Genomic DNA, 144,179 nt, shown 5'->3' on the forward strand with positions numbered 1-144,179 from the left:
ATTGGGATTTCTGTCACAACACAGTGAATACAGTGAAAAAAAGAACCAAGAGAATCAACAGCATTAACATCAAGATGCTCAGGAGGTGGAAACAATCTAAGTATTGATTGATAGATGAATAGATACAGAAGTCAGATAGACAATAAAATACTATTCAGCCATAAAAATAAGGAAATTCTACCATTTTAAACAACATAAATGAACCATGAGGACATTATGTTGAGTAAAATAAGTCAGACAGAGAAAGACAAATACTGTATAATCTCATATGTGGGATCTGAACAAAAGAAAACAAAAACAGAAAAACATAACTCAAAGAAAGAGATCAGATTTGTGGTTACCAGAAGTGGGAGCTAAGGGGTGGGAGAATTGGAGGAAGGAGGTCAAAATGTATAAAGTTCGAGATATAGGATAAATAAGTACTAGGAATGCAATGCATTACATAATGACTGTAGTTTACACTGATATAAGATATATATAAGAAAATGGTTAGGAGAGTAGATACTAAGAGGTCTCATCACAAGGAGAATTTTTTTTTCCATTTTATTGTATCTATATGAGATGATAAATGTTAACTACCCTGATTGTGGTAATCATTTCCCAATATATGTAAGTCAAACCATTATGCAATACACCATATATATATACTGTAAAAATGTTCAGGAGGCTCCCAAGAATCAACTGGGTCCCCATTCTGTACTTTTTTTCTAATATCAAATGATTATCAAGAAGCTCTTCTTTTTTTGTTATTTTGGTAATTTAAAATGTTGAGTTCTAATGAATAAATTATGAGATAAAGTTGGAAAATTGTATTGACTGAGAAGCTGACCTAAATTAAAAAGGAATTAGATATGGTTAGAAACTATTCTAAGAAAATTAAAATTTTAATAACAGAAATAAAAACATTATTAGGAATAGATAAAACAATTATTGACACAAAGTAGAAGAGAAACAAGTATGCTGTATGTGTTTTGGGTATGTTATATCAATAGAATTTTATTTTTTTGTGAAGGAATTTGGACCTTATTCTATAGATAGAGAGAGCCCTCTGAACATTTGAAGCGGGGGAGTGGCATTGTCATATATGTCATACAGAAAGACCACTCTGATACAGTTGTGAGAATGGATGGAATAGGGAGGAGTTAGGGAGGGATTAAAGCTGAATGCCTGGGGTCAAGAAGACCAGTGGCATGTTTATTCTCCAGTTCTGTTTTCACTTATATTCCATTTTCAAAAAGAGAATAGATAACGAAGAGAAGCTACATATTTATCACGTTTTGATGAATAATTTAAATTTCAATGTTATATTTAAAATTCCAAAATATTCACATAGGAAAATAGACTCCTACCCAATAGTAATAGTCAAACTGATCTAAGATGTCTTTGAAGCACTAAAAGTTAAATGCAGCATATCTAAAGTTTTGAGCCCAACTTCAGAAAAACCAAATACAAGTTTAAAAAAAGAATAATAAAAGGATCAATAATAAAAGGCTCAGAAAAGACCACCTGAGATGGTGGTGTGGGATCATGATTATTGAATTAAAGGCTGTAAAATATATTGCTGGAAATGTAAAAAACTGAATCAGTAAATTAGAAAAGAAGTTTGAGAAACTATACTCAAATTACTGAGAAAAATTATAAAAAGATAAAAATAATGAGGAGAATAATGAAGTAAAATACAGGAAATAAAATTAATCTAATAGGTATTCCAGAATGACATAACAAAGGAGAGAGAAGAAAGACAATCTTTAAAGAAGTACCAGGGGAAGAATAAACATCTCTGAGCTACAGGAAGACGTGACTTTTTGAACTGAAGGAATTCCTAAACACAAAACAAATTCCTTTTTAAAGATTCACACAAACATCTGTCTTTACATTAACGAAAGATTTTGTTTTTCATTTTGAGGATAATGAAAATTTCTATTTAGTAACAAGACTAGAAAATGATTAAAGCAAAACAAAACAAAATTGAAAACCTCTCTCTAAACTACAACCAAACAAAAACTGTAGCCCAACTACAAAGGAAAAAAATAAACCAGGAAACCTCTGTTTCTAGGAAAATGGGGTGGATACACTTTTCCTTATTTTTCCACTAGTATAACTAAAAACTCTAGATATTATATGTGAAAGAGACATAAGATTCTGAAAGGTGGAGAGAAGAAGGTAGAGCAGCTAGGCACTTCAGAACCCAAGGAAAATCATGGTGATTAGTTTCCTGGTGTTTTTTTTGTTTTGTTTTGTTTTGCCTCATTATGTCCCAGACTTGGGGCTGAACATATGAGCAACATTAAAATGCCAAGAGGCACAGAAAAAAATACTTGAACAAAAGTCTGCTCTGATTATCCTAAGGACCAAAAAATAACCAGTATAGTAAGATTTTTAAACAATAACCCATCTACTCCAGCTAAACACCATATAAACATATATATGTATATATATATATATATATATATATATATATATATATATATATATATATATATGAAAAAACAAAACAGTAACTGTGGCCCCATTCTGACCCACAACAGAAAAGTTTGAGTGAGAAACTTAGACTTCTCCCCTCAGCAGCTGTATAGATGCCCCAACACATCTGCTGCGGTGGTATTAGAGAAGTCCTGGGAGGCCAGGACTTTCATCCCTGCCAAGCAAAAACAAAGCCCACTATCTTGATGACAGTGAAGACAATGTGGGAAGCCTGGACTTCCCCCCCATCCTGGCAGCAATGCAGTGGCACTCCCACCTCCTTTCTCTGCAAGGGCGATGTTAAAGGAAGCCAGCTAAAATAAAGGCTTACATAAAATTCGGAGTCTTATAATGCTACATACTCAAAACGTCCTGGTAACATGGTACCCAAACCAAAAAAATGAATAGATATAATAGACTTTTCTTCTCTTGAGTTTTCAAAATGATGATTGGTGGTTGAAGCAAATGTGTAATACTATCCAATATGGTTCTAAATGTATTTAGAAGAAATATTTATGAGAATTGTATTATAAACAGGATGGTCAAAGGGATGTAAAGGAAGGTTAGGTTTCTCAATTCACTTAAACTGATAAAATGACCACATTGATAGACTGTGATAAATTATGTATATATATTGCAATGTCTACAGCAGTCACTAAAGAACTGATACAAAGAGATCTATTAAAAACACTACAGATAAATCAAAATGGAATAATAATGTTCAAGTAACTTAAAGAAAGGAAAGGAAAAAAGAAAACAGAGAAATGAGAGAACAAACAGAAAACAAAAAATAAAATGGCAGATTAAGCTCTAACATATCTATAATTATATTAAGTGCAAATATTCCAAATATACAACTAAAGGACAGAGATTGGCAAAGTGGATTGAAAAACATGACCCAATTATATATTGCTTACAAGGAACTCACAGCACATGTAATTAGATATGTAGTTTGAAAGTAATATTTGAAAACAGACATTATCATGCAAATATCAATTTTAAAATGGTCATTCAATTATTATACTCTGTAATTGTGACAATAACATTTTTTCCAGAATTTAAAAATATAGTACATATAAAAATCCCCATAGATTAAGCTAACTTCTGAGTATAGATGCAAAAAGTCCATGTAAAAATTCCAAATGGAGACAATATTTACAAGATAAATGTTAAGAGAGTGTTACAGATTAACCAAGAGAAAATTAGGTAAATCTATAATTGTTGAATTCACATAATCAGAAATCAAATGTCAAAGGAGAGAAAAAAGTTCAAAGTTATAAGAAATCAAACAATTTTTAAAAGATTAATTTTTCTTTAAAATTTTAAAATAGGATATATATTTTGTGTAAAAGTGAAAGAATATAAACATTTAAACAGTGTAGTTCCAAATGATAAGTGGATTGCACAGAATATATTCAAGAGACTTTGAACTAGCAATTCTATGTATTCCGTTTTAGATTACGTGCAGATTTTATCTATCAGAATGCGCCTCTTAACTTTATTCATAATAGCATTGAAAGAAATAAACAAGTAAGGATAATATAAATACATAAAAATAGCAGATTGGTGAAATAAGCTGTGTTATATTTATATTATGAAATGCAGTGAATAATTTAAAAGTATAAATAATCAAATGGCATGAAAAACTACTCACTAAGTTCTGCTATGTTGATAAAGTAGGCTACAACCTAGTATGGTTAATGTAAGATTTATATATATATATAAAGTTCTATTTCAGTTCTACTTCTTTGTAATATCTTAGTGGTACAGTTGCAAGTGTTTAAAATTTTCATTTCATTTTATATTTTTTATATTAGCCACAGTGAAATGTATTACTTTTTATTTGAAGAAAAATTACTTGAATATTAGTAAGAATAAAAGGCATCATAAAACAATTCATAACAAAAGGGAAATGTAAATGACAAACTGGAGAAAATATTTGCAATAATGACAACAAATAATAAAACATATCTTTCTAATATATAGTGAACCATATAAACAACTTTCACAAAGACATGATTACCCCAAAAGAAAAATAGAAAACATAAAGATTTATTCCATCAAAAGGTGCCAATGGCTAGTAAGCATATGAAAATTACTCTATTTTGCTAGTAATAAAATAAAATATTATCAACATTAAAATTCAATTTCTTTATCAAATTTGAAATATTGAATAATATTCAGTGCTAGTAAAGGATGGTGTACTAAGCAATATCTTATTTGCTTAAGGCTGTGTAGATTAATATAATTTTTTTTCTCTGAAAATCAATTTGGTAAATTGTGTGAGTATCCTTTAATGTTCACACATTTTGATACAAGAACTCCTTCTGGTGGAAGAGATGGAGGCAATGATTTTACGTATAACTTTGTTCAGTGCTGTCATAGTCATAACTTGATAATGATCATTAATAGATAAATTAATGATTCAATGATAGATAATGCAAAAAACTCATAGACAGACAACAGTATGGGGATTACCAGAGGGGAAGGGGAAGATAAAAGGGGTTAAAGGGAGGATAAATGGTGATGGAAAGAGACTTGACTGGGTGGTAAACACACAATACAATATACAGATGACATATTACAGAATTGTATACAGTAGGTCCTCAGGTTACGTCGGAGATCCTACTGCGCAATGTAATGCAATTTTCGCCATAAGTCGGAACCCACCTACATAAGCACCTATGTCACTCACATGAAGCACATACACAACAGTAATGAAGTGAAACAGTAAAAAAAAGAATAAAAGAAAGATTACAATTCCTGACCTTTACTTGTGGTAAATAAATAATAAAAAACACAAAGCACATATGTACATATGTCAAAATGACGGAACTTTTTTTTTTTTTTATAAATACATGGGAGATGGCAACGTAACCACGAAACGATGTACGTTGAGTCCGACGTAACCCGAGGACTGCCTGTACTTGAAACCTTTATAATTTTATTAACTAATATCATCCCAATAAAATTCAATAAAATAAAAAGTATGTATTTAAGAAACTATGTAATCATTTAAGTAATTTTGAAGAATGTTTAGTAGTGTAGTATAATTATTTTATAATATTAAATAAAACATAAAAACCAACACTGCACATATAAATTTCCAATTTTGTAAATGTATGCTTGTGTAAAGACTGAAAGGGTATATGGAAAATTTAAAAGTGATCTACTTCAGGTGGTAAAAGCAAAGGATTTATTTTCTTATTTTTACTTTCCTGGATTTCCAAATTTTCTACAGTGAGCTACATTTGTTATAGAAGCAATAAAAACATTAAAAGGAGAATGATGATCACAGTGTTGATGAAGCTGGCAATATGTACCAAGTATATAATACATTTATGCTTTGTGCTTTTTTCATCACTTTCTTCCCACACCATCATTATCCTCCTTGTATTAGAGATGAATAAGTGGAAATTTAAGGCAGATATATAAATTTTTAGTTAAGAAACTTTGTAATTATATAGAGAGTAAATGACAGAGCCTGAACTTAAAACCATAATCAGAAATATAATTTAAAAAACACTAAGGTTTTTAACTAGGCAGATAAAATGAACAGAATCTACACCAGTAGTCGGCAAACTGTGGCCCCTTGAGTGTGGTTCTTCCACAAAATACCACGTGCGGGCACGATTGAAACTTTGTGGCTACACTCAAGGGGCCAAAGAGCCGCATGTGGCTCGCGATCCGCAGTTTGCTGACCACTGACCTACACCATAAGTGTCATTTTTGGTTCCCCACATCCCTCTCTTCCTCCTCTGCTCCAGTGTTGAGCTTCTTACCATTTATTGGGTTCAATACTTTTGTGTGTCTATACTTTTGCAGGTAGCATTGTCCCTATCTATACACACGCTCTCTTCCACCTGGCTGACTTCTTCTTTCTGATCCTCAAAACTCAGAAAGCTCTGTCTCTCATGTGACGTTTCCAGATACAATTAATTATCTTCTCTGTCTTCCTATTCTTAAAATTTTTTTATTAATCTGATATTATAATTACCTATTTACATCTCAGTCTATAAACTCCTTCAGAGCATGACCTGTCTTAGTTATATTTATAGAGGAAGCTCAGTGTCCATCCTGATAAGCTGTGAATATGTGCTTTGGGATAACTAATTGAATGAGTGAATACATGAATTTGACAAAGTTCATTCTTCCCAGTGCTTCCACTCATCATTAAAGTTCTTACTTTTTCCCACACTGCTCTTCCTTTAGTCAGAATTCCACTTTCATTAGAAGTTCCATGTCAGGACAAATTGTCGTGTGTGGTGTTGGTGGAGAAGGATTGAGAAGGAGGAGGGAGGAGAAATGAAAGAGCCTGTTGGGATTTCCCATAGAACTGCTGGAAGCTACTGGGGAAGAAGAGATGGCACCTGGCTCGAGGGTGGAAGACATCACAGAACCTGCTGGCTCATGGCAGGCCCACGGACTTCTTACCAGTTCCTCCAGAACGTTCACCGGAACATCCCTCTGATAATTATTTGACTGACTGTCCCAGGAGCAGGGGCCCACTCTTCTAGGCCTTCTACACCCATAGAACTGTCCTAAAGAAATAGTGTATTCTGATATCCTTTGCTTCATGAACGTTCCACTGAGGCAGGTCTTCCCTACGTTAATTAGAGGGAAGTAAAAAATGGAGGAAATTTATATCCTGTTGAGGCTGCAGGATCTAGAAACTTCCTAACCAGAAAACTTTAGGGGACAGAGTTGGAAAATGACCTTGGTAATCTCAGTCTTTCTGTGGTCTCAGCTCTCACTTATCTTATGACACAGAAAGAAGAAAATGAAGCCCAGAGGAGAAAGATACTGATCTTTCCAGTGTGGACACAGGAATAGAATTAGGTGGCCCACCAAACCCTGCTTAAACTCTGTTCAGTCTAGCAACTGAGCCCAGAGAGGGACCCTTGGCTGATCTGGCCCACGGTAAGGAGCCTTACCTATGCCCAGTAGGGAGATCTTCTTTGTTCAGCTCTGCCTAACACCCATGTTGCATGCATGTCCTTGAGTATTTGAAGAGCTCCAGCTCTGTTATCAGAAGAACCAGAAGAGGAACCAAGGAAGTCTTACTCTCTGCCTTGGATGGGCCATTAATGGCTGGACCTGAAACCAGGTCCCTGCTCCCTTCTCTCAGGTGTGAGGAGACTACATAGGTTGGCCATACTCCCAGTCTGATTAAGAGAGCTATTTCCAGCAGTGCTTCTTTTGTCCTGGGGCCAGCTGAAGAGCTGGCACTTGTATTTCCCCCCAGGTGTTATTGGGCTCACCTTAGCTCCTCTTCCTTCCTTTCCTCATGGGGACCTGACCTTTCTTGAATCTACTGTCCTTTGAGAGAGCATGATAGACTTCAGATGCCAACATTAAAGTTCAAGAAAAGAGAAGCAAATTCAAGGCTAGAAGAAGCAGTATTGTGTAGAATAAAGCATTAAATTTGAAGTCGGAGCTATGTAAATTTAATACCAGCACTGGATCTCTCAGGTTTATGATGCTTAACAATTTTAAAGTTTACTTAAAAATCAGGATGAACACCATATACACATCACACCACATTTGCTGCATCTATTTTATAAAGATAAAATTTCAAATATATATGTAAAGTTTACTATTAAAATATTTCTGAAAGGATACATAAGAAATTGATAATAGTTGCTTCTGGGCAAGGAAATGGGGTGGAGAGGTCACCCTTGAGAGGGAAATTTACTTTTAATTGTATATAATTCTTAACTGATTGGATTTTTTACTTAAAACATTTTTCAGCTTGGCTAGTGTGGCTCAGTGGATGAGTGTCAGGAGCTCACGGCTAGATTTCTGGTTGGGGCACATGCCTGGATTACAGGCTCGATCCCCAGCAAGAGGCCAGCAGGAGGCAGCCAATCGATGATTCTCTCATCATTTATGCTTCTATCTCTCTCTCCATCTCCCTTCCACTCTGAAATCAATAAAAGTATATTTAAAACATTGTTCATTTTGGCCGAAACCGGTTTGGCTCAGTGGATAGAGCGTCGGCCTGCGAACTGAAGGGTCCCAGGTTCGATTCCAGTCAAGGGCATGTACCTTGGTTGTGGGCACATCCCCAGTGGGAGGTGTGCAGGAGGCAGCTGATCGGTGTTTCTCTCTCATCGATGTTTCTAACTCTCTATCTCTCTCCCTTCCTCTCTGTAAAAAATCAATAAAATATATATATATAAAAAAAAACATTGTTCATTTTGAAATTATTTTAGATGTATAAAAGAGTTACAAAGATGGTGAGAATTCATTTTAACACTCCATCCAAATTCCATTGATATTAACATCTTACATAAACATTGTTCATTTGTCAGAACTAAAGAATTAACATTGGTACAACACTATTAACTAAACAACAGGCCTTATTTAAATTTGATCAGTTTTCCCACACTTATCTGTTTTCTGTACCAGGAGCCAATCCAAGATAACGTATTGCATTTAGTTGTTACATGCCCTTACTTTTCTCTGATTTGTGGCATTTTCACAGTGTGACAGTAAGTGGCACTCTGGAGGACTGGTCAGGTATTGTGTAGATTGTTACTCAGTTATGGTTATATGTTGTTTTTTCATGGTTCCGCTTTTTTTAAGATTGGGAATGATACCATTAGGGTGCATTGCGCTTCTCATCACATCACATTAGGGTGTGCATGATATTAACATGACATTACTATTCCCTTTACATACGCTATTCCTTAGGAGCAAGTTACTAAGTCTAACCTACATGCAATGGAGAGGAATTAATCTCTGCCTCCAGGAGAAGGAGTGGAGTCGGGCTGAATTTTTATCATGGGTAAGTATTTGAATTTTTAATTTTAAAAAATAGACATTTCAGACAAAACAAAAATAATCTTCTGGTTTCCTCTGCTGATTTCTAACCTCATGACCAGGAGAAAATTATTCAATGACCCAGTTTCTCATGTATAAAATGCCCAATACCTGTTGTGAGAAGGAAATGAAATATAAAGTGTAGAAAAATGTCATTTATGATAAGATTCCACCAAGATACTACTAGTATTTGGCCTGGAACTTGAAGGTTGCCATCAAGGAGGGGAAGGGGCATTCTATTGATTATAGAATGATCAACATCATTACTATTACTGCCACCAACACCATTTCTACAATAACTGACTTAGAGTCTTTGTATATACTAATCCTTTTGCTTTGTATATTATTCCTCTTTGTTTTTACCTGGTTAACTCCTATACACTCTTCTGATACCACTTTAAATTCCACTTCCTCAGTGAAATCTTTTCTGATCTGAATGCAAATTAAGACTTTCTCCTTCTATTTTTTCTAAGTGCATTATGTTTTTTTCCTTCATAGTGATGATATAAATTTGTAACTTTATATTTATTTGTGCACTTGTTTAATATCTTGTCTCTCCTTTGAACTATAATGTCCCTGAGGGTAGGGACTCTGTTTTGCTCAGCCCTGTAAATACAGTACTTGGTAGTAAGTGTAAAGAAGAATTAGGAAGCGAGTATGGAAGCAAGAAGAACAGTGAGAAAGCACTTATAATAGTAACTAGAAGCCCGGTGCATGAAATTTGTGCACCTGGTGGTGGTGGGGGGGTTCCCCTCAGTCTGGCCTGCACCCTCTTGCAGTCTGGGAGCCCTTGGGGGATGTCCAACTGACGGGTTATGGAGAACGGGCCTAAGCCGTCAGTCGGATATCCTTAGTACTGCTGCAGAGATGGGAGAGGCTCCCACCACCACCGCTGTGCTTACCAGCCATGAGCCCAGCTTCTGGTTGAGCGGTGCTCCCCCTGTGGGAGTGCACTGACCACCAGGGGGCAGCTCCTGCATTGAGCATCTGCCCCTTGGTGGTCAGTGCATGTCATACTGACTGGTCGTTACACCATTCAGTTGATTTGCATATTAGCCTTTTATTATATAGGATTTAGAAATAAAGTGTCATATAATGCTGTATAATGGCAGTGGCAATGGAAATTGGAATTGAGACAAGGTTAGAGTAACAAGAATATTGCCAAGAAAGAATGAGCAGGATTAGAAGATTGGGTGAACATGTCTATAATAGCATTTATCAAAGTGCAGAATTATAAATAATACTAGTGGCCCAGTGCACGAATTCATGCACATTGAAAGTGAATTAATTAGAAGAAATATTTTAATATTGCTATTTGCTGCGCCCCCCTCCCCCATTGCCATTCCCTCCCTCTGCCTCCTGGCACCTGCCTAGCTAGCCTGGTGCTGCCCGCTCTCTAGCCCCGCCCCCCAACAACTGGTTGTTTCTTCATTTGGTCAATTTGCATATTACCCTTTTATTATATAGGATAGCACTTTACACGGCACTGTCTTTTTGTTCTATAGCCATTTGTGTTCTTACCTGTCTCACTCACAGAAACAGAAGCTTCTTGACATTTATGCAGAAATATCTTGGTGGCAGTTTTAAATATGAAATACACATTTCAGTGAGAAGTCAGGCCTAGGGAAATAGTTTGGGGATTATGCATCCATTTTTGCACACTTACTCTACACCAGGCACTGGACTAGGCCTCAGAAATATAAACATGAATGATAAACTCTCCTTACTGTGTCCTTTATGTATATAAAAATACGAATATAATGTCTTTAATGCTTAACGGTGATATATACATGATACCATATGTGTGCAAGGAGAGTGTACTTGGAACTAGAGGAATCAGTGAGAGATTAATAGAAGGAAAATATTAGCGTTTAACCTTAATGAGTATAAGTTAATTTGGTATGTATGGAGAGTATGGGGTGAGAGACAGGAATTCTAGACAGAGGAAATGAATAAAGATATAAATATTTAATAACAATGTCTACTTGTTTTTTAAGGCATTCTGTTTCATGTTGCTTTATTTAGAAAATTAAATTAACTTTATTAGTCCTTTCAATTCCCCCAAAGAAAGAGTTTTATATATATATATATATACTAGAAGCTCATTGCAGGGAGATTCCTGCAAGAATAGGGCTTCCTGAGACCAGAACAAAACAGAGAAGGGAGCAAAGCCCACCGAGGCGGGCTTTGCTCCCTTCTCCGCCGCCTTGGCTCCCTCCCTTCCCCGCCTCCTCGGCTCCCACCCGTGTCCTCTGCTTCACCTCCCTCCCATGTCTGCTGCCTCGCCCCCTCCCTTCTCCACCACTTTGCTCCCTCCCGTGTCCACTGCCTCAGCTTCGCTCCTATCTCTGCTACCTCCAATCTGTTCCCTTCTCTGCTGCTGGGCTCTCTTCTGCAGTGCTTGGCTTCCTTCTACACCAGTGATGGCGAACCTACGACACACGTGTCAGAGGTGAGACATGAACTCATTTTTTTGGTTGATTTTTCTTTGTTAAATGGCATTTAAATATATAAAATAAATATCAAAAATATAAGTCTTTGTTTTACTATGGTTGCAAATATCAAAAAATTTCTATATGTGACATGGCATCAGAGTTAAGTTAGGGTTTTCAAAATGCTGACACGCCGAGCTCAAAAGGTTCGCCATCACTATTCTACACTGTCTTCAGTCTTCGCTTGGCACCTGTGTATGCAAATTAACCACCATCTTTGTTGGGTTAATTTGCATACTCTTCTGATTGGCTGGTGGGTGTAGGGAAGGTATGATGAATTAGCATCTTTGTCTTTTGTTAGTGTAGATATGAACATATATATAAACATATATATATAAACATATATATAGCTAAACTATATATAACTACATATATATATGGCCATGTACTATATAGATCCTCTCTCTACATATTGGTCTCAAAGTTCTTTTCCTTCTATGATCCTCTTGAGACCTCTTGGTCTTCCATATTACATAGCATTCATTTCCTTCTAACTTCTTTATAGTTCCTGCTTTCATATTTAAAAATTATTTTTATTGATTTCAAAGAAGAAGGGAGATGGAGAGAGAGTTAGAAACACCAATGATGAGAAAGAATCATTGATTGGCTGCCTCTTGCAAGCCCCCTCTGGGGATTGAGCCTTCAACCCAGGCATGTGCCTTGACTGGGAATTGAACCACAACCTCCTGGTTCATAGGTCAATGCTCAACAACTGAGCCAGGCCAGCCAGACTCCTGCCTTCATATTTTAGAGACAGCATAAGCTATACTGAAAGGACATATTTTGGAGTCAAACAAACCTGGATTCAAATGTAAGCTCTGACACTGATTGTTCCGTTGTCCTGTTCTATACATCCTGATAATACCTGTGATGAGTAAATGATGCTTTATTTATAAACTAGAGGCCCCCGTGCACCAGTAGGGTCCCTCGGCCTGGCCTGCAGGGATCGGGCTGAAACTGGCTCTCTGACATCCCCCAAGGGGTCCTGGATTGCTAGAGGGCACAGGCCAGGCCGAGGGACCTCACTGGTGCATGATCAGGGCTGGGGAGGGACCGAGGAAGGGCACCAGGGCGTGTCTGGCCCATCTCGCCCAGTCCTGATCGGTGAGACCCCAGCAGCAAGCTAACCTACTAGTCAGAGCATCTGCCCTCTGGTGGTCAGTGCATGTCATAGCAACTGGTTGAATGGTCAAACGAACAGTTGTACACTTAGCATATTAGGCTTTTATTACATATGATAGATAACTCTATTTGACAATAAATATATGTTAATTCCTTTCTTTACTTTGACCTCTGGGAAAGGAGGGAACCTAATAATTTACCTATATTATAATTAATAGCAAAGTAATTGAGAATTTTGCATAATTAATATCCTATTTTAAATTGCAATAAATACTAAAGAATAGAAAGAATCATAAAGTAATCAACCCATGAGGTAGATATTACCAACTCATTCACAGATAAGGAAATGGAGGAGTAGAAATTTAGAGTAATTTGTGTAAACTTCCATAGGTGATAAATAGAAGACACAGGATTTGAACACTGGTTTTTCAGACTCCAAATTATTGAGGCTAATTATAAAAAAGACTATAATTAGAGAAACTAGGACTGCATGGTATAGGGGGAAAATAGTTCCTATGACAGTAGTTGAATATTCCTATACCCTTGGGGTATGGTAAGAACTGAAATGGGAAAGATAAACTAGAGCTTAATTATAAGGAGGCTTGTATGACATGCTAAAATAATAGTTTAATTCTGAAGATAAGGGTGATTGTATGGATTTTAAGCATGACAATTATAGATGATCAGATGTGTATTTAGAAAGGACTTTAGAGAGGCTAAGGAGATTGCATTGGAATGAGGAGTATATGAAAGTCTACAGCATGACTGAAGGCTGGGAGAGGAATTAGGAGACTTTAACAATAATCCTGGTGGGGTACAAGTCAATACCCACATCTCCCAGAAATAATTTGTTGAAACCCTGACAATGGATGAGATCTCTAAGAGATAGTACACCAGGAGGAGAGAAGAGTGCCCACCACTGAACCCCCAGGACAAATATAGTTTTAAAAGACTTGAAAAAAATCCAAAAAAAAATTCTGCACTTGGACATGTATGGAGAACAGCAAGGGAATTCATGGTTACAAATGGCAAGACAACAGAAATCTTCAAAAGCAATATTTACACATTTACACAAGCATCAACAAAATAAATAAATAAAAGCCTGAAGAACATGTGATTTCCTCAAGAATATCTCGAGACCAAGAGCTGGTCCAAGCCTGAGATTGTTCGACCGTTGTAATTCTTCCTACCCACGGCTCTGGCCCCTCTAGACCTCCATCTGCAGAATCAAAGTCTCAGATCTGGCGGGTGGGGTGTGGGGGTGGGGGGGCTCTGGAGACCTCAGAGTAAAGCCTAGGAGTCTACTAAGGGAAGTTAGTTCTTCTCGCCTCTGAGGCAGCTATCCGCAGGCTGAGCTCTGTTCTCACTGGCTTCGATTCTCAGTTTCCTCCACCCCTGGGGTTGCAGGCTAACCAGCTTATTAGTGAGCAGTCACAGACTATGACCTCATTAAAAAGTTGTTAATGAGCCACACTGCTGTTCAGGGAGCACCATGACTGAGGCTCCCAGTGGCCTCGCCTGAGGCCTTGAGGGAGAGCTTAGGTGAATAGACAGAATCAGATCTAGGGAGAGGGCTAATGAACTCAGGCTGCAGAGCCATAACTCTGAATGAACTCATCTTGGCAAGCAGGCCAGCTTTGAAACCCAAGTCCCTGCTGGCCTGCAGGCTCACAGGAGTGGGTGCAGTCCAGAGCAGCTTCAGTCTTCCTCTGAGCTTTCGACTCAGGTTAATGTCATTTGTTCTGACCCATTTTGATGGAGGACTTCAAATCCTGCGATGAAAAAGTAATTCTGTGTTGCACTGAGTTGTGGCTCATGAACAATTGCATAAATCTTTTAAAAAATTTAAAATATGGTTTTATTTATTTCAGAGAGAGAGAGAGAAGAGAGAGAGAGAGAGAGAGAGAGAGAGAGAGAGAGAGAGAGAGAGAGAGAGAGTTTATGCTCCTACAAATTATGAAGATTTAGGCTTCTGCACGTTTTGCATTTACTACTTATTTGTCTTGGGATGCCTATCTCATATCCAGTCTTAAACTTTGGCTTCCATTCCTTCTTATACTTACTGCTTTGCAACTACTGCCAATCATTACGGAAGGGAGAGGGAGAGAAGGATAGAAACATCAATGATGAGATGGAATCATTGATTGGCTGCTGCCTGCATGTTTCCTACTGGGAATCAAGCCCCACAACCTGGGCATGTGCCTTGACCAGGAATCCATCTGTGACCTCCTGGTTCATGGGTCCATGCTCAACCACTCAGCAACACTGGCTGGGCTGTATAAGCCTTTTGACTGGTTTTTATCACACAGGTTTTGTCCCATTGCCACTCAGTCTCTACACTCATAGCAGGTTGTTACTGCATGCTGGGGGAACAGAGTGTGACACCCCAAAATATGCCCTTTGGGATATTGATTATTTTAAGATTATTATTTTTAAGAAATAGGAGACTCAGAACCTTTGACATTCCCCCTAACTGCCTAAGACAATTTAGATAGAGGACCTGCTCCAGGAAGGAAGCGATCATCATAGACAACTATAGTTTAATATGAACTAAGTGATAGGAAAGAACCTAGTAAGGCCTATCTGATCCAATCCTCTCTGTGTTCCATTGTTAAAGATGGCCAACAAACATTTATTTAGCAAACATTTGTTTCTCTACCTCCATGTGAATTGCCTTTTTGCTCTTTGAAGTTCCAAACCACCACTCCCTTTTCCTTAGCTCAAGATGGCATATAAACCTTACCTGCCCTATTTGTCCTAGGGTCTCATATTCTTATGGAATCTCTGTATGTACATATGTAATAAATTTGATCATTCTCCCCTGTTAATCTGTCTCATGTTACTTTGTTAGTCCAGCCAGATTTCTCTCCCAAGTTACCATTTTCATCATTATTACCATTACTATCAACATCATCATTATCATCTTCATCAACATTTCTATAGTGCTTCTTATGCATCTGGTAGTATCTTACATATATTGATTATTTAAACCTCACATCAGCACGATGTAATAGATGCTCTAATTATCTCCATTTTATAGATGACACTGAGTCAAGACATGGTAAAACTTGTCCGATATCTTATAGAAAGGCAGAGCCAGAATTACAACATAGGCATTTTGGCTTCAGAGTTTATGCTCCTATAAATTATGAAGATTTAGGCTTCTGCATTTTTTGCATTTACTACTTATTTGTCTTGGAATACCTATCTCATTCTTCAGTCTTAAACTTTGGCTTCCATTCCTTCTTATACATACTGCTTTGCAACTACTGTTAAGCCCAGATTTCAGGATCCCCAATAGACCACCAGGGAGCCAGCCAAGTCCAATGCAAAAGCAGAAAGAGTCTTTATTCGAGCTAGCTCGGGCTCCCCGACCACACTCGTCGATGCAGCGGCGTTGTGGGCAGAGAGACAGAGCCCTGTGGGAAGAGGGGTTTTATAGGGGAGTTGGAGTAAGGGGAGGAGAGAGGACTCTGGGCCCTGCCGATTGGCCAGGTGCAAGTTGGGTCTTGTTACACAGGATGTGGTTGTGTCTATGGCGCACACTTCCCTTGATTGTCATTGGTTAGTTTAAAGAACAGAGGCTTAGGCTTCCGGGAAGAAGCTCCTTGCTGAGCACATGGCGGCTGCCCAAAAATGGAGGATTCGGGGCAAGATGGAGGGCGTAGCCCTCACTCTTTCACTACTTCCAATCATTATGCATATATTATTGTCTAGGGTCTTAAAACTTTTATGTCATAGATATCTCCCTACTGGACTGAGACTTCTTGCCCATCACAGATTGAGTTGGGTTCAGTACTATTATTATGGATTTACTGAATTTTTCAGTATTTATTATATTAGTTTAAACATACAAAACACTGTATTCTCTTTGAGAAACTAGAAACTAAATTCTGAAATTTTCTCTTGCTGCCATGCCTTTGCTGTCATAGATGCTCATCCTCCTTATTTTCCTATCTCAATAAAAGGAATCTCTATCAACATGGTTGTTTATGCCAGAAATGATTGTAGTTGTTGATGCCTTTCCAAAACTAAAAAGTCAGCTTTCTTCTGGCCTACTACCATTCCTACACTAGTCTTTCTCTTTACAGTCTTGCCATCTGCAATACATTATCTATCCAGAAGGCATAGTTATCTTTTTTGTTGTTAATACAGTTTGCTCAAAATGCTTTAATCATTGTCCATTACATTTATATTAATACCTAAAATCTATAACATGGCCCAAAAGAAATTCTGAGTGGTCTTCTTCTTTTATATACAATGTTTACTTCTCATCCTTATTCACAACATTTTAATAAAAACAATTCCCTGGTTTTGGTGTAATACTGTCCTCACAGAGTGAACTGGTAAGTGTTCCCTCCTCTTCAATTTTTCTGAACATTTTTGATAGAAAAATATGGTAAATTTGGTAAATATGGGAAATAAATAATATGGTAGAATTGACCAGTGAAGCCATCTAGTACAGGACTTTTGTTTGTGGAAAGGTTTTTTTTATTATTCCAGTTTTTTACTTGTTATAGGTTTATTGACATTTTCTATTTCTCTTTCACCAGTTTTGGTTTGTGTCTTTTTACAGATTTTTCCATCTCACCTAGGTTATCTAGTTTGTTGGCATGCAGTTATTCATAGCATCCCTTATAATCCTTTTTACTTTGGTAAGGTCGGTTGTAATGAGAACTCTTTCATTTCTTATTTTAGTAATTTGAGTCTTCTCTTTTTTTTCTTGACCAATCAAGCTAAATGCCTGTCAATTTTGTGAATGTTTTCCAAGAACCAACTTCTGATTAAATTGGTTTTACTCTTATTATTCTATATTTAATTAATTTTGCTATAAAATTTTAATTATTTTATAAAAAATTTTATTATTTCTTTCCTTCTGCTCACTTTGTGTTTCTTTTGCTTTTTTATTTCTAATTTCTTAAGGTGAAATAGTAGGACATTTGAGATATTTCTTTCTTTTTTTTCTTATCTGTACAATCAAATTTTACCTCTCTTGTCCTTATTCACAATATTTCAACCAAATAGATCTTTGTTTTTGATATCAGGGTAATACTGACTTCACAAAGTAAGTTGTGAAATGTTTCTCTTTATATTTTTTGGGATGGCTTGAGAAGAATTTGCATTAATTATTCTTTAAATGTTTGGTAGAATTGACCAGTGAAGCCCTTTGGTTCTGGACTTTGGTCAGTTAAGAGGTTTTTGATTGCTGGTTCAATCCCCTTACTTCTAATTGATCTGTTCAGATTTTCTATTTCTTATGATTCAGTCTTGGTAGACTCAAGGTGATAGGAAGCCAGACCTTTGGGTAGTAGCTTTTAAGTAAACAAATATAGCTCTTTCAGGGGAAGACTGGGAGATGAGTATTTCATTCTGCTCCCTCTGCATTGAGCCCAGGCGTGGACAGTCAAGAACCATTTCTTTGTTTGCCACCAAACTGTTGAATTCACGAACACAAATCCCACCAGCCACCAGAGTCAGGCTACTGGGAGATGCGTCCTCTGGTGGCAGTCACAAAAGTAGGTGCACTGAACATGTTCTCAAGTTTCTTCATCAAAGGCAATGGTGACCTGAGGTGGAGCAGGGAGAGGACTCAGCCAACAACCACTGACGTCCCTGACCTCTGGAGAGGACTATAGTCAGCCCTTATTTGTGTGTTTAATTAGAAACCTGCCCCTCAGTCCATAGCTGTGAAAATAAACTAACAGGCTTGTCTTTTTATTTACAGAAAGACTGTTGCCTTTCTGCTGAGCCCTGGGGTATAGGCAACCAAGAACTGTTTCTCCATCTGTTCTAGTCCTGTGGGACCTGCCAGCATAAGCCTCACTGGCTACCAGGCCTGGTGATCAAGAGGTGTCTCCTGGTGGCAGCCACACAAATTGCAGTGCCAGCTGAGTATACAAGCTCCTTAAGCTCTTTTCTGGGAGATGATACCTGTGACCTTGAGCCAGGAAGAGGAAAAGCAAAATGATGGTGCCTGCTGGCTTCTGTCTTTGGAGAGTATTTCAGCAGGTTCCTAGATGAGTGTAAAAATGGATGCCTGCCCCTCGGCTGATGCTTTAAGCTAAGCAAGTTGGTCTGTTTTACAGAAAGTCTGAGCCCTTTGCAGTTGTCTGCCTCTGTGCTGGGCCTTGGGGTTGGTGAGTCTTTAGGAGAACTTTAAGAACTGTTTCTCCAATAGCTATACTCTTGTGGGTCTTGTGAACACAAGTCCCACTGGCTTTCAAAGCTAGATTTGTGTGTGTGTGTGTGTGTGTGTGTGTGTGTGTGTATGTGGCAGGCAGGGGTAGAGGCATATCTCTCAGGTTCAGATCTTAAAATTGGGATGCCAGATGTGGGGTTCAAACCTTTCACTCCCCCAGGGAGAAGCTTAGGGTCGTGAGATTCCTCCCAATTGTGGGTTGTCAAGTGGGGGATTATGGTGAGATTTTGTCTCAGCCTCTCCCACCCATTTTAATATAGTGTTTCCCCATCCCATTCCCCCAATGTATAGGGGTTGCTCATCTAGCTTTTGGGTTTCTTTCAGAGGAAATTTTTTCATATGTAATTATAGATTTGGTGTCTCTGTGGGAGAAGGTGAGTTCAGGGTCTTCCCATGTCGCCATCTTGAACTGGACCACCCATGCTTCTCTTTCTTTAGTTTTAGCTGGAGGTAATCCTTATGGTCATCTATCGAAGAGCAGCATCTTTGTTATGTTCTCTCTGAGCCATTCTGTTCAAATGAAAGGACTCTTGGAGTATTCATTACAGAAGTATCCCACATCTAACTGTCAGTCAGGAGAGCATAGATTATAATGAAGTTAAAGGAAGCACTAAAATCTCAGTTACTTTCATCAGCAATAGTTTATATTTTACTTATGGTACATTTTTCAGTATAGATTTATTGAAATGTTTTCTTCACTGGAGGGACATAAGCAATTGGAGCAGCTGCTATGTGGAACAGTCTCTCATGGCTGAGAAAGAAACGGTTGTTGACTGAAAATTAATATTGGCTAGATGTTTTGTCACCAAAAAGGATTTATTGGGTGGTAGAGGAGGAAAGAAAGGGTTGCAACCCAGTGCATGCAGACATGGCAAACCACGTGCACACTCTGTCCAGCCAGTCAAGATGGAAAGGTATTTAACCAAGGGAAGAGGAAGTTAAGGGAAGGGGAAGTAGAGGGAAGGGGAAGTTACAACTATAAAGCTTTATTGAGCTTAGAGGTATTCTTGTAGAGTTCTCAAATACTCTTCCTGTTCCATAAGCCCTAACTCCTCCCATAGACCCTCCATACTGATTGTGTTTTCTTAAAGTTTCAGTTAGTATTTATCATTGTGAACCACAAGATAGCTCTTAAAGCTTCAGCTCAGAGAGGACACACACTTCCATGCACATTTCACGGACCAAAGGAAGTTACATGGCCAAATCCGAATTTATCAAGAAGAGGTAAAATTATTGCAGGGAGGAGAGGTGAGCCACGTGGTCAGATTGGACCTCAGCAGGGATATATCATTGCTCCAGAGAGAAAAGAACTATAATAGTAACGTAATATGTTCCACTCTCTGTATCGTCTTCTAGAGAGTTAAAATTTCTTAATGAAATGGATATTTTTCAACAAATGTCCTATTGTTTAATACTCAAATAATATAGTCACATAGATAGACTGGTAGAAAGTACGTTCATTTGAAAAATATTCTTGAAGTTGTTTCATTTGCCATTTTTTTGTTACTGAAACTCATCACTTACGGTTTTACAGAGAAGTAGAAAATATTACATCAATGATATCCTTGTGCTACATCTGTTGAAACTAGGATGTCTTTTTCTAATTGAAATTATTGGGGTTACATTGGTTAATAAGTTTCAAGTGTACAATTCTATAATACATCATCTGTATATGGTACTGTGTATTCATGACCCATAGTCTAGTCCAGGGGTGGGCAAACTTTTTGACTTGAGGGCCACAATGGATTCTTAAACTGGACCGGAGGGCCGGAACAAAAGCATGGATGGAGTGTTTGTGTGAACTAATATAAATTCAAAGTAAACATCTACACTAATAAAAGAGAAAAATGGTAATTGGCGTACGGCGATACCTTTTTCATTGGCTAATCAGGGCTATATGCAAATTAACTGCCAACAAGATGGCGGCTAATTTGCATATGTAGGCACAATGCAGGGAGGCGAAAGGGAAAGCAGGAAGAGGAAGAAGCCCCCTGCCACTGACAGTGATCTGAAACCCAGGGGGGAGGTAAGAGCTGGGGGGCAGGGCAAAGGCGGCCTTTGCCCTGCCCCCCAGCCATGATCGGAGAATCAGGCGCCTTTGCCGCCCTGGCCAGTGATAGCAGGAAGTAGGTGTGGAGCCAGCGATGGGAGCTGGGCACGGTCGAAGCTGGCAGTCCCAGGAGCTAGGGGTCCCTTGCCTGGGCCTAAAGCGAAGCCCACGATTGCGGCGGCCCCCGCTGCCACTGCAGGTCCCCGCTGCCCGGGCCGGACGCCTAGGCCAGAGGCGTTAGGCCTGGGCAGGGGCGGAGCCTGCAACCACAGGGAGCTGGGGGTCCCCTGCCCAGGCCTGACACCTCTGCCGGAGGCCTCAGGCCTGGTCAAGGGGCCGATCCGGTGATTGGTGATCGGAGGGTGATGAGGGTCAACTCCTCTGGCTGAGGCATCAGGCCTGGGTGGGGGGCGGAGCCGGGGATTGGGGGGATATGATGGTCCCCTTGCCCAGGCCTGAAGCCTGGGTCAGAGGCGTCAGGCTTGGGCGGGGGGTGGAGCAAGCGATCAGAGGGAGGTGGGGGTCCCCTGCGCAGTCATGATTCCTGGGCCAGAGGCCTCAGGCCTGGGTGGGGGCCAGAGCCAGTGATCGGGGGGAGATGGGGGACCCCTGTCCAAGCCTGACACCTCTGGCGGAGGCGTCAGGCCTGGGCAAGGGGCCGATCAGGCGATCGGAGGGTGATGGGGGTCAACACCTGAGGGCTCCCAGTATGTGAGAGGGGGCAGGCTGGGCTGAGGGACACTCCCCCCCCCACACACACACACCCAGTGCACGAATTTCGTGCACCGGGCCCCTAGTCATTACATAAAAGGGTACGGTCTTTTTTTTTTTATAGTTTTATTCATTTCAAACGGGGCCGGATCTGGCCCGCGGGCCGTAGTTTGCCCACGGCTGGTCTAGTCTCTTTCTGTTATCATTTATTTCCCCTTTACCCTCTTCGATCTGCTACCATTCGCTCTTCCCTTTAGTAATCGCCATACTGATGTCTGTGTCTATGAGTATTTTTTTCTTAATCCCTTCACCTATTTAACCCAGCCCCCAGGCCCTCCACCAACAACAGTTGTCAGATGTTCTCTGTATCCATGAGTCTGTCTCTATTCCATTTGTTTGTTTATTTTGTTCATTAGATTCCACATATAAGCAAAGCCATATGGTATTTGTTTTTCTCTGACTGGCTTATTTCATTTAGTATAATACCTTCTAGGTCCATCTATGCTGTCTCACACCTAAAACACTGATTCGTAAGAATGTATTCATTGCAGTGCTAGTTAAAATAGCCAAGATTTGGAAGCAGCCCATGTGCTCATCAATAGATGAACAGAAAAAAAAGCTGTAGTACATTTATATAATGGAATACTACTCAGCCATAAAAAAGAAGGAAATCTTACCCTTTTCCCCCCTTTTTAAACATTCTACCTATTTTTCCAAAAATATATTTGGTAATCCAATTTTTCTTTTTTTTTTCCTATAAAGATTTCTTTTTTTTCTCCAAACACTGATACTTTTATAAAATTTACTTCTAACATCTGGTAATAAATATATGTTAGTATTTTATTTTTTAATTTATAACATTACATACGTATGTGACAAAGTCACAAATTTTAACAGAAGTTGATTTTTTAACTTTCACAATTTAATGTCTTTATGTCTATAAAATTTACTCTGTGGATTATTGATTATAAATGAGTAGTTTTACATTATAATGCCTATCATGACAAAAATACTTGTAGATTAAGCCCAGCTGGTGTTGCTCAGTGGTTGAGCATCAACCCATGCACCAAGAGGTCACTGGTTCAATGTCTGGTCAGGGCACATGGAGTGTGCAGTAGGCAGCCAATTGATGTTTCTCTCTCATAGATGTTTCTATCTCTCTCTCCATTCTTCCTCTCTCTTCCTCTTGCTCTAAAAATAAATAAAAAATATTTTAAAAAATACTTATAGATTAAAATTGGAAACTGAGCATTTCCATTCATAAACAAAAGGAAAATAATATGAGCTATAACATAAAATACTATATTTAGCTAATCAGGTAATACTAGCTCTAACCAACTGGATTACCTGGCCAGGGCCTCCATTCTTACTAGTGTATTACTAGAGGCCTGGTGCATGAATTTGTGCACCTGTGCGGTCCCTCAGCCTGGCATGTGGGATCAGGCTAAAACTTGTTCTCCGACATCCCCTGAGGGGTCCTGGATTGCAAGAGGGCACAGGCCAGGCCAAGGGACCCCACCAGTGCACGATCGGGGTTGGGGAGGGACACAGAAGGTTGGCCAGCCGGGGAGGGACTGTGGGAGGGCTCCAGGGAGTGTCCAGCCTGTCTCGCTCAATGGCAATCAGCCCGACCCCAGCAGCAAGCTGACCTACCGATTGAAGTGTCTGCCCCCTGGTGGTCAGTGCACATCATAGTGACTGGTTGACTAGTCAACTGTCTGCCCCCTGGTTGTCAGTGCATGTCACAGAGAGCGGTTGAGAAGCCTTAGTATATCATTAGTATATTACGCTTTGATTGGTTGAATGGATGGCCGGACACTTAGCATATTAGGCTTTTATTATATAGGGTAGCCTATTTGTATCTTTATATTTTAAAAGCATCTCTTGTTGACAGCACATATGTGGGTCATGCTTTTTAATCCAGAGTGACAATCTCTGCCTCTTTATAGGAATATTTAGTCTACTCTTATTAAATATCTAGTTCCCAGTTTTAATCAACAAGTATTTTTATCATGATAGGCATCATAATGTAATGCTGTTACAGTTATCATTAATAATCCATAGAGTAAATTTTGTGGACATAAAGATCACTACATAATTATTTCCTAATTACATTAAAGTAAGTGCTTATTGTTGTGAAATTTGCCAGTATGAAAATCAATCTCTGTTAAAATAGACTAAACTTACAATCAATTTTGATGTGGTTGCATCTGTCTCTACCATCCTTCTCTGCCTTTTTTTTAGATTGAATATTTTTTCTTCTCTCTTGGTATTTTATTTAACTATGCCTATAAATTGCTTATGTGCTTGCTCTAGCGATTACCACATGCATCCTTAACATGTAGCAATCTACCCTAAAGTAATATAACTGTTTATGTATAATATAATATTTTTATAAAAGTAAACATCCATTTACTCTTTCTGTTGTGCTGTTGTTGTCATACATTTTATTTATACATACTCCATAAATTTCACAACATGGTATTATTTTTGCTATAAAAGTTGGTTGGCAACTTTTACTGATTCTGTCCATAAACACAACTAAAAGCCCTGAAATATATATACAGTAAGACTTTAAAAGGTGGAGGAAAGAATCTAACTAGGTTCCTAATGGCCAAAGGAATAAAATGGTAGTAACTTGAGTTTGCTTTTGGCTTCATATATCACATACCTGATACTGAAGAAGCCAGAAATCTGGGCATGCTAACTACAGGTATAAACAAAAAAGCAAGAGAGAGCCAAACGACCAGGAAAGGGGCAACCTAGGAAATTAGAATATTTAGGTAATAACTGCTTTACTTCAGCTGAACCAAATTAAAAAAGAAAAAAAGAACAAAACTGTGGACTTATCCCTACTCATGCTAGCAAAGGCTGAGTGGGGAGTTTACACTTCCACCCTCACCAGGCTGGGTAAGAATTTCACCACTGCTGGAAGGTGGTGAGCTCCACTGCCTCACTACCACCAGGTGCCAGTAAAGAGCTTGGATTTCTACCCCCAGCCAACAGTAATAAGGTGCCCCTCTTCCTATGCTAAACTTGTATCAGAAGATGCCCAGTGGAGAGTCAGGACTTTCACCACCATCTAGCAGTAAGAGGCCACCCACAGTGGTGTCAGTAGAGGCCACACAATGAGCAGTAATTAAGCATTCTGATTCTCCCCAGGAAGGTATCAGTAGAGCAACAGGGAGCTGGAGTTGATCCCTGCCCAGTTACAATGAGAAGCTCCGTGTTTGGATGCCAATGGAAAATGAATAATAAACCTAGACTTCTACCTGCACCTGGCAGTAACAAGGCTGTGTCCGTCCCTTAATATAGGAGAAATGTCAAAGAAAACCAGCTAAAGCAGAAGGTTTAAATCACATACAAGTCTCAGAAGAGACTATCCAATATATTCAATAAAAAAATTACCCATCATACCAAGGAAGATCTCAAATTGAATGATAAAAACAACTAAGAGATGCCAATACTGAGATTGTAGAAATGTCAGAATTATGAGTAAAGATTTTAAGGTAGACATCATAAAGAGGAATTATAAGCACGCTTAAAATGAAAAAAGAAAGTCTCAGCAAAGAAATAGAACATATAATGAACATACAAATAAAAATTTTAGGAGTTAAAAAAAAAGTAAGAAATTGCACTGGCCGGGTTGGGTCTGTGGTCAGAGCATCAGCCCATGGACCAAAGGGTCCCCGGTTCAATTCCCAGTCAAGGGCACATACCTCAGTTGCAGGTTCCCTGCCTATCCGGGGCCCATGTGGAAGGCAACCAATTGATGTGTCCCTCTCATGTTCATGTTTCTCTCTCTCTCCCCCTCCTCCCTCCTTTCCATCTTTCCCTACCCTTCTACTCCCTCTAGAAATCAATGGAAAAAATATCCTCAGGTGAGGATTAAAAAATAATAATAAGGAAATAAAAATGTACAATTGATGGGCTCAACAGCAGAATGGAGGGAACAGAGGAAAGAATAGAGAGGAGAGTTCAGTAAGGAGAGGAGCAAGATAGTGGGGCTGAAAAAGTACTCAAAAAAGTAATGGTTGAAAATTCCCAAATTTGGCAAAAAAACAGATCTACAGATTCAAGAAACTGAGTGGATCCTAAACAGGATAAGTCCAATGAAACTCACAAGACATTTCAGAGACAAATTTCTGAAAATTGAAGATAAATTAGAAACCTTGGAGCACAAGGAAGGGGCACACTAGTTTTCAAGCACTGAAGAAAAACAGTCAACTCTGAATCAAATACCCAGTGAAAATATCTTTCAGGAATGAGAAAGAAATTTAGCTGTTCTCAGATGAAGGGAAAGGAAGAGAATATGTTACTAGAAGACACACTGATTGACAGTTGTCAGAGGGGAAACAGGAGAGGAGTACTGGATGAAAGTAGGTGAAGGGATTAGCTGAAGAACATATATGCATAACCCATAGACACAGATAAGAGTGTGGTGATGGCTAGAAGGAAGGGGGTGGGGGCTGGGTAGAGGTGGGCAAAGGTGGTAAAAAATAGGGACATCTACTAATGAAAATTAAGCCATAATAAGATATCTCCACTCTATCAAAAACACTAAAATAAAATAAAAAACAGTGAAAACACCAAATGATGGCAAGGATGGGGAGAAACTATATCACATACATTTGTGTACTAATGTAAAACAGTATATCCACTCTGGAAAAGAGTTTGGCAGTTTCTTTGAAAAATTGAGCATGTACCCCAGCCAGCATGACTCAGTGGTTGAGTGTTCACCTATGAATCAAGAGGTCATGGTTCAATTCCCGATGAGGGCACATGCCTGGGTTCTGGGCTCGATTCCCAGTGTGGGGCATGCAGGCAGCAGCTGATGAATGATTCTCTCTTATCACTGATGTTTCTATCCCTCTCTCTCCCTTCCTCTCTCTGAAATCAATAATATATATATTTATATATTTAAAATTGAGCATTCTATTAACACAAGACTTGGTAATTGCACTCCTGTGCATTTACCCCAGAGAAGAAAACTTATGTTCACATGAAAACCTATACACGAATGTTTATAACAACTTTATTCTGAACTAGAGGCCTGGTGCACAGATTTGTGCAATGGTGGAGTCCCTCAGCCTGGCTTGCTCCTTCTCGCAACCTGAAAATTCCAAGTGTCCCACTTGTTTTGGATAAAGGAACTTGTACCTGTTTTTTTTTTTTTTTTTTTTTTTTTAGGATGTATCCCCTCTATCCTCAAGGGTGTTGAGTTTATCAAATGGATATCCTACCTAATAAAAGAGAAACATGGTAATTGGCGTATGACCGCTACCCTTCCCATTGGCTAATCAGGGCAATATGCAAATTAACTGTCAGCCAAGATGGCGGCCGGCAGCCAGGCAGCTTGAAACTAACATGAGGCTTGCTTGCTTCAGTGACGGAGGACTCCAACGTTCCCTGCCTGCCGCTGCAGGCCTCTGAGCTGCAAGCAACTACATAACAAACATAGAAGCTAAACAAAACCCCAGAAACCTGCCGGGCTTCAGCCAGCAGGATCGCAACATTGTAAGCAAAGGCCAGAAATCTACTTTCAGCAGTGGAGGCCTAAGAGCTGGAGCCAAGCCTCAAAACTAAAGCTGGCCCAGAATAAAAAAAGAAAAAAGAAAAAAAGGAGCGGTTGGGAGCTTCAGTCACCCCCAGCTGGTCCAGGGGTCCCCAAAGGCGTAGACGGAGTCGGTGAAGAAGGAAGGACATGGAGACAGTGTTCAGTTGATCAGCAGCCTAGCCAGGATCTCCAGCCAGGATCTCCAGCCAAGTTCTGGTCTGGATCTCCAGAGAGGTTCTGCTTCGGATCTCCAGCCAGGTTCTGTGTCCATGTTCTCTTGCTAGGTTCTCCAGGTTCTCCAGCCAGGTTCTGTAAGCATGTTCCCTCGCTAGGTTCTCCAGCCAGGTTCTGTCCAGGTTCTCCAGCCAGGTTCAGTCACCAGGTTCTAGTCAGGTTCTCTTGCCAATTTCTGCAGTCAGGTTCAGTCCAGGATCTTTTGCCATGTTCTCTCACTAGGTTCTGTCTCTAGGTTCTGAGGCCAGTTTCTGTCCAGGATCTTTTGCCATGTTCTCTCCAGCAAAGTTCTTCTGTCTCTAGAGAACGTTCTGTGTAGGTTCTGTGCCTAGGTTCTGTCTCTCTCTCTGTCTCTTGCTGTCTTGTTACATCTGTATTTATACCAGTTGATTCAATCCTATCAATCTCTATTACAAAGGTTAGGGCGTTTCTTATCTCCATTCCAGGGAGTAAAGATTATGTAGCTTAAGCATGATTGTTCGTAGTTAAAGTGATTAATTACCCGCCTGGCACTTAGTTGAGGGGTTTTATTCCCTCCCTAACTTCAGGGAAAAATCCCTACCTGGGGAAACCACCTTTCTCGGAGAGGTGACCTTGGTTAAAATACACAGCGCTAAGGGGAGCAAACATATTAAGAACAGTATGCTATATACGCCAGGTCCCTTGAAACAGCAAGCATGGACCGGCTCCCGGCACCCAGCCTGAAAACAGCCCTCAGCTCCTCACCCAGACTGGCCAGGCACCCCAGTGGGGACCCCCACCCTGAAGGGTGTGTGACCAGCTGCAAACAGCCATCATCCCCTCACCCAGGCTGGCCAGGCACCCCAGTGGGGACCCCCACCCTGATCCAGGACACCCTTTAGGGTAAAGGAGCTGGCACCCACCCATGCACCAGGCCTCTACCCTATATAGTAAAAGGGTAATATGCCTCCCAGCACCGGGATCAGCGGAGCTGCGAGGCCTCCCGGCACCGGGATCAGCGTGACAGGGGGCAGCGCCCAAATCCCCTGATCGGCCCTGCTCTGTGTGTGACAGGGTGCGGCGCCCCAACCCCCCAACCCCACAGGCCCTGCTCTGTGTGTGACGGGGTAGAGCCATAACCTCCCCATCGGCCCTGCCCTGAGTGTGACAGTGGCGGCACCCCAACCCCCTGATCGGACCTGCTCTGTGGGTGATGGAGGGCGGCGCCCCAACCCCCTGATGAGCCCTGCTCTGTGTGTGACAGGGAGCTGCGCCCCAACCCCCTGATTGGCCCTGCTCTGTGCGTGACAGGGTACAGAGCCCCAACCCCCCTGATGGGCCCTGCTCTGTGAGTGACAGGGGGCAGTGCCCCAACCCCCTGATCGGCCCTGCTCTGTGCATGACAGGGGGTGGCGCCGCAACCTACTCATTGACCCTGCCTTGAGTGTGACAGGGGATGGTGCCCCAACCCCCCAATCGGCCCTATCCTGAGCGTGACTGAGGGTGGAATCACAACCTCCCGATCACCCTTCTCTGTGCATGACGGGGGCGGCGCCCCAACTCCCCAATCGGCCCTGCTCTAAGCCCGACCAGGGGCTGCACCTAGGGATTGGGACTGCCCTCTGCCACCTGGGAGCAGGCCTAAGCCAGCAGGGCGTTATGTCCCGAGGGGTCCCAGACTGTGAGAGGGCACAGGCCGAACTGAGGGACCCCCCTCCCCTCTGAGTACACAAATTTTTGTGCACCGGGCCTCTAGTATATATATAAATAATTATGGCTCATTTTCATTAGCCTGTTGATGTGATATTTTGACTGATAAAAATCACCAAAAGCAAACTGTCATCAGCCTCAGTAAATCCCAACTGTTGCAGACATTACTTATTTAAGCAATACTACCTCACCAGCCAAAGCAACGCTAATTCAACAAGTTGCTTGTTTTGGTAGTTTTTCAACTAACAGTACAGTATGTTACTAATATTTATGTATATACATATATTTCTTTATTCAAAATAGGGTTTACTACAATGTCTATGGCATATGATTTTATTTAAAACTAGAGGCCCGGTGCACAAAATTCATGCACAGGTAGAGTCCCTAGGCCTGGCCAGCTATCAGGGCCGATCTGCAGGGCAACCAGTGGGGCGACTGGGGGAGGGGGGCCATCCTGGCACCTGCCTTGGCCAGCCTGGCTCTGCCTGTTCACCAGCCCCACCACCCGCCACTGCCACTATTGGTTGCCTCCCTCTACGGGGTGACTGGCAGGGCGATTGGGGGACCCCCAATGGCACCTGCCTTGGTTGACCTGGGGCCTGCGGGCTGGGGGCAGCTGCTGTATTGAGCAGCTGCCCCCTGGTGGTCAGTGTGCATCATAGCGACCACTCGTTTCTTTATAGATATTCTTTAAGGTCTTTATAAATATTCTTTAAAGCTCTACCCCTCCTTATTGCTACATCATTTTCGCTGGCTTGGTTACTTCTGCATGACTTCTTGGGTATATTATGTATATTTTCCATTTCTGAAGCACTGAGTTCCTATCATCAGATCGGTGAGGCTTATAAACAGCACAATGACCCAGACAATGATAACTGCCCAATCATACTTATTTAGTTCTGATTATTTAAAATAAGAACTGTTTCCTCCCAATTACTTATGAGAATACCCCTTAAACTAAGAATATCAAAGATCTTTCTCTTATATCTCCAAATATTCCCACAAATAATTCCTCTTCAGTCTCAACAGACTCAGATTCAACAAATATTTCTTGAATACCGGCTAATAATTATTGAGAAATACTCTGTTGCAGATGCTGTTATAAAAAACTTTCATCCACATATTCATTTACTCTTTAAACTCTGTGAGATAGGTATTAGAATTATTCCCATTTTACAGGTAAGAAAAGAGAGGCACACAGAGGTTAAATAGTTTTCCCAAGGTTACATGGCTGAACACAAGCAGTGTGACTGTGCAGCCCACATTATTAACCTCTACTTGCACTGCTTATGATGGACTGAGTATAGTGCCAAACCTTTCACAAACTTTATTTTGTTTAATCTTCAAAACACCTGTAATATATTTTATGGGATATAAATTAAACAAAATATAAATTATACACATAGAATTAAAACCCCAAACTCTAACTCTCAATTCAGTGATTCTTCAATGACATCATGGAATTAAGGGAGGGTACCCACATGGATTCAGATGATAAAGGAAAAAACAGTCTAGGATTATTGAACCCCTATCAGGTTCTAAGCACTCCATCTATCTCAGAACATTTACTCCTCTCAGCAACTCTGTGAGGTATATCAAACCCATTTGATAGATTGTGAATCAAAGGGTCAAAGAGGTTAAGTAAATTGCCTAAGATTACATGACTGAGCTAGGATATAAAACATATTGGCCTGGCCCAAAGCCAAAGGCTTCCCTTTGACATGATGGAAAGAGCAGAAATATGACATGATGGAAAGAAATGCAGACTAACAAGGAAGGAGAAGGCAAGGGGAGGTTGTAAGGATGTTATGACATCCTCTCCTTCATGTAAGTTTCCTAATAAACTTTTATTTCCTAAATTTCCCAAACATGCCCTTTCAGAAAGACTCTGCCCAGTCTTTTTTTCTTTTCTGTTCTATCATTTTGGTCTCTCGGGCTCCTGCCTCAGAGCCATCCCAAAGCATCAGGAAGAAGGAGGGGAAAATGGGGACTGTCGGAGGGAGGTGCAAGATAAAAGAATCTTTCCTGGGTTGGCAGTGTTCTCTGAATATGGGAGGAAGAGGAGGTGAAATCTCTGCAGCACCTTTCTTTGTCCCAATACTTCAACTTTCTTTCATACACTCCCTAAGCCTTTTCTAACCAACCTCGTCATCTCAGGAGGACCCTGAGTCAAAGACATCTGAATCAAGTGAGTAGATTCTGTTACCTGCTGCACTCCTCTTGTCAAATTTCTCATGTTTACTTTCGGTCCAATACATTCATCTTTCTATTCCTCTCTACACCCAATAAAACACAAACCTTATAAACATTTTTCACATCTGACCTGGTCTATTGATATGTAGACCAATATCACTTTCTTCATGTTTTCTTAAGTGATTTCATTATTTATTCATACTCTGCCTGTCCTCCCTATACCTTCTATGATCTCCCATTCTTAGTCTGTTCTTTCTATATTAGAGTTATCTTGACCTAATCTTTCCTCACTGGATTTGCTGATATTTAGCCTATCAAATATCACCCATCTTATCCACAGAAGATCCACTCTCTCTTCATGGAATCTGACTGGTCCCTATGAATCTACTCACTCTTCTATATTTGATGTCTATGTTCCTCACATATTATTCCAATATATATATATGTCAATTCTCTTTGTAATCCATTTAAATTATATATTCCTGATCATTTCCACACAATTCCTTTTTACATTTTGCCTTCTTTATATTCCATTCCCATAATCTATTAATCTATTTTGTCCGTGATAATACCTTTCTCTGTTTTCCATCTATACATGTGCCCATACAACTGTTATAATACCTTTAATAATAAGTTATTAAAGGAGACCCTATAATGGGAACTACTGTCAAAAGGAGAAATACCAGTAACTAACCTATATCTGTAGAAATACATATTTATAGATAGAACTCACCAACAGTGAAGAGGAAAGGAAAGAAAGAAGGACAGCTAATGTCTCTATAAGGAGATGCCACATGAGCCAAGACTTTAAAGCCAACTAGGGGTTAATTCAGGCTCATGGAGATTGCAGCATGAACAAAGCTACAGAGATAATACACATGCTGTATGCCAAGAGCTACGGGGTATGCAATACAAAGTATATTGTGGCAAGAGATAAGCTTGTGGTGATAGCAGTGGCAGGTCATGAAGTACTTATACACCCTGTTACATAACTTGAACATTATCATGTAGGCAATAGGGTTCTATGAAAGGGTTTTAAGTAGGACATTAAAATGGTCAGATTTTATCTTTAGGGGAGAGACTATATAGGCAGTGATACCAATTAAGAGTCCAGGAGTGAGATGCTAATCTTTTGTTCAAGTGGGCAGAGCATCAGATGTGAAAGTAGAAAAAATTAAAGGATAAGAAGAACAACCTGGAGCCAAGAGGGTCAAATGCACAGAGAATGGCATATTAGGCAGGTATTGCAGAGAAAGAATCAAGGTTAAAGTATGAATGGCAATTGTACTTTTGAGATTGTTATTTATGAAGCCAGTATATAATGTAGGGGTAAGTATGGTAACTTAAACTTTCAGGGATGAGAAAATGAAGATGTGCCCTTACCACTAGATTATGAGCTCCCTGAAGACTGAGTATATGTCTTATTTACCTTTTATGTATCACAGCTCTTAGCCTGTGGTCTGGAACATAGTTGACCCACCATAAACTTTGAAATAAATAAAGTGTGAGTATATACGGAAAGGATGGGTGTGATGGTAAATATTAGCCAGGGATATGGGTATTTTATAGATGCATTGAAGTACTGTAGTGTTGAGAGACATGCCAAGGGCTCTAATACTGAGTATTAATCACAGAACATAAAGAGAAGAAAACCTCAGTTATAACTCAGGGGTGGGCAAACTTTTTGACTCGAGGGCCACAATGGGTTCTTAAACTGGACCGGAGGGCCGGAACAAAAGCATGGATGGAGTGTTTGTGTGAACTAATATAAATTTAAAGTAAACATCATTACATAAAAGGGTATGGTCTTTTTTTTTTTTTTATAGTTTTATTCATTTCAAACGGGCCATAGTTTGCCCACGGCTGGTTATAACTCATTAGGTGGTTTGATGTTTTTATATTTCATATATAAGTGAGATATACAATATTTGTCTTTCTCTGTCTGAATTATTTTCCTTAGTGGAATGTCCTTAAGGTCCACCCATGTCATTACAAATGGCAGGATTTCCTTCCTTTTATGGGTAAATTATATATATATATATATATATATATATATATATATATATGTAACTTTTAGTAATAGGATGAATAATTTCTGGGGATATAATGTACAGCAGTATATTACAAGAATACTCAATTGTATACTTGAAGTTTGCAATGAGAGTAGAGCTTTAGTGTTCTCACCATAACAATAATGAAATGGTAATTATATGTGTTAAGTAAACCTATGTGGTACCGTTTCACATGATATACTTTTATGAAATTGTCACATTGTATAATTTAAATTTATATAATATCATATGCCAATTATATCTCAATAAAGCTGGGAAAAAAACCATTTGCAGGTTGAAGTGTGAGCACATTTGGCCCCTGCTAAGCTCATGGAAACAGGCCGAAAACTAAAAAGTAAAGAATTTCTTGAGGGGAAATAGCACCCAGGTGCTCAGCTGATTCTCCCCCCTCCCAATTCCCCTTTCTGATTTCCACACTCCCGTCCAATGCAACAAGCAAACAGAGGCAATAGGGGGGACACTAATCCTTTTTCCATGTCAACTCCCACATGGAAATGTCAACATTAGATCCAGAAGAGGCTTGAAGTTTGAAAAGAGCAAATTTTATTTTTGATACCAAGGTAAACAGAGGGAGTACTCTACTAAATGTGAGCTTTGATATTGGTCTTGATACTGTCAAAATAATTAAACAAGGTATTAGATTAGGTGGCTTTAATGCCTTGGTAGCCAACAAAGGTAAACAACCCAACACTCAGGCAGGAGTCAATTGTAAATGCAATCATAACCAAGAAAACCATATTTTAAAACAACCAATCATAAACAGCCAACTAGGTCTTCCCAAATAAGGCAACCATTTAAGCTTTGACCAGTCACATACTGTCCTTGCTTTGCCTCCACATCTGCTCTATAGAAGCCTTGCCCCTAACTTCTGTCAGGGGAGGGAACCTAACCACTTTCAGTTTGGCACTGCCTGAGTTGAATTCATGTTTGCTCAAATAAAGTCTTAAAAAATTTAATGTGCCTCAGTTAGCTTTTAACAAAACTAAAGGAAAGTCTATTCTCATTCCAAGAGAGCACAGCTTTCAGAACCATTGGGAATCTCAGTTTTGTTCCCATCCAGAATCTGCTTCCTAATATGATTTCTAGGAGGATCCTAGATCCTACTCTTAAATATTATGTTATGTATGACTTTCATTCTATAGGTGCTGACCTTTTGGAACTTTGTTCTCTTGCAGGAGATGACCAACTTCCCTAGCTGAGTTTCAAAGATTCCCTCTCTTGGGTATAAATCCAGGAGGTATCTTATAATTCCTCTCCCATTTGCCTGAATATTTTGGAAACTCTGAGGTCCTGACTTCCTGGTTCCACCTCTTACTATCCGTGTGACCTGGAATAAGTCACTTAACTATGTCTCATTTTCCTTAGATATTAAGTGGGGTACAACTCAAGGTTCTTCTGAAGATTAAGTCAATTGTTATCTGCAGAAATTTCAGAACAATGACTATACTAATAATACATAGCGAATACCCAACTGTGTTACATGTTATTGTTATTCCTCCACTATGTAACGTATTTCATCAAAACAGAGTTGCAATCCAGCCCACAGACAAACTTTCATACTAGGGCATCTCAGATGCTCTTACTATTCTTGTTTTTCTTTGTGTTCTCCAGGGACCAGCTAGTGTCGTCTTTACCTGGTGCTTATCAATATAAGCTTCTCCATGTGCCAAAACATACTCCTATCCTATCCCCAATACAAAGCAATTTATTCTTGTCTGCTTTTGTCCAGATTACAGAAGAGAGCAGCGGCCTCAGCTCAGGGGTAAATAATACACACCACATGCATTGCATTTTACCAATATAAACCCACCAGGAGAAAGTCTGGGTTCTTGCTGATGCCTCCTGAAGACACTCTGTTCTCCCTCCTGAAGAACAGTGGGCAAGACCAACCCCATGGAACAGAGGAACCAGAGTGGGAGAGTCAGTGAGTTTGTGTTGCTGGGCTTCCCAGCTCCTGCGCCACTGCGGGCGCTACTGTTTGCCCTTTCTCTGCTGGCCTATGTGTTGGTGCTGACTGAGAATACACTCATCATTATGGCAATTAGGAACCACCCCACCCTCCACAAACCCATGTACTTCTTTCTGGCTAATATGTCCTTCCTGGAGATCTGGTACGTGACTGTCACTATTCCCAAGATGCTAGCTGGCTTTGTTGGGTCTGAGCAGGGCCATGGACAGCTAATCTCCTTTGAAGGCTGCATGACACAGCTCTACTTTTTCCTGGGTCTGGCCTGTTCTGAGTGTGTCCTTCTAGCCGTTATGGCCTATGATCGCTACGTGGCCATCTGCCATCCTCTCCACTACTCGGTCATTGTCAGTGGCCAGCTGTGTGTGCAGCTGGCAGCCATCTCCTGGGCAGGCGGTTTTGGCATTTCCATGGTCAAAGTTTTTTTCATTTGTCGCCTCTCTTACTGTGGTCCCAACATCATCAACCACTTTTTCTGTGATGTCTCCCCATTGCTCAATCTTTCATGCACGGACAAGTCCATAGCAGAGCTTACAGATTTTGTCCTGGCCATTTTTATCCTGCTGGGACCGCTCTCTGTCACTGGGGCCTCCTACATGGCCATCACTGGTGCGGTGATGCGCATCCCCTCAGCTGCTGGGCGCCACAAAGCCTTTTCCACCTGTGCCTCTCACCTGACTGTTGTGGTCATCTTCTATGCAGCCAGTATCTTCATCTATGCACGGCCAAAGGCCCTCTCAGCCTTTGACACCAACAAGCTGGTCTCTGTACTCTATGCTGTCATTGTACCATTGCTCAACCCGATAATTTACTGCTTGCGCAACCAGGAGGTCAAGAGAGCCCTACGCCATACTCTGCACTTGTACCATGGCAAGGATACTGAGTTTGGGAAGGCTAACAGAGATGGATAGAAAGGAGATGTTAAGTCTTAGAAAATGTTCTTAAACTTGGGATCTATGTCTTCTATGAAGTCCAGAAGGGATTCTGGGGCCTAAGTTAGGGAGTAGAGTTTCAAAGGTATCACCAAGGAACCAGTCCAAGGGAAGGAAGAAGGATGAATTACAAATTAGCAGCTAGCAGGTAGCAGCTGGATTTTTAAGTAATTTACGTAAAGCAGGATTCTGAATTATTCATCCTAGTGGGGTGGAAAGACATGACTGAACATTAATACATGGTGCCCCCCCCCCAAAAAAAATGTATACACAGTTTAACAGCTGGTAGCTCAGTTTTGAAAATAAAATATATTTTAATAAGCTCTGCCTTTATAATCATTCAGTGTGTGTGTGCATTCTCTTTTGGGGGACACCCTATATTTAAACAAACAAGAAAATGTAGAACTGGTATCTGTCTACATGCCCTTTCCTGGGTTTGCTCTTGGTTTTGGTTCTGAGACAGAAGGTGTAGGAAAGGGAAACAGAAGGAGGAAGCCACTCAGGGAAGCACAGGCTTCAGGAGGGAAAAGCATCAGGAGTATGGATGAGATCTCTTCTAGCTGCAGCCTATGAGGTAATGGAGCCCAGGAAGTGATCATCCTAGTGTGAATTACAAGTCAAGGAGTCAGGAAACTGAGATTTGTTGTGTTGGCAACAAATCGCCTCCTCAGCAATAGGGGTTTAGCTTCCTTTCCTGACTGAGGTTGGGGTACACATTGAACCAGTGGTTGAGTGCAGTTGTTTATTTAATCATCTGTCTCCCTAAAGAGATTTTAAGCTCCATGGAATCAAGGATCACTTTTTCTTATTCATCATTTTATTACCATGACCCAGGATACTGTTCTAGCACCTTGTTGTTGTGAAGAAACATAATCAATGAATGTAATTTGGAGCCACGGAGGAAAGGCACGTGAGTCACACCGACAGATAGGATTGGCAGGTGCAGGAACTAAACCCTTCAGCTTCACTGGATCACGGGGAGGTACAAATTGGCTCAGCCTTGCTGGCAAAAAGAAACTTGAAAAAATATTATCACAAACACTAAAAATATTGAAAATATTCTGATTCAGCAAGATTTTTATAGGTAGATATACAATGCATTAGCTGTACAATATTTAAGCAATTCTTTATTTGTAGAAGTTTCGCATATCTGTGTTCTCGTTATCATAAAGATAATGCACTGACATGTTCTCTTTGATACCCTTAACTACAGTAGCTTTTTATTCTGAGTGACATATGTCAGTTTGTTCTTGACTCCCTGCCCTGTGCATTCTCCTAGGGTAGAAATTAACCTATTCTTGAATCTACAATATCGGCCACAGTTCCTGACACTGTAGGCGCCTGTGACAGGTTATCCTTTACTTCCCACTCCCCAGTTATCTATTCTCTGCACTCCTGTACCCCTTTGTGAACCTAATCTCCCAGGGAGTGAGAGCACTTGAACCTATGGACTGTATCACTCTAGCTCTGTGGGCGTCTGGTGTGCAGTTTGGTTGGGTCAATGGGAGGCAGGAAACTGAAGAATGCCAGGAGAGAGGTGACAAGAAATTATTCCTTGCTTCCCTGGTACTGTGATTCTGGCAATGATTACAGCTCCTGCAACAGGGGGGCGGGCTGCAGCTGTCTCTGGTACCAGCACTGCCAGTCCTTCTGTGGTCTGACACCCTTGTTAGTTGCATTCACCTCACCCAACTTTAGTGGACAGCTGTGGCATTTAATTCTACATACAAATTTCAGCCCAGCCAGTATCTCAGTGGTTGAGTGTTGACCTATGAACCAGGAGGTCATGGTTCCATTCCCAGGCAGGGCACATACCCGGGTTGTGGGCCCTATCCTCAGTGTGGGGCGCGTGCAGGAGACAGGTGATCAGTGATTCTCTCTCAACATTGATGTTTCTGTCTCGTTCTCCCTCTCCCTTCCTGTCTGAAATCAATCAAAATATATTTTAAAAATAAAAAATGAAAATTTCAGCAGAAATTGCCTGCTGTTTCTTACAAGGATTCTGATCATAATGGCATTTAATAAATATTAGTCAAATTGAAGTAAACCTCGGTGGGACTGCTTATAATGAGCATACCATTTTAAAAACAGACATGGGTTTAGATTTTGAAATAAGGAACATCCCTAAGTAAACCTTATTTTCTACGTAAGTATGATATAGAACAGAACTTGAATTAAAATACAAAATCACTTATTCCACATTTAATTTTTTAATATTTCTCCATAAATCACTTCCACTTTTCTTCCATCCACATGCTACTGGCAAATTGAATCAATTCTGAGATGTCTGAGCTAACACATTGAGCAAATTTAAACTCAGGTGTTGAAGATATTGTGCTCAACGTTTCTGCCATTTAATATAAGACTCTGCATGCCACTGGGAAGCCTTAGTTCCTGTCAGAACCAGTGTAAGTTTACTGCAGTGAACTATCTCTTCACTTTTTCCCTATTAGGTCGCACTTATTCTCTTATCAGAGTAAGATTATATTTTATGATCTGTAGAATAATTTTCCAGGTAGTTCTAATCCACTCACCCAGGTGACTATCATCTAATAAATAATATAATCAGACTTTTAAAACAGCTTCACTGACAAGTGGGAAAATGATGAGAAAGTAGATGTTCTTGGGAGACAAATATTTTGCATAAGACCCTGACATTATTTACTGTTAATTTATGTTTTTCAGAGGTTATTTGAGCTTCAGGTTTTTGAACTTCAGTTTCCAAATTTGTGAAATATCTACCTTCAAAAGTTGGTATGAGGGTTACATGAAAATGAATATATGTGCATGCATCTGGCACAACGTTTAACACATATAATTCTAAATTATTCAACAAAATACAAGATAAACAGGATTGATCATAAGATCTTTAAAACTCAACTGGAGTTTCAAGCTTTCCATGATGCTTTTCATTTTTCCAACCTCCAGCTTGTGCAGATCTACCCCCATGCCTATCTGGAAGAAGTGATCTCTTGCTGTGCTTAACTCCTGTTTAGTGTGACAATGTTTTGGTTATAATACTCTTCCAGACTCCGCCTTATATTGATAATTATTCAAATACACATAGTATTTCTCATACTAGATTGTAAGTTTCTCATATCATAGATATCTCTTTCAGTTACTAAAAATTATTTCTACTTACTTGGTATTCAATGGTCAATAGATATTTGATGAATAAATCCCTGTCTGAGTGGATGCCATACTTTCAATTGATAGCCACAGTACCCATACCTTCCTATATTTTTTGGCACAGTTCCCATTTTATTTTGTTCTATCTCTTCCATTTTTTAGACTGAGACAAATATGATTAGTTCTTCACATTCATTTCAATACTTTCTAACACGCTGAGGCTGGAGAGCTTAACACTATAGTTCTCAGGCTTTTATTTATGCTTAGGTTCCTGTCTCATGCACTTTTATGAGACTTTGATTCACACATAAGTCTCATGCAGAGGAAAGCCGAGTATGGGATGTTCATTTAGTTGATATGGATTATGGCCAAAGTTGGGGATCCAGCAGATTCTGGTTCATCAGCTCTGAGAGGGAGCAGTAGCCACAGCTGCTTTTTCTATTATGATTGAAACAAGGGGGTTTGGGGGATTGTTCCTGGTGTTCAGCCTGAATAAAGCCCCCCTACTCCAGCCCTCTCTATGATTTTATAAAAACCAATTCTCTTTCTGCTTGAACTAAGGTGAATTCCATTATTTGAAACAGAACAGATTTATACAACCACTCTGGGAAAATTATTATTCATCCTGAATCTCCATTTTCTTGTTAAAAAACTGGGAATATTAATAACATTTTATAAAGTTGTTGGAAGCATTAAATTAGATAACATGTGAAGTCTTTCACACATAGCAGGCACACAATTGATTGTTATTCTCTGTTTTCTGCAAGGAATTGCTCTTATGTATTCACAGATTTCTTTATGGCTCTATGGAAGGCAGTCCTCACATTTTCAAAATACTGTAGAAACTACCTTAGTCATTTGAACATTTGGGGTGTTTTGGGATAAAAAATTTAAAGTTAATAATAATTCAAAGGTTTCAGGCACGAGAGATTGAATGGATAGTTTAACTAGTCCTTAAAGTATCTGGAATTAACCTAGAATTCCAGTGTTTCAGCTATTGATAATATAATTATAAAATCAGTAAACCTTATTAATATTGAGAAACAGAGCTCTTTATTAGTATACATGGAAAAATATCACATAAATCCCTACATGAAATGAATGATGGAAATAACCAGGTAAATATAGTAATAACTATTTTTCTGTTGAATTTTATAATTATTTCATCTAATTTTATTTTTAATAAATGAATAAATCAATGTACTATTTATAATTATGTATTTTAATAAAAATAAATTCACAAATAAAAAATTATCTGTGTTCTTACTCATGATTTTAGTCCAGAACATAAGTTCACATAAATGCTTTAAAACACTCTACTGTCAGTGTACTTATGTTTGTTGATCTTATCTATAAAAGAAAGGTATTTAACAGGGTACAAAGAAAATCTTCAAATATTGGACAATAACCTTCAGCTGCTGCCAGCACACTTGCTGTTTTCAGAAAAGATATATGCAGAGGAGATGTTGCAGGCAAAGACACGTTCTGTCACATATTAGATCTGTGTCCTCAATCTCTTAATCGGTGAGCAGGCCTGGACCATATTTGAGAAACAAGGTTATTTCTTGTTCCACTGGCCCAACTCTTTGACTTTGAAAAGTCTGAACAGTCTCCTTATACTTTTCCCCAAACTACAGTCTAATTATGGCCCTCACAGCCTCATCACTCTGATGATAAAACTATGACAGGAGACATGGAAAGATTAAATTAGAAGTAAGAGAAGGTTTCAGTCTGAGGCTTAGATATCAGCTACCTCTCCTTTGCCTTGTCTCCTGCCTTCCTTTGCTTTTGATCCTTGCACTTATTTTCTTCTTGGATTGCTATGAATGAACACTCCTCCTTCTAAATCTTTCTTGGGTTATTCTCAACAACTATTCACATGACATGCAAAAGAGAAGAGCCATGCAGAATGACCCCAAAGGAAGAGACAAGTTCCCTTAAAAGATAAAAGAGCCAAAATTGGCTACATTAAACTTCATTGGCCAAAGTTCAATTTCCTAGGTCTACGTGCAGCTGTTTACCTTCGATGCTTAGGAGTACGTACTCTTCTCTTGAGTGGAGGGAGTGGAGCAGAAGTTGTGCTTCTCCCCAGAACAGCGGTTCTCAACCTGTGGGTTGCGACCCCTTTGGGGGTTGAACGACCCTTTCACCGGGGTCGCCTAAGACCATCGGAAAACACATATATAATTACATATTGTTTTTGTAATTAATCACTATGCTTTAATTATGTTCAATTTGTAACAATGAAATTGGGGGTCACCACAACATGAGGAACTGTATCAAAGGGTCGCGGCATTAGGAAGGTTGAGAACCACTTCCCTAGAAGTTAGTATGTACTATTAACACTGCTAACTCATCTTTTGTGTATTTTAATCCTCTCACCTCTGAATAACATTAATGCTTTAAAGTAATAGGATATGCGTTATAGTTACTTCCCAAATGACCACAAAGAAGAAGGAAAATCAAGACTTGAGACTAGAATTAGAATCAATCACCAGGGTGATTTGCCATAAAACCTTTGCTGTTCTGTTTCTCCATCTGATAATGATATAGTATCACTTTTGTTGACCCTTGGAGATCACTAGGGAAATGTCTCTAACTTCTTTGTCATTGTTGCAATTCAAAATCCTAGAACAAGATCCCCAAGGATATGTCATTTAAAGAACAGTAGTTGTCTCTACTAAGCAGTGGGCTCTCTGTTCTGCCTGGTTGAGGACTGTGTGAGGAGTCAACATACAATCAGTGGCAGAAAAACAAAATGAGAGCAAGAGAGAAGGGAGTAGGAAGAGATAATATTAAATAAACACAGAAAAAAAATTAAAAAAGAAAAATCCCTCCCATCTTGGGCTTTTATCATCCAACAGAGGCATCCCTCAAGCCAAAAAGTAATCTTTGAATATTGGATTTAATAGTGTAACCACATATATAAATTGAGGTGATGTTTCCTTTAATCAATAGCAAAATAATTTTTAATTTTCTATAAACCATCTGGATCCCAGACTCTTTCCCAGATGATGAGAATCACAAAATCATGGAACTCTTGAGTTTCACAGAGAAGCAATTTTCCATGACTTAGATCAGGCTATTTTAATGTCTCTCCTTTCCCCCTTTTCCCTGTTGCTTTCTGTTACCTATCTGCAATTCCTTTCAGGTGGAGCTACAAAGACTCATGGGGCAACAAAGGCCATATTCTTCAGAACATTCTCCATAGATCTGACCACTGGGTAACTATAACAAGATCTCCAAGCCAGACTCAACCAAGATGACCTAGTTCACTCAGGTGACTAAAGAGAAATAAACAGGTGAGATATTTGATATTATTTAAACATCACAAATAATTTGTTTATTGAGTGCCAACCATGCATCTGGAACTGTGCTAGACATTCGATATAAGACAGACAAGCTGAAAATAGCATAAAATTGGTATTTTTCAAGGAATTCACAAATCTAGGAGTGGTAACAGGGAAGCAAATGATTCATGTTAGCATAATATGATGCTCCAAGGTCCACAATTTTATAAGACCAGATAGCCAGGGGTGATGGGCTGAAGAGTGTGATAGTGGGGCTGGTTAGAGATCGTTTGATAGAGAGGATAAGTCTGAGTAGGCATTTGCCAGGTGGCAAGCATTATAAAGGATTTCAGGTAGAAGACAGAGTATGTGTTACTGCATAGATAGAATCTTGAAGAAGGATGTTGTAATGAAGAACTTCAAATTCTTCAGTGTGACTTGAGCTTGGGCTGAGTATCTGACAGAAGAAAAATATTAGCATGAGGAATGTGGGGTTCAGATCACGAGGCACCAGCTATGGAACGTAAGTAAGGAATTTAGATGAACAGTAACCACTGAAGGATTTAAACTGGATAGTCACAGGCTCATCTTTCTATTTTAGCAAGACCACTCAGTCTAGAGACAGGAATACTATTTAGTATCTCTACTTATAGTCTTAAATGGACAGCAGGCCTTTTGCCAGTCTCTACACAGGTCCCAGCCTCTTGCAGTGCATGCTTACTCTATCTTTACTGAGACTTGAACTTTTTATTTTCCTTTGCGTTTTCCACCTTAATTACACAAAATCGCTCCCATTATTTGCACTACTCTCTTTGTTCTCTTGAAACTTCCTCTTCCTTCATGATAAAACCTATCTCCTTCCTGTAGCATCTTCCAGGGAATACACATCAGTTCAGCAGGTGAGCCCCTCCTCTGGCTGAGCCAACAGACTCATCATAATAAAGACCTTTCGAGTAGTGACATGGGCAGCAACTGGGTGGCACACACCAGGTCAGTGGCTGGATCAGAGGTCAATGTACAGTGGGGGAGGTCATATAAATTTAGACTTTAGACACAGATAGGGGTTAGGGTAAGAAGCATCACAAATATCAGGAAGTCTTGACTATAGACTTGGGAAGCAAGTTGCTCATGGAAAACTAGACAAATCAGATTTTGCAACTTTAGACTAAACACAAAGGCTCAGATGGGATGTAAAGGCTAAATTCAGAAGTGAGGAATTTGGACATAAAAGACAGGAATTAAAAGAAAAATTGATTTCAGTATGAGGATGAGAGCCAGTGATCAGGAGAGAAGGTAAGACAGTAAGGAAACAGAAAGAGCAGACTACAAATTCACAGTGGCAATGAGCAGAGAGAGAGGAGGAAAGCAATCCTTAAAGACGGAGGATTATAGCATAGTAGAGACTGACAGTCTTAGGTTATAATACCATCTCTGCCAATTTTTACTTGTATAAGTATAGCCAAATTATTTACCTTATTATCTGTAATATGGGACCAATAATATCTGTTTTATTTGGTTATTGTGAGAATTAAGTGAGATAAAGGATGGAAAGAACCCAGTACAAATTCTGCCATATGTTAGGTACTCAGTAAGTGATGAATATTTTATTATTGAACAGATTATAGACAAAGGCAGAGATGAGGAGCAAAGCTGATGAAAGCTATGCAGGAAAACTGGGTGAGCGCTCAAAGGGAGAAAGTGCAGAACAGTAGTCCTAAGTGGCCCTCAGTCACAAAGTACTAACAACTTACTCAAAGTTTCAAGAACAAAGTATGAATCTTTAAAATCTAAAAGGAAGCTCAGGTAAATTAGATAATCTTGTTTTCCACGTGTGGTCGGTGTGATAAGAGATACTGTCAGATATTGCAGGACTCATTGTGTTGGAAATGGGGAGAATTAGGAAAAAGTGGGAAGAGGGCTAAATATATAACATCCTTCAGCCTTGTCTCGATCCATTCACACCATCCATTCTTTCTAATCAAAATGCAAATCATTTATTCCATCATTAGCTTTTATCTCTTTACTCTGTGCCTGCGAATTTTCTATTTTCTCTTCTTGATTATTTCTTCCCCTCTAAAACTTGAAATACTTCATTTCAGTTCAAATGGCACCTCCTTGGTGAAAGGATTCTGGGCTACTCTGACAGAAATAATTATTCTCTACTCTCAGTTTCCAGTACTCAATATTCCATTGCAATGCTTATTACATTATATTCTAATTCTCTGTTTTCTTCTCTGTCTCCTTTACTAGATAGTTCCAATGTCTGTTTGTTGTGGTGTTTTCTTGCTAGGGTTAAAGGTACAGGGGCTGGTGTGAGGGAGGGGTCAGGGAGTGGCAAACTAAAACACATTTTAAAGATGAGAAAGACCTGGGTATTACCAGAAAGGTAGCAGCAGTAGAAAGTAAGCAAAGGTAAGGAAAGAAAGTGGTTGATTGATTGTACAGTGTTCTAAAGCAGATACAAAGTAAAAGAATATTTTCAGGAAAAGTGATAAATTGATTGACCATCTTTGGAAGTTATAGAAAATGACTCAAAAGAAACTGCTAGGGGGAATTCTTAAAAAGTCAACATGAATACAGCTGCTTTAAAAGGACATGGTGATCTGCTCACCACCCTCTCCCTCACCGCTTCTTTCTCTGGGTTCATTTCTCCCTTCCACTTACCCTGCTCCAACCAGACTGAACTCCTTGCTGTTCCTCATGCTGTGCCTCAACTTAGGGTCTTTGAACTACCTTTTCCCTTTGTCTGGAAAGCTCTTCCACTCAATAGCCAGATGGCTAATGCTTTCTTCATGACTCTGCTCAATGAGGTTTATCCCTATCAGCTATTTAAAATATGAACCAGCCACTACTCCATGCCCTCATTTTCTTTAACTTATTCTATTTTCTCCCAAGAACTCACCAATTCCTACATCTATATCTTTACTGTATTTCTTCAAAGTCTTGAGAAGGATTGTATTTACTCGTATCTCTCCATTGGGATGCAATGTCTTAAGATTGGGACTTTTGGACTGTTTTTGTCTGCTTTGTTCAATGAGCTATTTCAAGCACCTAGAATAGTGTCTGTCACATAGTAAGTGCTCAATGAATATTTATGAAAAGAATGAGTTTAATATACAGAAAGAGATGGGATTTCTGATAGAGAAATTTCCTGAGAAATAAGATGTAAAGGAGATAGTACATTCTTAAAAATTCCTTCACAAACTTGTTCTGCAATGGTTCAGATTTAGGCTATGTGCTTCCATACACCTCTTGGGCAAAAATGACCTAAGAGAGATGTTAAAATTAATTAAAAGATAATTCTATTTAGTAGAGAAAGAAGTCAACTTTGAGTTCTATGTCACTGTGGCTATTTTTCCAGCACATATAACCAACTACTATACTGTAGATCTGGGAGTTTAGGCCATAATATATATATATATATCTATCTCAGAAATAATAACTAAACATACATTGCGGAAAGTCCACATCTTATTCTTCTTCACTGTTCCTGGATTCTCTTTTTTAGATTAATTTTATTTATAATCTCAAGCCAACTTTTATCCCCACTTTTCTGTCTTCTATCCCCACTTGTGAAGAAAGTTTCTTTTAACTTCAATTCTCTTCTTAGGTTCACATTGTGCCCTGGGAAGCCCAGGACCCTTAGATTCTTAATGTAACTTGTCTTCAAGCAGTGTCCATAATAAGAAGGAGTTTCAAAGTCAAGGAGTAGGTAGAAGTAATCAAGTAACACTTCTTTTTTTTTCAGTAGAATATCTTTGAAGAGAATATAGATGAATGCACAAATTAATTTAGGATCAAATAAGGACTTCTATATGTATATATAGTATATATACAGGGTGGGGCAAAAGTGGGTTTACAATTGTTCATATGGAAAATAATACAATATTAATAAATAATAATTCAAGAGTAAATTCTGTTTTATGTACTCATAACTATAAACCTACTTTGCCCTACCCTGTATATATATATAGCTATTAAATATATACAAATAACTATTTTACATACATAGTATATATATCTATAATATTATTTATATTAGTTATAGATACTTAGGTATAAATATATTATTAGCATTATTAGGAGCCATCTGAAAAGTTAAAATGTGTTTATTATTCAAAAAGGGCAGAAATTTCTTTATTCAGTTTTTTAAACTGTGGCCCTGAAAATAGGCAGAGAATTGTTAACCACCTTTGCTATATTCTTCCAAAGATTTCAAAAGGCTTACAGCATAGTGGAGGAGTAGGCCAAAGTTGGCAATTCTCCTGGCCAGGAGGGTCTCTTCCAGTTAATGTTCTGTTTTTATTTTCTCCAGATTTTGAACTTCCTTGCTTCCCTGCCCTGCTTCCTGGAACATCCTTGACATTTATTCCAGTCATCACAATCTCCTGCCTTATAGCTGCCCCTGAAATCTTGACATATGCTGGTAAGGAAAGTATTTACTGCTAGTTCGACTGAAGACCCCTTTCTGACCTAGATCTGAAGGCCTGAACCCTGAATCTGATATCATGATTCTGTTTTGAGATTCTTTTTTAAAATTTATTTTTTAATTACAAGTGACATCTATATAATAAAATCTATACTAATAAAAGGGAATATGCTAATTAGACCGGATGTCTTCCAGACAAAGCCACAGTGGCAGGGGCCGAGGCAGAGGTGGTTAGGGGTGATCAGGCCAGCAGGGGAAAGTAGTAGGGGGTGATCAGGCCAGGAGGGGAGGGCAGTTAGGGGCAACCAGGCTGACAGGGGAGGGCAGTTAGGGGCGATCATGCCAGCAGGCAGAGGTGGTTAGGGGCAACCAGGCCAGCAGGGTAGCAGTTAGGCGCATCATGCCAGCAGGCAGACAAGGTTAGGGGTGATTAGGCAGGCAGGCAGGTGAGCGGTTAGGAGCCAGCAGTCCCAAATTGAGAGAGGGATGTCTGACTGTTGGTTTAGGCCTTATCCCACTAGGGCCTAAACCAGCAGTTGGACATACCCCGAGGGGTCCTGGACTGGAGATGGTGCAGGCTGGGCAGAGGGACCCTCCCCCATGCACAAATTTTGTGCACCGGCCTCTAGTAAAATATATTAGTTTCAGGTGTACAACACAGTCATTCTTAACTTTGTGTCTATGGTGGGTTTGTTTTCAGTTCCTGTTTTGACAGCTGATTTTTGGAGAGGATCTTGTGGCCTCTTGTGATCCCAGAGCCATACCAGAGGACCAGATTATGGCACTAGGGTTAAGTTTAAAAATAAAAGACCTGTAGCCTAACGACTCCTTTCTGCTAATGTTGATCTCACTCTTCAATTTGGTGCTAGTATCACTAACTACTTTGTCTTTTGGTGTCGTAACCATGTGGAAGAAAAACATCACTTATATTAGTGAGTTCATCCTGCTGGGTTTCCCTACTTCCCTTTGGGTTCAAGTTCTGCTCTTCCTCCTCTTCCTCATCACCTACTTGTTTGTGCTGTTGGAGAATTTAGTCATCATCATCACTGTATGGGTCACTGGGTCTCTGCACAAGCCCATGTACTATTTTCTGGGTACTATGTCCTTTCTGGAGACCTGGTATATATCTGTCACAGTCCCCAAGATGCTGGCTGGATTCCTACTTTGTCCCAATACCATATCCTTCCTGGGATGCATGACCCAGCTCTATTTATTCATCTCACTTGCTTCTACTGAATGTGTGCTGTTGGCTGCCATGGCCTATGACCGTTTTGTGGCCATACGTTGGCCTCTTCAATATCCAGTCCTGATGACCACAGGATTTTGTGTTCAACTAATCCTAAGTTCTTGGGTGAGTGGCTTCACCATTTCCATGGTAAAGGTATACTTCATCTCCCAAGTTGCCTTTTGTGGTAATAATATCTTGAACCATTTTTTCTGTGATGTGTCCCCCATCCTCAATCTGGCCTGTGTGGACTTTTCTATGGCTGAGATGGTAGACTTTGTGCTAGCTATAGTCATCCTTGTGTTTCCTCTCTCAGCCACTGTCATTTCTTATGCCTTCATTTTATCTACCATCCTGCATATTCCCTCAGCCAATGGACAGCGAAAGGCCTTCTCCACCTGTGCCTCTCACCTTACAGTGGTGGTCATCTTCTACACAGCTGTGATCTTCATGTATGTTAGACCTCGGGCCATTGCTTCATTCAATTCTAACAAATTGATCTCAGCCATATATACAGTCTTCACTCCCATGCTCAACCCTATCATCTACTGCCTGAGGAACAAGGAAGTCAAAGATGCCATCAGAAAAACCATGGCAAATACGGTCAAGGCCTTTTCTTGAGAGAGTATCTTTGCTGAAGAGACTCAGACATTCCTTCTCTTTTCACTGTTTGACTTAATCTCAAAGAACACCTTTAATTGGGGAAAGTCAGCAATTACAAAAATAGTGATATAGTACAATAATTTAGGGAAATCTCCTTTTCTGTCAGGCCTTAATTAGTGCTTTCTTTTATAACACAGTGAGTGAAATAATCAGAACTCCAAAATATATATATTAGTAAAAGAGTTATAAAATAATTTATTTTTATGAGATTTTATTAAGTAATCAGTTATTATCTAACTAGATTTTAGAGTCCTATTTGTAATATTTTTCCATTTTGATTTATTTTGTTTTAAAAGTTGCCAGAACCGGTTTGGCTCAGTGGATAGAGCGTCAGCCTGCGGACTCAAGGGTCCCAGGTTCGATTCCGGTCAAGGGCATGTACCTTGGTTGCGGGCACATCCCCCAGTGTGGGGCGTGCAGGAGGCAGCTGATTGGTGTTTCTCTCTCATCACTGTTTCTAACTCTCTATCCCTCTCCCTTCTTCTCTGTGGAAAATCAATAAAACATATTTAAAAAAAAATAGAAGTCTTCTCTGTCTTAGTTGGGAAACACATACTTAATTTTATGGCTATGACCTGTTTATTGCTTCCAAGAGTGTTAGGGGACTGGTTTCTTTATAATCAATTGACTTTTCTGATATCTCATTTTAATTGCTTTTTGAAATATAGGAAAATATGAGGGACGAACTTCTTTGCAGTCTTCTTAATATTGTTTTAACTTGATTTCAGAGAGGAAGGGGGAAGGATGAGAAAGAATCATTGATTGGCTGCCTCCTGCATGCCTCCCACTAGGAATCAAACCTGCAACTCAGGCATGTGGCATGACTAGAATAAAACTGTGACCTTCTGGTTCATAGGTCAATGCTCAACCACTGAACCACACCCGCCAGGCACTTTGCAGTATTCTTTATGCAAAATTTGTCATGGCTTTAGTTCTCTTCCTTTGTTGAGAATTCTACATATATGATATTTTGGATGTAATACTCAGAGGCTAGACTAGACCCTAAGCAAAGCTAGTGACAATTTGTCAAAGCCCACTCCTTTTCAGGTAAGGAAAGCATTGGCATTGGTAAGAGACCAAATACTTTTTCTTGGATGGTACTTAGTCTAGACGTACAGGATTTTCCCGGGTTTCCCAGAAGATCTCCCTTTTCACTTGTTTTTATTTTTATTTTTGGAAAGGTGATGCAATATTCTAAGAAGTAGTATACACTTTCCTTTAGTTTTCCTTTTGGATGAGTCAATTAAAGAAATATGCTCTAGCCAAAACCGGTTTGGCTCAGTGGATAGAGCGTCGGCTTGCGGACTGAAAGGTCCCAGGTTCGATTCCGGTCAAGGGCATGTACCTGGGTTGCGGGCACCTCCCCAGTAGGAGATGTGCAGGAGGCAGCTGATCGATGTTTCTCTCCCATCGATGTTTCTAACTCTCTATCTCTCTCCCTTCCTCTCTGTAAAAAATCAATAAAATATATTTAAAAAAAAAAAAAAAGAAATATGCTCTATCAAGAATTTAAAGATGACAGATATACTAATTTATCCCAACACTTTGGAAACCACATTTCATAAGGTTTAATTGGGTTACTGATTTATATACCATATTTGCTTTGTTTTGACTTTATTTACCTTGTAACTACATGGTCTTTCCATTTTGTATTGTTTTTGTATGTGCAGATGAGATTGTTTTAATTTGGCTTTGTATAGATTAAGATAATTTACAAACTGGTAGTTTTCAATTTACCTAAACTTATTATATTCTCCTGGCCGTCACTACTTTTAGCCTAAACACTGTATGTTTTTAATGATATGTAGCATTTTTCTTTAATCAAAAAGTAGTGTTATGGGTTATGATCATCACATAGGTAAAAATAATACAAATGCTTTACCTTGGGATTCCTATATAAAGATTATTTTTATACGTTTTTTTCAACAAAAGAAAATTGTAATATTTGTACAAGTGAATAAAGATCATGCCTAAGGCTAAAAACAAAACAACAACAAAAAAATGCTTTACCTTGAATCATGAAATTTCTTATCCCAATGCTAGACTTTTCTAGTCTTTTTGTAAAAATTAGCAGTGTTATTAGATATATACTTTGAAACCTTTACTAATCACTAATGGATAATTATTACTATTTTACAAGATTAGATTTTACTATTAAAATGCTTTTTAATTTTAGTTAAGCTGTCTGGGGTCATTTAAAACTATAACGTCAACTATCATCTATATTAGAACCTGACAATCTTTTCCTGGTCTAAACCATCTGATTTTTAATTTTTTTATATATATATAGCCATTAGATATTTTGTGTCCTGCTATCTTCTATTTTACTTGATAAGTTGAAATTCTGAGATATTTATCTTATTGTTTCTATAACTGTGCATTTTATCTCTCCTTTTATTGTTATGGGTTTTATTTTTATTTTTTAAATTCTTTATTGTTTAAAGTATTACATATGTCTCCTTTTTCCTCCATTGACCTCTCCCCGGCCACTGCCACCCCCCCCAGCACATGCCCTCACCCCCCTACTATCTGTGTCCATTGATGGGTTTTATTTTTATGTCTTTTACCTTAGTACTTAAAATATTTTACTCTTAAATGTTTAAAACATACAGAAACATAGAGAAAAGAGTGCAACAATGTTGTCCACAACTCAAATTTAAAAAATTGAAGATTAAAAGCTGTACATAATTCGATTTTATAATTATTTTAAATATTTAATATTGTACCTCAATTATAAGTATGTCATTTTATTCATAATCAGAGGAGTGGCATTCAAGAAGGAAAGATGAAATCACCTATAGCTGAATAGAAATCTTTAAAAAAGGGAATGGATAGGTAAAGGTTTTCCTGTACCAGCGAACCAGCAGAAAGTGATAGATAAATTGTCAAAACTGAGAATAGCCTTTGCCAGTTTTTCTCAGTGGTTAGAGCATCGGCCCGCAGATTGAAAGGTTGCAGGTTTAATTCTGGTCAAGGGCATATACCTTGGTTGCAGACTCTATTCCCGGCCCTGGTAGGATGCATGCGGGAGGCAACCAATAGATGTTTCTCTTTCACAAAGATGTTTCTCTCTCTGTCTCTCCTCCTTCCTCCCACTCTCTCTAAAAATAAATGGGGAAAAAATATATATCCTCGGGTAAGGGCTAACAAAAAAAATTGAAACAACAACAACAGCAATCTGAGAATAGCAGGAAGTTTCCCAGGTGATTAATTTGGTTAGAAACCATCTTTAGGTAAAATTGTCCTTCTTGTCAGAAAAAAATGTATTGGCTGTATAAGTAAAGATACAACCAGAGAAACGAAGCCTGTTGAATGAATATATATATATATATATATATATATATATATATATTAAGAGATTTATTACATGGAACTGGCTTATGCAATTGTGGGGGTTGGCAAGGTAAATCTGAAATTCATAGGGCTGAATTCTGAATTTCGGGAAGGGCAGCCTAGAACTCTCAGGCATGAACTAAAGCTGTTTCCCACCAGTGGGATTTCTCCTTTCTGAAGGAACCTCAGTTCTGCTGTTCAGATGACAGAATGTTGCAAATGATAGAATCAGCCTCCTCTGGATTATCTAGAATAATCTCCAATACTTAAAGTCAATTTATTATGGACTTTATCATGTTGACAATATTCCTTCACAGCAACACCTAGATTAGTGTTTCATTGAAAAACTAAGGCTAAAGCCTAGTCAAGTTGACATATAAAACTGACCATCATGGAACGGAGTAGATCCAGAGACATGGAATCATGGAACAGAGTGCGGAATCTCAGAGGGAAGGTGGGGGGGAGGGTGGGTGGAAGGTAATCAACGAAGGAACTTGTTTGCATATATGCATAACCCATGGACACAGATGATAGGGTGGTGAAGGCCTGGGCCGGGGTGGGGGGCATAGGGGTGGGTTGGAGGGGGCCAATGGGGGGGAAAGGGGAACATATATAATACTTTCAATAATAAAGATTTAAGAAACAAACTGACCATCACAGTCCATCCCTTGTCAACTTGACACTCATACACACCTTCAACTATCTTCAGGTAAAATTTTCCCTTCATGTCTGTTCTGACATCTTTGTTTTAATGGGAAGTTCTAGGACTAGTCCCTTAATCCTTCTCAGGGATATCAGGCATTTTCCCATGACCCTGCTACCTTCCCCACTCCTTCTAATCTCCTTCCTTATTAGCTTGGATCGAGCCATACTATTCCTCACTTGTTCCTGATATACAGCAATGTAAAGACTTTGAATGATGTTTCCTGCCTGGTTTCATAGCATTGGACCAGAGACTGATTTCCTACTGATAGTCTGTAGCATGAATGAGCTCGAACAATGTTATGCCAGATAAGTCACTTTATGCAGGCAGCTATTAGGGCTGCATTTGGTCTCCGTAAAGCGGCCCTATTTCCACAGTGGGTGGTGCTGCCTAAGTTTGTCCTCATCTCAACTATCTTGGCTCTATGATTATGGGGTTTCATCACGCCTTATTCTTGAGCACTGCTTCAAGTCTTGATTCTCTGATCCAGTGGAGAATTTAGGAAAGGACCAGGATTGTGGCTGTAGTATAATCTAAAATGGTCTCTTAAAATTTTCTTCCTGCTTGGAAAAATGATAAAGAATCCCCTGGGAACACAGAAGAGAAGTTAAGTATTGGTTCTGCTTCTTGATGAAATGAAAGTGAAAGTCCGCTGATTGAAAAGTAAACTAGAAAAATGGGAGGAAAAACCATCCAGGAGAACTCCATATTTTTTCAAATCCATACAAAATGTAAGATAGCTTCAGGAACATAAGAATGAAAATTTTAGACATTCAAGTGTCTTAAATGTTTACAAGAATTTTTTTTAAGCAAATTCATTTGCACTTCCAAGGAGACCGTCACTTTCAGGATTGGGTGCTCCATTATCAATGTTTAATTGCTGCATTTATGCTGAGGTGTAGACAGGAATAAACATCAATAGGCACAGAAGACCAAGATCTTCAGATCAGCAGACCCAGATCGTGCTGTGTGTGGTATTTCATGTTGTCTACCTGCTGACTGTGTTTGTAAATCTTCTCATCACAGTGCTAATGCACCTTGATTCTCAATTTCATGCCCCAATGTACTTTTTCCTTAGAAAAACCTATAATTTAACTCTCTGTTTCTCTACAATAATTGTCCCCCAAATGCTATTCCATTTGCTGGTAATGAGAAAGAACATTTCCTTTGCTGGGTGCTCAATTCAGATGATTTCTTTCCTAATAGCTGGAGGGACAGAGAGTTCCTTCCTAGTAGTGGTAGCCTATGACCATTATGTGGATGTCTGTAGCCCCTTCACTATTCCACCTTCATGAGCCAGAGGGTTTTCCTCCAGCTGGTCATAAGATCTTAGGCCAGTGGCTCATTTGTGTCTCTAGTAGACACAGCATTTACTTTATGTCTCACATACTGGGAACAGAATGTAATTAATCATTATTTTTGTGAACCTCCTGGAGTCTTGAAGTTGGCTTCAGTAGAAACCTACTAACCTGAGATGGCCCTCTTTGCAATGGGTGTTGTGATCCTTCTAGATCCCTTCTCCCTTATCCTTATCTTCTACCAGAATATTATCTCTGCTGTGATTCAGATATAGTCAAGTGAGGGAAGGCTCAAGGCCTTTCTACCTCTGGCTCTCATTTCCTTGTTTACTTTTCCTATGGCTTGACCACATTTACCTACATGCATCCAAATTCCAAGAAAATGAATGGAGGGATACAATGGTCTGCATCCCTCCACGTTTTATTCTGTCATATAACGATAGTGATGTTTACCATAGCCAAACCCTCCTTCCCCAAAGTGAAAAGAGTATGGGAGCAATTTATTTTTTCCTGGGAACCATCTCAACTTGAAATTCTACTCTTACTTCATGACCTTCTCTTAAGGCTTCTGCAAACAGATTGTGGGTGAAGGCATGAGTCAGAGAAAATGAGAAGGCCCCGAGGAAAGTCAGGATTGCCATGTTGACTTCTGGCTGCTGCAGCTTCAATGTCTATGGCCTGTTCTGAGGAGCTAATGCTATTAATTCTATGATGATATCCTTGCCGAATTGCATGCATCATGTATAGAAAGATTCTGCATGGGAGAATAACTGTGGGCAAAACTAGATTCACTATGTACATGTGATGTGTATTGTTTTCAGATTATGTGGGCTAGTATGCATCTATACAAGAAAAAAAACTGGTCGTGCACTAAAGCTTCGTTGAGAAGCTATATTATAAATAACAGCAACTTCTTTTAGACATGCTGCTGCCTCATTGTCACCAGAAAGGGACGGGCCTGTAGTGTGTGGGTTCTTTGTGCAGGAAAGATTTCACAACAGCTGTCCAAGTGACTTTGAATAGACGTTTATTAAAGCCGGGGACAGTGAAACAAGGAAGGGCTAAGGATGGAAAAAGCAACAGGAGAGAACCTAGTCGGGGCTGCTTTGGCTTTCTACAAATATTAAGTGAGCTAAGGCAGGGCTGTGGTTAGCTCACTGAGAAGTAAAAGTCAGAGTGACAGGAGTGAGCCAGGGTGGGGCTATGGTTAACTCATTGAAAAGTCAGAGAAAAGGGGCCTTGGATACAGGGTCAGGAGGTTAGCCAGGAACAAGCTGCTGAGGTCTATGGCTCCCCTGGTTGCAAGTCTCTTGGGGACACTTAGAGTGTAGGAGAAAGTTCACAGGTGAGCTTTCTCCTGAGGTGGCTGTGCTGGTTTTTGTTTGTTTGTTTGTTTTTTTGTCTTGAAGCTTTTTTTAAATTTTTTTTTTTAATTTCCTTTGCAGGTGGAAATCTTAGAGGAGACCTCAGGGGAGGGTTTCAGCAGAATATCCATCAGCTTTCCAGGTGTGTTTTTTAACATGTTGATATACCAAAATTAGCACATAAAGGAACAAAGGTCATTTTCTGGAAAGCTTTGCCTCTACCTTGGATTTGTTTTGTTCCAATTGTTTTGTTGTTGTTACTTATCTCTCTGCCTTCATCCATCCTTCAGTTTGGCTGGCACTAATGACACTAATTGGGTCTCTGTTATCTATCTCCCTGACTAGGGTGATTTAAGGAGGAGAGGTGTAAACCATTTGCTCTCTGGTATCCTTGGTTAGGGAAGATAAGGTCTTGTGATTCACTAGCTGGCTGTAAATTGCTTGAATTGTTTGGCCCTATTTGTCTAACCATCTGTTTTCCCCTTTCCCACTAGTCAAAAAATTTCCTAACATTTAACTATCCTGTCTCATCATGACCATTCAAGCAAAAGCTCACCTTTCTACTTTCTCTTTGCTGGCCATTAAGTTAACAGGGAAGTCATATCACATAACTGGAATGACCTTTGATTTATATAAAAACAATATAACTGACCTCAACAGGAAAATGGTGGAGTCAACAGAGTAAGAAAACACAGATACTGACAGATATTTGTAAATGAAAACACCAGTCTCTGACTGGATGCCACACTATATTAATGACTATGCAGCAGAGGCTAGATGAATTACATCAATAGAGAAATTAACAAGCTACTAAAGTCACCACATTCTAGGAACTACCTTGTTTTCTAGAGCAAATAGTTTTCAGTTTTCAAAGGAAATAAGTTTTCTTTTTTTATGCCACAGGTTTTAATACTCTTACTTTGTATTAGATCTACTCATAGGATATTGATTTCAATAGCACAATTTGAGTTCATTTATTAACTAAATATTTACTGAGAACTCTTCTAGATGCTGAATATATATTGCAATGAAAGAAGTTCAAAATTCCTATCCCCATAGACTTACATTTTAGAAGAAGGTGATAATAAATCACATAATATATCTGATAGTAATAAGTGCTATGAGAAAAATAAAAGCAAGGAAGGGTGGGTTGCCATTTTAAGCAGGTGGCCAGGAAAGGCCTTTCTGAGAAGTTGACATTTCAATTAAAGGAGAAATTAATGTTTGTGCTGTGACAAGAAAGTTGAAAAGAAAGAACCAACCAAGGAGAGATTTGGGGGAAGAGGGTCCAGGCAGAGAGAACAGAGTCTAACTGGCTTGGATCAGAATGAGCTTTTTGAGATCAGGACAGAGAAAGGTCAGAGTGATTGGAAGCTGATGAGTGACTGGGAGAGTGGCAATGAATGAGATTACAGAAACAGCCAAAGGCCAAAGTGGGATCTTTGCATCCATTTCCTAGGGCTGCCATAATAAATTATCACAAACTCTGTGGCTCAAAACAACAGAAATTTATAGTTCTAGAGGCCAAAAGTCTAACATCACGGTGTCTGTACACTGTGCTCTCAGCCTTCCTTGTAGCTTCCAGTTCTTGTATTCCTTGGCTTATGGCAGCACAAGTCCAATCTCCACCTCTTTCTTCACAGTGTCCTCTTTCCTCTGTTCCTGTGTCTTCCCCTCATCTTAAAAGGACATCTGTCACTGGGTTTAGGGTCCACCCTCTTCCAGGATGATCTTGTCTTGAGATTTCCCTTAATTACATCTTCACAGACCTTTATTCCAAATAAGGCCACATTCTGAGGTTCCAAGTGGACATATATTTTTGGATGATACAGTTCAACCTAAGGCTGTAGCCTTGGAAATCCTAAAGAGGTGATTGGTTCTATTTTATGTTCAGTAGAAAGCCATCCTGATATTATACTTTTAAAAAGTCATTTTGAGTCATTGTGTGGAGAATGGATAGTAGGTAAAAAAGCATGGAAGCAAGAAAAGCAATTAGATGGGCTGGGCAGTAGCCCAGGGGAGAGATGACCATCTTAACTGGGTGTAGAAGTGGGAAGCAAAGAAGATGGTAAGACATGTGGGTAGATAGATAGCATGTACAAGATGAAAAAAGAGAGAAATGAAATATTCCTGCTATGTCTTTGACCTGAGCAATTCTGTGGATAATGGGAAAGACTCAAAAAGGGGGGAGTCTGGTGGGAAAATCAAGAATTTTCCCCATTAGTAATTAAAGCATTCTGAGTACAATTGCAGACAAGGGTTTTGAAATCCCCTGGCTTCATCCAGACAATGCAGAATAGACTGATGTCACCTGCCTTTTGTGTTAGCATCATTATTGAAACATTATTTTAAAAAATTCTGACAAAGTACTTAGAGACTCCAGAGGTCCTTAGAATGATTTGAGAAATAGTAGTGTAATATCTGGCATCAGATTATATTCAGGTATTTTAGTTTGTGATAGAAATGAAAAAGGCCCCATGGTGTCTCTCATTGTAGAAAGGTGTAGAAAAAGTTAATAGCGCTGATTGCTCCAGGGGATGCCCTGTTAACAATGGCTCTTAGGACCTCAGGTTTAAAGACTTCTTTCTAGGAAAATCCTCCAGTCTGGTTCCTTGGGGATTTTAATAAAATGGTGCTCGTTGGCTTGGGATAGAATAAGACTCAGCCCAGATGATGTCAGTATATTTGGTAAACAGCAGTAGAGTCTGCCTATTGGGATATGAATAAGCAAACTGCAGAAACCACACCTTCCTTCATCCAGTAACTTACCTCTTCATCACTGACCCCATTGTCCTGTGTTTGTCTCCTGCCAGTCTGCCAGGTGAGTGGGTAGGATGATTAGGGGGAATTAATCTTTTGAGAGAGTCTGAAATCTTGATTCTGTTCATTTGGAGTAGGCTCTGTCTTACATTTTCCTGCCCCTCTCTTTTCCATTTGTTTTCTGCAGAGAATATGTGTTCTTTTTTGCTGCTTCTGAGTAACAGCCTCATGAATCCTGTTCACAGCTCCTCTGGGGAGGACTGAGCTATTGATCAGGGATAGGAGAGTGCCTGCAAGGACTGTGGACGCTTACTGCCTCTTCTTTTGCACTAAAAACTAACCTGCCAGATTCTCTTCTGCCTCTTGCTGTCTCAGTGCTCTCCATCCAGGGGTTTCTTCCTCATTCCTTTCAGTCACTTGGGTTTGGACAGGGAGAACAGGCAGGATGGATAAAACCTGAACTTTCTACCCCAGGGTTCACAGACAGGATCTTCTTGTGGTCAGACATCCCTGGATGGCCACACAAGGCCGTGTGAGCATGCTAACCTGTGTGTGCAGGCATACCCAGATCCTGGTGTCTGTCCCCTGTCACACTGAACTCACCCTTCTTCATTTGGATGCCACTGATAGTCAGATCATTCACTCTCTTTAACCTGGTGATCAATCCTGGGATTTTTTGTTTGTTTGTTTGTAGGAGATCACTTATTTGGTAAATCACAGAGGTAGAAAAAGTAATTCCCAGAAGAAATGGGCTTAGTAAACAAGCTATGAAGTAAAGGAAGGGCCCTTGGAGCTTGGGAATGAGGAAGCTAATGGTAAGGTGTCTGGGGCAGGGAGGTGGAAGGGCAAGGCGAAGGGAGGGGAAAGGTATGAGCATGCACCTACAAACAAAGTCTCAATCCTGGGATTTTCTAAACCAAGATCCTTCCAACCTCAGATCAGAAATCATATCTCAATAGCCAACATAGTACCCTTTTCTCACTTATATTTCTCTTGAGAGAGTGAATGTGTTGGTGTGAAGTGTTGGCATGAGTCTATTTATTCAACTCACTTTGAAACCCCTTCTATGTATATTGCTATACAGATAATAGAGATAAGTGATATACGATTTACTACCTGAAGAAGCAATTCAGTCCAGGGAGACAAATAGTTAATCCCATATTTAAAAGACACTGTATTCCCTATGATATTTGGTCTTCGCATTGAATTTTGCTAGCAACACAGGGCTAGTACCCAAGAATGAACAAAGAGCAAAAGAATGCAAAGGTTAAAAACAGTGAGAATAAGCATTTTCCTCAGTCAAACACAGCAGCCATGTGTTACCATGCTTTGACTGTAACAACTATTTTCCCAATCTTGCAGTTACTTCTAGATCATGATCTCATTATTATATGAAATATTGTATAATATTATGAGCTAGCCTTTACTGTCCTAAATTCTTTAAGTGGTTTACATTTTATTTAATCTCTAAACACTACAGGATATGTATTACTTATGTCACCATTTTACAGATGAGGAAAGCTAGCCACAGAAAAGCTAAGTAATTTGCTGTTGGTAACCCATTAATTAGAAACCAGGTTCCAAGCCCTTCAGTTTAGCTGCAGAGTTCCAATCAGTGAGCTATGTATGCTCTCTCTTTACAAATGAGGCAGTCCATGCTCAGTGGACTCTCACTGCAGGAGAAATGTCTCTGGAAATACACACACACTCCAAATACACAGGTACACATAAATACACACCCATTCACACTCCATGTAAAAGATTAAAGTAACAAATCACACATAGAGTCTGATGGTTAGCTTTTCACTTACTAACCTGTCATCAAACTTGGGTGGAACAGCATTTTAAGTTTTACCTAAAAGGCAAATAAATCTCATTTGTTGTTTTAATATGCATGTTTTTGTTTCATGTTTATTATTCAGTTTTACTTATTTTTTTGTGAATTGGATAATTAAATCCTTTGCCCACTTTTTGGAATGTGTTCTATGTCTTTCATTATTGATTTTAAGAGGTCTTTATATGTTAGGAATAAAATTTTTTTCTGTTAAATATTTTCTCAGATTTATTTTATTTTTTAATTGTGTTTACAGTGGTATCCACTAAATAGAAGTCTTATTTTTTATTTGTCAATGACTTCATCTTGCACCAGATCACATTTCTTACCAGTTGCCATAGGCTTGAAATTGGCTCTTTTTAATTTTTTAAAAATATACAATCAGATTGTCTTCAAATAATCTATATCACTTTTCTTAATATTTGTTTTTTTTTTCTATTGTTATGGGGCAAGACCCCTCAAAAAGGTTTTAAAATATCTGTTAAAACATGCCTGACTGTTATTTTTGTGCCTACAGAGAGCTCTGTCATAGCAGATTAGCTCGAAAACCATTAAAATTAAGAACAGCTGTGGGTTTGTCTTCAAGGAGTGAGTGTGGGGAATAAGCATAGAGAATTAGGTGAAAGTTTAACCTCCTCTACAACCAGTTTCTGAATAAGAAAGAAAAAGAATTGCAGGATGCAGAACAAGTGAGGAAGGCTTAGAGCAGTGGTTCTCAACCTTCTGGCCCTTTAAATACAGTTCCTCATGTTGTGACCCAACCATAAAATCATTTTCGTTGCTACTTCATAACTGTAATGTTGCTACTGTTATGAATCGTAATGTAAATATCTGATATGCAGGATGGTTTTAAGCGACCCCTGTGAAAGGGTCGTTCGACCACCAAAGGGGTCGCGACCCACAGGTTGAGAACTGCTGGCTTAGAGGAACTGGTTTGAAAATTTCTCCGAGTCTTTGTTTCATCATCTGTATACTGTGAATAATAATAACTATCTCATATGAACTTAAAGAGGATGTCAAATAAAAAGTAAAGAATGTAAAATAAATATTAGTAATTATTGGCACCAAAAAAGTGCCCAATACATGATATTTAGTACTATTATTGCCAAGGGCCTTATACAAGTGTGAAGAACAGATGAGGGCATATTTAAAAGATGCTACTAAATGCAATGACCAATGAAGCAGCTGTTTTTATTGATGTTCCTCAGCACCCTCTTCACATTGAAAACAAACAACAGAAGAATTTGGTTAAGGACTGAGATGATAGACTACTATATTTTCCTTTAAATTCCCATTCCTTGCTCAGAGTGTTTCTTTGGGATTATTTTGTAAATATGATGAAAAAAAATCAGCCTTCATAAATGTTATCAGACAGTTTACTGCATAAAAATCTAACTGGCTTAAAGCAATATCAATTTGTTTGATACTCAAATCTACATTAAAGGAAGGATGCACTTCTCAGGACTATGTGTAGCCCAACCAAGGTTTGGTCCTATAGCATATGCAGGCTCATTTATGCCCCTCTGGTGCTAATAAAAAATTCAGGAAGAGAGAAAATCAAAAATATCTTTCAACTGTCGGAACTGCTGAACAAAAAGAGAACTCTGTCTTCTGACATATGGAAGCTTTTAAGAATGAAGATCAATAGCGTAGTTTTACATACTGTTTATAAAACATCTAAGTTACTCAGATTTTTTAAAAAATAACTGATATGTTTCTTTTCTTGGTGCTTCCTATAAACAGTAATATAAATATTCATGGGAGAAGAAAACCAAACCTATGTGACTGAATTTATCTTCCTGGGCCTTTCACAGGATCCACAGACACAAGTCCTGCTCTTCTTCCTTTTTCTGATCATCTACCTGCTGACGGTGCTGGGAAACCTGCTCATCATTGTGCTCACTCACATGGACTCCAGACTCCACACGCCCATGTATTTTTTCCTCAGAAACCTGTCTTTTGCTGATCTCTGTTTTTCCACTACTACAGTCCCGCAGGTGCTAGTCCACTTCCTGGTAAAGAGGAAAACCATTTCCTTTGTTGGGTGCTCAACACAAATAGCTGTTTTACTGCTGGTTGGGTGTACAGAGTGTGCTCTGCTGGCAGTGATGTCCTATGACCGGTACGTGGCTGTCTGCAAGCCCCTGCACTACTCCACCATCATGACACATTGGGTATGTGTCCAGCTGGCTACAGGGTCCTGGGCCAGTGGAGCATTTGTGTCTCTGGTGGACACCACATTCACATTGCGTCTGCCCTACCGAGGGAACAATGTCATTAACCATTTTTTTTGTGAACCTCCTGCCCTCCTGAAGCTGGCGTCAGCAGATACCTACAGCACGGAAATGGCCATCTTTGCCATGGGCGTGGTCATCCTCCTGGCTCCTGTCTCCCTGATCCTTGTCTCCTACTGGCATATTATCGCCACTGTGGTCCAGATGCAGTCTGGGGAGGGGAGGCTCAAGGCCTTCTCCACCTGTGGCTCCCATCTCATTGTCGTTGTCCTCTTCTATGGCTCAGCAATATTTGCCTACATGAGGCCTAACTCCAAGATAATGAATGAAAGGGATAAAATGATCTCTGTCTTCTATTCTGCAGTGACACCCATGCTGAACCCCATCATTTACAGTCTGAGGAACAAGGATGTCAAAGGGGCTCTCAGGAGAGTGACTGCAAAGTAGTCTTTTTGAAGGTGGGGATCTCTGGTTCTGATAACAATTTTAGAAATATAGAGACAAGTGATTTTGTGGTGAACTTGTCCCATTTCATTCCATCCCTCCCCTTTTTTCTTTCTTCTCCTAGCTCTTCTTAGATAAATTCAACAAATTACCTATTCAAAACAAGGTGTCTTGATAGACATAGGGAAGAAATATCAAAAGGAAAAAAAAGGAGGGAAAGGAAGTAAAAAGAAAGGAAAGAAGGAAGGATGGAAGGAAGGAAAGAAATAAAATGCTGATAAGCAAACAATCACTACTCTCCAAGCCCATCTAAGCTAATAAGCAAATTAAAACAAGTAGACATACAACTATATATATAAAAAAACAAAGAACCAAATAAATAAATAAAACTATCACAAATACAATAATGCATTTCTGGAAAATGGAGTCATTTCCTTCATTCTTGCATGAACTCATTAAACATATTTTGAATGCTTATTATATATCCCGGGTATATTTCTAGAAACTGGAAACATGAATTAAAAAGTTTTCATGGTATTATATTTATAACATGGTATTATATTTCAGAAATTTAATAATTTATTAAATTTAAAAGAGAACACATTTAAGGAATAACAAATGGTATAACTGTTTTAAGAGTATGCATAACATTAGGAAAATTGTGAAATACAAGCTGAAAAGGGTCCAGTCAAGATGGCAGCATAAGTAAATGTGGTGCTCACATCCTCCCACAACCACATAAAATTAAATTACAACCAAAGTACAAAACAATCATCATTGAGAACTGCATTAAGTCTTATAACTAAAAAATAAAGAAGCAGTCACGTGGAGATTAGTAGGAAGGGCAGAGTTGCAGACTAGGCTGGTCAAATACCCATGTGTAGTAGCTAAAAACTGGGAGGGTTATAGGTTATATCAGTGGTCTAGATGTGCCCTGATAAGCAAATGGTCCCCCACACCAGGCCTCCATCCCAGGTTTCCAGCCCCTGCACAGAGAAGTCTTCATAACTTCTGGCTGCATATACCAGCAGAGATTTTGGCTGAGTGAGACAAGATGCTGCCAGAGTCCCAGGTGTTCGACTTAAAAGCCCTCACAGACTCATGCACTCTGAGCTCCAACAATGGGGCAGCAGCTCAAAAGATGTCATACAGAAAGGAACTGAATTGTGTGGCATCAAAGAACAAGGGCTGGAGGGAGCAGCTTTCTCCCAGAGAGAAGTGCTGGTAGAAGCCATTGTTCATTTGCTGAGACCAACCCTGAAGGTACAGTTGGGTGCCAAATCTGAGTCTCCATCAACCTGGCTAAAACAGTTTGCCCCGCCCTTGGACTGAGATCCCACCCCACTCAACTTGCAGGCCCACCCAAGCTGTTTCCAGTGGCTTTTCCATACAAACAGCCTGTCTTAGCTCATGCTTTGGACTTTCCTAAAATCTCTCAAACAAGCAGCATCAAGCCTTCATGTACCCCATACTCCTTGCTAAGTGGCTCCAGGCTCAGCACTAGTAGCAGCTGGCCTTGGTTCACAGTTTGGCCTCTCCTGGGTACCTCTAAGCCCAGCATAAGTAGAAGTTGCTCTGTAGCTCATGCTGGGTGTTCCCAAGCAGGGCACAAGTGGTGGCTGACCTTGGCCTGCACCTCCTGGGAGGTATCAAAGCCAGTGCCCCTATTGCTGAAGCACCTCCACAAGCAACACACTCAAGGGGTAGACATAGTGGGCACCAAAGCCCTGATAAAGTAAGTCCTGTTCTGTGGGGTTGGCCCCTGTACAGCAAATCCTTCACAGTTGTCTCTCAGCTGATTGACCTGGGATAAAATCCATCCCATTGATGTACCAACAACATGTAGGGCTCAAATACTATAGGAGAATGCATGCAGCCCATACTGGTGGGGGGTGGGGATGCACCTGGAGCACCCAGCTCAAGTGACTGCGCCCTACAGGACACCTACTACATAAGGCCACTCTACCAAGACTGGGAGACATAGCAGCTCTACCTAATATATAGAAACAAATACAAGGAGGCTGCCAAATTGAGGAGTCAAAAAAGAAAACATGTCCCAAATGAAAGAACAGATCAAAACTCTAGAAAAAAAATAAATAAAATGGAGACAAGTAATCACCAGATGCAGAGTTCAAAACACTGGTTATTAGGATGCTAAATGAACTTAGGGGAAGAATAGATGAACTTAGTACGTACTTCAAAAAAGGGCTAGAAAACATAGAAACAGAACTAGAAAACAAGAAAAAAACAGTAAGAAATAAATAAATGAAATGAAGAATACATTACAGGGAATCAACAATAGAGTAGATTAACAGAGGATCAAATCAGCAATTTTTTTTGGAAAATAAGGTAGCAGAAAACACTCAATTAGAACACCAAAAGAAAAAAGAATTAAAAAAAAAATGAGGATAATGTAAGGAGCCTCTGTTACAGCATGAAATGTACCAACATTCACATCATGGGGATAGCAGAAGGAGAAGAGAGAGAACAAGGAATTGAAAACCTATTTGAAAAAATAATGACAAAAATTTCCCTAACCTGGTCAAGGAGATAGATATACAAGTCCAGGAAGTGCAGAGACACAAACAAGATGAACCCAAAGAAGCCTACACCAGACACATCATAATTATAATGCCAAAGGTTAAAGACAAAGAGAGAATTTTAAAAGCAGCAAGAGAAAAGCAGTTAGTTACCTACAAGAGAGCTCCCATAAGACTGTCAGCTAATTTCTCAACAGAAACTTTGCAGGCCAGAAGGGCTGGCAAAAAATAAATGATGAAAACAATGACCTATAAGCAAGATTACTCTAGCCAGCAAAGTTATCATTTAGAATAGAAGGGCATATAAAGAGCTTCTCAGACAAGAAAAATCTAAAGGAGTTTATCATCATCAAACCAGTATTACAAAAAATATTAAATGGTCTTCTTTAATTACAAGAAAAATGATAAAATAAAATGGCAATAAATACATATCTATTAACAATTGCTTTAAATGCAAATGGATTAAATTTTCTGATCAAAAGACATACAGTGGCTGAATGGATAACAAAACAAGACCTTTACATATGCTGTCTCCAAGAGACTCTCTTCAGATTGAAAGAGACACAGACTGAAAGTAAAGGAATGGAAATAAAACATTTCATGAAAATGGAAACAAGCAAAAAACACTGGGGTAGCAATACTTATACCAGACAAAATAGACTTTAAAACAATTGTTATAACAAGAGACAAAAAAGGACCCAGCAATTTCACCTCTGACTATTTATCCAAAGAAAGCCAAAACACTAAAATGAAAGCACATATGCATCCATATGTTCATTGCAATATTATTTACAATAGCCAGGATATGGAAGCAACCTAAGTGTCAATAGGTGAATGGATAAAGAAGAAGTGGCACATATATACAATGGAATATGACTTAGCCATAAAAAGAATGAAATCTTGCTATCTGCAATAACATGGATAAACTTAGAAGGTTTTATGCTGAGTGAAATGTCAGGCAGGGAAAGACAAATGCCATATGTGGAATCTAAAAAACAGAATAAACAAACAAGCAGAACAGAAACAGACTCAGAGATACAGAGACATTTTGGCACTTGCCAGAGAGGAGGGGAGTTAGGAGGATGGGTGAAAAAGGTGAAGGGATTAAGAAGTCCAATTTGGTAGTTACAGAATAGTTATGGGGATGTAAAGTACAGCATAGGGAATATAGTCATTAATATTGTAATTACTATGTATGGTGTCAGGTAAGCACTAGGCTTATTGGGGTGATCATTTCATAAGGCATATAATGTCTAATCAATGGGTTGTACACCTGAAACTAATATAATGTATAGTAACTGTAACATAATGTATGTTAACTGTAATTGAAAAATAAAAAATTATTAAAAATTTAAAAAATAAAGCTGAAAAGTAAGTCAGAGTCTAAATTGAGAAATGCTTTGAATTTAATTCTAACAAATTGGCCCAGCATATAATCCTGAAAATGCTGAAGATTGATGAATTTATTTGACAGTGATAGAAAATTTTCAGAAAATGAGGGATGGGACACTGTTTTGTGCTGTAGTAAAGCATTTATGATGTAGACCATAGTTTTGCACATCATGACTCGAAATGATTCTTGGATGGCTTTGTTGAAAGTATTTCTCAAGATAAGATGGGGTAGGGCAGTTGATCTCAGGAACCTAAATTTGTAACAAGACCCAGATGATTCTTAAGCACATTAAAAGTGTTATACTGCTTTTTAGGCAATGGAATGGCTTTTATGTAAAGTAATTATGTAATTACTTGCTTAATGTCTGACTCCTCCACTAGACTATAATTCCATAGCAATAAAGACCTACTCCTTTGTTGACTTCTGTATTACCACTTGTAGGATAGTGCCATCCACTGTTATAGCTCAAGAAATATCATTTTGAATAAATGAAAAAACCTAGAGTTTAGAAGAGAGATATTGACTGGAGAAATATATTTAGAAGTTTCCTGCAAGTGGGGTTTGACAAACCTAAGAACGTGTGCTGTGGGGCGCGGCCACAGTGTTTGGACAGGTTCAAGCCTTGGACTACTGAGAGGGCACAGTCCTCTCATTGCCACGTGCAAGTCCCAGCTTGAAGGGCAGAGCCCTCCCAGCACAATTATAGCCAACAGCTATAGTTGTAAGCTTGAGCCTGTGACCCGAATACGTGGCCCCATGTGCCTGAGTGATAGAGTTCAGGTTCAGGTGCATGTAGTGGAGTGGGACTGAAACCCACCAGAATGTGGTAAACAACTTGATCACGCCTTTACTTTGCCTCGTGGCATCTGCTATAAAATACACAGCTTGTGGGCGTGGTCGCTGTCTCTCAGAAGCAGCGTCCCACCGAGATGCAGCTTTTCATTCTCTTGTCTGTCTTTTCTAAGCCTTTCATCACCCCCACTCGGGTTCACCCTTGGCCAAGCCGGCGCGGCACAGTGTGCCAAAATTTTTATCCAGGAAACTAAGTGCATGCATTGCAATCTTGAAAGAATTCTACTAAAATGCAAGTGCCTGTTCCTGTTGCCAAGCATAAGGGTGGCAAAGATGGAGGCAATACATATGTTTTGTAAAAATATTCTAGTATAATTCTGAAGTGTAATCCTGGATGAGATGTGATGTTGGAGAAAGACAGTGGGAAAGAATCTGTGCCAGAACCTTGGAGTTATAAGTATTTCGAGATGGATGAAGAGTAACCAATCAAGGTTGGAATCAGAGAAGCAGAGGAGAATTGAATAAAGATGTGTCAGAGTGGTGAAAGAAGAAGCCTTCCAGGAAAGATTTCTCAAATGTCTCAGAGTTTTACGTATTGATAAAGGACTATAGAACTTGTCAATTCAGTCTTTTTTTTTTTTTTTTTTACCTTTGCAAAGATTATTACAGCAGAATAACGGAATGACAGAGACTTTTAGAAAGCATACAGAATGCATTCCTAAGGAAGTGACTTCTAAGTTGAAAACCAAAAGGTGATAGAGCTAACCAGGTAAAGGTGTGCTGGGGTTAAGAGGCAGCAAGGCAGACTAAGCAGGGAGGACTACCTAAGGCAGTGGTTCTCAACCCTGGCTGCACATTAGAATCACCTGGGAATCTTTTAAAATCCTGATTTCTGGGCCTCATCCTCTGGAAATTCTGTTTCTTTGTTATGGGGTGAGGCCACAACATTACTAACAAAGAAACAGAATTTCCAGAGGGTGAGGCCCAGAAATCAGGATTTTAAAAATATTCCCAGGTGATTCTAATGTGCAGCCAAGGTTGAGAACCACTGACCTAAAGGGTTTTTTTGTGTGTTTTTTTGTTTTTTTTTACTAAGAGGCTTTCCTGCCGAAACCGGTTTGGCTCAGTGGATAGAGCGTCGGCCTCCGGACTGAAAGGTCCCGGGTTCGATTCCGGTCAAGGGCATGTACCTGGGTTGTGGGCACATCCCCAGTAGGGAGTGTGCAGGAGGCAGCTGATTGATGTTTCTCTCTCATCGATGTTTCTAACTCTCTCCCTTCCTCTCTGTAAAAAATCAATAAAATATATTTTTTTTAAAAAAAGAGGCTTTCCTCACCCTACGTTGTTTTCTAATTATAGTTCTAGTTTTCCTTTATATAAGGTAATGCTAGTTGCTATAATATAGGGATCTGCAAACTTTTTCTTTAAAGGGCCAGATAATAAATACTTTTGTCTTTGTGGCCATACTGTCTCCATCACAACTACTCAACTCTATCACTGTAGTGGGGAAATAGACAATACAAAAATAAATGTGTTCCAACAAAACTTCATTTGTAAAAAAAAAGCATAGCCTCACGGACATGTTTGCTGACCCCTGCTCTCACAGATAACTCTCAAATCTAGTGGCTCAACAGGTAGAAGTTTGTTTCATTTACAAAAATTCTAGTTGGATCGACAAACATCACATCTGCTCACATGCCATTTATTAAAAGTCAATCATATGGCCCCACATAAATACAGGGGAACAAGAGGGACATGAATCTGGAGTGGGGAGTCTGACATTAGGACTTTGTTTTTAACCATTAGATCATTAAAATATCTGGAATTTATTTTAGGAGAATTTACATACGTGAGTTAGTATAATACATTTCCCCCTGAACATTTAACTATTTCTTTCTAATACCATGGCTAGTCATTTTCTCCACTAATTTCAAATGCTGCTCGAATATATACTAAATTTCAACATATATAAAGGCATATTTGTCAATTACGTCACTAGTGGAGGATCAGCCTTTGATGGACAGTTGTGAAGGGGGAAAGCAGGGCATGAATGTGCAGTATATAGAGGGAAGATTTGAAGAGGTGAAGGTAGGAGGCTACCCTTTCTTATTTCCCTTCCTTGCCCTTCTCACCCCATAGGAATAGAAACTTCCTTTCTATTCCAAGTGAAGTATGGAGTAAGGTCATCAGTGGAGACCAAAGGTGTGAAATAGTCACTTTAAGAAAGGAACTGAGACTGGGTTCAAGAAGTGCAGTTGTGTGCTGTGTTCTGGAAGGCATGGCTGAATATTGAAAAAAAAAAAAAAAGCCCCAATTACACATTAATTTATTGTTGTCAAATATATTCACAATCAAATTACCTGTGAGCTTTTATGAAGCAGATAATAGAATCAAATATCTTCAGAAAGAGTAAAGAGAATGGAGCTAGAACTGAATAGCCAAGAAATGTAGCTTAATACTATGTCTATGAGAACATAATATGTGATGAAAGAAATAGAAGAAGTTAACAGAAAAGGGAAGGATTATTTTAAAATATCAATAGAAAAGGCAACTTTGACAACAAAGTTAAAAACTCACCATATCAAGATGAATTTATTATAAAAGTTAAATGCAAATTGATTAAGAAAAATAAAATATATAAATTTAAATATATAAAATATATTCTACCATCAAAAGGTAGAATAGAAAATTATATCCTAACAGTAAAATCACTGAAAGAAAACAAGATAAGGTGGGTAGATTTCACAACACAAATATTTTTAATACTTCTCTGTCCAAAAATCCTTATCATGGAGATACTAAAAAGTCAAATAACAAATAAATTTGAAAAAAAGTTTTTACCATAAATATAACAAAGTGTTGGTATCCTTAATCTGTAAAGAACAACAACTCAATAAGAAATATTCTAAATAAATGAATTATGCAAAATAAAACAATAGATTAAAATGTTAAACCTAATAAAAGAGTAAAGACTATTTACTTGTTAAATTTAACATGGGAAAGGTGTGGTGGGTTAAAGTACACTTACATATTGCTGGTAAAAATGCAAAATGTTTAACATTTTAAAAAATCGATATCTTTTTATATTAAGAATATTACATAGATTTGACCTTGATTCTAATAATTCTACTCAAAAATTTATTCTAAGGGGAAAATATTACTTATACACCTAAGCGATTAACATTGTTTTTATACATACACATACACACACACACCATCACTATTAAATTTACTATAGTGATGAAATAGCTAATTCTATTACAAAGCATCCATATGATGTAATATTTTGTTAACACATAAAAGTGTTTTCAAGGCTATTTATTCATGTAGGAGTTAAGGTTTATTAAATACTCATTATATGCCATGTGCTGTTCTATTTTTTTCTATCCTCACCCCAGGAGATGTTTTTATTGATTTTAGAGAGAGAGGAAAGGGGTGGAGGGAGAGCAACATTAATCAGTTGCCTGGATGGGCCCTGACCAGGGATCTAAGCACAATGTAGATACATGCCCTGACCAGGAATCGAACCTGAAACCTTTTGGTGCACAGGACTCCGTTCCAATCAACTGAGCCACTCAGCCAGGGCACCAGGTTCTAAAATGCCTTGCATTTATGTCTACGAACTTATTTAATCCTCACAGTAACTATGAAGTGGGCCTTACTATTACTGCCAAATTACAGTATATAGATGTGCAGACTAAGGTCCAGAGAGCTTAAGTAACTTGCTCAAAATTATATTCAGTGGTCCCCCCTTATTCTCAGGGGATAGGACCCCCAGTGGGTGTCTGAAACTGGATAATACCAAACCCTGTGAATTAGGCTCAGAGATTCACAACAACAACAACTAATAATGAAAGAGAACAATGACCTGTAATCAAAATTATGTGAATGTGGTCTCTCTTTCAAAACATATTGTACTGTACTCACCCTGCTTCCTGTGATGATGAGAGAGGATAATATTGCTTACCTGGAGAACTTGCGCCTTCTCACTTAGAGGAAGCATTTTACAGTTTCTCTTTAGCAGATCCGAACTGCCACAATCGCTACTCTTGAGCTTTGGGGCCATAACGAATAAAATGAGGATTACTTGAGCACCAGCATCGCGATATCAGGAGGTCGATCTGACCACCGCGAGGGCTACTCAGTGAATAGTTGGTGGATCCTGTGCCCGGAGGAGAGGCTGGAGGAAGGCGTGGTTCTCGTCCTGGGAAGGTCAGCGCGAGATTTCATCATGCTCCTCACATTGGGGTGCCGTTTAAAACTTATGAATTATTCCTGGGATTTTCCGTTTAAATATTTTCAGGCCATGATTAACCCTGGGTAACTGAAACCGCAGAAAGCCAAACTGCAGATAAGGGCTGGGGGACGGCTGTATAAGTAAGTGTGGGGTGTACTGAATTCAAAGCCCGGTACTCTGACCCTGACCCCGGGTTCTTTGTCACTGCTCTATGCTGCCACCATATAATGCAGAGGGGAAAATCACTAGATATTAATAGGCGACAAAATATTTTACACGCACAAAGCAACTCAGGAAAATGCATGCCTGCATTAAAAAGGGAAGGAAATGCATCTAAATATGTGTAGAGATTATCTCTCCGTAAGATTTCAGTTGGCTTTTGCCTACTTCTAGTATTCTTAATGTTATTAATATTTGAAAAAGAACTTTTAGTGTTAAAGATAGACTAATGTTTTATTACTAAAAAAAGAAAATGTTAGCAAATTTGCAAAAAAAATTGCAGTATTCTAAAAAATTCTGCCACTCACATGAGCCATGTTATTTTGAAGCTTCAAAACAACTCACAACTTTTGTTTAAATGTTTTCAAACCTATAAACAAATTATAGTAGCAGGCATACTTAAGCTACCAGGAAATGAATATAAATTCATTATGTTGACCCCTTGTTTTTCAGAACAAACACACAGACACATCCACTCACATTAAGCATATGAGCCCTTTGCAATTGTAGGGAGATTTCAAGACAACCTTAAGAAAATGGGAAAGCAGTTTTGTTTTGTGTCTGTGTTAAAGCATAGTTATTTACCGTGGACCTTGCTGATGAGCTGCCTTAACTTTTTATTTTATTCATTTCAGTAATATTTGGATTTAGAGCAATATAAAAACATCTCCATGCCAAAAACAAACAAAAAGACAAACAAAAATCACCTGTTGGAGTGCGCAGGTGGGGAAGTTTCCATAATAGCTGATGTTTGGAAAAGGGAGTGAACGTGAAGCAAATACATGCAAACTACTACTACTTTGGGCATTAAACAAGGCTGCCTACATGATCTTTAACAGGGTCAGTTAGTCTAAAATTTGCATAAATCTTAAGGTTCCCTCCCCTGATGTATGAGTCTTGCTTAGGCCTCCATTTGAAACTTTCTTTTCTTTGGGGCTAATGTTGATCTGTTTGGACTCCCAAGGTTAGATGTCGCATCCCAGTTGGCAAAGGCCCCTAGATCTTTTAAATGCAGTAGTTACCTGGGAAAATACAGAGTACATTTTTAATAGGGTATGACTTATACCTTCTAAGTAGCCTCACGGAAAGAAGATTTATTTATTTTTAAATTTTGTTTTATTGCTTAAAGTATTACAAAGAGTATTACATATGTCTCCTTTTTTCCCCCCTTGACATTCCCCTGGCCTCCCCTACCCCCCAGTGTCTTGTGTCTATTGGTTATGCTTATATGCATGCATACAAGTCCTTCGATTGATCTCTTACCCACACCACCACCCCCCAAAAAAAGAGCAGTTGACAAGTCAAGTTCTACTCTGCACTGTGGTGTTTCTATCGTGATTAGCTGACTCTCTCAGAAATCTGAGTTTGATGACGAATAAATTTCAGAATCAAGCCATGAACCCTCCCTAGAAGGTGGGGTGTGTCCTCAGCATGTATTTCCCCATGACCCTCCTCAAGGCCCCCATGACCTCCTTATTCCTCAGGCTGTAGATGAGGGGGTTCAAGGCTGGAGTGACAATTGTGTAGAAAACGGAGATGATGTTGTCCTGTTTGGGGCTGTGCAGAGAACTGGGCAGGATGTACATGAACGTGGCAGCTCCATAGAACATCCCGACCACAGTCAGGTGGGAAGAACAGGTGACTAGGGCTTTCTGCCTCCCCTCATTTGAGGGCATGTGGAGCACAGTGAATAGGATTAGTGTGTAGGAGACCAGGATAGCAACAAGAGGGGGCATCAGGAAGGTCACACCCATCACATACACCATGAGTTCGTATCTGGAGGTATCTGCACAGGCCAACTTCAGCAGAGGTGGGATCTCACAAAGCAGGTGCCTGATCATCCGGGCTTTGCAGAAGGGATAGTGCATGGTATACATGGTATATACAAAGGCACTCAGGGATGCAAGAATCCAGGATGTGGCCACCATGAGCCAGCAGACCCTTGTACTCATAAGGACCATGTAGTTCAGAGGATGACAAATGGCCACATACCTGTCATAGGCCATGAAGGCCAGTAGGAGGTCCTCTGCACCACCCAGAGTCAGTGCCAGAAACATCTGAAGGGCACAGCCCCCAAAGGAGATGGTGTTTTCACTGCGAAGGAAATCCACTAGGGCCTTGGGAGTGACAACAGACGTGAAGAGGAGGTCCATGAGTGAGAGCTGCCCAAGCAGGAGGTACATGGGCACGTGGAGCCGGGTGTCCATTGTGATGACCAGGAGCAGCAGGCCATTGCTGGTCAGCGCCAACATGTACAGAATTGTGATGATGGCACAGAGCAGCTCAGGAGACTCACTGTCCTTCAGAATCCCCATCAATATGAAGCCACTTCCCAGGGTGGAGTTCCAGTGCTCCATTCTGTGCTGTTTCTTCAGTTTCCTAGAACCAAATAGATTCTTGGAAAAATTTTGCTAAAATGATCCCTTAGTTTTGTAATATCAAAGGCCCCTTAGATGGCCAACATGAATCCAATGAGATTCACTGGTAACTGACTTTACCGCTTAATCTCTCAGTTTCTGACTCTTTTCATTGTATTTTGATAAAGAACCATCTAATAGGTATCACAGCAATAGCCAAACGTTAAGAGGTCACTACATAAATATATTATTCAGTCATCAAACATGAACATATATCCTTCCAGAAAGATTAAATCATCTCCCTCTTAATAGAAAGCTATATTCTGTCCCTCCATGCCCTTGATTATCCTTGGACCTATCTTATAACGTCAGATTAATGATTTAAATACCCAGTTAGTGTTCTGCCTAGACCTGCTGTGAATATTAAATTCTAAAGCAGGTACAAAAATAGGTTTGAATAAAGCACTTTCACTTCTTTTTTGCATATAATTTATGTCCATTTGTTTTCATCACTCAAGGCTGTAGGTACAAACCTCATTGGAAGAGCTAATGTGTGTCCACTTTAGTCACCTCACCTGACAGAGAGAGAAGACTTTAAGTCTATCCCAGACTAGAAGATGGTGTGTTTGAGTTGCTACTGCTTTTAGAGTTAATCCTTTAGGATCAATGCAAACATAGGTGCTTTTTAAAAACAAGTCATGATAAAATGTGACCTGGGAGAACTCAGAAATATGATAACAGATGAGGCCCTGCCAAGGAAGATCAGAGTGTTTATGTTGGAAAAACTGGTGAAAGGTATAGGCAACAAGAGAGTATATATGTATTTTGACATTTACTTGTTTTTATTGGCCTCGTCTGAGTCCACAAGATTTTAATGGTAAAAAGTATTTGAGCATATGAAAGGCATATCATCTGCACTTAGATGGACCTCTGGAGGCATGTGTTATCAGAGAGGTGCAAGTATACCTTATCAGAGGCAAGCAAAGACCATGGGATCTAAAGACAGGTACTGATACTTTGTCAGGAAAAAGATACCCAAGCCTGGCATATAGCACAGACTCATCATTGTCATTGATTCCACTTCCTGGTTAGAGCACCAAGAATAGAGGGCATTGGAAAGGACTGTAGAGCCCAAAGCACTAGAGAAAATGAAAGACAGAATAGCTTAGTTCTTGGGCTTTGTTTTGCAACAACATAACTGGAGGCTGCACACTTTCCTGAGAAAAGAATCATTACTCTTACCTCAGGCTGTGAGAAACCCAGCTGGCTGACCATGCAGACTGCCCTATTTTTGTTTTAAGGTCAGGAATGTTCCTGTAGAAATGGGAAAGGAAGACAGGGATTTTCTATCAGCATCCAATTGGTTTCATTTTTGCGAAGTTGGGCGAAGAGTCTGAGGAGTCTGACCAATGTTGGTATCAGGCCTTTCTGTGCCTTCTGTTCCTCAGCAGGTCTTCTCTAAGTGACGCAGTAGACACAGACAGAGAGCTAATACAGTTCTCAAGTAGTTTCTATGGAGCAAGAGGATGGCTTTCCTACTCTCACACCTGTGGCGAATTAGGAGAAACTGCTTCTATCATGCAGTTTCCCAGGTAAAGAAACCATCCAGTTTTGGAGCAGTTGTCAGACTGAGTTCTTGGGTCTAGCTAGCTGCTCAGATGTTCATTTACTGGTGCTATGATCTGAGAGCAAAGATGAAGGCAGCAGGAATCTGGAGGAAGTACATATTGGGAGCTGCCTAAGGGAGACCCTGCCATGCCTGGCCTCCTTGTCCCTGGGGCCAGCAGCGAGCCTGAGCCCTGTCCTGGGGGAGGCTGCTCTGTCTCCTTATCCCATGACCCAACCTCCTCTACTCTATTCTACCCCTACCTTCAGAGGGACTTATTTTCTCAGATGAAATGGCCTCCCCTGGAAATGCTGGTCCAGGAAACAGAATATTAATGAATCCTCTTGGGCATGTTTCCTGGACTAGTATCCCTGCACTCTCCTCTCACTAAATTTGTCTTTATCCAAAGCACCAATTTATGTGCTTTATCTAAGAAATTTAAGATACAAGTTAATAAAGGATTTTCTAAATCCTTTGTAAGGTTTAAAACCAAGTTATTTGTATTTATTTATTTTACAGAGGGGTTGAAATAAAGGGCTTAGGGAATACAGCAATAAATGAAAAGTATCTTTATGATCTTTGGGTAGAGAAGAATCTTGAACAAGACACAAATAATACTAAATTGAAAGGAAAAATTGATGAATTAGACTACATTAACATTTGAAACTTTTGTCTATCAAAAGTAAGTGAAATGACAAGATATAAGCTACAAGAATATATTTGCAACATGTATAATCTACAAAGATTTTGTACCAAAAATGCACATAAAATGTCTGCAAATAGATTTTTAAAAGATACAAAGCAACAGAAAAATGGAGAATAGCATGAAATAGGCATTTTACAGAAAATAGGACCAAATTGTGAATAAAATGATTAAAATTCTTTACAATTAATGAAATAATGTTAAAGTCCTTGGTAAGATAGCATTTCTGCTCACCAGATTGGTAAAAATGAAGGTGTTTGATAACTACTGGTAGTAAAGATGTGGAGTCTTGGGAATACATAGACACTTATGATGGGAGTAAAACTTGATGCAACCATGTTGGGAAATACTTTGGTGCCAGTTTCTGAATCTGAACATTTGCATGTCTCATGGGCCAGCAGTTCCACTTCTATTGATGCTGATTTAGAGAAACTCTTGCTCATGAGTCCCAACGCTTCTTGCTCATAGAAGCATTGAATATAAAAATGAAAACCTAGGAACAAACGCAGTGTCTTTCAACAGGAAAATATATGTTATAGACTGAATTGTGTCCCAGCAAAATCTGTATGTTGAAACCTTAACCTTCAATATGTCTATATTTGGAGATAGGGTCTTTAGGAGGATATTATGGTTAAATAAGGTTATGAGTATGGGGCTCTAATCCTGCAGGACTGCTGTCCTTATAAGAAGAGGAAGAGCTATCAGGGGTATGCTTGCACAGTCAAAACCCATGTGAAGGCAGAGAGTGAGAAGACAGCCATCTCTTTGCCAGGAGGAAAGGTTTCACCAGGAACCAACCCTACTAGCACCTTGATCTTGAACTTCCAGCTTTCAGGACTGTTAGAAAATAAGTTTCTGTTGTTTCAGCACCCTGGTCTATGGTATGTTGTATGGCAGCCCAAGCGGACTAATACATAAAACATTTGTGATTATATATATATACTAGAGGCCCAGTGCACAAAAATTTGTGCACTGGGGGGGGGGGGGTCCCTCAGCCCGGCCTATGCCCTCTTGCAGTCTGGGACCCCTCAGAGGATGTCCACCTGCTGGCTTAGGCTCGCTCCCTGGGGGATTGGGCCCAAGCTGGCAGTCAGACATCCCCTTGACAGCCCGGCAGTGCTAGGAGGATGTCCACTTGCCAGCGGGGAGCAGGCCTAAGCTGTAGTCGGACATCCTTAGCGCTGCTGAGGAGGCGGGAGAGGCTCCCACCACCACCGCTGTACTGGCAGCCATCAGCCTGGCTTGTGGCTGAGAAGAGCTCCCCCTGTGGGAGTGCACTGACTACCAGGGGGCAGCTCCTGTATTGAGCGTCTGCCCCCTGATGGTCAGTGTGTGTCATAGTGAACAGTCATTCCCAGTCATTCTGCTGTTAGGGTCAGTTTGCATATTACCCTTTTATTATATAGGATAGAGGCCTGGTGCATGGGTGGGGGCCGGCTGGTTTGCCCTGAAGGTTGTCCCGGATCAGGGTGAGGGTCCCGTGGGATGCCTGGCCAGCCTGGGTCAGGGGCTGATGGCTGTTTTCAGGCTGGCCACGCCCCCTTTAGGGTGGCGGTCCCCACTGAGGTGCCTGGCCAGTCTGGGAGAGGGGCTGAGGGCAGTTTTCAGGCGGGCCAAGCCCCCCGGCAACGGAAGCTCACAGTCTCTCCTTTGTTTCTTTTTTCTTTTTATTCTGGGATTTACTTACCTTCTATAATTGAATCTTTGTAGCCTTGAGAGGAGCTCAGAGTCAGCCAGGGCATGTGGGAGGGAAGCTTCCTGCTCACTTCAGCTCTGTGGCCACGGCCTGCTGACAGCAGGTATCTGAGGTTTATTTACCTTCTATAATTGAAACTTTGTTGCTTTGAGTGGAGCTCAGAGCCACCCGTGGCAGGCGAGAAGCTTGGCTTCCTCCATCATTGGGGCAACCAAGCCTCCTGCTTGCTCCAGCTCCGTGGCTGCCGGCTGCCATCTTGATTGAGTTAATTTGCATATAGTTGCTCTGATTGGCTGGAGGATGTGGCTTAAGGTGTAGCGATGGTATGGTCAATTTGCATGTTTGTCTTTTATTAGTGTGTGTGTGTGTGTGTGTGTGTGTGTATGTGTATATATATTTAGTTGAAGGACATTTGTGTTTTTCCCCAGTTTTTGTTGATTATGAAAAAAGCCATTATAAACATTCATGTGGAAATTTTTAAGGGAACATAAGTTGTCCATTCACTTGGATAAATACCTCAGAATGGATTTGCTCAGTTGTATGGTAAGTGTATGTTTAAGATGATTGAAATTGCCAAACTTTTCCATAGTGACTGAACCATTTTTCTTTCCCAATTTCATTCTCATTTTGCATTTTATTAAGCTGTAAGATATAGTCTCTTTAAATTCTGGTTCAAAATGAATGAAGTATTGCCTGAAGCCTTAAGTTTCAAGTCTTCACAATTAGCATTTAAATAAAAAAGAGGAGTTTTGGTAAATGAGCAAGATCATTTATGCAAGTAATGAAGGAGGTGCAATTCCAGACAAAATGTCATGTAGGGACATACATGCACACATGCTTAGAGTTGGACACTAAAAATATTAATGACAATTAAATCCTGTTTATTTAGCAATGCTGAAAGTATTCTTATCAAATTGTTTAAAATATTTTTGAGATATGTGGCTCATAAAGATTTATTGTATCTCCTATAGAATGTACCAAGAACCTTATTTTCTTTGGTCATCAGAGGCAATGCTATTAAAATTCACATTTGTTATGTTATAAAATATATAAATCATTTTCTTTTTCAGATAGATGAGTCATAACCCTTTGTTTTGTTTCTTCTTCATTTGTTCATGTCAAAGTATAATTTTCAAAAGCTAAAAATATGCATAGAAATATAAAATGATATATTTATTAACTTCATAAGATAAGAAAGCTGATTCAAAAAGCATTTGAGAAATAAGAATTTACATATTTCATCAGAAAATTTATTTTTAAATGCTAGAAATAAGACCATCAGGTTGAAAAAAAAAGAAAGATCATCGGGTGAAATGCAAAGTTGGTTGAGGTTCTAGAGGACAATTAATTGCAAACGTTGTAGTTAATGGTTTATATTTCTTACCATTGAGAAATAAATTGCAGGTCTACAAGACACAGGACCACACACTAACAGGAGACTTCAAAAGTCTGTGCAGCTTTGATTAATAGTAAGCAGCAAGGCAAAATAATGGTTTATCTCCTAGAAAATTATAAAACCATGGGTGAGTCCACCAAATTCTGTTCCCATTTATTGCTGAGTGGCAGACACAAAGATGCACTGCCCAGCTCCTCCTCTAAGGAAGCACTTGGGACCAGTTCATGGAGATGTAGTCAACAGACGACTTCCAACTCTTAGGGTCTGTCTTAGTTGCAGAGAGCATCTCCCCTGAGTCAATCAGTATCCCATGACCACACTAGGTAATGACATTGTAAAAATTCAGCCTGGTGCATTATAAAAATTCTGACTGACAATTCTCCCTCTAGAGTATTCCACCAAGTTGGCCAAGCTTTGCTGAGCTTACATTGCAATGTTTAATTTTCTATATGCACAATCCTGTTTCCTCCCCCTTATTTGACAGATATTAATTCTTAATAAATATCTCACACACACCGCAAATCCCATCTCCGTGTGTGCTTCTGGAGAATCAACTTGTGACAAGCTATGTTTCAATATGACTGGTCTGGATTGTGCCACTCAAGAGATCCAGCAAAACTGATGATTACGCCCTGGCCAGTGTGGCTCAGTTGGTTGGAGCTTTGACCCATGCACCCAAAGGTAAATTCCCTGTCAGGGCACATGCCCAAGTTGTGGGTTTGATCCCCTGTCAGGTTGTGAACAGGAGGCAATCAATCAATGTTTCTCTCTCACATCGAGGTTTCTGTCTCTCTCTCTCTCTTCCTCTCTTTCTCAAATCAATTAAACAAACAAACAAAAAAACTGGTGATTATGATAGAAAACTTATTGAGAGCTTACTATGTTCCAGGCAATTTTTAATCACTTTATATATATAAACTCTTTTAATCCTCACAACAACTCTATAAGTTAAGTACTACTTTTAACCCCATTTTACAGATGAAAATTTGAGTAAGAAAGAGTTAAAGTAGCTCATCAACATTTTAGTTAGTAAGTGGTAGAGCTGGGAATAAAATCCAGGTAGTCTGGCTCCAAAATCATGACTATACTCTAGTGTTTGTTTTAATCCTAGCATAGAAGTTTGCACCAAAAGTTCAATCTGGTAGGCAGACTTATCAGTTTTGCTCAGTATTAAGATAGAAATAACAAGATTTGTACTGTTGTGGAGGCAAGGACCTTCTTGTTAGGGAGTAATAAGATAAAAAGAGAAAACCAGGATTATATATTGATTTTTACCACGATCAAGTGTGAAAATAATAATGTTGTCTTTTTATAACAAGAGAAATTCTGGGAAGAACAAATTTTAAATCAGGTAATGCATTTTGGATCAAATGGGAAATGCTTAAGGTATCAAGGCAAAGAGGTTACATCAGCAGCTAGCTAAATGAGTTTGGGCTTCAGAAGAGGTCACGTCACTCGGAGTGAATGTAGATGTAATTTAAACCCATGAAATGACCTTACCACAGCCGAGAGTGTTGAGTCAGAAGAAAGGAGGCTTGCAATGAAGCCATGAGGCCCTTCAATATTTCGATGTCATGTTGAAGAGGAACAGTGGGCTAAGTGCAGCCTGAGTCCAGTGGGGAAATTGGAAAAAGAAGGTGGCTCAAGGAGAGAGTGGTCAATTGTGTCATATGTGGCTGAAAGTTTGAGCACGATAAAGACCGAGAAGCAGTACTGAATTTGCAACATGAATATTGTTGCTCATTTTCACAAGCACAACTGTGGTGCAGGTGGAGTGAGCAGGGTTGGAGTGAGCAGGAAGCCTGATTACATGGGCATGTGTCATGATGGTAGAAAATGGTGTGGAAGCTATGGGTAGACAATTTGCTCTGAGAAACGTCTACCAGGAGAGGAAATGTGGTTTGGGAAATGTGGTTCTTTAAGAATGGAGATACCAGCCCTAACCAGTTTGGCTCAGTGGATAAAGTGTTGGCCTGTGACTGAAGGGTCTTGGGTTCGGTTCTGGTTAAGGGCATGTACCTTGGTTGTGGGCACATTCCCAGTGGGGGTTGTGCAGGATGCAGCTGGTCGATGTTTCTCTCTCATCGATGTTTCTAACTCTCTATCCCTCTCCCTTCCTCTCTGTAAAAAAATCAATAAAACATATTTTTTAAAAAAGAATGGAGATACCAGAGCATGTCTGTAACCTATAGCAAATGTTCCAGTAGACAGGAGAAGCAGGTAATTCAAGACCATTTTCTTTGAACAGTAAGAGAGCTAGGTATTAAAAACACTAGTAGAGGATTTGGCCTCTGATGGGGTCTTTTAAGAAAAAAAAAAATTTGTGCAAATATGCTAGTAAATTGGTAGTGGAAGTTGAGGAAGTCCTATATGACTCCAAATTAGTCTATGAGTTAAACACAATCACAATAAATACACCAATGGGATTTGTTTTGTCCGCTTAGCAGATGATTCAAAAGTCCATCAGAAAAAATAAGCAGATGATAAAAGTTAAGAAGTTGGTGAGAAAAAGGGGAGAAAAGAGCCCTAATAGACTGCTGGAACTAGAGAACTAGCAGAGAAATACTCCCCATTTCTATAGTTATAAGAACATAGTATATAGTCAAGCAATTGTAAAAATAACAATAAATAAATAATATAGAAGGATTATTAAGGATTCTAATAGGAAAATCATCTATTTGGAAACACAACTTAAAGTCTTAACAGATATATATATTATACCATAATAAGTTGCAGGGAGATTAACAAGTTATCTTTAAACACTTATTTAAAATTAAATATCACTTATTGCTAAATGACTAAGCAAATCTAAAATAAATATATGTAGATATTTTCTGAACTAGAATGGGAATTATAAGGGTAGAATCGGCTGAAAGATACAAAAGAAAAGATGGATAGATGTAACTACATAAATATAGAAACACTTCCCTAGCCAACAAATCCTATCACATAGCTAATAATAACAGAAAATAAATGTTGCTACATATATAACTGTCAAATTATGTCTCTTCCTATGAGAGCTACAAAAAAATCAGTAGGATCAGAAAAAATAAGTAATATAAATGAAAACATCTGTTATATTTTATTAGTACATTAATAAATTAGCAAAGAGAGTTCATAAGATTAGTCAGCACTAGAAAGAGTATTGTGAGGCAGGAACACCCATACATTAAAGTGTTTTTAACTTTGTGATCAGTAATTTGGCTCTTTGTGACAAGAATTTTTTTAATCTTTTTTTAAAATTGATTTCAGAGAGGAAAGGAGAGGGAGAGAGAGATAGAAACATCAATGATGAGAGAGAATCATTGATCGGCTGCCTCCTGCATGCCCCCTACTGGGGATTGAGCCTGCAACTGAGGCATGTGCCCTTGACTGGAATCGAACCTTAGACCTTTCAGTCCACAGGCCAATGCTCTATCCACTGAACAAAACCAGCTAGAGCTCGTGACAAGAATTTTAAATAGTTTCTTTGCCTGTGAGTTAAACACAATCACAATCAGTAATTTCAGTTCTAGAAATCTGACCTAATATAAAATCAAACACTCATATAAGAAAATTGAGGGGGTACTAAGTTTAATAAATGCCTAAATGTAGTACAGAGAACTCATGTAATGACATATCATGCAGTCATTTAAAATTGTTCTTTCCTTCCAGTTATAAAATAATTAAATCATGGGGATATAATGGACAGCAAGGTGACTATAGTTAGTAATAATGTGTTATATATTTGGAGTTGTTAAGAAAGTCAATCTTAAGTTCTTATCCAAGAAAAAAATTGTAAATATGTATGGTGATAGATACTGATTAGACTTACTGTGGTGATCATTTTGTAATATATACAAATATAGAATCATTATGTTGAAACTAATACAATGTTACTAGAAGCCCGGTGCATGAAATTTGTACACTTGGGGGTGGGGGGGAATCCTCAGCCTGGCTTGCGCCCTCTCACAGTCTGGGAGCCCTCGGGAGATGTCTGACTGATGGCTTAGGCCCACTCCCCAAGAGCGGGCCTAAGTCGTCAGTCAGACATCCTTAGCGCTGCCACAGAGGCAGGAGAAGCTCCCACCACTGCTGCTGCATTTGCCAGCCGTGAGCCTGGCTTCTGGCTGAGCAGTGCTCCCCCTGTGGGAGCACACTGATCACCAGGGGACAGCTCCTGAGTTGAGCATCTGCCCCCTGGTGGTCAGTGCTCATTATAGCGACTGGTTGTTCCACCATTCGGTCAATTTGTGTATTAGCCTTTTATTATATAGGATATGTCAATTATACCTCAACTTTAAAAATTAAGTTTTTTTTTTAACTATTTAGTATTTATTCATATAATTGTCAGTATGTTTTAAGAATTATTTGCCAGGTTCTCATCTATGCACTTGACATTTATTATCTTACTCAGCTATCCTAAAAACATCATGACATCATCAAGAGTCCTATTATTATCACTACTTTTAAGATGAGCAACTAAGGCACAAAGTTCAGTTTAACATCCAAAGACACACAGATGATAAAGGGGGAGCAGAGATTCACACTCAGCACTCTGGACCCCCCTCCACCCCCATCCCACCACTGACTCCTTAACCCAAAACTATGGTGGTTCCTCTTAACAAAGAAAAAGGTTCACCAGATTTTAAATAATAAAAAAGCAAGACTTTAATCAATATGTACATAAAAATTCCTTAAAATACATATTACCCTCCACACACACAGAAAAAGAAAAAGGAAAGGAAAACTTTACAGGTGATTTTTGCTTCTGTCTAAATTTCTGAATTTTCTTAGTTTTGATAATGAACTTGTTTTAATTTTATTGAATAGCTTTAACTTATACATGATGGTTTAGCTTTATAGTTTAAGCAATTAAGATGACTTCTGTCAAGAAAAGAGTATTTTGAGATTTAATAGAGCTCTATCCTAACAATGATTCCTACTATGTAAGCCAGGATATTTTGGAGCTTCTGAACAGATTTAAGTTCAAAGCTTTTGTTCTAAATTTTCCAACACCAATAAATCAAATGGTAAAATAAACCACATTTAAGTTAACTAAATAGTGGTTTACATATCTGACTCCTCCTTTCCTGTGGATACAGATCTATACATATACTCACCTCAAGAATATGAAATTCTCTTTAAATTTAATTTTTAGGTTTAAGCAGTATACAAATGCACCAGTTAGCCTTTTTCACTATTTCAACATAAATATTACCTATATTTCTATATTTATGTATTCAATATGGATTTCTACTTAAATGTGGAGTATAAATCTATTATTCTTTCTAAGTAATTGCTAAAACAACCATTTACCTAGTAACCAAGAAGCCCATTGTATCTTCTGAGGATACTTCTCTTTATTGGTTGTCCTAGAATCTAATTCAAAGGAAAGCAGTCCTCTGCCAGAGGCTAAAGCAAACAACAGTTAGCATCAAAAAGAGACATTGGAAGGCCAATGGACTTTGACATTCAGCACGGCTGAATATCAATACAAGTTTTGCCCCTACTGTGATTGCAATGGCTTGAGGCAATTTTCTGACCTGATAATCCTTACATTGTTTACCAAACTTTACCTTTTATCTGCCTGTATGCATTGCTAAAGGGCAAATGTATATTCAGACTGAATAAAAAGCAGATGGGATCCAGTCTCAGTGTGCCTCTTCAGGAAAAGAGATTTCCACATGGCCCCTCATGCCTTCCAAATTCATATTTCTTGTATAGCATTTTCACGTGTGCATCGGCCCCTTTTTCAGATCCTGAACCTCGAAGTTCAGGTCGCAGCAGTTCTCCTCTGATGTTAACAGGCTATTGGAGTTTAGGCAGCCTAAAACTATTACTGCTTGTCACTGCTACATGACAATGAATTTAAAACGTAGTTCCCTGTGATAAACATGGTAATTATGCCAGAAAAAAAGTTCTACTACAGACGGAGTCTAGGATATCCATTCCATGCTTTTCTTCTTTTATTCCTTGTACAACATGGGCTTCCAAGGTCAGGATACATATCCCATCTGAGTGCAGTTTAAGTTTCTATACTGACCAGCTACACAGTAGAATGGAAATGAAAAATATTTTAAATATTTGTATCATCTCACACAGAGTATCATATAAAGACTAGCTGTGTATAAAATTGTGATTTGGAGAAGGAAAGTTAGAGAGACAAGTGTTAACGTAAAAAAACCATTGAAACCTGTAAAGAATTTTTGTGAGTTTATTTGAGCCAAACTGTCGACATATGCCGGGAAGCAGAACCTCAATGAATTGAGATAGTGCTCCGGAGAATGGCAGGGTTACATCCGTATTTATACATGAAATTCATTGGTGACAGATTTAAGGAGGTGGGATTAAGTGAAGCAGGGAAACCTCTGTGATAGGGTAAAAAGTAAAATGATGGACACTTACTTAGGTGGGTGCAGGATCAATCAACATGATAATGAAGGAATTTGTAGTATCTGCCCTGGCGCCCAGAACATTTGGTTATGCCCCAGGGGTTCCAGAAAAAGGGAAGTTACAAGTTACCCAGACACTTCAAAGGAATGTTATCTTAGAGGCAAAAAGGCAAATGGGCTCAGTAAGGATCAAAGTTGATCTTGTCAGTGAAGATACTGGCCTAGGACATAACTGCCCACCATAACTGCTTTTAGTCAAAGTTTAATTTCAGACCATCCTTTGTGGTTATTTTAGGTCTCTGAGTCTGCTAGGCTGCCACACAGGCCTTCCCTGAGCTTGTCAGGTCAGCATGTGGCCCCTTTCGTCCACACAAGCCATGATCCCTCCCTAGAAGGTGGGGTGTGTCTGCAGCATATATTTTCCCATGACCCTCCTCAAGGCCCCCATGACCTCCTTATTCCTCAGGCTGTAGATGAGGGGGTTCAAGGCTGGAGTGACAATTGTGTAGAAAACGGAGATGATGTTGTCCTGCTTGGGACTGTGCAGGGAACTGGGCAAGACATACATGAACGTGGCAGCTCCATAGAACATCCCGACCACAGTCAGGTGGGAAGAACAGGTGACTAGGGCTTTCTGCCTCCCCTCATTTGAGGGCATGTGGAGCACAGTAAATAGGATTAGTGTGTAGGAGGCAACAATGACAGAAAGAGGGAGCAAAAGGAAAGTCACACCTGTCACATACACCATGAGCTCATATATGGAGGTATCTGCACAGGCCAACTTCAGCAGAGGAGGGATCTCACAAAGCAGATGACTTATTTTCCGGGACATGCAGAAGGGATAGTGCATGGTATACAAGGTATGCCCTAGAGCATTCAGGGATGCAAGGATCCAGGATGTGGCCACCATGAGCCAGCAGACCCTTGTACTCATGAGGACCATGTAGTTCAGAGGATGACAAATGGCCACATACCTGTCATAGGCCATGAAGGCCAGTAGGAGGTCCTCTGCACCACCCAGAGTCAGTGCCAGAAACATCTGAAGGGCACAGCCCCCAAAGGAGATGGTGTTTTCACTGCGAAGGAAATCCACTAGGGCCTTGGGAGTGACAACAGACGTGAAGAGGAGGTCCATGAGTGAGAGCTGCCCAAGCAGGAGGTACATGGGCACGTGGAGCCGGGTGTCCATTGTGATGACCAGGAGCAGCAGGCCATTGCTGGTCAGCGCCAACATGTACAGAATTGTGATGATGGCACAGAGCAGCTCAGGAGACTCACTGTCCTTCAGAATCCCCATCAATATGAAGCCACTTCCCAGGGTGGAGTTCCCATGCTCCATCCTCTTCAGTTGCCTAGAACCAAATGGATTCTCAGTGAAACCCTTTCTCAGGGAGTTCACCCTTGTTATCTATTGACTCCTGTCACTGTGGGGTGGCCAACAGGAATCCCCTGAGGTGGTACCTCTTCCTCTTTGTACCTATGTTTGCTTTATGACTTCTGACTTTTTGAATCTTATTGCTATGGTAAAGCATGTTGCTAATAGCTAATCATTAAGAATTCCCTTTAAATTAGATATCCAAAAGCATGAGCTCAAACAAGCATTCTTTGTAGACAGATAAAAATGTATCTGTCTTCATAATAAAGAAATACAGTGGGCATTGGTTTAAAATATAGCTGGTTTTCTGCTTAAAATATACTTGCATTCCAATTCAGTGTTGAAGTTTTCTTATAATAGAGCTCTATGGCATCTTCTCCTCACACGTGACATCTACCTTGCAGATGTGACATCTGCCTTCACTTTCCAGTCTCACTGTCATTGACAGCTTCCTGAACAGGGGCCTCTCATTTCTTGGAAAACTTGCTCTCTTGTGTTCTTGAACTGTGCTCACATCTTCGGTGAGCACACTGCTACCCTTCTGGAGGGAAAAAGAAATCAGGTTGGTATAGATTTTGGAAGGAAATCTGCAGAAAAAGTAGAAAAGGTGTTTGCTTCTTTGCAGATAGTAACAAGATATTTCCTCAGGACGAATCAAGCGAAAATGTAATAGATGCTATTTGCAAAGGTGTGGCAAGGTGTTTGTGTTTAGGGCATCTGATAGAAGAGGAGAGCGATAAAACAGGAGACTTTATAGAGAAGGCCCCAAACCTTCCCATCACCTGAGAGTAAAAGCAAGACACTGATCAGGAAAATCATATTCCTCTATCTTACAAATCTGACAAAATGATGAAGGATGCTGGTCCTGCTGTACCCTGAACCATATGATAGTACTAGTGGGAGGGATTAAGGGGGAGAGAAAATGGAGTGAGTGGGGTCTGTGGGATAGTGTTCACTTAGCTTGCTCTTTATGATTATAGATCCTTCACAGTTGGATGAAGGACTTAGGAGTCACTCTAAAAGAGAAGAGAAGAATTCATGACCAAATTTTTCATTTTTTTCTTGTATCATCTGCTTTTAATCTTATCTTCTATTATGTCATCATCCTGATCATCTTAGAGTTGGGACCTTTTTAAGGGATAGGATGATAAAATCCTGAAATAAGAAGCCTCATCTGATGTACCTCTTTTCATCCATTCCAAAAATATTTACAAAGAACCTATAATGTATCAGGTATCATAACTGTGAAAAACAGTTATTTAAGCACCAACACACATCCACTGGTGATGACTAATATGTGAAGGAAAAGAAAACATACTCTGAGTCCATGTAAGTGAGGTTTCAGGAAAAGATTCTCTGAGGAAGTGACATATAAACTACAGGCTGAGGATGAATAGGAGATTGTTAAGAAAGAAAGGGTCAGGGTGTAATAGAGAAAGGGAATAACATTGTAAAGGCCAGGACACTGAATCATAATTCAAGAATATCCCGCCTGCCCTTTTGCTACAATAAAATCTGGGCAAGAAGCAAGCCAGAAAAACACCCTCTATAAAACTGTCCTTTCATTCCTTGGGGTCTGAGATCTTTCCTTTGCATCACAAAGCCAAAACGGTAGGTTTAACCTAAGAAATATTGGTTGGACTACTTTCTTTGCCTATTGACATCAACAAAAAGACAAATTCGAAGATAAGTGCTAGCACTGTTCTTAGTAAATATTTGCCTTGAAATACTTTTGCTTTTATTTAATTAAAAAGATAAATGGATAGAGTAATAAAGGGAAGAAAATAATTAGGTGGGCACATTTATCCTGATTTCTGCACCTGGAGTGTAGACAGAGTTTTAAAGAGCAGAAAAAAAGGGCTTAGGTGGCGTGGTGATCCTTAGGACTCTGGGTTCTACCTTTCTGCCTTCCTCCCCTTGAATCTGACTTCTGCTCTCTCTCTCCTTTCCTGTTCTCTGGTTCCTCTCCTTTAGGGACACCTAAAAATAAAGGCCAGAGGACACACACTGGGTCTACAGAGGAAGAGCTCCCTGGAAAATTGCTGGTGGTGGGAACCTCAGAAAGTCAGCAGGGACTAAGGTTAACAGATGGGGTACTGTTATACTTCACAGGAAGTGGTCAGACCCAGCCAATTAACAAGACGGAGCTAAGAATTGGTAAGCATATTTTTATGTTATTTTTTCTGTATCATTGCTCAGTATGTTTTAAAAATATTTTATTATTTCAATTGGCTTTTTTTCCCTGTGACACTGGACTTCAGTGTCACACAGACATATGGGGAAGAGGCACTTTAACTGATTCTAAATGATTTTTTTTTTTAGGGCACTATTAGAGGCCAGGATAATTCAGGTCAAAGGTAAGTACTGAGACTTTACCAGGACACATAGGAACCCAGGTCTGGTCAGTGGAACAGATGGATTGTGGATGTTCCCACATGGACAGGGTGCCTAGAGTGTAGAAGGGAGTGGGTGAGCTATACATCCTGCGGGTCTAGAAAGTCTGAGAAGCAAAGCAGTGAGGTTTCAAGACTTCCAGGCTCCACATAATTTCATTGGAACAGAGACAGAGTCCTTACCTGAGAGGAGCAAGGGCTCAGGTGCCAGACCACACCTACTGCCCTGTGATTTACTTGAGGGATGAAGATGTTTTATAAAAGTCAGAGAAAGAGGAGGTGGTTCTTCTGGCAGAGTGGAGTGTAGGTGAGCGTATGGCTGCGTCTGAGATCAGAGGTCAGCAATTCCTTCAGTTACTGGTATGGCACATTCTCCCGCAGGGTAGAGATGGATGCAGACAGGAAGCTGAAAACCTAGAGCAGCTTCCTGGGGAAGCCAGGAGTGGAATCGTTGCAGACTTATCTCTGTGTGAAAGCCTCACAGCCTTGGCGTGGTTCTGGCTGAGTTCTGACTCGAGGTTCTCAGATTTCCATGTGTTCCCATTCTGGTGGGGTACAGATCGAAGATGAACACAGCAGAGATTTGGTAAAAAGGGCACGGGGAGGAGCTGCCCAAAGGAGGCCCTCTGGTGCCCAGTTTCACTGTCCCTCGGGCAACAGTGAGCTAGGACCCTGTCTTGGGGGAGCTATTTGGTCTCATCCCCTCAGCGGACATAACCTTCCCTGGAAATGCTGCTCTAGGAAACAAGATTTTAATGAATTCCCTGGGCAAGTCTCCTGGCCTCCCATGTCGGCCAACTTCATCCATTAAATGAACTCTGAGGCCTGAGGGCTTGTTTTATCCCATATGAATTTGCTAAGGCTGTTTCCAAAACCCTAACTTTATATTCAGACCCAAGAATTGAGGCCCACCCTCCTGGCTAGCCCTCTGTCCAAATTATAAAGTATGTCTATGGGTTCTGTAAATGCTGCCACTCCCCATATCACTCTTTGTGCCTCTAGACTTGGCTATTACCAGCTAGAGGGAACTGAACTCCTCAGTGTGTCTATATCAGATCTTCCTTCATTGACCTTTAATTAGCATCAAAGCAGTGACATATTAAAACATCTATGCTTTTAGGTTAGTTGTTTCTCTTTCCTACTCCCTCTCGTGCAGGTGCATGAATGTGTTGTAGGTTCCTGCTCTGTATCCAGTGGGCTCAGCTGCTTTGGGCTCTGGGATGATGACACCATACTGCCCCTACCCATCACTGCTTTAGTCAAGCCATTCTCATCTCGCCCCAATATTTTGCGAGGTGGTCCTCATTCTTTAGTCTCTCTTTAATCATGCATTTTGCCAGTGAATGCTGAAACTGCTGCTGGAGTTGCATCTTTTTTCTTTCAACTTTAAGAAAATTAAAAATACGTTTTTATTTTCTGACTAGAGGCCCAGTGCGGAATCGGGCCAAACCGGCAGTTGGACATCCCTCTCACAATCTGGGACCACTGGCTCCTAACCGCTTGCCTGCCTGCCTGATCACCCCTAACCACCTCTGCCTGCCTGCCTGATTGCCCGTAACTGCCTCTGCCTTGGCCCTCACACCCGGGACCCAGGCTTCCCTCCCTCTGGCCGGCCGCAGGCACCCAGGACTCGGGCCGGCTTTGTCCGGGGCCGGCCACAGCTGCAGGTGCCTGGGACTCTGGGCAGCTTCACTGGGGCCTAACTTTTTCAGGAAGGGCGTCCAGAAGGTCGTCCGGAAGATGTCTGGTCTAATTAGCATATTATCCTTTTATTAGTATAGATTATAGAAAGAAAACTCAAGAAAATTATTGCACAAGTACAATAAAAGATATAAAAATACAAGATCTTTTTTGTTTTCTCACTATGAAAGGAACATATCCCAAAGAAAGTTTTACACATGTAAAATATAAGAACAACACTATTCACAATAGAGTAAAACCTGGAAACCACATTTATATCCATCAACAGTGGAGTGGATAAATATTCACAGAAAGGGAGTTTCTTCAGCAATCAAAACAAAGCAATCAGAAGGAGATACAACAAAAAGGATAACTCAGCAATCTAATATTAAGTGAAAAAAGAGAGTCCTAAGATTACATATCATGATACTCCTTTCTAACATTTAAAAACTCAAATAAAAATAAATGTTTTAGGACTACTTGTGGATTTAATACAGCTATATAATAGAGACAAAAAGAGAATGCTGGACATGAGATTTGAGATAACACTTACTATAATGAAAGGAGACACAGAGAAGGACTGGTGGTGACCTAATGTTTAGATGAAAGACATTGTGAAGGCCCTGGTTCTCATTTTGGGGGGTGAATTTATGATAATGATGAATTAAATCCCTACTTACAATCCTGTTTTCTACTTCATGATAAAATAAAGATCACAGGTGATTAAATTCATCAGATGCATACTTTGTTCACCTCTTCATTACATTATATTGGAACTGTCTTTACTCCTTGGTCGTTTAGTTCAGAGGAATTAGAGTGCCTTCTCCACTTCAGTGTTGATTTCAATTATTACTGAGATTCTTCCTCACCTTCACTGCCTGCTCTATCTGCTTCTCCATTTACACGTCCTTCTTGTATCATGAGTTCTCTCAATCTTCTGATGTAGCTTCCAAATATGGTCAAGATTTTCCTGTTCAAAAAAAAAATTCTTGGGCTTTTAAAAAATGTTTTCAGACTACTTCTCTAAATGCCTCATATTTTTACCCCAAATTGTTGAAAAGCATTTCTAATAATTAGGTCTACTTCTACTTTGAATTGCTTAGTCATTACTTGTGAAGTAACACTTAATACCTGCTATATCAGAAAACCCAGAAATTATAGTAGCACAATCCAATAAAATAGTAGCTGTCCTTACCTTCTCTCCTCTAAGGCATGGTGAGTTTACTCAGCTAAGAGGGCATTTCCCTCGGGAAAGAACTGCAGAAAGAGACCATAAGATAACAGAAAGGTATAAACATCCCCTGAGGAGAGACCATGGCTTTCTCTTATCCCAGAGGTAATGAAACCTATTGAAGTTTCACTCACTTTTTAGCTGATTAAAACCAGTATCACCATCTCCTACTCCATCTCAACTGATTAGCTTTTCACCAGGCTCACCAATGCCCTAATAACAAATTCAATGATGATTGAATAAATATTCAATATTAATTCAACCATTCTTATTTAAGCTTCTGAATTATTAAAAAACCATTTGAATCTTATATTAGTTAGGACTAGTGGGGAGGGGGGGGGGATTTAAGTATCATCTAATTTAATTGCTTATTGATTTTATAAATCAGGATTTTTTATTCCCAAGAGAAATTGACTGAATTATAGTTAAAAGTTAAAGAACAAAATTACTGTCTCAAATTCATTATCTCTTCTTTTTTCTTTTTTGCCAAATAATCTACTTTCAGTCCTCAGCCTTATTCTTTTAAAAAATATTTTTATTGATTTCAGAGAGGAAGGGAGAGAGATGGAAACATCAATGATGAGAGAGAATCATTGATCAGCTGCCTCCTGCATGCCCCCCACTGGGGATCAAACCATGACCTCTTAGTTCATAGGTTTATGCTCAACCACTGAGCCACATTGGCCAGGCAATCCTCAGCCTTTTTGACTATTCTTTCACACTTGTTACTATTGAATACTCCTTATTTCTTCAATCTTTTGTATTTTTATGACACACCACTATGGCCAGACTTCCTTGATAGACCTTGGATAATCCTTTATTAACTATCATTTCATCTTAATATAATTGTAGGTTTAAAATTGGCTTTAATCAAGATGTTTCCAAATGAGTAAACAGAGTAACTTCAGAGGTAAGTCCTATAAGCACAATAAAACACAGTAATGGAGATAGTGACTGTAAAGAGTATTGCCAAAGACTGGATGTTTGGAAAAGGCCTCTGGAGAGCTGACAATTGTGTTGGGAATGAGCTCACACTGTTGAGGATGAGACAGGTGTGCCAAGAATGACTGGCAAGCATTTCAGACAAAGTGAACAGCAGAGTTCTAATGACTTGGATGTGAGGATGTGCTTTACATTTTGAGGAAGAGAAAGAAAGTCATTGTGGCTGGAATATAATGACTATAGATCTCCCAGGTATTTTAATACAATGGACTCAGTGTATGTTAATTAAGAAATTACAGAGATTAAAGCGTAAGATAGTTAAATAATATAGTCAATAAGACTCCCTTCAGTCTTAAAATTTAAAAATAAGATAAAAAATTTCATTCAGATATTGAACATCACAGATTTGATAGCTTCTAACAGAATATCTAGGACACAAATCCTCTGAAGAATTGAGATTCTGTGATTATATAAATTGCCAAGATTACTTTTCCATTCAGTCATTGTCTCTCAGAATGAGGCTCCTCATGGGAAGGCATGATCAAGTCATTCTCAATTCTGCCTACAGGACAAACTGGTTAATCTTGTACTTAAAACCTCTTAAGAATACAATACAAATTAGATAATCTTATGATAAGACCATGCATAACTTGTTTTCCACCCCCCTCCCTGTTGGCATGAATCCATGGGCCCTATCCTTGGGGTAAGTGGGTCTCCTGGGGACGCAGAATAAACTTTCCTTCCTTCCTTTTCTGATCAACTCTCTTTATTTCCTTCGCCGCCTCCTGAGCCACCTAACCTAACACTGGGCACAGTGTTTGCAGCACAGTGTTTGCACAGAGTAGTTATTTAATGAATATTTGTGGAGGAAAAAATCAATTGGAGCAAATAAAGCAAGAGAAGGGAAGGATTTGGATAATAGGACTATTCTTATCAATCACAATTTTCCAAGTACTAAAGAAAAATGTCAGAAATTACTGCCTCTGAAGGTGAACTATTTTCCAGACACCTTCCTGAGAGTGGCCTTTACATCCTTGTTCCTCAGGCTGCAAATGATGGGGTTCAACATTGAAGTCATAATTGAATAGAACACAGGGATGACCTTATTCATTCATTGCTTTGGAAGTGGGTCTAATGTAGGTAAATATTCCAGAGTCATAGTAGAGAACCACAACAGAGAAATGGGAGTCACAGGCAGAGAACACCTAGACTGCATCCTAATCACAGTGAAGATCATATGCCAATTGGAGACCAGGATGAGGGAGACAGGTGCTAAGAGGATAATTGCACCCCTTGACAGGAGGGCCATCTCAGCATTGTCAGTGTCTATTGAAGCCAGCATCAAGAATGCAGGAGATTCACAAAAATAATGATGAATTACATTCTGTCTCTGGTAGGGGAGATGCAGTGTAAACACACTGTCTCCTGAACATACAAATGCCCCACTGATCCAGGACACTGTGGCCATCCAGACACAAATCCTCCGAGTCATGATAGTGGAGTAGTGCAGGGGCTTGCAAACGTAGGTCACAGGACATAACCGCCAGAAGTGCACAATCTGCACACCCTGCTAAGAGGAAAACAGTTATTTCAGTGAGCACCCAGCAAAGGAAGTGGTTTTCATTTTACAAGAAAATCGACCAGCATCTGGGGAGCAATGCTTGTAGAAAAACAGAGGTCAGCAAAGGACAAGTTTTTAAGGAGAAAGTACATGGCGGTATGAAGTTGAGATTCAGTTTCAATAAGGATTATTATGAGCAGGTTTCCAAATATGCAGAGAAGGGAAATGATCAAGAAAACATAAAAAAGTAAAATCTGGATCTTTGGTTCCTGTGAAAGTCTCAGCAAGACAAATTCAGCCACAGAAGTTTGGGTTCCTTCTCCCATTGATGTTTATTTCTGTTTACCTGTCATCAGAAAGAGAACAGATCCATTCTTAATGTTTGATTTCACATGGTTTATAAACAAGTACAATGTTAACAAGTGCACTTTGTTGAAATGTTGGTTTTCAGCTCCTTCTTACTCAGTGCCAGTTAGCATTAGGATGCATACTGTTGTTTCCACCAGTTTACATAGTTGTTAAGCACATTTTCCTCGCTTGATCTACTTGGTAGTCTGAATTTCGCACTGAATATGGCTTCTCATCTAATCCTTATATCTATATCTATATCTATATCTATCTATATCTATATCTATATCTATATCTATATCTATATCTATATCTATATCTATCATCTATATCTATATATCTCTTTCTCTCTGTACATGTTGTTATGAAGATAAATTAAGGAAATTGTCTTTAGTTCAATTTTGTTTTTTCTTCTTGAGAAATACTTTGTATTTTATCTGGATTAGCAGTCTGAGAATGAAGTGAACTTGTTTAGTCAATAAAAATCACTTTTGATGTAGTTGCAGTTGGTGGGCAATAACTGAGCCAACAAGCTGTGCAATCTGCTGGCTCTTCCTCAGATTTCCCAGAGGACTATGAGTACTGCTTCACGCAGGCAGTTTGAAAATAAAGTTCCAGAGAAACAAAAGCTATTTCAGGAGGACAATGGAATTCCAGTGCATCTAAAGGGTGGAGTAGCTGATGCCCTCCTGTATAGAGCTACCATGATTCTTATAGTTGGTTGAACAATTTATGCCATATATCAGCTGGCTATGGCTTCATTTCCTAAGAAGCAGGATTGACTTCTGTTATCCTCCCAGAAATCAGCTGGTTCAATTTCATTCAGCTCTCTATGGACCAGTAAGCTGACAATAACTGAGTTCTTCTTTGGGATCAATATTTATTGATTTGTACTAACTGCCACCAATAAAGCAGTCTTTACCATGAAAAAAAAATCACTTTTGCTTTTATATTTCAAAATAAAAAATGGAGGTCAGTGAAAAATTTGTCCAGAATAGAGTAGGAGGTTCAAATATGGTTTGGGAGATCAAACAGATACATTTTTGTTATTAGTGCTTGCTTTTGTCCGTAGTGTTTTTATAAAGAAGCTTCTCAAATATCAATACAAACAGGGTAAAAGAAGAAAAGAGAAATTTATACCCGTGCACCATAATCCTGGCCCTTGTACAAACATTTCACATGACAAAGGAAAAGTAGCTTGAAAACTGTAATATTTAGAAACATAACATAATGAGACTTTAGTGCCTTGTTCGAGTGAAAGACGCCAGGACCAAGCAGGTGCTTGAACGTGTGAATTGGATATTAGCAGATTTTACAGCCCATGACACACAATCTCAGCTCACCTCTGAGCCCAGCTTCAGCTGTGGTGGACAGTTATGACTCAACTCACCAGGCACCACTGATATTTTTCCTCAAGGACCACCAGTCTGGCTTTCTTTCTGCCCAGGGTGTTGGAAGCATGGGTTGCCCCAGAGGCAACCTTTAACCAATGGGCAATGGGAGTTGATGAACAAATGCACCAGACATTTCTGGAAGGCATTCTGTACGCTTCTTAGAGGTTTAGCTCCATGGAATTAAGCCGTCATTGTCTGTAGCTGTGTGTTTTACTCTTACTATTATTATAATCCCTAAGGAGCTTTTTTTCTTGACATTTTTTCCTAACCATTATCCCTCATAACCCTCATGTAATTTTAATAGCACAGATATACTATTTATATGTATAGATGTATATATGTGTACATGTACCATATATGTGTATATATGTATATACACACACACACACACACATACACACACACACATATACATACTTTATTTACTTTTATACTGCAGCCCTTTGGATGGTCACAAACCATTCCAATAGCTAAATTGTTTTCTCCTTCCTATATTGTTCCCATTGAGAATGCATGGTGAACAACTTCAATAATCTATACACTTTAGAGGTGTTTAGTTGTTTCCTGTCTCACTCTTACTGCTTCCTTGCACCACTTCTTAGAATCACTTTTCAAATAAACTACCTCCACCCAAGCTCTTTTCTTGGGCTCTGCTTTCAGGCACCTAAACTAAGAAAGAAAGTATGGGACCTAAGAAAGAGACCTGAAGAGGCGATATGGTTAGGCTGCCTTCTTGAGCCGGGGAGCCCCAGCTGTGTCTGAGAATAATGACCAACACTGCCCAGCTGGTGGGGCTCAGCCATTGAGCATCAGTCCAGGAACCAAGAGGTCACTGATTTAATTCCTAGTCAGGGCACATACCCAGGGTTGCTGGCTCGATCCCCAGTAAGGGCTGTGCAGGAGGCAGCCAATCAATGATGCTCCTCTCTCATCAATGTTTTTCTCTCTCCCTTCCTCTCTCTCTAAAAATCAATGAAAACATTTAAAAATAATAATGACCGACACTTATTCAGTGCTTATGATGTGCCTGGCACTGTCCTAAGTAGTCTATGTGTATTAACTTATTTAATCTTAAAAATCCTATGAAGTGTATTTTCAAATCTCTGTTTTACAGTTGAGGAAATTAAAGGGTAAAGATGTTAAGTAACTTGCTAGTCACACAGATATCAATTGTCAAGGTGGAATTCAAAGCCCTGGAGTCTTACTCTAGCACCTGAGCTTTAAAATCTTCAATTTAATTTCAGTCTCAATTCCAATACCAGCAGCCGGTACTGAAAAATTCATTCATGCTGATGGTTTTGGCCCAGGGAAAACCAAGCAATGCTCAAGAGACAGAGGAAATTATCCTCAGTCTCAAACATGTTCATAAATGAAGCAGGCTGTGGTTAGTTTTCAGATATGTCAATTAGAAAGCAACCTACGAAGACGCTCAACAATAAAGGTTTGTTTGTTTTTTAAAGAAAAGAACCTGCGAAGAACTTAGCCTTGTAGTAAGGCTCCAGTCATATTTTTTTAAGTTTAGGGAAGAGTTTATGCAATGAATGAGCGGATTAAAAATTCAAGTAGAACAACCAATCAGATTTAAGCAGGGTATCAGCACATATGCCAGGTCTGCTAGCAGAGCCAAGATGGAGCAGAGGTCAGTTTGAGTCTGATTGGTGTCATTTGTGACTCGGTGGTTGTCATACATTTACATTTAACACTCAAATTACTGGATTATAATTACTATGTAGAAGATTTAGTGAGAGCTATAGGAGCCTAACAAGTGTGCAGAGGACCTTGTATAGTGGGTAGCAGAGCATACTACTACTAATAGTAATAATAATAACAACAATAATTAAATAACTTACCTTAAAAGGCATTTAATAAGTTCTAGACACTCTTATAAGCATTTCATTTTTATTAATGTATTTAATCCCCTGAATAGTCTCAAGAGGTAAATGCTATTAATATCCTCATGTATATATATGGATTCTGAGGCCCGGTGTGTAGTGAAAAACAACAATATACCTTTCAGGGCCACAGAGCTAGTAAATTGTTGAATCAGGATTGAGTCCCAGGTAGTCTGGCTCCAGAGCCCTGACATGATCATTGTCCCACTGAATAGTAGAACAGATTCTACTTTTAGAGACACACTCTGGAACTGGGCTCCGTATGAATTCACAGAAGGAATCGTTAATAGAATGCACCACAGTATTAGAATTTGGGAAAATGTAAGGCAGAGGCTGATGGTGTACATGGGGAAGAAAACAGGCCCTGGACAAATTCTCTACTCTCACCTGCTAGGCTGGGCTGAGATAATCACAGAGCAGTGGATTCACTGGCGAGGGGGTCTTTGGGTCCTGTGAAAGTCTCAGTAAGTTGTATGTTTTGGAAGTTGTACTTTATTATATTAAAATTATACACTCATAAATTTATTTCCTAAAAATTGAATCTGTATTACAATTTAAAGATAGGGAGAATTCAGAAGTAAGGTTATGGTAATAGCAACTCATATGAAATTCATTTAGTGAGTCATTCATATCAAAGTTATTGAAGCAAAGGTGTTGAAGCCAGAGTATCCAGATTTCTATAATATCTCATCAATATAAGGATTCTTAGAAATAGAAACATTTAGTACATTATAGAATCTCTATGAATATTTATAATGAGATGATTATAAGCAACCTTAAAAATATTTGCACAACATAAGGAGTCATTGGTAATGTTGCAAAGTACCAAAACCAAACCAAAACTCCAAATTTGATGACCTTTCCTTTGATGATAGGTGGATGCTACTAGAATAGCACAAGAGATTTTTACAACTAAATAAATAGTTGTAATATCTCCCTTCAAGGAAAAGATGATGATACTGTTTTTTACCACTTACCTTCTTACACTGAAACATTTTAAGCTCTCCCAAGTTCTACCCTCTACTCTAGGAGACTGTCCTCTAAGGAATATGTCACTGGATTTCCTTGATGACTGGCCTCCAATTCTATGTAGACAATGGGAAGTGCCAGCAGAGGACAAGGGAACAGGAGTGGAAATAGAGGGAGAGCATTTCTTCCTTGTTTGCTCCCTGCTCTGGGCTCTGTTTTTCTGATAGTTTCTATGTCCCCATTTTTGTAGGAGATCCCTCCTCTGGACTGAATCTCTCCCTGAAATATAGTACTATATTATTTCCTTCCTTCTCCCTTCAAAGTAGTAATGGGTTCCTGTTTTTGCATCTCTGGGTGTCTCAATATCCGTTTGTGGTTCCCTTAATTCTGTCCTCACCTCTATAACTATTCACTTCATTAAAGTTTTGTGAAGCACCTAGGTTTCCTGCCAGGTTGTAGGTGGATACAATAACATTTAAACACTGAGAAAAAGGAAACTAACCTTTTAAATAAATAGTAGAAAAAAAGTGTTTTTGTTCATATGTGATTTTGTGGCTAATAGTAATAGGCGCTATGTACAAAATTTCTCCCCCAAACTTGAATATGTATATATTTCTGCAGTATTTAAAAGTCTCCAGTGAAGAGTGTCTATAAGTTTTGAACCATTTTGTTTAAAATAGTTTAAATATCTATAATAATAAAGTGTAATATGCAAATTGACCAAATGGCCGAACAGCAGAATGACTCAAGAAGAAAAATCTTTTATTTATAAAGTGTGAGAGTTTTATTTTTAATTATTCTTCTTCCTACTTTAATTGAAATATTAATTAACTTTGTACAGCAACCTATGGGAGAAGTAGTTATTTCGAGAAAGATTAGCAATAATGAAACAGCAATGAAAGCCATCAAATGTACTTTTGAAGGAAACACAAGACAATTCACCTACATGAATCAATTTTAAACATTACTCCAATGATTGACGCTCCACGAACTCTTGGTCATTATTTCCTTGTTGTTGTTTTTTTGTTGTTGTTTTTCAGGAACCATTGAAGTTGGCATTTCCTAGCCTTGTACCAATCCTTATAACTCTCAGTTACATACAAGGCTATCCCTGAAAAGTCCTTTCGCTTCTTTGTCAAGACTCTTTGCTGCCCTAGTTTCCTCATCCCCAATTGTAATGCCTTTAGGCTATCCTCTACTGTCCAATGCTACCAAAAACATCTGACTTACCTGGAAAGGAACTTGTCTTTATGCTCATATGTATTCATGCCCATCCCAATGACTTAAGAAATTGGCTTTGTAAGAAATCCATCAGAGCCAAATAGTGTTATCACTTTCAGCACTGACCACAGCGCTTGAGTTATATTCTGATCAGTGTACAAGTATATCATTTCATTTTTCTGAACTTGGCCAGCAATATTGAAGTTTAAGATCACATAAGGCCAGGATGGAGGTGTTAGTAAATGCTATGGTGATAATCATTTTGCAATATATCAACATATCAAATCAATATCTTGTACACCTTACATTTACACAATGATATATCTCTAATAAAGCTGAAATAAAAATCAAATGAGCTTTACTCCAGTGAAAATCAATAAAGGAGACCTCATCCTTAGCTGGTTTGGCTCAGTAGATAGAGCATCGGTCTGCGGACTGAAGGGTCCTGGGTTCAATTCCGGTCAAGAGTATATACCTCAGTTGCAGGCTCCTCGCCAGAGTGGGCCCTGGTCAGGGCTCCTGCTGGAGGCAACCAATCAATGTGTTTCTCTCACATCGATGTTTCTCTCTGTTTTTCCCTCCCCCTTCCACTCTAAAAATCAATGGAAAAATATCCTTAGGTGAGGATTAAAAAATAATAATAATAAAAGAGACCTCAACCAAGATTGGTCCTGTAGGGGGAGCTCTCATGCCCTATCACTCATAGTTTGTTGCCCCAAATAGAAAGAGACCCTGCCTTGCATCTCCAACAGAGCTGTTGCCTGCCCAGGCAACAACCCAGCCAATGAAAAGCCACTATACATCCCAAAACCCAGTTTCCTCCAATGTGATCTTTGTATACAACATTCCTTCCTAAGTCCATAAAACAGGGTTCCTCTACTTGTTTCTTTGGACTTGCCTGTGGTTCCCCATTAGATCACATGTCCTGAACTGCAATTTTTTGTTATTTCTGAATAAATTCATTTTTGCTGGAGAAATACCTACCTGTCTAAGTTCAACACGCAACAGGATCATACAACTTTGGCTCACATAGAGCTGGTTTTCTATTGAAATCGTAGGATCTTTCAACAATTATTATTAACTAATATCAAGTCATTGGTTACTCTAATACTATGCTTTAAAACCTTTAAAACCAAAGTATAAGTTTACATTTAGCCCGAGTAGAATGAGGACTTGAATTCCTCAGGCATCCTTGCATTGATGCTATCACAGACCCCTAAAGAATCTGGTCTCTGCGTCCTGGTTTTATTCAAGCTGGCATGTTTTCTCCATCCTTTTCTTCAAGGTTGAATTTGAGGGAAGCAAGAAAAGGGAGGCTTAAAATCCAGAAAAAGAGAAGGAGGAAAAAAAATGAGTTTTAAAAAAATAAGGAAAAGGTAAGAGGAAGAAGGAAAGCTATTTCTCTGATAGCAAAGTAATACTCAGGAAAAAAGTTAAAGATTTTTCTCTGTGAAATAAAACATTATTATGGGCAAGACAGAAAATTTCTCACAGGTTCATCTCAGGCCACAAACAGTCCAATTTTGTGTGTTGAGTTTGTAGGACCGCCTAAGCCCTGATCTCAGGAGAGAGTCTAGCAGGAATAATGCTGGTGCATCAAGTTCTGAGAGTGAAGAATTTTGCAATGAAGAAAAGTGGAGGTAATTGTAAATGAGAAACAACAAGCCCTCCTGAATTCTTAAGGTGCCAGAAGGTTCTGAATTTTAATTATCAGAGTGAGCATATCTCCTAGCCTTCATTTCCTAGCAAGTTTTGGCAAGAAGCTTTCCCTGGAAATCACTGATGCCAAGGAGCAGTTGCAGCTTTTGCATTAATGTGGGACAAGTTGAGACAGCTCAAACACACACACACACACACACACACACATACACACACACACACACGCACACGCACACGCACACGCACACACACCATAGCTGCTGGGAAAGGAGTGACTAAGTGGAACTTGGATTGAGGAAGATGCAGGGAAGCCTGCAGGCACACAACACATTTATCCGAAGAAGCTCCATGTAGGGGGAGAAGCTATGGAAATGAGAGAGACTCCATTTATGCCTCGTCAGAATAAGCAATGGATGAGGATGCAGAGGCGGGAGATATCACTACAATTATTGAATAATCTGAACCTCATATTAAGTGCCCCCAAGATCATTAGTCTGTTCAGACAGAGAGGTCTTTAGTAACCCATCAAGACAGGTGCTGGTATCCCAGGCACTGAATCAATCTCAACATCATGACTATTCAAATTTATCAAATGGTTGGGTCAAAGAAACAATGTTCTTGGAGTCTTGATGAAAGGAAACACACTCCATCTGCTCTCCCTGATAGGGTAAAACATATCTTACAAGGCAGCACCCCAAAATTTACCTGTGAGTCAGTCATGAGATTGCTGTTATTCGCTCCACAGTTAACTGGTCCTAGTATTCCAATAGTTGTGACTCTTCTGAGCACTTTAAAAATTTTTCAAGGACACTAAATTGTAGAAGTGTAAGCCTTTCTCATTTGTCTTTGGCTGCTAGAAAATTCAGTGATTAAGAACCTGGGCTCAGAAACCAGACCGCCTCAATGTGCATCCCAGTTCTGCCATGTCCTGGCCTTTTGAATTTAGGCAAGTTACCTCAGCTTTCCATGCCTTAGTTCCCTCATCTCCCAAATGGTGATAGTAATAATACCTATTTCCTGGGGCTATTGTGAGGATACAATGAATTATCTATACAAAGTCCTTATAACAGTGAGTTATATTAAAAATTGCTAGAAAGTGGAAGCTAATATAATATTATTACAATGATTAGTCTCATAATTTGAATGGAGTTTGTGTCCTACTCAGAGCAAGTGGACATGCCAGTATTCCATGTATTTTTAGTCTGACTTTTGAAACCACTTAAGGCAGTGGTTCTCAACCTGTGGGTCGCGACCCCTTTGGGGGTCGAATGACCCTTTCACAGTGGTCACCTAAGACCATCGGAAAACAGATATATAATTACATATTGTTTTTGTGATTAATCACTGTGGTTTAATTATGTTCAATTTGTAACAATGAAAATACATCCTGCATATCAGATATTTACATTATGATTCATAATAGTAGCAAAATTACAGTTATGAAGTAGCAACGAAAATAATTTTATGGTTGGGGGTCACCACAACATGAAGAACTGTATTAAAGGGTCGCGGCATTAGGAAGGCTGAGAACCACTGACTTAAGGTATGTAGCCTCTAGAATGCCCCTTCCTGTGATCCATGTCTCCCAGTATTCATGCCATGTGCAGTCTCCTCCCACAATGAGCTGTGATGGAACCTGTGTGAATAGTAGAGCATTGTGGGAAGTGACAGTGGATGACTTCTGAGGCTAGATCATAAAAGGTCCTACAGCTTTCACCTGGACTTTTTTTTTTAAATTAAGATTCTATCTTCAGCCCTGAGATGCCGTAACAAAGTTCAACTATCCTGAGGTTATCATGCTAAGAAGCAGTCAGGTTAGCTCATGTTGAAAAGCCTCATGGAGGGAAAGAGGGATGACCAGCGAATCCCCACTGTGACAACCCTTGTTGAGTCCCCACAGATATTCAAGTCATATATAATCTATGTCCCCAAACATCATGAAGCTACCATCACACAAATTACAGATTCACAAACCAAATAAATGATTGTTGTTCTGGGTTGGTTTTTTTATGCAGAAATAAATAACAGAAGCACCATTTTCTCCTGTGCCCATTTGCTTTCCTTTTTTATTTTACCTTTAATGGATGGGGTCTTGTAGATAAGATTCTTCTGAAGTTGTCTTAAATTCCCCATGGAGAAGCACAGCATCTATAAAAAAAATAAATGAAAATGTATAAATAAATATTAGGTGTTTAAAATAAGGCCTTTGATTCCCATCTCATCCATACCACACACTCTATCTCACTCAACAGTTGATTGAATAACCATGAAATCGTGTCACAAATGCCTTATATCTCTTCTTTGATGTAAAATTAGGGAGTGAGGCTAGACTTTTTAGAATTTGTTTTTCTGTGTGGCCTGCTTCGTCAGTGTACCAACTGATGGTCATGAGTTTCACTGAAGCTACTCTGAACTTAAGATTTCAGAAGCAGAAAACAGGTAAGATCTCCTCATGATATGCGTGTGTCTTCTCCATAAGTCCTTAGATATGCTCCCTCAAACTTTCCCTCCCTCCCTGTTTATTAGATCTGCTATCTCATTTCAGGAGCCAAATCTTGCTTGCTGATCATGACAATTTCTGTTCTGTTCCATTTCAGGCCTGTTCTCCCTCTGTCTGTCAATGAGGCTCTGTTCTTTTAACTCCTTCATTTGGTCAGATAGTATCTCAGTTTTTCTGGGTTTTCCCTGTTGGAGACTCCATATCCATTCTCAGCCTCTCTATTTTCTTCTCTAAGCTATAGGAAGCTAACTTCTATGGCTTATATCACCCAGGATCTTTTACCCTCTGTACAGGAGCAACATTAGCTTGGGAAAATGAGAAATCTTGGCAGTTTTATAATGAAAGATTCCACAGGAGATGTTGAATAGAGATTGGTATTCCTCATCCACGAATAAGACAGGAGACACAAGCTAGAGCTTGTGCTTAAGCTACTGGTCTTGTTTGGCGATCTTGCATACCACCTTGAAATATGATACACATTGCTTGAGGCATCAGCCAAAATAGACAAAAATATTTAATAAAAATCCTGTGATGATTCAATCAACACACATATATTGAGGGTCTGTTATGAGTAAGATACTGCTATGCTAGAAATACTATAATAAATTGAATGTAATCCTTATTCTTAAATAACTCATAATCTGGGGGAAACAGACACATGGGTGAGCAGTTGCTACAGTGTGATAAGCTCTCTGTAGAACAAGCACAGTGGACTTTGGCAGTTCTGAGAAGTACCCAACCCATTGAGAAGGAACTTGGGGACTTCCCAGAGGAGGTGGATTTTGGTTGAGTTCTTGATTGGGAATTAGCCATATGGAAAATGGGAGAAGAACAATTCAGAAAAGGGAAAGTAAAAAATATGGAATTGTAAAACAAACTGAAGAACTGCAAGAAGTACCTTTGGAATGAGAAAAAATGGTGGAAGATAAATGGGAATGGTAGGTAAACTATGAGAGTAGAATCTGCAATGGATAGATCATAGAGGGTCTTGTATTACTTTGGAGATAATGGGAAATAATTGGAGGGTTTTAAGTGGGAAAGTTTTCATTTTATAATACTCTGAGAAATAAATGTGGAGTTGCTCTGGGCAATAAGATAGACAGTTTGATTATAGGAACGAATGGTTCCATTGAGGGATACATGCGTCAAAGATTCTGAATTTTTCTGTATGCAATATAGTTCTGAATTCAAGTCTTAAGTTTAATGAACTGAAAACACAATTTTATCTTTAGTTCATCCTGGGATATCTCTCTTTCACCCAAGTTTATGCCACTGTCCCGAGTTGTAACACCATGCCACCACAGCAGGAGGAGGGGAAAGTATGCCTCGATTTGTGGTCCCACAGATTTCCAGTGAGATATTAATCTCTATGACGCTTCCATTGTAACATGTTGGAAAGATGGAAAGAATCTTTTACAAGGCTACTTGTAATCCTTTATAACCAGATGAATCACACAGTCATTTTTCTTCAAAGTCTTATAGACAGGATGTCAAAAATCAGGATACCTATTTCCTTTTTTATGGGACCATCACACCTCTTTATCTTTCTTTCCCTTTGCTTTTCCTCTGGGTGAATCTTTCTTTAGATTGGGAAAAATACATAATATCTCTCTATGATTCTTTAATTTATGGCAATCAATGTCCTAAATTTATATTAAAATGTACAGTTGTCCATTGAACGATGTGGGGGTTAGGGATGCCAACCCCCCATGCAGTAAAAAATCTGCATATAACTTTTGATCCCCCCCAAGTTTAACTACTAATAGTCTACTGTTGTTCAGAAACCTTACCTACAACATAACCAGTTGATTAACACATATATATATATTATATACTGTATACCAGTAGTATCTTCTTATAATCATGTAAGCTAGAGAAAAAATGTTAAGAAAATCATAAAGAAGAGAAACTACAATTACAGTAGTTTATTGGGGGAAAAAATCCATATGTAAGTGGACCCAGGCAGTTCAAACTTGTGTTGTTTGAGGGTCAACTGTATTTTTTTTTTTTGTATGCAGTGTCATCCTGAGATTGCTATTCATAGATGCAATGAAATCTTTGAAGGGAGGTAAGAAATGGATTGGAAGGAAATACCTGGAGCAAATAAGTTAACATCTCAAACTATTACCAAATCATAATCTCAGAGCTTCCAGAAAAACTGGCCAGGGCCCTTCCAATTACCTCTCTTTAACTACTTTGATATTGGGGGGGGGGGGGGGGGGGTTCGGCCACAGTCGTCCAGTGCTGCTGGGAACTGAAGACTGAAGAGATGGGCACAAGATGACTCCAGAACAGGCAGGAAGAAAAGGATTTCTCGAGGCCTGGTCAGCAGGTAGTTGGGTCTCTCAGTTTCCAGGAAGGCGAAGCACTGGCCATGCCTGTGAGATTCTCCTTGCTGGGTAGTGGAAGGCAGTGGCATCTGCCGGCACTGGGCCCTTTCATAATGCGTCAGTGGGCAGACTGCTGCTTAGCAAGTGTGCAGCCAAAACCCTACAATGTTAGACTTTACATGACCAGCTTTGTCAGTTAATATGTCCTATTACTGCTCAAGATTGCCAGGCCCTTTCTGTTCTTGGTGTCCACTGTCTCAAGGGTCCAGAAATATCATCATTATCCAAGGAATGAAACTAATTTTCTTTTTAGCCCTGAGGTAAGGGATGGTGAAGGTTTTCTTTTAAGCTTTCAAAACCAGAATGATATTACCCATCTGAGGATAAATGGTGCTAATAGCTACAATTCCTAATGAGGCCAGCCAGTATCAACAAATTCAAGGTAAACTTCTGACATCTTTCTCCCTCTTAAGGAACCCTTCAGTAGGTCTCCCCACTATAAGAAAAATAATAGCTAATCTTTGTTGAGCAGTAATTAAGGGCTAAACACTATGTCATGTGATTGAAATGGTTATTTTATTTAATTTTCAAAGCAACTTTAGGATATAAATACTGTTATTATTCCCACTTCACAAACGAGAAGACAAAAACTTTGAAAAGCAAAGTCACATGTCCTAATTCAATTAGCAAGTGATCAAATAGGGATTTAAACTTAGACCAGTCTGGTTAATATCCAAAATTTATAAATAACTCAGACAACTCAACACCAAAAAAAAAAAAAAAAAAAACAACCCAATTAAAAAGTGGGCAGAGAGAGCAGAACCTCTCTGGAGATCCAGACCAGAACCTCTCTGGAGATCCAGACCAGAACCTCTCTGGAAATCCAGACCAGAACTTGGCTGGAGATCCTGGCTGGAGATCCTGGCTAGGCTGCTGATCAACTGAACACTGTCTCCGTGTCCTTCCTTCTTCGCCAACTCCGTCCACACCTTTGGGGACCCCTGGACCTGCTGGGGTTGGACCCCAGCAGTCTGACAAATTTCAGAGGGAAGGAGCGGGGGAGGGGAGGGCAGAAAGAGATTAACCAATGAATTAGTAAGCATATGTGCACAGCCCATGGACAGACAAGAGTATGGGAAGCCTAGGGAGGGGTTGGGAGCAGAGGGGAGGGGACATCTGTAATACTTTCAACAATAAAGATAACTTAGAAAAAAAGAAGAAAAAAAAAAAGTGGGCAGAGGACCTGAATAGACACTTCTACAAAGAGGATATGCAGATGGCAATAGATATATTAAAAAGATGCTCAACATCATTATCAGAGAAATGCAAATTAAAACCACAATAAGATATCATCTCACACCTGCCAGAATGGCTATCATCAATAAATTAACAAACAATAAATGTTGGCCAGGATTTGGAGAAAAGGGACCTTTGTGCATTGTTGGTGGGAATGCAAACTGGTAATACCACTATGGAAAATAGTGTGATGTTTCCTCAAAATATTAAAAAATGGAATTGCCTTATGATCCAGAGATTCCACTTATGGGTATAAATCCAAAGAAACCCAAAACAGCAATTTGAAAGAATATATTCACCTCCATGTTCATTGCAGCATTATTTACAATAGCCAAGTTATGGAAACAACCCAAGTGCCCATCAGCAGACAAGTGGATAAAAAAGTTGTGGTACATACATACAATAGAATATTAGCCATAAAAAAGTGAAATCTTACCATTTGTGACAGCATTGCGGAACGTAGAGGATATTGTGCTAAATGAAATAAGCCAGATAAAGAAAGATAAATACCATGTGATTTCACTTATATGTGTAATCTAAAAAACAAAATAAACAAACAAAAGAGAAACTGACTTACAGATACAAAGAATAGACCGATGGCTGACAGAGGGGAGAGGGGTTAGGGGGCTGGGTGAAAAAGGTGAAGGGATTCAAAAGTACTAATTGATAGTCACAAAATAGTCACGGGGATATTAAGTACAGCATAGAAAATATCATCCACAATGTTGTAATACTAGTAACTGTCAGGTAGTAGGTGGGCACTTGAAATATCGGGGTGGAAACATTTTATAAAGTATATGATTGTTTAACCATTGTGCTGTGCACCTAAAACTAATACAAAATAATGTTGAATGCAAATTGTAATTAAAAACACTTAGATCAGTCTGTATCCAATCCATGCTCTTGCCACCAGTTAGATGGTGAAGATCTTAAATTCCAAAAAATTGGACTTGATTCAATAAATAATGAGATGCACTTGAAAAAGTTTTAAATCAGGGATAAGATAACACTTCTAGCCTTTTCCTGGTTCCCACCTTTCTCTCATTAGCCAGTGGTTAGGTGTGGGCTGGAAGTGCCTGTGCAGCTGGTATCACCACACCCCTCATTACTCAATCACCTTTAAAAGAAATCAAACTAGTTTTTTAGTGTACAAACGGAATCCATAAAGACAGGTAGACTTCTATCTGACGGAAAAAATTTCCATCCCCGGGTAGGACAGAATTGAAAGAAAGATCTAGGATTCATACTGGTGAGTATGATCTTTCTTCAGGGGCCCACGGTGGAGTGAGAGTCTCTTTCCCCCAAATGGGACATGTGACTGAGAGATTAGGGAGGCCCCAGTCCTCTTTTTCTCCTGTAGTAGGTAAGGAAGTCATCATGTTTCTTGTCTTTGCTTTCCTTTTCCATCTGTCTCCCCTCTTCTCCCTCCTGTCCCCTTCCTTTCTGCCTGCTCCCCTACCCCCTCACCCCACCATGATCTTCTATGGCTCTATTGTGATCTCTCTCTGGCTCCCCCATGTCACTCTCTGTCTTTTTGTCTCTGTCTTCTTTGTCTTATAATTCGGTAAGGTCCTGCTTTTAGTACATGGTTTAGGGCTCTTTGCTCAAATTTAGGAACCCAGGGAGGGAATCCTCATGAAGAACTCCAAGGCTGAACTATCGCTGATGCACAAAGATCAAAGTGCAACTACAACTTGTGTTAGCCTGACTCAACCAGGAATTGACAGTGTACAGCTGAGGGGAGGTCTCTGGACAAACTCAGAGACTGGGTTGGACACACGGCTCAGCCACTAACGAACATGTTGTGTGAAACAAGCTTATCATAGACTACCTCTAGGTCCTAGATTTCTTATCTGTGAAATGGAAGGGTTGCCTGGACAATACCCAAGGTAATTTCCCATGGCAGTCAGAAACTCCTATTGATTATATATAAGAATGTTTTCTATCAACTCACTGAGCCTGAGCCCATTTTTGGTTGTCATTGTCATGGGAACTGGGCAAATTCATGTCTTCTGCCTGTCCCTATCTTTGTCCTAAAACATGATAGTAAAACAGATCTGTGCTCAGGTCCTCCATCAGACACTGAGCGCTTGGGGAATGATAATTTGCCTTCCTAGTCTTTGACTCCCCAACATATATTGCCTGGCCTCTGCCAGATGCTTAAAAATAGCTTTATATACATATTAAATGAATTAATTAAATAAACTGAACGAATGGCAACAATTGCTATATCCTCTGGACTCCTACACCACACAAAATAACTGTATTAAGTTTAATAATATTTGTGCCATCATTGTGTCTGCCATTTATCAAAATCTCCTAAGGTTGGCAAAGTTATCCCATTTCTCTTTTATGCCCTATCAGCTGCCATAGCACCACAAAATATACTCAATAAATGGTTATTTAAAAAATAAAATTGTGATTTTTCCTCCTTGTCAGAGCCTACCCAGGGCTCCTCAGATCCTGGAAATCTAAGGTGGTAGGGGGTAAGTGGAGGTTAGGGAAGAATCTATGTCACCAGTATGCAAGCACTGTATTTCAATATTTAATAGCTGATAAGATCATGCCACAACCTAACAGCTGCATATCTGCTCTGCATGAATAGGGCCATTGTCCTACTAATCCTCACTTAACATATTTTTATGATTTTTATTATTATCTATAAGCTGATTATTCCTTAATCTAAATCTTCAGTCCAGAGAGGTCTCTGAAATGCTGGACTGTGTAACCAGCTTAATAGTAGGCATCTCCAGTAGGATGTTGATGTGGTAGTTAAGGCTGTCATAGGACCCTGAACAAATTACATTTCTGAATTATTATCTATAAAATACAGATATAATAATATGTGCCTCCTAGGACTGTTATAAGTAATAAATTAAACAATATGTGTAAATTAATTAGAAGAGTGCCTGGAAAATGCAAAGCACCCATGTTAATCTCAAACTCAATGTATCACAATGGAATCAATCATCTTTCTCCACCCCCAGACCTGCCCTGTACTTTGTAGTGTCCCCGTCTCAGTAAAGTACCCAATTAGGTATAAACCTAAGAGATAACTTCAAGACCCCCATTTCCACAAACAATAAAAAAAAAATCCTGCTCACGGAAGTATATACACTTCTCAAAACCCATCTAATTGTATTCTTGACATTTATGCATATTCTTGCATGTAAATTTTCTTTTCCTCCATCCAGAGACTATAAATGGACAAACAAAAAGTCCTACTACTTAGAATCCTTAAAAGGTGTTTTCATTCTATATCTTTTTCTCTGTCTTTCCTAACAGAGTTCTACCTCTGACCCGCACCATTTCCTACTTGGATCACAACAATAATTCGCATTCTCTTTGTCTCTCTCTCTCTGTCCCTTGCAATTTTTTACCTCTATGATAAGCTGAATAATGCTCCTCCCCAAAATATATGTATGGTCTAATCCTTGGAACCTGTAAACTTTGCCTTATATGGCAAAAGAGACTTGGCAAGGGTAATTAAGTTAAGGATTTGGGGATGGGGAGGTTACCCTGAATTATCCAAGAAGGCCCTAAAGGTGATCACACAAGAGAAATACAGATAGAGTTTTTATTATGAAAGAGGAGATAGTAATGTGACATAGAAATAGAAAATGGAATGAGGAGGCCACAGGCCAAGGAGTGCCAGCAGAAAGCTAGAAGAGGTAAGAAATGGATTCTTCCCTGCTAGCACCTCAATGTTAGCTCCATACAACTCATTGCAGACTTCTGGCCTTCAGAACTATAGAACAATAACTTTTTGTTGGTTTAAGCCACTAAGTTTATGATAATTTTTTATAGCAGCAATGGAAAACTAATACAATCTCCTTCATCAAAAACGTCTCCTCCCCCCACCCCCCCCCCGCCCCCCAGCTGGGTCATTCCTATAAAATGTTTGATATTGCCAATACCTAAAACAAACTCATAAACTAAACTTCTTTAAGCACATTGTCTATTCTTGTGATAATCTCTTTGCTCTGCTATATTAAGAGCAAAAAAATATGAAGTATTACCCACTTCTATTGGGCTCTTTTTCTCCACCCATGAAAATGACTTTTATTAAGGTCATCAGTGGCTTTCATCTTGGAAGACACATGATCAGTTTTCTATCATTATCCTCCTGACCTCTCAGAAGCATTTAACATGGTCACTACACCCTCCTTTATAACACCCTTCCTTCTCCAGGCTTCAGGAATCCCAAGTATGTCTCATTCCCCATCTCCTCTGTGGATGCTTCCCTTCAGTCTCCTTTACCTCTCTTCTAAATGTTGCTCTCTTCCAGGGTCCTTCTTTCTTCTCTAGCTATCCTTTCTCCTTAGCCAAGCTTACCAGTCCCATGCCTTTAAATACTATGTACAGCTGACTCTCTAATCAATATCTCTAAACAGGACTCATCCTTTAAAAGATATGCCCCACTTTAGTCTACTTACTATTGCCACTTACCTGCCTAATTGGTATTACAAATTAAATATGAACTCCAATAAGCCTATGTTATAGACTTTGGCCATATTAAAGTATGACCCCATCATAACCTATTTGCTCAGGTCAAAATTCTAGAAATCATCTGTATTAATTTTCTACCTCTGCATAACAGATTACCATAAAACTTAGCAGCTTAAAATAAGACCAATTTATTACTTCACAGTTTTCATGGGTCATGAGTCAGGTTTGAATTAGTTAGATCCTTTGCTCAAGATTTCAAAAGGTTGCAATCAACTGACAAACTGAAATTCGCATCTGGAGCTCTGGTCCTCTTCCAAGTTGTTAGCAGACTTCAACTGCTTGCAGATGTAGGAATGAAGTTCCCATTTTCTTACTAGCTATCAGTCAGGATCATTCCCAGCCTCTAGGCGTATAGCCCACACAAGCAGTTTGCCAAATGCTCTCTTGGGATCAGTAGGTGCACACCTGCTGCTTCTTGCCTCTTTATTTTTCTTTTAATTTTTATTGTTGAAAGTATTACATAGGTCCTCCTTTTCCCCCCATTAACCTCTTCCAGCCCTCTCCTGTCCACTCACCTGCAGGCCCTCACCACCCCATGTCTGTGTCCATGGCTTATGTATATATGAATACTAGTTCATTGGTGGATCTCTTCCCACCCACCTTCCCTGCCTTCCCTCTGAGGTTCAACAATCTAGTCATGCTTCTCTGACTCTGGGTCTGTTTTTGATCATCAGTTTATTTGGTTCATTAGATTCCACATGTAAGTGAGATCATTTGATACTTATCTTTCTCTGACTGGCTTATTTTGCTCAGCATAATACTCTCCAGGTCCATCCATGCTATTGTAAATGGTAAGAGTTTTTTCTTTTTTAGTGCTACATAGTATTCCATTGTGTAAATGTACTATAGTTGTTTTACCCACTCATCTGCTGATGGACATTTAGGTTGTTTCCAAGCCTTGGCTATTGTAAATTGCGCTTCTGTTAACATAGGGGTGCATATATTCTTTCTGATGAGTATTTCAGGTTTCTTAGGATATATTTCTAGAAGTGGAATGACTGGGTCAAACGGGAGTTCCATTTTTAATTTCTTGAGGGAACTACATATTTTTTTCCACAGTGGCTGCATCAGTTTGCATTCGCACCATCAGTGTACTAGGGTTCCCTTTTCTCAACAATCTCACCAATATTTGTTGTTGCTTGATTTGTTGATGATAGTCATTCAGACAGGTGTGAGGTGACATCTCATTATGGTTTTGATTTGCATCTCTCGCATAGTGACTTTGAGCATTTTTTTTTTATGTGTCTCTTGGCTTTCTGTATGTCCACTTTGGAGAAGTGTCTATTTAGGTCCTTTGCCCAATTTTTAATTGAAAGTTTGTCTTCTTTTTGTTAAGTTGTATGAGTTCCCTATGTATTTTGGAGATTAACCCCTTGTGAGATGTATTATTGACAAATACGTTCTCCTATGTAGTGGGCTCTCTTGTTATTTTGATGATGTTTTCTTTTACTGTGCAAAAGCTTTTTATTTTTATGTAGTCCCATTTGTTTATTTTCTCCTTAATTTCCCTAGTCCTAGGAGATGTATCAGTTAACATATTGCTAAGGGAGATGTCTGAGATTTTGATGCCAATGGTTTCTTCTATAGTTTCACGTCTTACATTTAAGTCTTTTATCCATTTTGAGTTTATTCTTGTGTATGGTGTAAGTTGGTGGTCTAGTTTCTTCTTTTTTTCATGTACCTGTCCAATTTCCCCAACACCATTTACTGAAGAGACTGTCTCTGCTCCAATGTATGCTCTTGTCTCCTTTGTCAACATAGTTCTGGAAGTCCTGGCCATGGTGATCAGACAAGAAGAACAAATAAAAGGAATCCAAATTGGAAAGGAGGAAGTAAAACTCTCATTATTCACAGATGACATGATACTGCACATAGAAAATCCTAACGATGCTATCAAAAAACTGCTAGATTTAATAAATGAATTCAGAAAAGTAGCATGATACAGAATTAACACCCAAAAAACCATAACATTTTTATACACCAATAGTGAACTCTCAGAAAGGGTAACTAAAAAACCAATCCCATTTGCCATTGCAACAACAACAAAAAATCAAGATACTTAGGAATAAACTTAACCAAGGAGGAAAAAGGCCGGTACTCAGAAAACTACAGGACATTGAAAAAAGAGATAGAGGAAGATATAAACAAGTGGAAGAATATACCATGTTCATGGATTGGTAGAATCAACATCATTAAAATGTCCATACTACCCAAAGCAATCTCTAGATTCAATGCAATCCTCATTAAAATACTAACGGCATATTTTACAGACCTAGAACAAACACTCCAAAAATTTATGTGGAACCAAAAAAGACCCTGAATAGCTGCAGCAATCTTGAGAAAGAAGAACAATACCAGATATGAAGTTATATTACAAAGCCACTGTACTCAATATAGCCTGATACAGACACAAGAACAGGCATATAGATCAATGGAACAGAACAGAGAACCCCAAAATTGACCCAAGCCATTATGCTCAATTAATACTGCTTTTAAGAGTTTACCTGATTAAATTAGGCCCATCTAGAATAACCTCCCAGAGAATCCTGCCTACTATGTCATCCTTGAGTTTTCACTTTCCATCATACCCATAACAAATTCATCAATAATTCTAGTTAGCTATGCCTATTAGATAAAGCCTGAATTTGACCATTGCTCATTATCTTCTTTCCTTAACTATTAGTCCAAGTCACCATTTTCTGTAAGCCATTGTAACAGTCTCTTAACTTTTACCACTGCCTCCTTCCTGGTAATTTCTATTCTCCATCCTCATCCAAGTGACACAGTAATCTTCCTAAAGCTCAGTCAGATAATGTCATTCTCACGCTTCAATGTTAAAATTCTCTAATTGGAATTTTGTTAAAAAATAAATGAGATGAAGTGTGCAAAGCAACCTGCCCACGATTTGAATGATGTTCAATCCATATTAGTTGTCCATTTAATTCATAGTGTTACTAATAGAGGAAAATAATTGAAGTGCATAGATAAGTATAATTATAAGACAAAGTAGAAGTGTCATAAGTATTGTTGAAAGTTGAAAGTTAGGTAGCATTACATCTTTTGGAGAAAAAGAAAATAGACCTTGGAAAAGAAATGAAATTTTATAGTAACTTCAAGAATAGCCAGGGTTTTGATGGAGAGAAAAGAGATAGATCGGTGAAGACAGTAGTATTGCTGATATAATGGGTGGTGGTGATAATAATAGCATTATCATCAAACACTTACATACCTATAAAAGTTATATTTTAGGAGTAAGAAGCATAGCAAAAGGTTGAGGATCCTATAGTTACAAAGGAATCACAAAAGCAATTTTCCATCCCCTTATTATTTATACCAATTTTCACATGCAAATTTAATCTCCTAAAATCCCTTCTAATCTACCCAACATATAGAAGTAATGAAAGTATAAATATTTTCAATTCTCTTTAAAATTTTCATTCACTATCCCTGTCCATAATGCACTTGCTTTTTTAAAATTATTCTTTTACTTAATAAATAAAGTTTGCATCTCTTGTATAGTGACTTTGTTTTTTTAATCGATTTTGAGAGAGAGAGAGAGAGAGACATGAATTTGTTGTTCCACTTGTTTATGTATTCATTGGTTGATTCTTGTATGTGCCTTGTGCGCTGACTGGGCATTGAACCCACAACCTTGGCATAGCAGGATGATGCTCTAATCAACTGAGCTACCCGGCCAGGGCTGCATTTACTTTTACTTTTTTTTTCCTACCTACTGAATAATAGCATGGCTACATTTTCTTTTCTTTTTTCTGCATAACGCAAACCTCCATAAGACCTTTATCTCAGTCTCTTCCCCACAAACAGCCATCATCTAATAAAGAATCTTGAGAATTCCAGCAGTGGAGCACAATTGTGGAGAGTGAGAGGGCAAAGTAAGTAGCCCAAAGCTTTGAGGAATATCCTATATGTATTACCAGCCGTGGCTAGTGTTGCTCAGTGATTAGAGCATTAGCCCATGCACCAATGGGTCATGGGTTCAATTCTTAGTCAAGGGCACATGACTGGGTTGCAGCTTCCATCCCCAGCCTGGTTTGGATGCACGTGGGAGGCAACCAATCAATGTGTCTCTCGGACCCATTTTCCTTCCTTTCTCCTCCTCCTCCTCCTCTTCCTCCTCCTCCTCCTCCTCCTCCTCCTCCTCCTCCTCCTCCTCCTCCTTCTCTTCCTCCCTCTCCCCCTCCTCTTCCTCCCTTATTCCTGCCAGTTTCTCTACAAATCAATGGAAAAAATTTCCTTGTGTGAGGGTTAACAACAAAAAAAGGACATGCATTATCAGTTCATATTTCCACTCCTTTGCCTCACTTCTCTCAAACCATTGGCCTCATATGTGTTTCCCATCATTCCTGTCATTATCCATAACCGACTCTCTATTTCATGTCAGTAACTGCCATATCATCAGTTTCCCAGCATTTAGCTGCACAGAATGGAAAGCAACTTGAAGACAAAGCTTCTTTACGTCCTTGAGGACCTCTTAGAGGAGGAGTTCACAAAGTTTAAGTTTCAACTCACAAACACAGCTGTTCCTGAGGAATACCGCCACATACCTCGGAGCACGCTCCATCAAGCATCCCGAGTGAAACTTGCTGACCTACTGATACAGTTCTACGGGAATGAATACTCCACGACTGTGACCGAGGAGGTCCTGAAAGCCATAGACCAGCGCAACCTAGCAGAGAAGTTACGTCAGGGTATAGAAAAACGTGAGTCTATGCCTAACCTACTCCTGTTTGCTGGACATGACTCAAGACTTTTTCTGAAATCTCCATATCTTAATTAATTGAATACACACAGAGACAGCATAAAATATAAAAAGAACTGTGTGTCGTGGTGCTTTTAAAATTTATTTATTGAGATAAAATTCACATCTAAAATTCCAATGTAATTCCAACATCTCAGCCATGCTTGAGTTTGATTCTGATACTTGTTCTGTATCTTCAGATTGTGAGTTTTTGCTTTTAGTATGCCTTGTAACTTATCAAAATTTTACATAATGCACTAGGAAAAGAAACTGAGGTAAATGGTCCTTTAGTGTGAGGTTTTATGCTTATCTGGCTAGGAGTTAGGCTCTGCTTACTGTTTGCCATAGCTGTGGTGTCACAGGCTAAAAATGCCTCTATTGTCCTTGTTTTAGTTTCTCTGTTGTCTTTGGGTCTTCCTGGGAGCGTCTTGAAGAAGAAGCTTATACGTAGTCCTTTAATATTCTCTACTTATTATACAAGAACCCTATTGATGTGGTGGTAAGGTAGGGAGGAAGGAAGTATCCTAAAGTCCCATGACTATTCAGTTTTATATCAGTAGTGGGGGTTTTGGCTTAAAACATAATAAGCATTTCCCATAGTTTTAATCAATAATTCTTAAGTACTATTTTATATTTTCTGCTCTCATACAATAGAATTTACTACAGAATATTGGGTATTTGACATGAGCTCTAGAAGGGCTTGAAAACCAGGCTTGGAAGCTATTGAGCCAGGCACCATGTCCAACAGCACACCACAGAAGTAGCCCAGGACGATGTCAATGTCTCCGTTGATAGCTATAGGCATCACAGCTTGCCCGACCTCCAGCCTGATGCTGGCACTAGAGATGGCCACTAGAACCCCTGTGCCTGCTGCCCCTGGAACATGAATGTAGCTTCGGTCCCTGCTTTACTATTGCCACAGGGGACTCTATGAGGTTCCTTCTTCTTTGGCCACTAGTTCCTGGTTCTATTTTAAATGGCTACATAGTCTCCAACCTGTTGGTGCTCTGTAAATCATTTCGCCAAAATGCCATGTCAGACATTTTAGTGTTTCCAAAATATCAACATAATGCAGAATGTTGTGAAAATTACCTTCATAATAGATCATGGTGCTCGTGTTATTTCATTCCCTTAAATTCCTAAAAGTTGAAAGCAGTCAAATAATTTTCTAGAATTACTGTACTGGCTTAGTCATATACAGTGCATGAAGTATGGTCATTTTAAAATATTAATTTATGGGGAGAGTTTTATCACTTTAAAAATATATTTTAAATACTTATTTTTATTTTGTTCAAAATGTTATTCATGAACATAGTTAAAAATTAAAACATAACCTTGACCCTTTTCTCACAAAATAACCCCTTTAAACTCAATTTTTCTTTTTTTCCTTCTTTTTAATCCTTACCTGAGAATATGTTTTTATTGATTTTAGAGAAAGAGAAGAGAGAGAGACACATAGATGTGAGAGAGAAACATTGATTGATTGCCTCCCGTATGCACCCCAACTGGGGATCAAACCCACAACCTAAGTAATGTGCCCTGACTGGGAATGGAGCCTGCACCTTTAGGTGTATGAGCCAGTGCTCTAACCAACTGAGCCACCCATTGTTTTCATTTAAATTAAATTTATTGAGGTGACAATGGTTAATTAGATCATATAAGTTTCAAGTGTACATTTCTACAATACATGATCTGTATATTGCACTGTGCACCCACCACCCAAAGTCAAATCTCCCATCACCATACATTTGACCCTCTTTACCCTTTCTATCCCCACTCCCTTTCCTCTGGTAACCACCCTACTATTGTCTGTGTCTATAAATTTCTGTTTGTATTTCTTGTTTGCTCATTGTTGCTTTCAGTTTTATATCCCACATACAAGTGAAATTATATGGTTCTTAACTTTTTTCTGTCTGACTTATTTCACTTAGTATGATATTCCCAAGATCCATTCATCACCCTGACTGCTGTGGCTCAGTAGGTTGGTGCATCATCTTGTACACTAAAAGGTGGCAGGGTTGATTCCTGGTCAGGGCACATACCCGGGTGGCGGGTCAAATCCCAGGTCAGGGCATGTGTGTAAGGTAACTGATGGATGTTTCACTCTCACATTGATGTTTCTCTCTCTCCCTCTCTCTTCCTTCCCCCCGCCCCCAAAAAGTCAATAAAAGCGTGTCCTCAGGTGAAGATTAAATTTTTTTTAAAGTTTTTTAATAAAACGGCAGTATTTCATCTTTGCTTATAGCTGAATAGTATTCTATTATATAAATGTACCACATCTTTTCTATCCAATCATCTATTGAATGACACTTCAGTTGTTTCCATGTCTTGGCCACCATGAATAATGTGGCAATAACATAGGGGTGCATATATCTTTGTGAAGCCCCTCTTCTGGGTACCTATCCCAAAAATCTGAAAACATTATTTGCAAAGATCAACCTTTTGTTTTTTATCGTGGTGACTGCCATATCTCTAAATAGCATCCTTTTACCACTCTTCCATAGGTTTATCAATATCACATCCATTAGTTTCATTAGTTTATCAATACCAATATCATTTCAATATAACTCATTGCTATCCCACAATAATAGGCAAGCTTTTTGCTCCGTTATGCCACCTCTCGCTTCCCCACCCACTCTCTTCCAAATAGATTTATGGCAGTATTTTTAGTTTATATACAGGTTACATTTGAATTTTACTTTTTTTAACTTTTAAATTTGGTCTATTATGAGAGGCAATAGCTCAAAACTCCCCCAAATACTTTTACTTTTACATGATCAAGTTGAAAATTTTCACTTTTTAAGAATCATAATGAAAGTCTTTCAACTTTTATTTATAGTTTACTTCTAAAAGTTGCAAATCACTTACTTATACTACTATACATATGTAAATTCCAGTCATAACAAAACCAACTATAGTTTAATTATTATAATTTTTTTGTTTTTACTTTTGCTTTCATGAAAATTTCTCAGTACCATATTTTTTGCAGTGTGCATATTCATCACATCCTTATATTCTTCCAATATCTCAACTACCCTATCAAGTTAACGGGCTCTTCTATTCACCCATTTGTTTCTTAATTTCCTCCTAGAGCCTTCCTAAGAAAGGGTATGTAGACAGTAAACTTTCAAGATTGTTACTTTCTGGAAATAACTTTAATCTCTTCTCAAACTTGAAAGGCAACTGGTTTGAGGTAGAAAATCCTTTTACCTTATTACTTTTGAAAGAAATATGTAATTACTAATAGTGAGTCTGACACCAACCTGATTACCATTTTTTCATCAGAGGTCTATGGACCACCCTGCTTCTGCAACAAATGATATTAGGGTCTTTATGTTTGATGTTGTAAAATGTGTAGTGATGTAGAGTGTTTTTTCCTATTTCTTATGCTGGAAACTTCACAAGCCTTTTTGCTATGAAGACTAATGTCCTTTAGCTCTATCACCAGTGATGCTGAAGTTTCACAGTCCTAGCCACAAACTAATCTACTTAGCTACAAAATATGCCCACAAACCTGTCATTCTGACTGACACTCCACTCTTGGTCATTAGCTGGTAGGGACGAAGCTAAGCTTTAGCAACACTGCAATTCTGACTCCATGTTTTAATAATCATGAGAATAATACACCTTGTTTTCCCCCCAAAGCTGGATCTTCCACTGGTAATAAAGGTCCAAAGAAGAGGAAGCAAGATAAAGAAACAGGACCAGATAGATTGCCAAAGGTTTGTAATCACCTCTGGGGCAGATACTTTTATTCTGGAAGAGAGAGGCGTTTTCAGGCCATAGAATGCTCACAATCTTAGAGGCTTACTGGCTTCCATATATCCTTTGATATAGCAGAGTCATTCGACATTAGAAACAATGTGCCTACAAGGTGTCTTGGAGAAGAGCAGGATCCCAGAGAGGCCTGGTTATGAATCCTGTCACTTCTGTGTAAGCTGGCATTTGCTTGATCTTTTAATTAGTTTTTCTTCTCCAAAATGGGAATAATAATGATAATAGGGCATTATTAAAATTGATGGTTACCACCTGGCCAGTGTGGCTAGGAGTTCAAAGTTTGATTCCAAGTCAGGGCACATGCCTGGGTTGCAGGCTCGATCCCCAGTGGGGGGCTTGCAGGAGGCAGCAAATCAATGAGTCTCTCTCATCATTGATGTGTGTGTCTCTCTCTCTTCCTCTCCCTTCCTCTCTAATTAATAAAATATATACTTTTAAAAATTTGTTGGCTACTAAATAAGTCAAATTTGTTTTTCTTTCAGATTTCCTCACTACCTTATTTTCTGCTTCTGTCCATAAATACTAGATTACTTTCTGTTTCCTATTTATACTCAAACTTCAGACATCTTTTCCTGTGCTTCCTGTTCTCGTTATCTAGGATATCTCCACCCACTTTGCCTAAGAAAATCTTATTCATTCAATAATATAACACTCACAAATTGGTGAACATATAACTACCTTGTGGTAATTGTTTTTCTATTTCTTTTTAAATTATCTTCTCTTCCTATCCCCCTTCCATGAGTATATGTTATATCAGTTTGGTAAAGCCTTTCCTGGCTTTGCATCCCAAGACAACCTAATCACTTCTTCAAATATGTTGCCAATGCATTTTGAACTTGTCACCGTTTATTTATGTCTTCAGTATTCTATTATAGTGCAGTATAATTAACTACTTATTTTATGTTTCTCATAGTTAAGTTTTAAGCTCTTCAGCCAATATTATGCTTCATCCCTTGGTCAATCCATTACCTAAAACTTAGAAGTACTCTATTATTTGAAAACAAATGAATATATTTATGCATTCATACTTGATAAACTTCATACCTGATAAACTTAAGCCTTTGTTATAGAGACAATAATCATTATCATTGTCTATATTTCTTTCTAGAAAATTAGAGATCTATTTACTAGTAACAAAAAGAAGACACCCAATGAATCTGCTTCTTGTTCCAGAGATCTCCAACCAAGCAGTGATAAGGAAGAAACAGCCCAAAAGCAAGACTTTCTTCACTTACTCAGACGGCTTAATCTGGAAAGTTATTATCCCAAGAAAATGACCAAAGTCAATACCCTTTTGATAAATAAGACCTCCCTCCATGACACTCAACCAAATGCTGAGGGGGAGCTACCAGATTGTTTTCTAGAGAAACTTTTGGTATTAGATTATCATTTGCGGTACCTGGTTTACAGAGGCAATACAGGTACAGTATCTACTGGGCCCCAGACACTTAAACCCACAGAACTAGAAAGAACATTTGAGGACTTTTTCATTATAAAAAGAACAAAATCAACTACAACACAAACTTACATCCACCCAATGGACATACAAATGGCAATTTTTCACTGTGCAGATGACTTTACAAGACAGTATGTTTTAACCAAACTTTCCATTTGTCAATTTGCTCTCCCACTTTTGGTGCCCAATCCTTGCGTTCCCCAAATTGAGTTTCCTCTTTGGTCTCTCAGGCAAATCAGGAGAAGCTGGAAAGAGGTGGAACAAATAGGATGGGAAAAAAAAATTAAGAATTATAATAACCAGCTGATCAGTTGGCAGCCTACACACACTGTATCCTTTATAAGCTTTGGAAATTGTGTCTCTACTTCTAAATCACAGATTTTAAATTCACTTCTGAGTAAAGGCAAACATGACCATTTTTTCTACCATCATCCTAGGGAAGGCAATAATAGGTGTCTATTGATAGACGGTTTGGTGGAAATCTGCTGGTTTTTCCCAGGAGGGAGAGCTGAGGACAGATTTGAAAGCTGTATTGCCTTCACCAATCTCCATGGAAATGCTGAAATACATGAGAGGCAGGTTAGGTTCCTACAAGAGGTATCCTCAGTCACTGTCATCCTCCTGTCAACTTCTGCTTTTGACAAAATGAATAGTTCCCTTTTATTTGAATTTTGGAATTCACCCAAACCTCTCATCTGTTTGTTTGAAGATGTAGAAAATATTATGGAAGAGAATTCTGTTCACAAAGTGAGAATTGGAATCAAGGATCTAAATAAGGTCGAATTAGCTGATAAAATTACAGCTGCATTATCACAGTTGCTGAAGAAGTCTGGATCTCCTCACAGTTTGAGTGACTGGGCCAACATTGCTAGGAAGTATGAATTTATTATTGACGAGAATCAAGGAGCCTGCCAAGAAGCAGAAAAAAGAACTAATATCCTTATGGACATCTTGAGAAAAGTGAAATTATCTGAGATAAAGGAAAAGTTACTACCTCTTCAGGGAAGTCTATGGCATGATTGGTGTAAAAAGGATAAGGAACTCCATCAGCTGAGAGGAAAAGGAAATAGGAGCATTGAGAAATACAAGCATGAGATTGAGAAGGAAAAGCAGAAAATACGCTGTGAACAGTATCACAAAGTTATTAACCTTAGCGACCTGATAAATCCCTTCCTTGAAAGTCTCCAGTCACACCCAGAGACCCGTACAGAGCTCTACTTTCTGCGGGGGCTGAGTATGTTAATAGACCAACTAACCACCAGGGAGTTAGAAAACCTCCACCAGAAGCACAGTTTCCTATTGGCTCAGGTGAGAACGGAGAAGGAGAAGCGCTCAAAGAGAGAATCCCTCCGAGACTGGGAGGCTGAGCTAGATGCTCTTACCAAAGAGATCAGGGACTCTACCCTGGGAATTGAACATCTCATGAGAGAAGTTGGCCAGATCTATGAAGCTCTAGAAGAAGCTTCCTCCCAAACACATACACTGTTTGTCTCCCTTCCCCAGATGGCTGCTGACCTGATGATATCTGGGATTCCCATTGAGCTGATGGATGGGGATGCATCTTATGTGCCGCTGAAATGGATAGCAGCTGTTTTTGATAAGGTCTCTGAGAAACTCGGAGACAAACGGGTATTTGTTCTCTCTGTCCTGGGCCTGCAGTGCTCAGGGAAGTCCACTCTGCTGAATGCAATGTTTGGGCTGCAGTTCAGTTTCAGTGCAGGGAGGTGTACCTGGGGTGCCTACATGCAGCTCCTGAAGGTGGAAGAGACGCTCAGGGAAGAGTTGGGCTATGATTTTGTGCTTGTTGTAGACACAGAAGGACTTCGGGCCTCAGAGCTCATGAACAAAGCACAGAATGAGGAAAATGAGTTGGCAACCTTTGTCATTGGGCTTGGAAACTTAACTCTAATCAATATTTTTGGGAAGGATCTATCAGAAATACAAGATATTCTGCAAATAGCCATCCATGCCTTTCTCAGGATGAAGCAACTGAATATCTCCCCAAGATGCCTGTTTGTTCATCAGAACATAGAAGAAATTATAGATACAAATCAAAGCATGGAAAGGCGAAGGTGGCTGGAAGAGAGATTGGATGAAATGACACTTGCTGCAGCCAAGTATGAACAATTCTCAGATGTATCTACCTTCAGTGATGTCATTAAGTTTGATGCCAAGACCCACATCCATTACTTTGCGCACCTGTGGGAAGGTTCTCCCCCAATGGCCCCTCCTAATCCCTGCTATAGTCACAGCGTTCAAAAGTTGAAGAGCAGGATTCTTAAGCATGCCAAAGAAGAATCCAGGGGAAGCATTTTGAAGATATCAGAACTTAAAGTCCGAATAAGGGATTTATGGAGGGCCTTAGTGAATGAGAACTTCATTTTCAGGTTCAAGAACACCCAGGAGGTCTTGGCTATGAGTAAACTGGAGACCATGTACAACAGATGGACCTGGGAGCTGAGAAGTCATGTGCTGGACTTAAATAATCACCTGTCCAGCCAGATTCGGAATGGAGAAGCTGAGGAGATCAAGAGAAGTTTGATTGACAATAAAATTGTGGGTAAACATGAAACCATTAAGCAAGAACTCGAAAGGTATTTTCGAGAAGACAGAGATAGAAATATTTTAGCTCAGTGGAAAGTAAGATTTGTAGATGATTTGAAAAATCTTAAAGAGGAACTTACAGTAGAAACTATGAGAAAATGTGAGGATCTAATTAGCGGAAAGAAAATACAAGACCTTTGGGAGGAGCATAAATTAAACTTTGAACATATGTTATTAGAAAAAATTGAAGGGATGGCTGTGCCCACCATTGGGAAAGAGCTACATGATAAGAAGCTGAGAGATCTTTTCAACAATATTTGGAATGAGAATGTCTCCATTTTATTGCCTGCTACACTCCCATCTGCTGAGGATCCTGACATTGATATTGAGCTAGAGAACATCCTCTTGGAGCATTTTAAACAGCTTCCTAATATTGTGAACAAAATTAGGTATCGTGATGCAAAGAAAACATTTCGTATCAATTACTCTAAACATGTTATCACCTTTCAAAAGCTGCAAGTATATGGACCCTCTGTGGAAGAGTTTGAAAAAGATATCATAAACAAGACAACAGCTCAAATTGTAAAATTGGTTAAAGAACTGATACATAACAGAGAACAACTGAATGAGGGGTATAGTTCTAGTTATTTCCATGAAATTCTGCAAGTGATTCATAAGGAGGCTGAGGCTGCATCTCAAGGAGCCAGATTCATGCTGACAAACAGATATAAACTAGAACTTGCCCTAGAGCTATTTCAAGAGGCAGCAAACAGTTTTAAAAAGATGTGCATCACATTCAAGAAAGCAAACAACCCTGCCCTGTACCTAGAAAGTAAAAGGGAGGAATTTTTTACTAATTTTAAGTTGCCTTAGAAAAACCATTGAAACATTGACTTACTTCCTTTGGTGCAGAGTTTCTGCTACCTCGTAAAATGGGGTAAATACTCAAAAAGCTTGTCAGATACTCACCTAGTTTTTCTCTTCCTCTGTTGCATTGCTTTCTGTAATGAACGTTTTTTTTGTGTTTTGTTTTTTTTGTATCCCAGATAATTAAACTCAACCAATTAAACACTGTATTTTACATCTCTGGGAGTTTTATAATTACTATATGCCTGTGTAAATAAGTTTCCAAACTAATATTTTTAAATGTTGGAATTGAATAATTATCAGAAATAACACAAAACATACAATTCATTTTTTATTATCTCAAGTAATACAAAATTACATAACAAAGAAAAATTTAAAAATCAAGACTATATTGGACATCTCTTCTTCCTACTCCCCCCTCTCCCTTGTTTCCTTGATACATTCCTTCCGATATTGCTTAATTATCAACTGAGTCCCTGCTATTTGCTAGGAATTTTGCCAAGTGTTGGGCATATAGAGCAATATAAGACATGGCTTCTGGTCATTGCATAAATGAGCAAAGACAGCCTCTTTATATTGGCCCTTAGGTTGTCTATTTCTTCACAGCAGCCTGGGACCCATTAGAGCAAAAGCCCACTAATGCCAAATTCAACATTTTACACAGCCAATAGCTTTTAATATAGCCCAAATAAGCACATATCACGCTTCCCTGCTTTTTCCACTTTGCAAAACTGATCTCATTGAAAGTGAAACTTCAGGGCTATATAGACGCCAAGCTGTGGCTGACCTTTGGAGCTCTACGATTTAAAGTCTCACTACTGAACTATAGGTCCCTCATTGACCACCTGGGAGTTCCTCTGTCCATTTCCCCTTCCAAGTGGCTGCCACCTCTGGATGGTCTCATGCTCTGAGGGACTCCCCCTTTCTCCAAGGTGCAAACCTGTCAGTCACCCAAATAAAGCTAATATTCTACTGCTATCTTATAGTCTTGCCTTTTACCTTGCTTAGCCCTGAAATCCTTCAAACCTCCTATGCTGGAGCCCACATGTTTTATTCAAGGAGTGCTTGAAAGGAAGAAGTAAATATTAGTGTCTACGATAAACCATAAGATTTGTTAGCATGCAGTTGTAAATTAAAGCTAAGCCTAGGTTCAGAAAAACCATCAGGAAATGCTTTTAAGATAAGGCAGATGAAGCCTGCGCCCCATCTAGAAGAATGAGGACTGTCAACCAAAGGAAAAAGAAATTCAAGCAGGAGGAAGAGCTTGAACACCCACGGCATTAGAAGTCCACTGAGATGTGGTTAGAACACAAGTTGTCCATGGGGCCTGGTAGGAGGTTAAATTAGACAGGAAGGCAGGTGCCATGTTAGATAGGTCTCTTGGACTCTCATAAAAATATTTTATCCTGGGTGGGAATTTTTAAAGATGCATAATTGTGCTGGACGATTTCCTTTTGACTCTTTGGGATCACTCTCAACTTTCTACATTTAACACTTTGCATCATATACCATTGAAGCTAAGCGTAGTAGTTTGAATCAACTAGGCTTCCGTGCCTTCTGACTATAGGTTGATTTTGGCCAATGGGAGGTTTCTGCAGGTGACTAGCAGGGAAGAAGGGGATGGGGAGGATCAGAAGATTTGCCTTTCTGGTTTCCTCTCTGGCCATCTCAGGTTAGCAGTGGTCCTTTCCTTCAAAGACAGGTATTCAAGAATTTTTCCTTCTTGCTCCTGCTAGCCCATGGTGCTTCACCATCACTTTGACCCTACCTTTAGAAGTACTCTTTTCACAATTTTTTTTTAATTACCCCTTTTTCATAGGCCATATTTTTGCAAGTAGCTTGAGTACATTCTACTTCAAAGCTGTATACCATTCTTTGAAGTTAAGCCACTCTGCGGATCACTATTGTCAACGCTGCCAAACACCTTCTGAAATGGATTTTGCTCATGAGAGATTGAGTTGCTATTTCTCTTTAATTAGATGCTGATGAATAAAAGGGTTATTTATTCTTATTCAGAATCTTTAGTTAGCTGAAGCTTTTGTACAGGTATGTCGAAAATTCCCAGTCTGTTAATTTTTTAAAGACAGGGCTTACATATCACATACTCTGAATAAGAGAATCATAATTGGTATATTTCTGATGCTGGTAGCATTGAAAATGCAAGCAAATTTTGGTTGGTTTTATGAAAATATGAAAGTTTTTCCTAATTCTATCCCTTTTTCCTGGGTAATGATTGATGATGTTATAAAGGGGTCTCCAGCTGCTTGTGCTCCTGATGTGACAAGATGACCTGAGGGAAGTTAATGTGGATCTGTTTGCTCAGCTTTCCCAAAGGTGACTAAATGATGGTGAAAAGGTTAGGACTGTTAAGAAGAAAGGAAACCATAAGAGCAAAATGTATGAGAAAATCTCAGAGCAATTAAGCTAGGTACATTAAAAATGGGATGACAAATGAGAAGGTAGTTGGGGTAACTACTAAAATTAAGTGGGTCATTAAGTGGATAGTTGGCATAACTACTAAAATTAAGTTGATCATTTTATTTTATTAGTTAAAATTAACTAATCAAATTAAATGTATGGGAAAATCTCAGCACAATTAAGCTAGGTACATTAAAAATGGGAAGATAAATGAGAATGTAGTTGGGGTAACTACTAAAATTAAGTGGATCATTAAAATTAAGAGACCCAATGCATGAAATTCATGCAAGGGGCTCATCCCCTGCAGCCATGGTGGCTTGCCTTGGCCCTAGCATCCCCGCTTTGTCCAGAAGGTCGTCTGGAAGGATGTCCGGAAAGTTGTTTGGCTGTCCGGTCTAATTAGCATATTATGCTTTTATTATTATAGGTTACATAGTTTGCCTGGTCCAACATTGATCTAAGTGTGAAAGCACTATGACAAATTAGCTCAATTTATTCTAGATCAGAGGAAATCTTAAACAAGATGATTACACAAAGGATGAATCTACAATCTCTTCAGCGTCATAACAAACTGAAATAATGTAAGGTAAATGAGAAGAAATTCCAGATCAGGGGAAGGCCAGGGTTTCTTGGCACTTGTATTGGCATGGGTACAATGGCCTAGGGGTGATAAAGAAACTCCAGGGGATTTCTGGGTACAGTGCATAAAGTACGGTCCCTCCTCAGCCTGAAATAAAATGTTAAAGGGAAATATTATTTAATTAGGAAAATATTGTGATGCAGCTGTAAAAGGATTGTAGATGAAAGTATGGTTCTAAGTAGCAATTTATAGAAGGTTGTTGTTTTACTCCTACCAGAAAGAATGTGATGTCTGAGTGGAAGATTCTTTCCTCATACAAGCTGCTTGGGGAAGAGAGGTCTCGAAATCTTCTCTTTGTCCCATTCTAATTGGACATACCAGATGGGAAACTTTTTAATCACCTAAGCCTAGTCAAGGAGCTAATTTAAAACAATACAGGACCCTGGGGGAAGGGGGATATCCAGAAATTTGAACTCAGGATGTGTTGTATGCAGGAACCTAATCAGGAGACAGCTTATTGCTACAGCCTTCTAACATTATTAGATATTACAAATAGAAAATGAGTAGACTACTTGTTGGCTCAACCGTCACCATTTCTAGATTTTATATATTAAAAAGATAAAATAGATAATCATCTTTCAAAACCCTATCATCTTTATCTTTCAGAATTCTAACTTGGTAGAAAGGCAGCTGTCTCTGATACCAAGCTTGAAAGGATGTTTTCTTCTCGGAGATTCTCTGATGTTTTGTCACTTAGTAGTGAAGGAAAGAACAGAGAACATCTGTTCAAAGATATACTTTAGACAAGTATTTTCTTTCCAGGGCAAAATCCCTAATGACAGTCAAAGTCACCTTGTTTCTGGAAATTGAAAAAGAAATAGAATACCTGCCCAGATTAACAGGGAGGAAGCCAAGCAAGAAATGTGGTCATTTGTGTAAGACTGTTTTTGAATCTATGGGTAATTTTTCCATTAAATGATTCAAATGATTGAGACAATAAACATTACTTGTGGAGCTGTAATAGTTTCACTTTGGGGAAATGAGAAGCAGGGTAACATCCGTTCTGGGCCCAGCCCTCTGCATCCCCCAGCACAGAGGGAGAACAAAGACAAGTCACAAACATGTAATAAGCCCAAAATAGTGAAGAAATGCCTGGAAGACTCTGGACAAGTTATGAGATCTCTTCCTTCTGGAGGGTTGTGGAAGTTCAAATTACACATGGAAGAACAGGGAGGCAATGTGATGCCTCTTGTTCTGCCCTTATTTGCACTTCACAATTACAACCTGATTTGAGTGTAGACTTTTAGAGAGCATAAAATGAGTGATTTCCCTACATTAATACACAATTTCATGTAGATGAAGTCCAAAACTCAGAAATAATAAAGCTGAATATGTCTGACTTAGAATTTCTTTTTTATTTTTTCCTTCTCACCATTGGTGATGCCACACTCTGAGAAAGAAACAAAACGCAAGACACAACTGTTTGGTGAGGCCCTGTGTTAGGCCCAATTAAACTCATAATTCTATTTGTTTCATTGCGTAAAACCATTTGGGCACTATTATCCACAGTTGCAGAAATTTCAATTCAGAGAAGGACAAAGAGAAAAACCATGAATCGATTTAGCAATTATTTCCTGAACACCTGTTATAGTCCAAGAACTCTGCCAACTGCCTGCAGAATAAAAATGTGAGTGTCCCTCCTTTTAGTGGAGGAGACCAGTGGAAGACAGACAAACAATAGTTACCAAAAAGATCATGCAGCCACTTACAAAGTTATCAACAAGATGGTGTGAGATCAGAGAGAGAGAGAGAAAGACTAGAGGTAGTTCCCTATAGGTGGATATTTGGCTAGAGGAGATACTAATACTACATTCAGAATTCATAGGAGAATTGGATCAAGTAATTATAGAGATATCTGAAATAATACCTTTATAAAAAGTATCCATAAAATAACAATTTGAAAATTAATAGTAATGAAAAACTTCCCACATTGTATGCAATATCACCCTTTACAAAGTAGCAATTAACATTGTATATTACTAGACCAGAAATACAAGGATCAAAGGAATCAATGAAAAAAGCATAACCAAATAAAGGCAGCATTACAGAGAGATGGATATTCAACAAATGTGGTTGGGGGAAAATGGCATATTATTCAGATAAATATTTGTTAGATTTTTATTACCTTATATTTTAAATAAAATAAAAATCCAAATGTAAAAAAATCCAGTAGAAGTGAAAAATGTTTTGAGTAATTTATAATCTTTCAGTGAGAAAACTCTTATAATAAAACCAAAGTTAGACCATATTAAGGAAAATATTGATATATCTGATTTCATATAAATTTAAAACCTTTATATAGGAAAAATAAAGCAAAATGAAAATCAAGTTTGCAGGTATGAAAGAGAGGAAAAATATTTGCAATATGTAAAAAAGGCAGAAATTTGCCATCATAATATGTGAAAAATTTATAAAATGTATTAATGAACATGAAAAATAAACGCACCCAAAAGAAAATGTCTTAGAATATTAAAATGCATATCCAAACAGCTGAAATCGAAATGTAAATAAATAAATAAATTTTATAGTGTGGTGAAGGCCCAGGAAGGGTGGGTGTAGGATGGAGGGGATCAATGGGGAAAAGAAGAGGGGACATCTTGTCATACTTTTAACAATAAAGATAAGTTTTTAAAAATATCACATAAATAAGTAAAATAAATGTCAATGTCAGTAATATCCAAATAAATGTAAATTGAAACACAGTGAAAACAAAGTTGACAATAATGAAAATAAATACTGAAGTAAACGTTAGTCAGCATATGTAGAAATGGAAAGGATAATATATTGCTGGTACACAGGAGGGCTGGTTTGTAATGTGTATCAAAAGCCTTAGTAAAGGACATGACCTAACAATTCTACTTCTCGAAATTATCTTAAGTAAATGTATAAATATATACAAGACAATTATGGAAAGATATTCATCACAGAATTGCACATAAAAGAAATTTTAGAAACCATTTAAATGTCCATTACTTGAAGATTGCTTAGAAGATACGCGGTTCATTTCTTAAATAGAATTTAATACAGAAATTAAGAAAAAGAGGCAATTCCTTATATATCTACATAGAAGGATGTGAAAATATATTATGTAAAAACAAAAGTTACAAAGTATATACAGGGTGGGGCAAAAGTAGGGTTACAGCTGTACATCTGGAAAAAGACACACAGGTTATGATTATTACAATAAATGTGTTAATTCTGTGCTTTACATACTCACAACTGTAAATCCACTTTTGCCCTACTCTATGCAATATGATCCAATTTTGGTAAAATAAAGAAAATATTATTATTTTATAAATTCATTTAATTTTTCAAAAGATATTTATTGAGTCCAAGCTATGTTCTAGCTAATATTCTAAAAGTTCATGATCAAAGAGTTAAAAACAGTTAAAGTCTCTATTTTTATAAAACTTACATTCTAGTGGGAAGAAACAATCCTATATAATAAAGAGCTAATATGCAAATGGTTGTCATGCCCTTGCGCCCTCATGCCCTCGTGCTGGAACTGCTCAGACACTCAGCACTGGGGAGAGAGGAATGGGAACCAGCCAGGCACAAATGAGCTTGCAAGAGAGGAATGGGAACCAGCCAGGCACAAATGAGCTTGTGAGAGGAATGGGACCAGCCAGGCTGCTGCCTGGGAGAGGGTCAAGCCGCCCGCCCTGTGGTCCTGGGTGCCAGTGGCTATGCCTGTGCCTGGGGCCCAGGAGAGGGAAAAGCTGCCCACTCCGTGGTCCTGGGCGTCAGTGGCTGTGCCTGCAGCCTGGGAGAAGGACAAGCCGCCTACCCCGTAGTCCTGGGTGCCAGCACCTGCGGCCTGGGAGAAGGACAAGCCACCCACCCACAGTCCCCTGCGGCTGCTGCCGGCCTGGGCGAAGCTGGCTTTGGGCCCTGGGTTCATGTGGCCAGCCAGAGGGAAGGAAGCCCGGGTCCCGGGTGCCTGCAACCAGACAGAGGAGGAAATTCTGGGTTCCAGGTGTGGGGTGAGGTAGAGGCAGTTAGGGGTGATCAGGCCAGCAGGGGAGCTCTTAGGGGAAATAAGGCCAGTAGGGTAGTAGTTAGGGGCAATCAGGCAGGCAGGCAGGCAGGCAGAGGTAGTTAGGGGTGATCAGTCAGGCAGGTAAGCAGTTAGGAGCCAGCGGTCCTGGATTGTGAGAGGCAGTAGGACATCCCCTGAGGGGTCCTGGATTAGAGAGGGTGCAGGCTGGGCTAAGGGGACACCCCCCCCCCCATGCATGATTTCATGCACCGGGCCTTTAGTAAATAAATAAGAAAGTGAATACTATATTCAATGGTGGCTGGTGCCAAGAAAAAAAACAAACCAGAATTTCACATAAAAGAGAATAGCGAGTGCTAGATACAAAAAACTGCTATTTATTAATTACAGGGTCCTCAGGGAAGGCTTTCCCACGTAGAGTGAAATTTGAGCAGAATTCTGGAGAAAGTGAGGGTAAAGCTGGGAAAATAGTTTTTTGAAGAAAGGGAACAAGAGCAAAGACCTCAAGGTGCGAGTATGCCTGGGGTGACTAAGGGCCATCAAGGAAGCCAGTATGATTGTATCACAATGCGCAAGGGAGAGTGGACAGAGATGAAGTTCATGTGGAGCCTTGTGGAATATTGTAAGGGTTGTCACTTTTGCTAAGAGTGAGTTGGGGAGCTCTTGGAGATTTCCTAGCAAAGGAGTAGTATCATATTTTCAATTTTAAAAGATCATTCTTGATACTGTGTAGAGAACAGACTGAGAGAGGAGTGGGGAAGAGTACAATGACAATGACAGCACAGAGGAATGAGTTAGGAGACTATTGCAACAACCCAGAAAAAAGAGAGGATCGTAGGTGGAATTAGGATGATCATGGTTAGTACCTTATATAGTCAAAAGTGGCCTGATTCACGATATATTTTGTGATATAACCAACAAGATTTGCTTAAGTTGGATATGTAAAGAGTATGCCTGGGTTAATCAGTTTGAGGGTTCAAAAATATTTTCCTAAAATGGCAGCCCAAATTACGTCAACTCCAAGTTTCTGTTTGACCAAACTAACAAAAATCCTGAATAAGCTTCCTCCTCAAATATGACCCCAAAACCAGAGGCACTTTTAGTGATTAGTAATCTCTCTAATGCTCTCAATATTCACCAGTGGTACCCTTTTGGTCCAATGAAGTGCACATTTGCTGACATATTGCTGGTAGCTCTTCCTTGAGCCAACTTCCTACCACTTCCCAGGAGCTGAATATCCCTCAGGACTCTGCAATGCTGGCTACCCCAAATCCCAATCTACAACAAATTATCTGCATTTACTCTAACTAACTCCATTGGTGGAAATTTATCCAGGAACCTAGATGCTCAGTGCCATTATTTATATATAATAATGTCTATGAAGTTACAAGATTTCCCCTGGGCTTGGTGGTGGAAGTTTCCTTGAACTTTGTATTCTCTTCTTCATAATTGGTTTCAACATCCCCACATGAGGCTGCGATAGAGTTTACACTAGAGGAGTGGTTCTCAACCTTCTGGCCCTTTAAATACAGTTCCTCATGTTGTGACCCAACCATAACATTATTTTCGTTGCTACTTCATAACTGTAATGTGGCTACTGTTATGAATCATAATGCAAATATCTGATATGCAGGATGGTCTTAGGCGACCCCTGTGAAAGGGTCGTTCGACCGCCAAAGGGGTCGCGACCCACAGGTTGAGAACCACTGCACTAGAGGGTCCTTTAAGCAGGACTTGAATAGAAAGAATGAATTTGTTGAGCGCCTACTCCAGATTAGGCACTGGGAATATCTCATTTGATCAATACCATGAATATTGGTAAAATGAAAGACTGAGGGATTAAATGAGTGAACCAAGATTACATAGTTAGAAAGTAGTGAGACTGGACTCTGAGTCCACTTTCCTTGTTAATACATAACTTGAAGGGGACTAGTGACAATAGCTCCCTCTTAACAAAAGAAATCATCCTAAATTCTCATATCCATGTCATCTGCAAGGATAATGCACCTGATAACTTGCTCAGGAATTCATGGCTTCTGATGTGAGTAGGATGGAGGTATGATCAGGCAGAAGAAATAAGAAAACTCAGAGTTCACAGGAGAGAAGGGGGATGGTCTTCTTTTCCACCTCTTCTGCAAGCCATGCTCTACTTGTTACAGCTGGGCACTGCCCTGAGAGATAGGAAGAAAAGTCCATCAAAGGCAGGATCTGATGCCTCTGTGTCTTTCCCTGATGTGATACTGTGATATAATAAGAAATATATATTTGGTCGTCATCCCAGTTCCTGACATAGGGCTCCTCAAACCCTTGTAAAAATTCCCAAGTTATAACATCACTAGGAGCATGTTTTAATCTAATGAGGTGACTCTAGTTGAGCTCCTGGATGGCTCCTGGATAAGGCTGGTCACCAGAAAGTCAAAGCCACGATTAGAAGCTTGGTATCTTCAGCCTCACCCCCATCTCATCTCCAGAGAGGGGAAGGGCTGGAAATGGAATTCATAGTAAATTGTGCCTATGAGAGAAAGCTTCACTAAAGTCCCAATAGCAGGGTTTCCAAGAGTTTTCTTGTTGGTGAATATAACCATATTAGAGGGCCAGTGCACAAAATTCATGCATGGGTAGGGTCCCTAGCAACTGCTGGCTGCCTGCTGGGGCTTCCCTTCCCCCGGCTGCCTGCCACCACCCCTGGCCAGGGCCTCCGTTCCCCCAGTTGCCTGTCAAAGCCGCAGGCCAAGGCTTCCCTTTGCACCCGCCTTGGCCTGGCGCCACCCACTCACCTGCTCCACCATCCCACCTCAGTCCTGCTCTCGTTGGGGCCCATGTGGGCCAGCAAAACCTCCACTGCCACCTGCTGCCAGCTCCGCATCACAGAAGCCTGACATGTTCTGTGCCAACCCCTGGTGGTCAGAGTACGTCTAACTTCCAGTCAGTTGAACTCCACCCATAGGGACAATTTGCATATTAGCTTTTATTATATAAGATACTGATGCATCACAACTGCATGGAAACAGAAGCTGCTGTACTCAGGACCCTCACAGACCCCACCCTATGTATCTCTTAATCTGTATCCTTGATCCTATCCTTTAATAAACTTGTAAACATAAATAAAATGTTTCCCTGAGTTCTGTGAGCCACTCTAAAAAATTAATAGAACCTGAGAGGGGTGTGAGAATTTCTGATTTGTAGCCAAGTGTGACAGAAGTGAGTAAGTACCCTGGGGACCTGCTGCTTGTGATTGGAATCTGAAGGTGGGACTGAGCCCTTAACCTGTGGGATCTGACACTACATCCAGGTAGATAGCGTCAGAATGAGTTGCACTGAAGGACACCTGGTGGTGTTGCAGATTTGCTTGGTGAAGGGAAAACACTCACACCTCTGATGTTAAAACAAAGGAAGCCTGGATTGTTGCTAATACGCCTGGATTGTCTGATTTTTCTTCCTTTTCTCCTTGTCCTTCTTATTGGCAAGTATCTCCCAAGAGATTTCAAAAGCGATTAATAGAGTCCTTTAAAAGATTTGTTCTCTTAGTCAAAGATGAGCCAGCTACAAAGAAAGGATCGTGGGGAAACGCCAGGCAGCAGAGACTCCGTAATCTCAGCGGCTCTTTTCTCTCTAATCAGTGTTTTAGAGATGGATGGTCTCAGTCCACATGACTTTTAGTCAAAGCTGGGAGGAGGGCTGGAACTAGGGTGGAAAACTTATGGACTCCTTCATTCTCAAGTTCCCTTGCGCCCTAGGTGCCTCTCTGGCCTCACTCTAGTTCCGGTCCTAGATGGGCCCCAGGGTCACTGACTTTCTCTAGTATCCCCAGGGAGGTCTCAATGCATTCCTTTTCCCTTTGTTTATTCAGAATAAGGTTAGAATTTTTCAAATGTACCTTAAGTTAGAAAACTGGCTGGCAAACATGAAACCTACAGAAAACATCTTGCAAATAAAATTCAATTATTGCTTAACAAAGATCCTGTGAAAAACAAAAGTTTCTGAGAATTGAGACCTGAAAGTGAAACAAAGCCTCTTCTCAGTTTGAGGGTTGAACTGAGTAACAGGAAGCAGCTGTGGTAGAAAGAGCTCCTTTATGAATCTGGTTTTAGGCCCAGGGATTGCTTAACCTGCTTCAGTTATTCAGGCGACATTTACTAAGATCATACCATACACTGAAAAAGTGCTCACACTGTGGGGGAGTCTGAGATGGATCAGACACAGACTCTATCACTTGTAGGTTCATAGCATAGCAATAGACAAGACATAGGCAATGATACAAGACCTAGCAAAAGAGTGAAAATGAATCCCAAAGAACTGTAACATGGTGGCACTCAGAGAAAAACGTAGAAGTTTGAATTAAACTCTTAATGGAACATTGCTGCTGGAGACATTCCCTCTTATGCCTCTTGTTTTGATCAATTAGATCTTCAAACCACCTGTGCCAGGGAGAAAATTCACACCGGAACAACTGCTTCAAGCCAAGCATTTTATACCTATTAACATTCTGTGAGGGAGATAGTACTAATGGCACAAATTCATCCCACTACTCATCTGCTTCTCATTCCTTAGTTCACCCTCCTCACAGCCAAGATTTAAGTAAATATAGATAGTAACTCTGAATCCTGGACTCAAACCTGTCTCTGACTGACTTTAAAACGCTTGCTTAGAGATATGTCACCAGTAGCAGTAGGTCGTTCCTGACTTCATCCCCGCTCACAAGAAAAACAACTAACAATGATTCAAAAACAAGCCACCACCGAAGGAATCCTAGAAAAGAGGGAAAACCTGAAATAACCCCCTGCACCACAGAGACCAAGACAGACCGCATTAGAAGGTAAGAGAGGAGCTACCCATTGACCGCATGGCCTTTCCCCCAGGCAGGTGCCACACCACATAGAGAGCTTTCCCCTGAGCTGCTGGTTCCTCCCGTGGGGAAGGGGAACCAAGGGAGGACAACCAGCTGTGAGAGAACACTGCTCTAGCACAGCTGGAGCACAGGTGCTCTCTGAGTCAGTACATTCTTCCAAATTCTTCCCAGCTAGGCCAAGTGTCAGAGTAGGTTCCTTCTTGAACCCTGCTCGCTACACTAACTGTTGAGAACTCAGTCCCAGTTCCTCCTCTCTCCTCTGCTCACTAGGTATAAGTGTTGGGTCTGAGGCCCTCTGCCTGGGTCTGGACATCCTGGGACGCTGGGTCTCAGACGGAGAAACCATGAGAAGTTGTAGGTACAGTAGATGAGAATGAGCCTTTATTGCAGGAGCGAGTGGCACACCAGTCCCATAGAGGCAACAGCACACCAGCTGATAAATATATCTTTCCCACAAAGCCACATTAGCCTCTGTACCCCCAGCTACTATCTGAGCAGCCACACCCTGCCTCTGTACTCACAGCCTCACGTAGCAGTAGCACCTGAGCTCTCTCTTAGAGATACAGCTTCAGTAGCCTTTCCGGCCTCCCCTCTTCTGTAGCCTCACATTGTAGCTACCTCTGAGCAGCCCTTTTCTCCCCAGCACACTGGCTGGTCAGCGACATATTATAATACACAGACAAAAGAGGCCTCTTTCCAAGTAGTGACCTTGTTGTGCACCTGCATGTGTGTGTAGACCTGGGACATCCTGATTAAGATTCCTATGTTCAGCCCTGGCTGGTTTGGCTCAGTGGATAGAGCAACAGCCTGTGGACCAAAGGGTCCCAAGGTTTGAATCTGGTCAAGGGCATGTACCTCGGTTGCAGGCTCCTCTCTGGCTCAAGCCCTGGTCAAGGCTCATGCAGGAGGCAACACATCGATGTGTTTCTCTCACATCAACGTTTCTCTCTGTCTCTCCCTCTCTCTACAACTCTACATAAAAAATAAAAATAAAAGTAAAAAGATTCCTATGTTCAGAGTGGCCTTGGCCATCCGGCATATTCTAGATGGGGCTTCCACACTCTCATTAGCCTTGACTATCCAGCATCTCTGGTGTGGCTCCCACACCAGCCCACCCCCATACATTGTGGATCACTTTATGGGAGTGAGCCCCTACTCTCATCTTACATAATAGGGTCTACAGCGGAATCTGGGCTCAACTACTGAGGATCTGATGGTATCACAGAAGTGGGGAGGGGCTGGCAATAACCAACCTGACAATCTTGTTAGACTGAGTTCATATCTGCAGTGCCCATGTATTAATCCCAACTAGCAGAATCAAGCTGGTGGTGTGCTCTGACCAAGCACTTTATAGGGTACAGATCTCTCCGATCCAGAAACGCAAATGAAGAGTGTGGCTTGCTCCAGAGCCTGAGCCCAGGCAAGGAGCTAGGTCACAGCCCCAGCCACTGTGGAGAGTGTATCCAGGCCACATTAGACAGAGGGGCTACCAGAGAAAGTAGATGCTGTGTAGCCCAACAATGTTTGAGCTGAGAGTCAGAAAGACACAACTGATCACCCCCAGAGCAAAGCCAAGAGCAAAGCTAATACTGGGTGTGAGGCTTTCCCCTAGTGTGCACAGGCAGGAGGATCAATTCACAGCTGAGGCTGATGGTAGCTCTTGGCTCAGAAAGCCTATTTGGAAAATTGAGAATAGCCTGAAGCAGTCCCTCCCATTTCCATCTAGGGAACTGTGAAGCCCAGGGAAGGGCAGGCAGGATAGTTTGCATAGCAAAGCCAATGGACCTGTTTGGCCTGGGGTGAGGGTCACCTTGAGTAAGACACAAAGAGCTTTACTGGCTTTATATTTGCTTCTCCCACTGCATCTCAGCATGTTATTTAACTCATACTCCTACTGAATACAGCCTTCAGTCGATGTGACAAGGGACTATTACCAGAGCACACAGGGAGCATAGCCCACTTAGCAATCCAACATCCCATGGCACAGGAAAAGAGGGCACATATGCCTCCCCCCATCCTCAGAGTAAAATTGGTGGCCTCACCTACCCAGGGAATTTAGTGTACACTATAGGATGACATATTCAAATTACTGAAAGACAATAACTATCAATCAAGAATTCTGTAAATCTGTCCTTCAAACAAAGAACTAAACAAAACAGAGACAAATAACCAGATGCAGAGTTCAAAACACTGGTTATAAAATTTTTTAATGAACCCACGTTTGACATTGAATTTGGATATTGTGTATTGTGATATATTTGTACATTTTGTTCTGAAATTAAAGAGTGTGAAGTAAAGAAGAGACAGTGTTTAAAAAATGCCACATGAAACTTGATCACCAACTTATACCATACACAAGACTAAACTTAAAATGGATAAAATACCTAAATATAAGTCATAAAACCATGAAAATCCTAGAAGAAAATATAGGCAGCAAAATCTCAGACATCTCACATAGAAGAATTTTCATCAACACACCTCTTAGGGCAAGAGAAACAAAGGGAAAAAAAATAAACAAATGGGACAGCATCAAATTAAAAACTTTCTGCACAGCAAAAGAATGAAAAGGAAACCATCATCAAACTGCAAAGGGTACCCACTGTATGAGAGAACATATTTGCCAATGATACATCTGATAAGGGGTTAATTTCCAAAATATATAAACATATAAAACTCAACTCCAAGAAGACAAACAATCTGATTAAAAATGGGTAAAGCAGCTGAATAGACACTTCCCCAAAGAGGACATACAGATAGCCAAGAGACACATGAAAAAAATGTTCAATGTCACTAATCATCAGAGAGATGCAAATTAAAACTACAATGAGGTAACCTCTCATATCTGCCTGGATGGCTGTCAGCAATAAATCAACAAACAACAAGTGCTGGCAAGGATGTGGAGAAGGCAACCCTAGTCACTGTTAGTAGGAATGCAGACTGGTGCAGCCACTGTGAAAAACAGTATGGAGTTTCCTCAAAAGCTTATAAATGGAACTGCAGTTTGACCTAGTGATCCCACTTCTGGGAATATATCCTAAGAATACTGAAACACCAATCAGAAAGAATACACACACCCCCATGTTCATAGCAGTGTTATTTACAATAGCTAAGATCTGGAAGCAGGCCAAGTGCCCATCAGTAGATGAGTGGATAAAAATGCTATGCTACTTCTCCTATGGAGTACTATGGAATACTATGCAGCTGTAAAAAAGAAAGAACTCTTACCCTTTGCAACAGCCTGGATAGACCTGAAGATTATTGTGCTAAGTGAAATAAGCCAGTCAGAGAAAGACAAATATCACATGATCTCATTTATATGTGGAACTTAACAAACAAAAGAAACTGGTGAGCAAAATAGGACCAGAGGCATGGACTGACAAATCTCAGAAAGGATGGGTAGAGAGGATTGGAAGAGATTAATCAAAGAACATATATGTATATATGCCTAGCCAATGGACACAGACAACAATATGGTGAAGGCCTGGGGTGGGGTGGAGGCTGCGAAAATGGGGAGAATAAGGGGGGCATATATAGTACTCTCTACAATAAAAATAAATAAATAAAAAATAAAAATGCCATATGATCCAGCCATTCCATTTCTGAAAATATATCCAAAGGAAATGAAACACTAAGTTGAAAGATATCTGTATCTCCATGATCATAGCAGCCTTATTTCCAATACATAAGATGTGGAAACGACCTAAAGGTCCATCGATGGATGAGCGCATAAAGAAGTTGTAGTCTAAATATTCAATTGAATACTATTCAGCCATAAAACAAAAAGGAAATCCTACCATTTGTGACAACATGAATGAATTTGGAGGCATTTGATCACACTTACATGTGGAATCTAAAAGAAAGAAAAAGAAAAAAAAACAGTAAAAAGAGATCATACTTGTAGTTACAAGAATTGGAGGTGGGGAAGAGAAATTGAAGGAAGCGGGTTAAAAGGTACAAACTTCCAGTTATAAGGCAAATAAATACTGGAAATGCAATGTGCAACATGATGACTATAGCCAACACTGACTGCTGTGTGATATAGAGCAGAGTTGTAGTGGAAGTAAATCCTAAGCGTTGTCATCACAAGGAGAACATTTTTCTTATTTTATATCTTTCCTTTTTTTTTATTGTATCTATATAATACTAGAGGCCTGGTGCACAAATTCATGCACTGGTGGGGTTCAGCCAGTCCACCCCATGAGGCTCATTCGGGGTGGGGCTGGTGAAGAGGAAGGGATGTGGATGGTTGGGAGCGCCAATAGGAGCGGATTGGGCTTGTTGGCCACAGCAGTGTGCATCACAGCAACTGGTCATTCTGGTCATTCTGGTTGTTCCCCTGCTCGGTCACTGGGCTTTTATATACATAGATGATGGATGGCCCAGCTGGCGTAGCTCAGTGGTTGAGCATGGACCTATGAACTGTTCCATTCCTTGTCAGGGCACATGCCTCGGTTTTGGGCTCGATCTCCAGTGTGGGGCATGCAAGAGGCAGCCAATCAATGATTTTCTTTCACCATTGATGTTTCTATCTCTCTATTCCTCTCCCTTCCTCCCTGAAATCCAATACATTTCTTTTTAAAATATGATGGATTTTAGCTGAAACTTTTGTGGTAATTATTCTCTAATACATGTAAACCCAATGATCATGTCATAGGCCTTAAACTTATGCAACGATGTATGTCAATTGTTTCTCAATAAAACAGGAGGAAAGTGGAAAAAACCTTGCCTATTAGAAAACACCTGTGCTCCTACACTAAGCAAAAAGAGTAGGAAAAGATAAGTCTTATTGGTAAGACAATATGCCAGCCCTCTTATATCCTTTTTGTTTTTCATGTCAACTCACTGAAATAGCTATTAATATCTTTACACATACATGGAAAAACAAACTCAGAGCAATATGCTCCTTTTCTTATTCAATCATCACACATTTCTTGATTATCCATGTATGTCATGCACTGTGTTGGAACTAGGATATAAAAATGAAAAAGACAGACACCCCCGCCCCCCCAAACCAGGAGGAGCACAGAAAGATGGGATGTTTGTGGTTTGGGAGACATCACATAAAC

General features: G+C 39.5%; 5 protein-coding genes and 2 pseudogenes across 7 annotated transcripts; 4 read left to right on the plus strand and 3 right to left on the minus strand.

Annotated features, from left to right (window-relative positions):
- Positions 1 to 35,482: 35,482 nt before the first annotated feature.
- LOC308525430 (uncharacterized protein) lies at positions 35,483 to 63,196 on the plus strand (the record flags this gene model as incomplete). Its single annotated transcript, XM_081100253.1, has 3 exons — positions 35,483 to 36,425; positions 47,222 to 47,332; positions 62,268 to 63,196. 3 exons carry the CDS (start codon positions 35,483 to 35,485, stop codon positions 63,194 to 63,196), a joined length of 1,983 nt encoding a protein of 660 aa, XP_080956379.1.
- LOC308524571 (olfactory receptor 6B9-like) lies at positions 48,240 to 49,181 on the plus strand (the record flags this gene model as incomplete). The annotated part of the gene is made up of 1 exon (XM_081099118.1): positions 48,240 to 49,181. The coding sequence occupies one exon, from the start codon at positions 48,240 to 48,242 to the stop codon at positions 49,179 to 49,181; it is 942 nt and encodes a 313-aa protein (XP_080955244.1).
- A 10,584-nt stretch (positions 63,197 to 73,780) lies between the features above and the next one.
- Positions 73,781 to 74,758, minus strand: LOC308524576 (olfactory receptor 2AG1; the record flags this gene model as incomplete). The annotated part of the gene is made up of 1 exon (XM_081099123.1): positions 73,781 to 74,758. Exon 1 carries the CDS (start codon positions 74,729 to 74,731, stop codon positions 73,781 to 73,783), a length of 951 nt encoding a protein of 316 aa, XP_080955249.1. The 5' UTR covers positions 74,732 to 74,758.
- A 12,136-nt stretch (positions 74,759 to 86,894) lies between these two features.
- LOC308524577 (olfactory receptor 2AG2) lies at positions 86,895 to 87,872 on the minus strand (the record flags this gene model as incomplete). Its single annotated transcript, XM_081099124.1, has 1 exon — positions 86,895 to 87,872. The coding sequence occupies exon 1, from the start codon at positions 87,843 to 87,845 to the stop codon at positions 86,895 to 86,897; it is 951 nt and encodes a 316-aa protein (XP_080955250.1). The 5' UTR covers positions 87,846 to 87,872.
- Positions 87,873 to 95,121: 7,249 nt separating this feature from the next.
- LOC308525431 (olfactory receptor 2D3-like) lies at positions 95,122 to 96,014 on the minus strand (annotated as a pseudogene). The gene has a single exon. The product of its transcript is annotated as an olfactory receptor 2D3-like (transcript).
- Positions 96,015 to 96,125: 111 nt separating this feature from the next.
- On the plus strand, positions 96,126 to 96,931 carry LOC308525432 (cytochrome c oxidase subunit 7A2, mitochondrial-like; annotated as a pseudogene). Its single transcript has 2 exons — positions 96,126 to 96,159; positions 96,562 to 96,931. The product of its transcript is annotated as a cytochrome c oxidase subunit 7A2, mitochondrial-like (transcript).
- Positions 96,932 to 118,250: 21,319 nt separating this feature from the next.
- On the plus strand, positions 118,251 to 127,215 carry LOC308525433 (interferon-induced very large GTPase 1-like; the record flags this gene model as incomplete). The annotated part of the gene is made up of 3 exons (XM_081100254.1): positions 118,251 to 118,527; positions 122,211 to 122,287; positions 123,451 to 127,215. 3 exons carry the CDS (start codon positions 118,251 to 118,253, stop codon positions 127,213 to 127,215), a joined length of 4,119 nt encoding a protein of 1,372 aa, XP_080956380.1.
- Positions 127,216 to 144,179: the final 16,964 nt, after the last annotated feature.

The sequence above is a fragment of the Myotis nattereri genome (assembly GCF_964212035.1).
Source record: "Myotis nattereri genome assembly, chromosome: 9".
NCBI lineage: Eukaryota > Metazoa > Chordata > Mammalia > Chiroptera > Vespertilionidae > Myotis > Myotis nattereri.